Genomic DNA, 113,798 nt, shown 5'->3' with positions numbered 1-113,798 from the left:
CATAGTCAGCAGGACTTTTTCCTTGCTGAAAATGGAAATCTATATTAGAACTTTAATAAAAAAAAGTGTATATATTAATATTTAACGGGGACTAGAGTAATTGACCATTTTTTTAGACAAATGATGAAAAGATCGAGAACCTATATGAAGGTGTATCGTTAAATTTGATTTATTTGCTTTGTTCACAATACTCTATTGCTAAAAGAAGATATTATAATTATATGTTTAATATATCTATAATATATTATTAAAAAAAGATAACAGTGAAATTACTTGATAAGCAAGATTTTCAAACATATCACAAACCTTCTCCGTTTGGTGAAATTGCTTAGAATGGATTTCGATGCGCCTCTGTTGTAGTAATGAACTTCTGATAGTATGCATGACATTGACCTTTGTACCTCTGTAATGCATTCGACATCAGCTCCTCAAATTCGCCCTTTCATAAATTACAAACAATTAGTATAAATACAAACTAACTTTAAATCAACATGTTATACTTAGTTTCTTGGGATGTAGTTGATTATCAGGCAACTTTTTTGATGTGATCTTTCACATCTTGGAGAACTTTAGCCCAGGAGGATGTAGCCATCGGTGTATACGTGCGAGTAAGGATACCAACATAAGAAGCAAGCCAAGCTGCCGAATCCCCAGAGCTACCGGTGTGATCATCAGAAATATTAACTTTAATTTTACTCACTTTCCTTACTTTCTCTATGCAGACATCTTTCTTAGTGCCTCAACTTCGGTGTTGGCTTATAATAGCCATATATAAAGTAATTAAACCACATAGTTTTATTAAATTTTTATTTTAATAATATATATTACTTAAATTGAGCATTAAATGTGCCATTTAATTTGATAAAACACCTTATTCTAGATCTGGTGATATTGACCTACTATTGATGGTAGGTAAACCATACGAGGAGTCGATAATGGATAAGGATGATGCATGTATTGCTTTGTGTTTGGGAGACATATCTGTTTGAAATTATAATAAATTATATATAATATGTACAAATGCCAAGGTACATACTATCAATAATAATTTGTACAGAAATGTTCTCTCTAAATAGCACTAGGGGTATATAATCAACAATGATTTTAAGAAAAACATTTTCTTGGCAACCAAGCAATGTGATTGAGATCTCACTAGGAGATGTGTTACTGTTCACAACCTCTAACAACAAGAATACTACTCCAATTTTGATCTTCTTGTTTAGATTATAGAGTCTCGAATCATGAACATACCTACAAAATTTTAGCACAATTGGACCACAAAAAACTCCTATCGGAGCGTTTTATTGAAGTTGGACGAGCTCCCCTATTTTTGGCTGTCTTCCTCTCCCCAATCTCTCACACGGTTTCTCTCTCTCTCTCTCTCTCTCTCTCTCTCTCTCTCTCTCTCACTACTAACGAAGTACCAGCACATAGATTTAAAATCCAATTAAGCTGGCTGAAAACGTCTCTCCATATGGGCTTAATGATCCCACATGGGCCATCTTCCATGTAGGAGAGACCCAGAACAACAAATCTCCCCCTTCTCGACAATGTTGCGGACTCACCATCCGAGTGATTGAGTAACAAGACTCAAGCTTCTCCCTTATTACAGTTTTCGTTAACATATCAAAACCATTATCATCTATGTGAATTTTTTCAAATTCTAACAACACACAGAGACAACCCACTTTACATTATGTTCGTCTCTATTGCTTCTACATAACACTCGAGCTCTCCCTCGTCAGTCATTAAAACATACTTGTCTGTAGAAAACCAAGTGGAAGGATGTCGGTCTCTGATAGACATCCTGAGTGGAACATCTGGTGGCATCTCTGGTTTAGGCAACTGATGAGGGGTCTCATTCTATAAGGGAGCATCTACATCACTTAGACTTTGTTGGTCATCTTGAACAACATGTTCAACCTCTGTCAGCAAATCTGTCAATGGAACTAAATCCAAGTTAACTGAACCATCATTGCACCGAAACATTGCTTTATCCATCTTCTCAATATCTTGTATGGTTTGATCTTCAATAAACACAACGTCTCGGCTTCTCACTAGTTTCTTGTCAATTGGATCATATAATCTATACCTGAACACATCTAAACTATAGCCTAGAAAGATACATTGTCAGGTCTTCACATCAAGCTTAAACCTCTTATCCTTGGGAATATGCACAAATGTTTTACATCTAAATACATGTAAGTGATCATAGCTAACATCCTTGCTAGTCCAAACTCTGTCTGAAACATCAAACTAAAGTGGAACACATGATGTGAGATTAAGAACATATACAACTGTACTCAAATCCTCAACCTAAAACGACCCAGGCAATTGTGCCTGTGAAAGCAAACATCTCACTCTCTCAATCAGTGTTTTGTTCATCCTTTCAGCTAAACCGTTCAATTGAGAACTCTTTGGTGGTGTCTTTTGATGTCGAATACATTATTGTCTACAATAATCATCAAATGGGCCTGAATACTCTCCCCCGTTATCAGTTTGGATGCACTTCAGCTTCTTTCCAATCCACCTCTCAACTAAAGCCTAAAACTATTTAAACATTTCCAATACTTGATCTTTTCTTTTCAAGGTATAGACCCACGACTTTCTTGAATGATCATCTATGAAAGTCACAAGATACAAAAAGCCGCCAAGTGTTCTTATCTTCATAGGACCACAAATATTTGAATGCACAAGATCAAGTATACCTAACTTTCTTGAAAGATGAGAACTTTTGAAGTAAACTCTATTCTACTTTCCTGCCAAACAGTAAGTAAAATTTTTCAAAGGTGCACTCTTCATTCCAGACAAAAAATTCTTTTTAGCCAATATTGCCAAGCCTTTCTTACTCATGTGGGCAAGTCTCTTATGCTACAATTGTACTGTGAGCCCATTCTCCATAACATTAATGATGCTACTAGAGAGCCTTGCCTGTAGCATGTATAAAGTTGAAACCTTCTTGCCTCTAGCCATAACCATAGTACCCATTGTAAGCTTTCAATGCCCATTACAAAAGGTTTTGCAATACCCTTCATCATTGAGTTTATTGGTAGAAACCAAGTTCAAATAGATATCAAGAATGTGCTTTACATCTCTAAGAACGAGAACCATGCTTGTTATTCGTTTACAAGAACATATCTCCAATGCCAATAATTTTAGCCAAGCAACCATTGCTTGGTGACTCCGTATATCGGCTAACAAGTCCAACTTCATAAAGCATATTGGATCTTGTGCAAGTCAAGTATCTCAAATTTCCAACAAGAACATTGTGGGGTCTACCTTCTCTCTGTCTTCATGCTTGGACAATTTTGCTCCACATTCAACCGGGGTGCTCACGGATTGACAATTTTCCATCTTGAACTTTTTGAGTATTTCCCTTGCAAAACCTTCTTGAGAGATAAAAATTTCATCCTCCATTTGTTTGATCTCAATGCCAATATAATAAGACAAGAGACCAATATCGGTCATTTCAAATTCTCTCGTCGTAGCTTTCTTAAATTCAAACATGCTTGAATTGCTTCCAGTAAAAATGATAAGCATCAATGTGGATCAAATCTTAAATATTTTTTGCAAGTTCTAGATGGGGTAATCACGATCAAGAGCTAAGAAGAGCAAAATGTCAAATCAAATCATCAACATATATGCAAACAAGCAAAATGTCTCTATTTTCATGCACCTTAGCATAGAGAGCATATTCGTGCGGGCACTTAGTGAATCCATTCTCCTAAAAATATTTGTCAATTTAACTATTCCATGCCCTTGGCGCCTGTTTTAAACCATACAAGGCTTTCTTTAACTTCAGCACTTTATCTTTTTGCCCTTTGACCACATAACCCATAGGTTGCTCTACATAAGTTTCTTCCTTAAGAATTCCATTCAAGAAAGCTGATTTGACATGCATTTGATAAATCTTTCACTTCTTTTGAGCTGTAAGCGAAATAATCATCCAGATTATCTCTGATCATGCAATGGGGGCAAAGACTTTTCCATAATCAATACCGAGACATTGGCTATATCTAGTAGTCACCAATCTTGCCTTGAATCTTTCTACTTCTCCCTTGGCATTCTTCTTTACTTTGAAAACCCACTTCACACTAATGGGCTTTTGTCCATCTGGTAAAGTCATCAATTCCCAAATATCATTCTTCTTGATTGATTTGATCTCCTCATCCATGGCAATTCTCTACCTTTTCTTTTGTACTGCTTCTTCAAAACCTATTAGTTTACAATCGGCAAAGTGACAAAAAAGAGTTAGATCATTTCTTAAATTCTTCATTACCTCATAAAGATCTTGGAGGCTTCTCATTCAGGATTGGCTTTCTCTAGAACTTCCTTCATAAGAAGATGATGAAGGAGTACTAGGAATTGTTGGTGATTGAGGAGGTGTTGTGAGTTCTTGTACATCATTTCCTTGATCTTCATTTTTCGAGAAGGGAAAGAAATCATATCTTTCATTTTTTTTATCACTCCAAGCCACAAACCTTCTTCGTCAAATTCCAAATATCTATTAACGATCATCTTCTCAGTGCTTGGATTATAAAGCTTGTAGCCTTTGGATCTTTGATCATAACCAATGAAGATGTGCTTCTTGCTTTTATCATCAAGCTTAGATCTTTCTTGATCGGGCACATGCACATAGCCAATACTTCCAAAAAGTCTCAAATGGGAAACACTTGGCTTTATTCCACTCCATGTTTCTTGGGGAGTTGAGTTCCCTACACCTTTTTGTAGGACAACGGTTTGATAACTAAACAACACAATCAACCACTTCCGCCCAAAACTCTTTAGGCGTCATCTTCGTTTTCAACATGCTTTGAGCCATATCGAGAATTTGTTCTATTCTGTTATTTCAACCACCCCGTTTTGTTGAGGTGATCTCAGAATCGTCAAAGTTTGACGAATCCCACGTGCTTCACAAAACTCATTAGATGTAAACTCACTCCATCTATCTGATCTCAAAACCTTAATCTCATAGTCACTTTGTTTCTCAATAAGTATTTTGAATTTTTTAAAAGCACCAAACACTTCAGATTTTTTTTTTCAAAAAATATGCCCATGTTTTTCTACTAAATTCATCAATAAAGAGGAGGAAGTATCAATTTTTACCAAATAAAGAAGGTTTGATCAGTCCACAAACATCGGTATGAACAAGTTCGGCTCACTTGCTCTTGTAAATGATTCTTTTGGAAAGCTCTTCTGGAATTGTTTGCCAATAAGACACCTTTTGCAAAGTTGATCGTGTAACATCCCGATCCCGGAGTTCCAAAGAGTTAGCTCTTATTACTTAATATCAACTCCAATATCACATATCAACCTAAAAATCCACGTCCCTTCATAGGGATAACAAATAAATCCTCAATAAAATAAAATAGAAACTCCCCATACACTTAAAAATATCCTTAAGTTAACATATTAAAATAACTAAAAATAAACAATTTATTAACTATGACTCTCAAATAAGTACTTTTACTCTTGGGCATTTATTCCTCTACGACCTTCACACTTCTTTAATTCTGCCTATTCTTATTCTCCAGTTGAACCATCACGATTATCTGAAAAATATTATGGAGATAAAGGGTGAGTAATCAACAACTCAATAAGCAGAAGACATATACTAGCGTGCAAACATAAGCATTTATAGAGTACAATATGCGGAACAAAATGTTTTTTTTTTTTGGGTCATCATGCAAAACAAAACATATTTTTAAACATAATAGAGTGAAGGTTTTAAAATCCATAAAACCCAGAGTACTTTGGCATAACATAACCTGAGTATCATCATCACATGAAAACAAAGCATCTCACAAAGTAGAGACAATGTTTAATCCCCGTGATAGGATTGTGCTATCCATGGTGACCAAACCGGACAGAAACAGAGGTGAATCTTTCCATTATTATTTTCGGAGCCCTGAGTGTGCACACAGAAAAGATCACATAAAAATCACTTTGTTTCTAAAGTGGATGCACTCAGATATAGAGAAGTTGGTACCAACCCAAACATAGCAGAGCAGAATAGAGCAAAGTAGAGTAGAGTTAGATACAAAATAAGTATACCATGCCAAAGGTTTTTCATATGTCAAAACAAAAGAAAACAGAGTACCCAAAACATGTCCAAATCATTCTCACATTCTGAAAATAAAAGTCGGAGCATCTTTCTAAATAAATGCACAAATTTTCAGATTTTTCATATACTCTATTTCACATTTCAGAGATAGCATGACAAAAATATAGCTCATGTCTACACAATGCATTTCAAAAATTATTTTCCCTTTTTTCATACTGATTTCATTAGAAATGCAAAGAAATGACCGATGTTGTTTTTCCCAAGTTCTTATTTCATAACAAAACATGCAAAGTTTTTTAGAAAGTCAACCCTAGTTTCAATAATTTATGTAAAATCTAGTATAGAAATCCCATTTACTTGGTCTTCTTACATTTTTAGAAATTTTCTTCAATAATGCCAAACAAAAATTATTTGCCATCTATAAAATAATCAAGTAATTATCGTGAATTTCTTACCAAACACATATTTCGATATTTAAACCCGAAATGCTGAAGTAACCTATTCTAAATCCTCAAAACCTAAAATACTATATTTTCCAAAACCATCAATTATCCACTTAATGTTCACTAAAAATAGTTTCCGTAAAAACTATAACTTGAACAAAACCAATTTTAAAACATAGGTCCAAAAACATCTTAAAACAATGAAACAACCTTTTGAAATAAACCCAGCCTTAATATATTAAAAAAAAAAACTCATCTCAAGATAAGCCCAACCTAAGATCAAAACACCTTCAATAAAAGGCCCATCCCAAACCAAAACCATCCTACTTGCCAAAAGTTGAACTTAAGGGTAAGACCATAATTTAACAACCTCTTGCATGCAAACCTAACAGCAACATAAATAGCAAAAGCTTTCTAAAACCAGAAAGCTGCCTCTTACCTAAGAAGGAAAGAAAAAAAAAACCAAAAACAAAAACGGAGACACAGTGTGGCAAAGCAAGGCATGACTAAGCTGTGGATCGGCGACGGCGAGCATATGACCATGGATCACGGTGGTGCAGTGAGGCTACCGTTGATCTGAGCGGTTGAGCAAGAGAGTGTAAGAGAGTAATGAGAGATAGAGAGATAGAGAGGTCTTTAAGCCATTAAAGGAAGAGAATGAGAGACCGCATAGGATACTCATCGAGAAGGCAACAAAGCGGCGACGAGAAGGTGGTTGGGCAGCGACAGATCACAGAGCGGTTAGGGCGATGGCGTTGCTGGGCTTCCCTTGCCGTGACTGGAGTCACTGCACGAAAAGACTTGCTCTTTTTTGAGATGCAAAAACTGAGTCCTTCATCAAGGTTGAGGGTGATGCAGAGAAAGTAGTTCAACGGGGAGCTTCATTTTTAATAACCTTCTGAATGAGGAGGTTTCATTCTAGCGATGGTTTGGTGAGGAGAAAATTTGCGGTGCATGGCTAGGGTCACAAAACCTCACGGAGGAGGATGCTGAGGGGCAGTTGTGCAATGGCTGCTTGAGGAGGCACAGTCAGCACTGAAAAGAAAGCCTAGGGTACGAGGATGCAGTGCATGCATGAGGCTGGTGCAAGAAGTGTTTAAATAGGTGATTGAAATAGAAAAAAGTCTAGAGATACAAACGTGCATGTGAAGGACACAGACACGATGACATCCAGTGACAAACGAACATGAATCGTATAGAACGTGGAGTTTGAAACAAGATCTTACAACTTGGGCTTTTTCTCCAAATTTCTTAGGCCTCGACAAATCTTTAAAAATAAAAATACTTGTTCCATAACTATCCCGACGCATACCAAGATTCTATCCAACTCAGAATATTTAAAGAATTTAACTGACATTGGCAAGCCCAATAAAAAATAATTCGATATCCACCAAAAATAAAATCTTAGGTCCATACTCTCTTCAAAATTTTTTTACTCACAATTCCAAATCGGCATTTCATACATATAAATCCAAAAATACTTAAAAAGCAGGCCTGGTGTTGGACCCGAGTGTCACAAATCTGATTGATCAATAAGTGGCAAGCCTTTCACCATCTCCTTTTAAGCCAAAAACTTCAATCCACCAAAATTCATATGACCAAGCCTCAAATGCCAAAGCCAAGACGTATCTTTTAGACAAGTTTTGAGGCACTTAGCCACATCAGTTTGAATATAAAAAAAAAAACATCATGTTGCTTGTCATGGACACTTTAGCAATCAAAATCTTCTTCTCATCTTTTAGAAAAAGACTATAATTTTTTATTTCAATCTCATAGTTTTTTTCCAATAGTTTCCCCAAACTCAAAATCTTGCTTTTCATACTTGGAACATAATAAACATTTGATGGGTCCCATTTTTCAACTGAATTAGAATAGTACCTCTCCCTTTGATGGGAACTTTTGACAAATCTCCAAGAGTGACATTCCCACTCACTGATTCATCATGCTCCATGAACTTGCTTTTGTCTCCGCACATATGATTACGTGCAGCATTATCAAGATACCACAAATTCAATTTGCTAGTTTCTTCTCCTTTGTAGTCTAGAAGCAAAGTGGGCTCCCCTTCCTCATTTTCAACGTGATTCGCCTTCTCTTCAACATTATTAGGAGAACTCCAGCGCTCCAAAGCATACTTTTGACAATTGTAGCATTTGATTTTGGACTTGTCATTTGTCGCCCATTCTGTCTTGAGTAATTTCCTCTGCCATGATTTATTAGGATTGACCTCTCTCTTCATGGTTGGCATTTTGATTATTTTGTCTACCTCTTCCTCGTCCTCCTCTTCCTCTTCCTCTATAAATAAATAAAATCCTCTATAAAGTCATCAAATGAAAAGATCAATTAACATAAATCATTATCTCCACAATCTTCTAGTAACCTTAACATAATAGACTGAAAATTTAAATAAGTCTCAATAGATCCAAATGACATAAAGAACTCCAAATACTCAAATCAAACCCTTCTAAATATATTGGTATCCTTATGTACTCGACACTCTATCCATAGCTAGCCAAGCTCCAATTTCTATTCGACTCCTTGCTGGGTCATCATTATCATCTAAAAGATATTGTAAAGATAAGGAGTGATTTATCAACAACTCAATAAATAAAGGACATATACTAGTGTACAAACATGAACGTTTACAGAGTATAGTATGCAGAATAAAATATTTTTCTAGAGTTATATAGATAATAAACATATTTTCAAAAGTAATAGAGCAATGATATTAAGACATACAAAACCCAGAGTACTTTGTCATAACATAACCTGAGCATCATCATCACATCAAAACAGAGCATCTCACAAACAAAGACCATGTTTCACTCCCGTGGTAGGGTTGTGCTAACCCCGACGGCCAAACTGAGTAGAGACAGAGATGAATCTTTCCCTTATTAATTATTCTCGGAGCCTCGAGTGTGCACATAGGAAAGATCACAAATAAACCATCTTGCTTCCAAAGTGGATACACTCTGAGACAGAAGAGTTGATACCAACCTAAACAGAGCAGAGCAGAGACAGAGTCAGATACAAAATTAGTATACCATGCCAAAGATTTTTCAAATGCCATATCAAAAGAAAACAGAGTACCAAAACATATTCAAATCATTCTCACATTTTGAAAACAAAAGTTGGAGCATTTTTCTAAATAAATGCACAAATATTCAAATTTTGCAAATTGCTCTTTTTCACATTTCAGAGATAGCATGACAAAAATATAACTCATGTCGACACAATGCATGCCATAAAATATTTTCCCTTTTTCATAGCAATTTCATGAGTAATGCAAAGAAACGGCCGATGTTGTTTATTCCAAGTTCTCATTTCATAACAAAATAGTCAAAGTTTTCTGAAACTCAAACTTAGTCTCAATAATTCATGTAAAACCTAGCATAGGAATCCCGCTTAACTGGACTTCTTAACTTTTTGAATCTTTCTCATAACATAGCCAATAGAAATCCAATCATCACCTATAAAATAGTCCAGCTTAACTTTCTTAAACTTTCGATCGAAATGTATTTCATTACTTAAACCCGAAATGCCAACATTAACCAATTTTAATTCCTCAACTCTTAAAACTCTCCTAAACCTAAAATGTCATGGCTTCCAAATCCATCAATATCCACTTAATCTATCTGACTTTTAAACTCTAAATTATTTGTAAAATAATTTCATACCTAACAACTATAACCTTATAAAGAAACCTCTCTAGTTCACTAACTCTCTTAACGTAATTATAACAAAACAAGTGAAACATAAATATTTTGTTTAATTAAAACACCAAAAAGATTTGAGTAGTTTCTTTTTAAAAGGCTTAAAATACAATTTTGCCCATACTATGTACTTCTAAAATTCATATTTTAATATATGCTAAGTAACATAATTCAAATCTTTATTTATTTAATACAAAAAATAAAAATATATATAAAAATATATAAATATATATATATATATATATATATATATATATATATTTGTATAACCCTTACAAAACTAAAGTTTAGACTTAAAATAAAAACCAGGGCATTCTAGAAAAATAAGCATGAAATTGCATGGTAACATTGTAAAAACGTTTTTCTGAGAGAAAACGATTATACCTTGCGATAGAAACAAGCTCACTGTGAGGTAGGGAGCCGCGACAGAGATGGACGGCTGAGAAGCATACTCTGACGAATTGGGCTGGTGCAAACGAGCGGGGCACGGTGTACCTAGGGTGGCATGATCGGCGTCTTCTGCTGTCATGAGTCTTTTACGGCTGTGGCAACCCGAATATTTTCCATTGTATGGTGGTGATCAACGGAGTTTGTGGTCCTCTCAGTTTTGCTCTGTTTCGGTGTGATCAAACAGAGCATATATGGTGGTTTACAAAGGGGTGCAACGGTAGTGGCGTATGGCAAAGGTGGGGGGGGGGGGTGATCTACCCTGAGAGTGCTACTGCCATGATAGATGTTTCCTGAGGCTGCAGGCATTTGTGTCATGGAGGAAGGAGGAGTGAGGCAGCGGCTTGATCTTCTTGGGAACCACCTGTTGAATCAACCCAAGTATGAAGGGCTGCACATGCACCGTTTTCTTTCTTGGTTGTATTAGGCACCAACTGCAGCCACCAACCATCTACCCATCCACCGAATTCTGCAGCAAAGATTGATCAACAAATGCTGCACCGAATTGAAGGCCATCTTGGTCAAGAATGGTGGCAATTTGTCCCCCATAATTTCTCCTATAAAAGGAGATGAATTGTGAAGAGAAAATGATCCTCACTGAGGTGAGAGATCAGGCAGAGGGCAGAGGGCGAAAATGGGTTCTGGGGAAACCCAGAACGGAGGCCATTTGAGAGAGATAGAGAGATGGTGTGAGTGTTTGTAAAATTGTACAAACATAGTGAAAAATCGAATTTCCGCTTCAGTGGACGTAGGCAGTTGCCGAACCACTTAAATATTGTCTCTATCTATTGTGGGTGTGATTTCTGGGCAGCCGGAGGCGCAACAATTGGTATCAGAGCTTCGGTTCGTGCTACCCAGAAAATTACAGTTGATCAAAATCAACTTTTGATCACACCAAAATGTTCCTCTCATCGAGACGGATCCGTAGCCGCAAACGGCGTCGAAAACGGATGTCGGAGGAGCCCGTACGCGCCCCTGGAAGTCGGAGAGTGCGATGCACGCGCCTCAGTCGCACTGGAGGAAGAAGACGAAGTGGGATACACGCGCCACGCGCCCCCACGCGCGGCTGGAGGAAGAAGACGCGTGGAACACACGGCCTCACGCGCCCCCACGCGCGGCAGATGAAGAAGACGCGTGAGTAACACGCGTCCACGCGCCCTCACGCGCGGCTGGGGTTGCAGACGCGTGCATGGCACGCGCTCACGCTCCCCCACGCGCACTCGGAGTACTCTGGCGCGTGTTGGACACGCTCCAGACGCGCCTCAGACGCCCTACTGCGGCGCGTGTGGTACACGCGCCAGAGAGATCTGGACCATCCGATTTTCAGATCTTTGTTGGGCTAGATCTAAGCCATTCGGAGTCCGATTTCAACGATCAAATAGTGCTTTCTAACTATTTGGATCATTCCAGACTCATCCGTACGGTGGGAATGTCGAGATTCACCATCGGTACTGTCGATCTGAACTGTCGAGGTGTTGCAGATCATTTGTGGGCTTGATCGTAGCCAGTTGGAGTTCCATCGCGATGATCAAATAGTGGTGGCAAACTATTTGGATCATTCCGGACTCATCCGTACGGTGGGAATGTCGAGATTCGCCATCGGTACTGTCGATCTGAACTGTCGAGGTGTTGTAGATCATTTGTGGGCTTGATCGTAGCCAGTTGGAGTTCCATCGCGATGATCAAATAGTGGTGGCAAACTATTTGGATCATTCCGGACTCATCCGTACGGTGGGAATGTCGAGATTCGCCATCGGTACTGTCGATCTGAACTGTCGAGGTGTTGCAGATCATTTGTGGGCTTGATCGTAGCCAGTTGGAGTTCCATCTCGATGATCAAATAGTGGTGGCAAACTATTTGGATCATTCCGGACTCATCCGTACGGTGGGAATGTCGAGATTCGCCATCGGTACTGTCGATCTGAACTGTCGAGGTGTTGCAGATCATTTGTGGGCTTGATCGTAGCCAGTTGGAGTTCCATCTCGATGATCAAATAGTGGTGGCAAACTATTTGGATCATTCCGGACTCATCGGTACGGTGGGATTGTTGAGATTCGCCATCGGTACATTTGATCTGAACCGTCCACGTGTTGCAGATCAGTTGTGGGCTTGATCGTAGCCAGTTGGAGTCATGATGGACTCATTGGTTTTGGGCTTAATTTAAGCCAGTTGGGATCGTGAAATTTGATGGAGCAAATTTCAGATCATTGGACAATGCTGATTAACTTGTTATATCAGCAGGTTTTGGCAGTCATACAACTCATGGAGCATATTGTTATTAAGAGGAGAACCGCATCGGATCTCGTTGTGGCTTTCTTTGAAAAGCCAGTTGCAAATAACAAAGTGCAGATGAAGCTTTGGTGTGGTAGTGTGGATACGTACAGTCTAAGGAGGTTCTGTCTAGGAGATTGGAAATTTTAAGTGTGTCCATTGTGACCCTCCAATCTTTCCTGGGAACTGACTTAGTGAGGTACTATTCATTTCTACGGTAAATTCATTAAAGCAATGTCAGGAAGTAAGGTTTCAAATCTTGTCAGATTTGAGGTGGAGAAACGGTTCAATTTCAGATAAGGCAGAAGGTACTATTGTTGCCCAATAGCATTTGGCGTTGTGGTCAAAAGGTTGGGAGGTCATGAGAATGACTATGAGTAATTCTGCAAAGAAGTCAAAATTGAAGTTTCTCAATGTAAGAGATCTTATCCTGGATGAGGAGGTGCGCAGAAGAGATTCTGGCAAGATTTCGAGTTGTTGGTCCTGAATGTTGATTGTAAGGACAGAGGCAAGTCAAGATCTGGACAACAGATGACTCGCTAGAAATTGTGGCAAGACAGGCCACAAGAGACTGCTAAAATGAGGAGAAAATTGAGAATGATGCTGTGAATATGGTGACTGAAGAAATACATGGCATTGCATTTCTTGCAGTGCACAATGCTGTTAAGGACAGCCTGATGACAGCAGTCATTCAGTAGTGTTTTTTCTAAGGCGTTGAAGGGCAAATCAATTCCGGAAGTCAACAGTGATACTAGCGACTGGTGAAACGGCTAGTATAAGGAGCAATTTCGGCAAGTGGCTCCAAGTCAATAAATGGAGATACTGCAGGTCCACAGGTTTACACACAGCATTGGTTTGGCATTAATGCAGGGTGTGTGGTGGAAATTCATGTCGATGGCTGATGAACTTCCAGGAGAGCCAAACGTGGAAGTTACACCATAGTTTTCAGCAAGGTTATTTTCGACATGGGCCGAAGTGAAATGCTTGGAATTGGTTTATTCTAAGTGGATATGCTTTTATGGTGAAGCATGATAGCGGGAGCTATGAAGATCTTCATTGAGGTGGAGATTGTTGCTATTGTTGCCCAATAGCATTTGGCGTTAGAAGGTCACGAAAGATTAATTGGTCTTGGCTCGGGTTAATTGTCGTGTGAATTAGAGAAAGTAAAAGGAACCCAGTTTTACTTTTCTAAAGAAATCTTCCTAGACCACGACATGAAGTACAGGTGTGAGAGATGGGAACAAAACGTCAGATGTTCCAGGGATATCTACACCTAAAGAACTGCCAAGACGATCAGACCTCCATGGTGGTTACTACCTTAAAATGTATCCTGCTGAATGAAGGTAGTGAACTACGGTATGAAGAAAAATCTTGCAAGAAGGGAGATTATGCAAGTCGGAGACTGCACACAAGATGGACACATGCGACTGAAGATAGCAGCAGGATGAAGGGTCAGTCACCCAGATCAGAGATGAGACCTCAGCAACAGGTTCTCTGATATGTGTCAAGGTCTGTGCGAGACCATTGATTCCCAGTGCAGTGGGAGATGTGTTGCCCTATGTAGATGTGTTGATTAAGGGCATTGTACGTGATGAACTAAAGTTATGCATCACTTTAGTTAGTCTTCTAAGTTGAAGACATGAGCTGTAAAATTGTATAAGGGATCATGCTGGAGATAGAGCTCGGCATGTTGAGAACCAGTCTCCAAGTTGGAGATTGGTGTGATTGTAGGATTATGGAGCCTGGTTTTGAAAGCTGTAAAGGCACCAATCAGATTGTTCGCTCGGATGTGGCTAGAGCGAAGCAGATTGTTCGTTCGGATGAGCCTAGAGCGAAGCTCAGTTTGCTCAAGGTGTACATGAGTGCGGACTCATGGACTCGAGCAAAAGAAGAATCCTAGAGAGTTGAGATTGTGCAATTGAGCACTGGTAAATCTCCTCTGAAGAAAATCCCTTGCAAGCTCCGTGGATGTAGACGATGCTGATGCATTTGAAGATGCATTTGGAGAGGCATCTAGATATCCATTTGAAGACGTAGCTGAAGATGCATGTGATAGCGGATCTCTCATGGCTGACAAGCATTCCAAGAAAGAGGTGAATTCATTTGAAGAATGAATCAGTTTGCAAGCAGCCTGGTATGGCACACTTGGGTGGAGGGGGTGATTGTTGAATCAACCCAAGTATGAAGGGCTGCACATGCACCGTTTTCTTTCTTGGTTGTATTAGGCACCAACTGCAGCCACCAACCATCTACCCATCCACCGAATTCTGCAGCAAAGATTGATCAACAAATGCTGCACCGAATTGAAGGCCATCTTGGTCAAGAATGGTGGCAATTTGTCCCCCATAATTTCTCCTATAAAAGGAGATGAATTGTGAAGAGAAAATGATCCTCACTGAGGTGAGAGATCAGGCAGAGGGCAGAGGGCGAAAATGGGTTCTGGGGAAACCCAGAACGGAGGCCATTTGAGAGAGATAGAGAGATGGTGTGAGTGTTTGTAAAATTGTACAAACATAGTGAAAAATCGAATTTCCGCTTCAGTGGACGTAGGCAGTTGCCGAACCACTTAAATATTGTCTCTATCTATTGTGGGTGTGATTTCTGGGCAGCCGGAGGCGCAACACCACCGCTCTGCATGATAGGGTTGAGGAGAAAAGCCATGGGGTACTGGGCTGAGGGCTAGCGTCCTCCGTGAAGAAGATGACGTGTAGCCTCAAACGGCAGCAACTTGCGGTGGTATTGCCATGCTTGAAGGAATTCACGTGTGGTGGCTTTAGGTGGAAGTAGCTCTCGGTTTGGGTTGGCGTGGCGGGACTCGGAGTGGAGTTGAAGACTTGCACCAACGGGACTCATAGAATCGGCTAAAACGCAAGAGTGGAAGTGCGTCAGCTGTAGTAGGTTTGAATGTGAGAGGATAAGAAACACAATACAAAAATATAGAGAATAAAACCGTTGGGATCATGGGATTCGAGGAGAGGGATTAAAATGAGGGAGAGCATTTGAGAGAAAAGGGGACTTGGGTAATGAAAGGGGAAAACGGTTGGGGAAAACTTGGGAAGTGCAGATCTGAAATGGCGTGAGAAGGGGTGAAAACGTTAGGGAAGGGAAGAGGGAGTAGAAACCATCGTAGGAGGGAGGGAAAAAAACATGAAAGGAAAAAGAGATCCCTTACCTAAACGGGGTTGTTCACTGAAAGGGCTTATATTTTCACAGCCTGCCAAGCTATGGGCCTGGGTATTACACATGAAGTCATTTGAACCATCATCACAGCCTTATACAAGCCTAAATCAATACCAAATAGCCCCTTCATGAAAGTATACAAAGATATTGGGTAGAAATCAATATAACAGCAAATTTAATCCAAATTATGTAATCCAAACAAACAACAACTAAGTCCACTGTAACAATAGAAGAGATACCACCTTGTGAATTAACTTAGATGTTGAATAATAATTAATAATGATAAGTAATGATACCATAAAAAATTGATGCATATACTTGATGTGTTAAAAAGTCCATGCCAAGCAAACAAGTAAGTCTGGCTCACAAGTAATGGAGAAGTATGATAACTAATGCATATACTTGATGCATATGCTTATGGGTCATCTGAAGAACATGTACAAGCTATAAAATGCTTATGGAGATCTACTCAAGACGTCTCCCCTCAACACAACAATTACCAACATATCACAAAGAAAAATTTTTCAAAATTTCTCACACCAACAATCTGCTCACACCATCAATCCTTTAATCACATTTAACAGGCATCGAAATGTCTTTTGTTTATAACCAACAGCCCCTTCATCACAAACAAGCAATCAAAATGGCAAAGAACAACTCTAACCATTAGCCCCTTCATCACAAACAAGCAATCGAAATGGAAAAGAACAGCTCTAGCCATTTCATAAAAAACAAGTAATCGAAATGGTAAAGAACAGCTCTAACCAACAGCACCTTCATAAAAAACAAGCAATCGAAATGACAAAAAACAACTCTAACCAATAGCCCAATCATAGACAAGCAATCGAAATGGTACAGAAGAACATTAGTTAAATAGCCCCTTCATCACAATAGGCCATTCGATACAAACAATCAATCGAGATACAAATTTGACCATAAAATTAACAACCCCAAAATCACAAACAACCCATCGAAATGGCAAACTACCTCCTTAAACCAACAGCTTAAGAAGAAAATACAAGCAATCGAAATGGTAAAGAACAGTAGTAACTAAATAGCCCTTTCATCACAACAGGCCCTTTGATACAAATAGTCAATCAAGATGCCAATCTGAACAAAATACTAGCAGCCCCAAAATCACAAACAAGCAATCGAAATGGCAAGCAGTGGTTTATTACCAACAACCCCAAAATCACAAACAACCTCATGAAATGGTAAGATCCCGATTTCAAAAATCCATTGTAAACAAAGGCACATCAAAATGCCAAATCTAGAGCACAAATGAAAGGACCAAATATCACAAGCAAAGATTTCAGAGGCCAAAAGTTAGACCCAAAGGTAAGGAAAACAAATTCTCAAGAAATATGCATAAGAGATTTAGCCATGGGAGCCCAAAAATCATGCGGTAGAGACGACGAAATCCAATCATGGCAGGGGGATTCAATAGTAAAAAATGAAACAAGAGCGAGAAATACTTATAGGACTTTCACTCTGATCAAGAGAAACCACCTTTAATTGTGGCTGCATTGTGAGAAAGGGAAATGTCGAAGAGGGAAACAGAGAGTGAAAAGAGAGGGAACATGCAAGACAACAGTCGAAAGTCACTTTAGGGATGAACAGTGGTTCCCCATATATGGATAATCACTGTTTATCCCCTATAGCAAAACCCTAAAATAGGGAATGAGATGGGAGGGGGTTTATCAGCTCCTCCCTAATTTTTTCCCATAATTTGGGGATAACATTGAAATAAGGCACCAGATGGGAATACTCTAAGCTTATCATTATCCCACAAAAATGTGCAAATAGTGAGTGATTTTCAGCCAAGAAAACTTTTAAGAGAATGGTGGTGGTGAGATGTCCTTTTCCTCTCATATCAAGTGACTATTTGAGACTGTCATGGCGGAGGTTAACCTACCATAAGTGAGGGGAAACTTCCTCAAGAAGCTTTTACAAGGTGTTCAAAATTTTTAGACCTTAATGAGAATTAAACAGGTGGGTTTCATTTGGGGTTTAAAGAGGGTTGAAATGCTATCAAGTCCAAATTTAAATTTTCTTGTCCCAATCAAAATTTTAAGGTTTAAAGGGTTGGATAATGATTTCATAACATGAATTTGAGGATTTAATAGCATTTGAAAGCCATTTAATCAAGAAATTAAATACAATGCAACAAATCAGATCAAATAGGGTTTGGAGGCCAACTTTAGGGTTCGGTGAAACCTTTTAGGGTTTCAGTTTCAACCAAAATTTTGGATTTTTAATTGGGTTCCAACCATTTAGGGTTTCAGTTGGATTGAAACCCTATTTGGTTTGGCACAATTTAGATGATTGGATGGAATTGAGTTTTCCTTAGGTGGCATAATCTCACACCTTGATTTCCTTCAGAATCCATCTCGTGGTTCCTCTTGGTGCCAAGTGGCCAATACTATTCACCAAGTATGGCTAGGATCTTTCCATGTGTCCAAATAAAGATTCTCTAACCTAATTTAGACATTCTACAAAATGATTTTGAAAACACTGCACTCGGTGCTACTGAGATTATTATTCACTCCAGGAAAAGTGAAAGTAAACTTTGTACCGTAAAATCTTCAAGGAAAAATCTATATACCATACTACTATCCCACTTTCATCCCACTAAATATGATGTGACATATTTATCACAATTGAATGATCATTTATTGCATGTTTCTTTATCATCCAATAGTGATAAATGAGCCACATCTTATTTAATAGGATGAAAATAGGATAAGAGTGTGTTATATGGCATTACTTAATCTTAAATATACACAATAACCTAACTGTACAATTCGTTTATCGAAATTGAATTCCGAAGTGCCTCAAAATAAACAAAATGTGTTTTTGAACAAGCTTTTCATCTAAAAACTAAAAATGGGATTATGTCATAAATTCTAAATAATCAACTGAATCTAATAGCATTGATCATATTTCATTTTGACACTTCTAATTAACTCAAATAAATAAAATCATATTTCTGGCACCATAGTAACCTGTAACACTGATTATGCTGACAGATTAAAACCTATGTGATTGGTTGATTCGTGAAGACTTATGGGTTTTTTGCGAGGTTTCTAAAGCCTATAGAAATTCCACCATTGAATTTTTAGCAGGCTGTTACACTCTGGTCCAACTCCAAGCCCACTAACTCTTGCAAATATAAAAAATTGACACGAATGATCTCTACAATGTCAGATCAAGTAATCGGTCGAAGGCCTTGTTAAATTGCTCAGGAGGTAGGGGGATGCTATTGCTTCCGAAAACTTCATACAATGCATATAGAGATTAAACTCTGCATCAGACTCCATTCTATTCGACCCTTTGCTATGCTTCTTGGACATGTTCCCATACCTCCTTTAACATCCGGGTCTAGTGTCAAGTTGTTTTCAAAATTCATTTTTATCATTTATATGTGTAAAAAGCCCATTTTTGTTTTCAAATATATATATATATATACATATATTTTCTTTTTAAGTAGACTACGGGCTTAAAAATCTTTATTTCGGTGGTTTATGATTTTATTTGGAGTTGATATTTAAGTTAAAAATCTTTTATGAGTCGAGATAATTTTTTTTTAAACAAGTTAGTTTATTTTTTTTAAAGGTTGAGTTGAGACTCAAAACTCAGGAAAAACCCATTTATTAATTTCTTATGCTGTCCAAAATGTAAGCCCAAATATTTAAAAGGGGCCCTACCCGACCACCAAAGGCCTAAACTTTGCACCAAAACCCAATCCCATGCACGTCTCTCATGCAATTCCACCTTCCTTCTTGTTCTTATCTAGAGTTTTCTATCACCTCTATAAAAAACCGTATTTTCTCTTCTGCGAATAGAATTTGCCGCAGCCTAAGTTTTTAGCGAACCGTGATTGCCCACTGCCCAGCCCTTTGGCAAACTCTAGCTCAGCCATTACCTCCACATTGCTACCGCTGCAACCGCTTCAACACAACCACTGTAGCTCCTCCCTAGAATCACCGTGCCCAGTTACTAAAAGCCCACGCGAAACGTAACCACCCTCGAATCCACCACGTTGTTTCCGTCTCTTTTCTAAATGGCCAGCCTCCATCTCACATCACCACTTATGCCCCAGCCACCTTTGCATCAAAGGAAAATCGACTCACAACCCTTCCTCCATGTAGCAGCCACTATCCTAACGATCCTAGCCTGCACTTCCGTAAGCTACCATGGGATACCACCACTGCTGCATCTTCAAAATTGAGCACTTCGTTTCCCTACCGTGAACCATAGTTGTCACAGCCAACCACTTAAACCACTCCTTTGCACTGCCCAGTACCCAACCTCAAGTTGCCCAGCTGGCCGGCGTTTCTACTGCAGCCCCCCCTCCCTCTCTTTTTCACACTCAAAACAAAGTTTGTTCACCCTTAAGGCAGCAGTAGCCTCCATCCCACTGCCCAGCCAATGCGAAAACGCACCAATATTCCTGCACAGCCACCATGACTCAGCCGTGAACCCACATGTGAAGCCACTGAAAACATTAGATAAGTGTGACTTGTTACAACACGCCGAAACAGGGGTGGTATTTTTCCCACTGTAAGGCACTGCAACCACCTCCACTGAGAACTCCATCACGTTGAGACCCCACAAAAACCACCACCAAAAACTTTCCACAACCCTAGATAGTTAAACGCCTTCTCATAGTCGCTCGGTGAGCTTCCTCCCCTCTTACGCCGTGCCCTCTCTCTCTCTCTCTCTCTCTCTCTCTCTCTCTCTCTCTCTCTCTCTCTCAGTGATCAACCACTCAGCGCCGCTCTCATCTCCACTGCTTCGTGGCCGTCCTCACGGTAAGCCTTCCTCGCACGATGTTATGTGACTGTATATTATCCCTGCAAACAAAACAAAACATTGCTTGTAATGTTTTCGTAGAGCTCCTTGCATAGAGATGGTAGGAAGACTAGTTTTTGGCAAAAATTACAATTTTGCCCTCTAATTTTTAAACCAGAGCTTGGGAATTTTTAAGGTTATGTTTCAGTCACTCAAGGGGTTGGTTTTTATATTGAGCCGTCTCTCTCTTTTTCCTCTTTTTTTTTTTTTTTTTTTTTTTTTTTTTTTTTTTTTTGTTGTAGAAATTATTGAATTTATTTCAGTGGACTTGTTTCTACTTAGTTTCTTTTTATATATATTTTTTAGTGTGCTATGTTAAGTTATTTTGAAGTAAAATGTTTTGGATTGAGTTCGGATTCTAAATTGTTTTGGATTAGGTAATATTTCTATTTCAATGAATTTTCATTTCTTATTAAACGGGTTGGGTTTTAATTTTTTTTAAATAAACTTGTGAATAAGTGGGAATTAGGTTAAGTAAACATTAAGTGGACATTGATGAATTTGGAAAGTGGTGATGTTTTAGGGTTACGAGAGTTGTAGATTATTTTTAAGGAAAAATAGATTATTTAGTATTTCAGGTTTAAGTTTTGATATACGTGTTTGATTAAAAATTTATAGGAGTACGTGATTAGTTTATAGGTGATGATTGATTTTAGTCCAGTACTGTTGTGGAGAAATTCTAAAAAGTTAAGAAGTTCAGGTAAGCGGAATTCCTATGCTAGAGTTTACATAAAAATAAAATAAACCGAAGTTGATTTATGAAAATGTGCATTATATGTTATGAAAGAATTATGAAAACAATCTCAGTTATTTGTTTGACCTCATTCATGAGCTCTAATGAAAGAGAAAGTATTTTTATCATGACTGGTGTAAACATGAGTTTATTTCCTGGCATTTTGTTTCCAAACTATGCAAAATAGAGCAAATATCAAATTTTATGTGTAAATTATATTTTTTTGGGATATGATTCTATTTTGTTCTAAAAATATTTTATATTCTGATATGATATGATGTAATTTATAAAAACTTTTGGTATGACATTCTGAATTTGGATATGATTTGTGGATGGTGATATGTTTGACCTACCATGGTTGCTAAGAGTGGCTTCTGTTTGGGTTGGTATCGATTGTTTTATTTATAGTGCACCCACTTTGGAAACAAAGTGGTTTTCTGGTGATTTTTCCTATGTGTACACTCTGGTGGTTTTTCTGTTTCTGCTTGATTAGCTACCGAGGTTTGCACAACCTTATCACAGGGTTAAACATGGCCTCTGATGTGATATGCTGTTCTGGTATGATGACGGTCAGTTATGCTATGCAAAAAGAATTTTGAATAAGAATTTTTTTGAACTTTCACTATGACATTTTTTATAACATATTCTAATTATGTATTTTTGACCATATAAATATTTTGTTATGCATTATGAACTTTGTAAATGCTCATATTTGCACACTGGTATATGTTCTCTACTTGCTGAGTTATTAATAACTCACCCATTATCTCCACAATATTTTTTAGATGATTTTGAATGTTTCAGCCAAGGATCAGGATTATGGAGCATGTGTGAGATGATTATTTAAGTATAGTGGATTACTCATAGAAGATTTTCTGAGGATTGATAGTTTTATTAAAAGATTTTGTAGTATTATGATGATTTTATATTTTGGAGTCTGTAAATATTTTGATGAAATGCGAGTTTTAAGTTACAGAAAGTAACTTTTCGACCCCTGCAGGACCAAAACGTTACACCTCCCATGCTCAGGAAGCTTGCACTTAGCAGTAGCACTACACTTAGTTTCCTTAAGGCATTCGCTAAATTTCTCTTGAAGGGCCATGGGCTGGAAAAGGCCCTCCCCTCTATTGTCGGCAAGATTTGTTAGTGTAGGAGGCAGAGAAAGGTCTTCTTGATTGCATGGATACGTCCATGCCAACTACTCCCGATGGGCCCTCTTTATTACCAACCACTGGTTGGTAACAGTTTTGCATCTCCTCTTCAAGCATCCACTCATCATCACTATTTGGGGCCGGGTCAGTCGATACCCGGTGTAGTTTCCAAGTCACAACTCAGCCAAATATTACAGAGAGTTGTTCATACTTTGGGCATTCCCTAATCTTGAAATGCTTCCATGATGGTTTCGTCTAACATTGAAATTATAATTAAATACAATGAGAACAAAAAATTGTAATTAGGGGAGAGCATGGGCCAGTCCGAACCGGATAAACTGATCGAACTGACATTTTTGGACCAAACCAGACCGGTCAAATCGATTGAACCGACATTTGGTCCGGTCCAAAAATACGAGGACCGAATTCATTTAGTCCAGTCTGTGGTCTAGGGATTTTTCACTCCAAACCAGATCAAAAGAAAAATTAAAAAAAATTATATATATTATTTATATAAATAATTGGCTAAATTAATTATATATATATAGCACAATATTACATAAGTATTATATTCTTTAATGTATAACTATAATATATAGTACTAGTATATATTAATATATTAACACATTATAAGAGTTATAGTATAAATTATAGTATATGTATAAATTTATAATAGTATTTGTATAGTTAATTTAATATGTTAGTATTAAATCACTATAACTACATAGAGTATTATTTAATATGGTATTACCAATTTATCACTAACATATAGTATATTAATAATACTACTAGTATATTTATTAGTTATAGTATCGGTACTGAGTCTATAACTATATACATTGAGATCAATGTATTATTATATTCTTTAATGGATAACTATAATATATAGTAATAGTATATATTAATAATTGTACAATTTATTATGTAATTCTCATTTAATAATTCACTTAATTTTAGTTTAGTATTTTAAATAATATTTTTATTAATTGATTTAAAAAAAAGGTCTGAAAAATGATTGATCGAAAATTTTAATCCATCACCCGGAGGACCGGACCGTGCTCTCCCCTAACTGTAATCCAAATTTTTAGATGGTAACAATTTAGACCATAAATGTTTTCAGAAAGATCAATTTCATACCTTCAATGCATTCGCCCAGTTTTCCTCGGTAGCAATTGGGGCCTTCATCTCTAGGTTCTACCCCAAACTGGTTTTCTTTATACGATCCGTAAATTTGTATTGTCTTCTCTTAAGACAAGTAATTTTGCCTTTAATTTGTTCGAAATTGAAATTCTTTGAGCCAATCATAGACAATAGTTTAGCGAGCCTCACATGGTCTCCGTTTGTGATCTTCCCTCCCCTCAGTCTATCTATCAACATTTCTTGGTACAACATCTCAATCAGAATATCCTCCAACACATCACTCCATAAGTCCTGATCACGAATCGACTTGATCGGTTAATCCATATGGTGCTCATATATGCTTAAAGGACAAGGACAACTTTTGAAACCAAATGATATGTTTGAAATGTGAACCGAATTCCACATGCATTGACATGATATAGAAGATAAGGCAAATAATAAAACAGCTTTATTTTTAAGACTCATTGACATGAATATATAAGGTAAGGAATAAATAATGTCCAAGTTGACATAGAAAAGCATAAGGTCATAATGAGATATGATGATGTCACACCTGTTGAGATGATGAAGATGATAATGAGTGTAAGTACTAGTAATGCTACAATAGGAAATGAAATAAGTTAGCCATCCACCTAAAGAAAAAGCAAACAACAAATGCACATGAAATATATTGAGCCACCCAAAAACCAATAACAAGACCAAATAAGACCTGCTCAGAAAGGGTCAAGACCATGGTTGAAATCTATAAACTTATGTAATTTGGTACTGAGTTAAATTTGTTTGCATTATGTTTTTAAAGGCATCATTCTCTGGTGGACATTCAAGCACTAAGTTTGACAAGTGTATCAAGTGATTATCTGTGTGTGCATGTGCATAGAAAAACTGATAAGAAAACTAGTAGAACTCTGAGAGCAAAATTAGGTGAAACATGAAAGTCACCTTTACAGAAAGATGTGAGGGCTTTTTAATTGTTTTTTTTTTTGTGTTTTGCATTTTTCACAGAAAACTAGGCAAATAATTGGATGAAATTTTTTTTGGAGAAATAATTTTTTTGAGACCTAAAGACATTTGGATTGAAATGGAAAAACTTTCCGTGCTTCTTTGTATCAAAATATGCCAGATTCCATCAAATTGAAAATGTAATGGGCTTGCATTACTTGGATGGAGATACGTACTAACTCAACCCACAAATGGGATCCCGTAGAAAATAAAACAAGCATACTTCAAATATCTAAAATAATTTCTCATAATACATGAAGACCTAAATTCTTTTTTGTCCTTTGCTCTAGTAGGTTGTAAGTATGTGACATTGACTAATTTGAAAATGAAGTGGCAAAGGAGCAAAGCCCATAAATATGAACACTACCAAAAACACAAGTACCTTTGATGACATCAATGTAGAGACATATACATTGTATGCTACTTATACTTTATTATGGGACAGATCAGGGAGAGAAGTTAACTCGTGTCTCAAAAAAGAATTTATTCTCTTCTACTCAGAATATGTTGAAAAGTCAAATTTAAGCACATTTCCTATTCAATCTAGTCCAAACTCAATGCAAGTTTGGTCCCATGTCTCTCGGTTTAGCACTTGGATCTCTACTTATCTTCCTTTTTATTTTATTTCTATTCACTGATCTAATTTTTTCTACACCACATGTTTTTAGTGTTGACTAGTCAAGTTTCTCTCTCACAACTAGCCCTTTCTCTCGTGTCCATAAAAAATATCCCTTTTTTGTGTTTGGGTCACTGCAAAGGTCCCTAAATAGACTTATGATAGCAACATGGACGGGCCTTAAAGCCGCAAAGTTTATAGGCAACTGTTGTGATTCCAACAATTTGACAAAAAGGGCTTTCTTTCTAGTGTAGAAACTAGCTAGGGTTTCAGAAGTTTTTCAGACCAAGGAGAAGAAGAAAATAGAAACCAAGCATGGGTTTTCGTAGGTATAATTGTAGGATGGTACTGGATTAAGGAGAAGAAGAAAATAGAAACCAGCATGGGGTTTCATAAGTGTATTTGTAGGATGGTACTAGATTAAGGAGAAGAAGAAAGCATGGGCTTCAAAGGGGCTGAGTTTAGGGGTGCAAAAAAAAAAAATCGAAAAACAGAAAAACCGGACCGGACCAGACCAAACTGGTGGGATTGGTCTGGTCTTGAGTTTAGTTTGGTCCAATACTGGTTTTATTTTTCTTAAAACCGGTCAAAATCGGTCCGGTTCCAATTTTTCTTTTTCTAAAACCGGACCAAACCGGGCCAAACTGGTTTATATATATTTTAATTTTTTATATTATATATAATATATAACTATATATAAAATAGTTTCGTATTATATAATAAATTACTAATTAATATAATATTAAAATTTAAAATCTTATATCATTTTGTTTATTGTATTAATAGTTATACTAATATTATATAGTGCATATTAATAGTTATACTAATACTATATCACTATATATTATAATATACTATAATATATCATTATATTACATATTATAATATATTATTATAGTCTATAATTTAATTATAATATATATTATAATATACTAAAATATATTATCATTATAGTATTATATACTATAATGTAATATATTATATATTATATATAATATTTTACATTAAAACCTATAAAACCAGACTGGATTGGACCGGAAATAGGTAAAACTGGAGTACCGGTTTATGAGGGTAATTGGTGCATAATCGATTTTTAAAAATTCAAAACCGGTGTATACCGGTTCGGTCCTAAATTTTGTCCAAAACTGGACCGAACTAGACCGGTTACACACCTAGTTGAGTTCCGTTTTCTTTCTCCTCAGAACCCTTGCATACAAAATGTAGATATGTCTTTTCTAGCTAGTTAGTATACTAAAGTTTCTTTCATGATGGACGACCAAGATAGGCAATCACCTTCTGAAATTCTTCTCTCTCTATATAGTAAACATAGTAGTAAAAATTGATGAAAATATAATAATATTAAATTAGGATTTTTCTAGAAATTATTTGACTCGTTCTTGTTGTCTAAAAAAACTCATTTCACATGTTACCAAAAGGCTTGCAGTCTTAAGTATAGCATTGTCACATGTTAAAAAAATTGTGATTCTCATTTTATATAAAATTGTACCTGTCCATAATTAGTAGACAATTTTTCAAAAAACACAAAATATCATAAAAGAAATGGAAAAACTAGAAATGGAAGCTTTGGTTGGACTACTTAAATTTATATATTTTTTCCCATCACACTAATTTTAATGTTAGAAGCTTTGGAATATACATCTGTGATGAAATACTTGCTTCTACGTAGCAATGTCATTCTAAAGGAAGTGTATTTGCCTTTCGGAGTCTTGATTGGAAAAGAGGAAGCCTTTATGGCTTGGACCAGACTCCACTGGTGAGACAGCTAGCACACTCACCAATAAATTATCTATCTTGAAAACTTTTGTACACAAAATCTAAGCATTTGATCTCCTTCCCCAACAATATCTACCTCAATTTGCAATTTCTTTTAGTTATAAAAAACAAGCATAGATAAGGGGAACATGTATGGCTTTCTGAATAATTTTCTCTAAAATTGCAATAGTCATTAGTAGTTCAGAATACATCAAATCCAACAATCTTCCTCTCTACGGAGATGTGGAAAAGAAGCAAATAGATGAAAAATGGTAGGAGAGGTCTATTACAAAGGATAAATAGAACCGATTGTGGGGGCCGGGTTCTACTCAATGCCCCCATAACAAGAACAATACTTAGTGATGTTAAAATAATTTCAAATATGGGCTTCATTTGATTTCATTTGATTGTATGTTTATAAAAATGGGTTAGATATAAATAGCTCATAATGGTACTTCGGTTAAATCCATTAAGTTGAAGTGATCATTTGGAGTTTATTGCACCTTAGTAATATAGGATTATATCCTATTTAAATGTGGTAAATTACGTATGTAGGCCTGGAAGCTTAAGGGTCTTATTTTAAAATTTTTCTAGACCCATTGGGATTTGAGTCTTTAATGGGAGGATTCGATAAGGTTTCTATATATAAGGCTAGGTCCCATATCCTCTCCGTACGTCCATTGGCTTGCCCCATTGAAGGCTAATATTTTGGAGGAGAAATGAGAGGAAGATTTAGTCTATATTTCTTTAACAATGACTTCCGCAGGTACAATTTCTATATTTCCAAAATTTGTGTTTGTCCATAAAGATTCTTCTTTCTAGCATGTTTTTCTAGTTTTTCATTTGTTATTAGAGCCACCATGCTAGGATTAGAATCTTTCCTATAAATTATTTCGTATATTAGATTCTGGGAAGTTGTCATTTCTATTTTGTTTGTCCCGGATTTGTATTTTACGACTGTAGAAATTCTATGTATACTATTTTGCATCTTCTTGGGTTTTCATGTCTAGTAATTCTTAACCACCTCACATATTCGGTCAAAGAATTGCAAAATGTCAACAAGGTCTTATTACAAGCCATTTATTTCAGTATATTATTTTCTTTAACGCGGTTTCTAAAAATCTACATTAAAATTAATATCCATTGTTTTAAAACCTCATATATGTGTTTTTTGGGTACTCAATATTATTTCCCCTAAATAAATTTTAATTTTTGACCCAAGAATTGCAAGAAATTGATAAAACCCTTTTAAAAACCCATTGACCCAGTATGCAGACCCGTGACCCATTTTTTGACCCGGCGAGAGGTTGAAGATGAATTCTCCTCTAGCTAGGACATTGCCCATGCGTATCAAGTGGCACGTGCGGCACATGTAGCTATAGTAATAGTGTTTTTTGCTCCTTTATTTTTCAAGTTTTTATTTACTCGCCCTATTAAATTTTTATATATTTTTTGGAAAATATTTGGACTATCATAAGACACTGCTCTATAATTTTGAATCTTATTTATACATTTTTTGAAGGGCTACATTGTACTGAATATTGTGATAAATTTTATGGTGAACATTCAATGTTTTATAAGATCTATGCATATATGTACTCTCTCTAAGCATGTTTGTGGATGCATATTAATTTTGTAACTTGTTATAAGCATTCTTTTGTAAATATATGCTTTTCAATTTCATATTTAATTTTAGACATATCTGTTGTCTTATATGCTTGATCTATTCATATTGTTTTTGTCCCTCAATCACATATGAGCTCTGACTTTGATTGTATCAAGTTGATGGTTATGATTATCATTTTGTGATTGAATTTTCATGGGCATTATTACTATGCTTATTTTCCCATTAAGAGTAATCTTTTGAAATATTAGTGGGTGGTAACTACAAAAGTGGCACACTCATTTATATTTATTCATAAAAAAAAAGGAAGAAGAAGATGCTTGCTTTTGTTTTCTAATTTATTGCACATAATATCTTGCCTATAGGTGTTATTGTGTGTGATATTTTAGAAAATGGTGATAAGTAGGTAATGAGATTGCATTAGTCTAGAAATTTCCTTCTGCCTAAAGGTGATGGTATTTTGAAAACTGATGTGATTTTATTAATTTGCTTCATGATATGTTTTAAGAGTACCTTATAGCATGTTGTTTAGTCAGCCTAAATGTGACTTTACAATGATGCACCAAGGCTCTTACCGTAATGAAGCTCATATGGTTTCGAGCTTAATTACAGTCTGTCTAATTAATAGCCCATATTAATTAGATAGATCAGTTATCATCCATTGACTGCATGCATTATGTTTGGATGATAATTAAATAAAATGTATTATTTCAGGTTTCCACAGTTTTGAGTGCCTCCTCTCTTTCAAGTCAATTATCTGCTACTGAAAATTTAATTGGAAATAATTATGTGAGATGGAAATAAGATGTAGAAATAGCACTTGGTCTTTTGGGTTTGGATTTTGCCTTGAAAGAGCATCCTTCAAAACCTACTAAAGGAGCACTGTTGAATATGTTGTTAAGTATCAACAGTGGGAAAGAGCTAACAGACTTTGTTTAAAGATCATCAAACGTTCTATATCTGATTCCATTATGGGAGCTATTCTAGATAATGACAATGCTAAAAACTTTTTGGATGCCATAGGACAACAGTTTGTTGAATCTGATAGAGCTGGAACTGGAGACCTAATGGATAGACTGATGAGTATAAAATATGATGGTTCAAGTGGAGTTATGGAGTACATTATGAAAATGATACATATATCCTCTAAGCTAGAAGCCCTTAAAATTTCCATTGTAGAACCTTTTTTGGTTTATCATATTCTCAATAGCCTTCCTAACCAGCTTAATCAGCTAAAGGTTGTTTATAATCCTCAGCGGTATAAATGGAATTTAAATGATTTAATTGTAGTATGTGCCCAAGAGGAGTATAGGATGCTTTGTGAGACTATTGAAATTGTGCAATTGACTTTTCAGCCACAACAGAACAAGGGGTCTTCTCATAATCATAAGTCTGAGTTCCAAAAAGGTAATAAGTCACACTGTAATCAGCACAATAAAAGGTTTGGTGGTCAGACTTCTGGTGGTCCTAATGAAACTATAATGAAAAATGATCAATGTAAGTTTTGTAAAAAGAATGTTCATTGGCAAAATGATTGTTTTAAGTTGAAGGCTTGGCTAAAAAAGAAGAAGAAGAACTCGGCAGGTACCTTTGCTTTGAGTCTTCTGTAGTAGATGTACATTTAAATTCTTGGTGGATAGACTCAGGTGCAAGTATTCATATTGCAAATTCTTTGCAGGGCTTCATAAGAAAACAGAAGCTAAGTGAGAATGAAGTGAACTTGTGTGTTGGGAATGGAGTTCAAGTGAAGATCGAGTTTATAGGATTAGTAAAGTTATTTTTAGAGTCTGGTTTTTCTCTTGTTTTGGATAACACAGTTTTTTTACTGACAATAAGATGAGATTTAATTTCTATATCAAAACTTGATGATTTTGATTTTTCTTTTAAGTTTGGTAATTGAAAAGTTGAATTGTTTAATGTCGTTTGGCTAGAAATAGTCTCTTATGTGATGGTTTGTATAGAATGTCTTTGACTTCTTTTGGTGAAGTCTCTTGTGTTACCAATATAGCAAAGAAAATGTCTTTAATTTGTGAATCATCTTCTATATTGTGGCACAAGCGGTTAGGACACATTTCAAAGGAAAGAATGGAGAGATTGGTAAAAGTTGAGATACTTCCCTCTCTAAATTTTTCAAATTTTAATACCTGTGTAGACTGTATAAGAGGAAAATTGACTAAATCTACAAGGAAGGGTTCTACTAAGAGCGATGATATTTTGGATTTAATACATATTGACATTAGTGGACCTTTATCTTCTACGATATGTGGAAATAAGTATTTCATAAATTTTATTAATGATTTCTCACGCTATGGATATGTTTATCTAATTAATGATAAATCTCTTCCTCTAGAGAAATTTAAGATATTTAAAATGTAAGTAGAGAAACAATGCAGGAAAAGTATTTAAAGTTGTAAGATCTGACCGTGTTGGCGAATATTATGGAAAATATGATGAATCTAGTCAAAACATGGGCCATTTTGTAAAATTTTTACAAGGGTGTGGGATAGTGCCTCAATACACTATGCCTGGGACACTTAAGCAGAATGGTATTTTTGAAAGACGAGATCAGACTCTGAAGGATATAGTTAGGAGTATGATGAGCTGAAAAAATTTGCTAAAATATCTGTCCGGTGAAACTTTGAAAGCTACTATGTACATTTTAAAGAAGGTTCCTAGTAAATCTATTTCAAAAACTCCTTTTGAATTATGGACAGGTTGTAAGCCAAGTTTGGCTCATTTCAGAGTTTGGGGATGTCCAGCTGAGGTTAGAATTTGTAATCCTCTTGAAAAGAAATTAGACCCAAAATCTACTCTTGGTTATTTTATTAGGTACCTAGATAGATTAAAAGGATATAAGTTCTATTATCCTAATCGTGACACTAAAATTATTGACTCCATTACTGCTAAGTTTTTGGAGAACGATGTTGGTGATAGTGGGAGTTCTGTATTGAAGGAACCTTTTGTTGAATCTAATCTGATTGTTGTTCTAGTTTCTATTATATAGGAAAGAGTTGTTTCTTAGCCAATTGAAATTGTTAGTGAAGAACCTGGACAACAAGAAGATATTTCAACAATGATTGAGTCAGTTTCTAAGCCACAAGTCAGAAGATAAAAAAGGTAAAGAAGATCTGCATGGCTTAATGATCACATTGTCTATTTGTTAGAAACTAACTTTAATATTGGGCATATATTTGATCCCGTTACTTTTAAGCAAGCCTTGACGTGTCCTGAGTTAGATAAATGGTTAAGTGCTATGGAAGATGAAATGAATTCTATGAAAAGAATAGAGTCTGGGAACTTGTTGAACTTCCTCCAAATGCTAAAGCTATTGACAACAAGTAGATTTTCAAAAGTAAATTAGACTCAAAAAGGAATGTTGAACGAAAGAAGACAAGATTATTTACAGAAGGGTTCACTTAGCGAGAGGGCATTGACTATAATGAAACCTTTTCACTAGTTTCGTCAAAGGATTCTTTTAGAATTATCATGGCACTTGTGGCACACTATGATTTGGAGCTTCATCAGATGGATGTAAAGACATCATTTTTAAATGAAGATCTTTATGAAAAGGTTTACATAAGACAACCTGAATGTTTTATTGTGAAGGAAAAAGAAAACTGGGTATGTAAATTAAATAAATCCTTGTATGGCTTGAAGCAAGCATCTTGACAATGGTATTTGAAGTTTGATGAGGTCGTAACTTCTCTCGGTTTTGTTGAAAATACAGTTGACCAGTGCATATATCATAAGACTAGTGGGAGAAACTTTATTTTTCTTATTCTGTATGTTGATGATATTTTGTTTGCTAGTAGTGACTTGGGATTACTCCATAAAACAAAGAAAATGTTATCTGCTAATTTTGAGATGAAAGATCTTGGAGAAGTTTCTTTTGTGCTTGACATTGAAATATATCGTGATAGAGCTCATGGTTTGTTTGGGCTTTCTCATAAAGCTTATATACAACATGTACTACAAAGGTTTGAAATGCAGAACTGTACACTCGGTGATGTACCCATCATATAAGGAGATAAGTTTGACAAAACTCAATGTCCTAGAAATGAGATCGAAAGGAAATCTGTCAAGAATATACCATATGCTAGTTTTGTGGGGAGTTGTATGCTCAAGTTTGGAGTAGACTAGATATTGCCTATGCAGTCAATGTTCTTAGTAGATTTTAGTTGAATCCAGGGCAAGAGCATTGGAAAGCAGCTAAGAAAGTTATGAGATACTTGAAGAAGACTAAAAGTTATATGCTTACTTTCTAGAGTTCAAATCACCTTGAGGTGGTAGGCTACTCAGATTCTGATTTTGTTGGATGTCAAGATGATTTGAAATCAACCTCAAGTTATGTTTTTATGCTGGCTGGGGATGCTATTTCTTGGAAAACTGTTAAGCAAACTCTAGTGGCATCTTCTACTATGCAAGCTGAATTTATAGCATGTTATGGAGCTATTATCCAAGCTGTTTGGTTAAGGAATTTTATTTCTAGATTGAAAGTTGTTGATTCCATCTCGAGGCCAATTATTATTTATTGTGATAATAGCACAACGGTGTTCTTTTCAAAGAATAATAAGAGTTCTAGTGGGTCCAAGCACATTGACATCAAGTATTTGGTGGTTAGAGACAAAGTGAAAGAAGGATAGACACAGATAGAGCATATAAATACAGAGGCGATAATTGCAGATCCTTTGACCAAGGGACTTGCTCCTAAAGTTTTTAAAATACATGTTGTTAATATGGGTACAGTTTCTTTTAATAATAATAATAATAATAATATATCTCCCATATCCATAAACTATGTTTTGAGCATGTATTTGGCTTATGTATTTTATTATGATATTTTTAAGGTCTCGAGATACTATGGATAAAGACATAAGATGAGTCTCTTTTAGAGACATGTGGCTTCATTTTAAAGCATTATGAGGACTTATATGAATTAGCACAGCTTTTGATCACATTGGTGCTAAGTTTATACTACATACTACCACATTGGTTGAAAGATGGGATCCATGTCGATGAGGATATTAGCATTTGTAGTTATGGAGTGGTCTTATATCGTTTAAGTGGTGTAATGATTTCCATGTTCAATATTGATATTCTTGTTGGATCGGAACGTGTTTTCTAAGGTGCTATCATTTGAGCTATTTTTGTGTAGCCACCTATGTAGTCTAACTAGAGAGTCATTTTCAAAACATTTTTTTTTTTTTTTATAGCAATCAATGTTTGCCCAAGTGAGAGAATGTTAAAATAATTTCAAATATGGGCTACATTTGATGGCATGTTTTATTAAAACGGGTTATATATAAATAGCTCACAATAGTACTTTAGTTAAACACATTAAGTTGAATTGATCATTTGGGGTTTATTGCACCTTAGTAATATATGATTATATCCTATTTAAATGTGGTAAATTACGTATGTAGGCTTGGAAGCCTAAGGGTCTTATTATGGAATTTTCCTAGACCTATTGGAATTTAAGTCTTTAATGTAAGGACTCCATAAGGTTTCTATATATAAGGCTAGGTCCCTTCTCCTCTCCGTACGTCCATTGGCCTGTCCCATTGAAAGCTAATATTTTGGAGGAGCAAGGAGAGGAAGATTTAGTCTATATTTCTTTAACAATGACTTCTGCATGTACGATTTCTATATTTCCAAAATCTGTGTTTGTCCATAAAGATTCTTCTTTCTAGCATGTTTTTCTAGTTTTTCATGTGATACTCGTGAGGTTCTAATAAATCAGGGAAAAGGACTCTGGCATGGACATATTCAATTGTTCCGTTCATAAGGTTGAATTTTTTAGTTTTCGGAGAGAACTGATATACACTCCCTCTCAGACTATCTGTGTGTATGTCTTTAGTAACTAAAATAGCAGTTGCACTGACCCAACATGCGGTGTATACATTTGGTGATTTTATGAGGTTCAAACAAAAACCTAAAAAAGACTACTGATAGAGCTTAGAATTAGGGTTGATATTGTCCATATATCATTGTTGGATTAAAACGTAGTAGTCCATAATCCAGCTGATTAGTACACTTGCAGAGAAACGAAAGAAGTTTAGCTAGCTAGCTAGCCTTGCAGGGGCCAGCTTGTGGCTTTTAAATGAACGAAAAAGTGTACCATTTATATATTTACCTGGAATCTAGGCAAACTTAACACATAAATAAAGCTCCCCATTTTGGGGCATTTGAATTCTGTCGTACTCATTAAGTTAACCACAAGGTAAAGAGGTACATAATGCCTATGGATTTATTATTAGCTTGATGCGTCAAGATCGAGAATCAACAATCTTGCTGATATATATACATGAAGTCATGTATTATATATACAGAATATTGAATATATCTAAGATGGAAGAAAAGCATTGAAAGCCATTGAAGACATCTATCGTTGTTGGGTTTCTAGAATACATAAATGAATAAGAAATGTGGTTCTAAAGAAAAGCTAAGATTTATACTGTGGCAATCCCATGTAGTATTTTACATAGCAATATATTGTGAGTTGCCACAACCCAATCCAAAACCGCCCTGTATGACTCAAGCTCAAACTATCTAAAGGGGTCTGAGAAGAGGAATTTTTAACATTATGCTTTGATAACTATCTAAAGTACTGAATGAAGATTGCACGGAGTCAAACTAGAGTGGGATTTGCAGATCAATAATGTTGACTGGATCTCTCCCTGTTTGAGCTGAATGAAGATGTTAAGGATGTTTGAACTGGGTCTGTCCCCATCTAAACTGAAAAAATGTAGCCTATGAGATATGTGGGTCTTTCCAACACAGTCAAGCTGATGGGGTCGTTCTAGTACTCAATCACAAGAGTAATGATAGAACCAATTCACTTGAATCAGATCAGTTGACACCATAATTTTACTCAAATTGAGTGCAGTATGAGATCACTAGATATTCATCAAGAACATGGGTGCCAGTTGTATGAGATGTCCAAATGACATGTATGATATGAAGGACTACTGAAAGATGAAAAAAAATCCTGAAAAATGAAAAGCATGAGCCCAGAAAACCAAAACCAAAAAGACCCCCAAAAGAAAACCAAAAAAACTACAACTACTGAAAGACCAGCCAAAATAAAATCCCCCGGAGCCAAAGCATAAAACCAAAACAAGAATGAAGAATCCCTATCCTATCGTGCGACCTTTCCTTGTATCGTAGCCCGTGGTCTGCACCTTCAGGGCCATCTCCCTGCGATCGTGCCTTGCAGTCCGTACGTGCTTCGTTCCAGCACATCGTAGGCGTGCTCCTGCACCTTGCTTGAGGCCACATGCCATCGTGCCTTGGGTCCCGCTTCCCTCCATGCACTGCTGCCGTGCGGGCCATTTCTTGGTTCCATTAGATGGACTCCCCCCAAACCCAGAAGTCAAACCCATAAGTCAATTCTTTAATTTCCTCTCGAGTCCTTCATCAATGACATCAGACTTTCAAGCAACATTTAAGTAATATATGAGAAGCGTAAAATTGAAGTATTAATTTTGATGTGAGATAGCTGTATTATAAATATTTTTAAGTGTAAAAATATTAGAATTTATCAATTGACTTAGATACCATAATCTACCACATAATAAAATGCTTCATTCATTTTTAATTAAATAATTTATTCATAGCAATTTAATAATTTAGTTTTAACACTTTATAAGCACATAATACCTTTGCATCGACACATCCATGGACTCAACAATCACTAAAAGTAGAGCCAAACCATGCAACTCAACTCAGAGCCAACAAAAAGAGCACGCATTATAAATTCTCAAACATTATGAAAATAGAAATTGAACAAGGGTACAGAACATGCAAAGATTCAAGAAATTTACAACATTCAAATTGACTGACATTATTAAAATTTACACTGAAAAAAACTTTACATGCAAATATTCACATAATAAAAACTACATGGACTCCAAATTGAAATTTGGGGGTTCAATAAAATTACTTGGTAGGAACCGTGTCTTAGGACCCATGGTGGTCGAGTTATGGAGGGTACGACATTTATTGTGAGATTTAGACCTTATTATTTATTTTTATCATAATTATAATGTTAGAATTCAAACATATTAAAAGTTACTTGCAAAGATAGCATTTTAAGACATTAATTTAGTACGACAGTTTTTGTTCCATGTTGGTAAGTGTACGTGGAGTGTGCTATTGGGATTGTCCCACATCGGTTGTGGAAGAGACTGGTTGTCAGTTTATAAGTGTAAAGGAAAATCTTACATCTTGAGCTAGTTTTTGAAGTTGAGAGAGGCCTAAGATCCCCCAAAACTGGTATTAGGGCTCAGGTTTACCAACAGTCTGCAAGAGAAACAAGTTGTCACTACTTCTAACTTAGAGCTTGATGCATGAGAGAAAAATTGTTAGAATTTATCTCATATCGATTGTAGAAGGGGTTGATAGTCAGTTTAAAAGTGTGAGAAAAAACCTCACATCTTGAATTAATTTTTAAAATTGAGAAAGATCCAAAACCACTCAACATGTGCCATCAACATGCCTAATAGCTCCATACAGGCCACTAATTTCCAATTCCCTTTCCCATCATGCGCATGTGTGTGGTTTTTTTTTTTTTTCATGTGGGGTTTCTTTAAAGGTTCATTAAAAGTTTCAACGAATGACTGTTATTTTTTATCACCCAAGTAAGAGTTATATTTTCTTTATTTGTGAAAACACATGCTTTACACATATTAATATATCGAATGCTAAGTGCTCTCATTAGGTGACCCTTACGGCGATGGAACCTCTGCTGGAAGCGGTAGAGATGGTGGATGCACTGTCATTTCTTGTCTTGAAATGATTTTTGGAGATGTCCACGATCCTTCTTGCAAGATCACGATTTAGGAAAAATGATAACATAGAGTAGTAGCCATAATCTAAACTGAGTTGTCGGTAAGGGGATGACATCGTTGGTGGCAACGCGTGCAATACACACACCACCTTGGGAGGAGAGCGGACGAGTTGATCCGAATGATCAAGGGCATGTGAAGTCGAAGTGGCCGTGCATGGACTCAGAAGCCGCTTGAGGACGCAGTTGCGCGTAGTGTAGGGGTCGCAAATGCAACAAATGTGCCATGCAGAATTGCAATTTTCTACTATGAGTATGAAAATCAACGGCTGTAGAGGCGGCGCGTGTAAGAAGGAGGATGCTGGGAAGCAGCAGATTGACAAGAGTCGGCGCTATAGAGAGAAAATAAAACGAACTCCAATAGAAAGTAAATAAACGGAAAATAAATAAGAGAAAAACCAGATGACCATAAGAGCCATTGGGGCTGGCTAGGGGAGGAGGTGATTGGAGCCAAAGCTTCAAACCCCCTCCGATGGATGTAATATCTTGGCGACTATGGTTAGGCAACTTAATGGAGAGAAAAAAAAAAAAAAAGAGCCAAAACACTAAAAAGATCAATTAAGTCACTGTGCTCCTTCAATTCTAATTTCAGATTTTGGAGTCGCGATCCACTGGTAAGAGATGAGGCGTGTATGCTAAGGTTCCAACTTGATATTTAGGGAGTCACTGAGATAATAAATAAAAGTAAAATAAAAACATACAAAAAGGATAGTTCCAATAATCGATGTATATAACAGTTTCTACATTGCCATTGGGAACAATTTTCAAGGCTATGGCCGAAAGATAAGCCTTGACTTGACTATATAGATATATATATGGAAGTTGCTGGGATCATTTTTATAGATAATTTTTATCGATCGCTTTAATTTTTTTTTTTTCACTATTTTTTCAAATTATTAAGATATTTTTTAAAAACAAAAAAGATTATATATTCATTTAAAAATATTTACTTAATCACTAAAAAATAAATAAATACTAAATAATCATTTCGATAGATGATTAGAATGTGATTCTAGTGTTTTCCGATATATATACAAGTAGCCAGTAAATAGTTGTGAACCAAATTTTTAGTTGTCCACTTTGTCGGACTTGATGAGGTCTTCATGGTGTGCTATGGCTGAGCTTTAAAGAATTGACAGATGATGTGCGCTGTACGCCTGACCTTATTTGAAAGATGGAAAGGCCGGATGCACTACCAAACACGCAGGTCACGATGGGGAGACACTAATTATTAAGTGGCTTTTCAGTTTTCCTGTGCCACACATGATGGTGATTATCCAAACGCATTAGCGTGGTTGATGATGAAGTTCCAGAACAAAACACACAAAAAACAAATAAAAAATAAAATGTATATATCATTTGCCTTTTTAGGCTACCCAATGACCAGTGAATTGCAGTAGTAGTTCGAAAGCATGACGTTATAATTAGAATATGGTTTATTTATGAAGTTATATTCTGCAAGGATTATCTAATACTTCAGATTGAATCATAGTTATACATGAATGTATTAATTAAGGTGCATGGTTTCTTAGAAAGTTTCTTCCCAAGCCTAGAGGATATATATAAAATAGATAAATACATCATCGATCTCTATAAGTGCATGTTTAAAATTACGGTAGAAAATATAGCTTATAATTTTAGAACTTATAGCTTATAACTTATGTAATAAGTTTTACTATTAAAAAGTTATTTACTGTTTGATGGCTATAAATTTAAAACATTTTCAAACATATTACGTTTATTTGGAAACAAATTAAAAAAATACTTTTTGAGGTAGAAATAACGATTATTTAAATTTTTAAAAATTATGATCATAACATTAAAAGTTTGAAAGTTGTAATTATCTTAAAGTTCTATAAATATTTTTACCTATTGATAGTGTTTTTAAAATTCAAATTACGTTCCGCATTATTCAAGAAATCACGTTTGAGAAAATGTATCAAAATGATACTTTTCTTTAAATATACTTTTTAACTTGTTTGAGATTAAAAGTGTTTTAATATGTAATACCGACTTAATTTTTTCATTAAAGAGCTTTCAAGAATATTTAAATACTTTTTAAAACTCCTATTGCAATCCTAATAAGACCCTAAGTCATAGAATTACAAGTTTATTATGAGTATTTAACTTTTTTCTGCATAATTGAAGCTGGCATGCATGGCGATAATAAATAATAAGATAAGATACACTCAAAGTATCTCTTTAATCGGAAGGATATGTCTATATAACCGATTGTAGAACATGACATTCAGCACTAAATCCCTTCATGGAATTAGTGGGTTATCCACAAATGGTGATGAGACTATATGATCAGCAGGTCATTATGGATCCCATTACTGTGATATTTTACAAAAATATTGCGACGGAGAAACCGTATCCACCAATGGTACTGCCATTCTCAATAATGCAAATGATCAATGACAATCGAGGTTACCTGTATTCCAATTATTTACAAAACCTAAAAACAAAACAATAACCATATATTCAAATATAACAAGTATGCATATGATCAACAGATCTTAAACACATGACATTGGCTGGATATATAACTCCATCTTATGCATGCAGCAATATTGAAGAGCACTGCACAGAACAAGTGAAGGCTCAAACGTCTCTAAGCTGCTGGATAAATCAAGCTAGTTTAATTTCCGGCCCGCCAATCAAGGTTGGTAATTAATTAAAGTTTTCATTTCACTTTTATTTTATTTTCTTTCAACTTTTAATTTTTCCACAAGAGTAGGCACCAAGTGAGAGTTTTAATTTGTTTCATAAAATCATGTGGCCTCCAACAGATAATGGAACAACTATCCTCTGTGATCTCTCTCTCTCTCTCTATATATATATATATATCGAGGTTATTATAGTATTGTATTTTTCCAGTGCGGAGTAATTTATCTTTTGCTTGAAAATTCTTAATCGCCAACGAATATAAAATAATCTATTAACATGGTAGCCTTTTTTATTAGGAACATGATAGTCTTATTATGGGTTTACTCTCTATTATCGTTGTGTTTCGTGCATCTTTGGGCCTTGCTCTAAGCACCTTGGATCTTTAGTCTTGGACCTGCGAATATAAAAAAAACACCGTGAGATGGCCGGAAAGTCTCCAATGCTAAAATCATTATCGTCTTTAGAAAAGTGTGTAAGCGAATAGAGAGAGTTCAGAGAATCTAACTCTTGTCCCAATACGTTGGAGTCATTTTTATACTTGGTCCCTGGGATTAGGTGCCCATGCTTTGTGGCAGGGGAGATGTCCTCCCCGTGGTTCCTTCTGTCATGCCTATTTAATGCGATGTGACTTTCTGAAGAGTGCATTTAATGTGGTGTGACCCTCTAGGGAGAGTGCATTTAATGAGGCGTGACTCTCTACCTGGGAATGCATTTCGTCTTGTTCTTCCTTCTTCTTTCACTAGAAGATCGAGGGTCTCCCACCCCATTCACTCTCTTGTCCCGTCAAGGCTATTTGGGACTTAGTTCCCTTATGTTGGCGTGCTACACCCTCCTTTATGCTAGGGTGGTTTTTCCGTACTTCCCAAGTGGTCCTCACCTTCTGTTAAGGGCTAGGAACCCTTTAACTAGGCTGACGGATTGCCAGTTGGCCTGGGCCTCTTGTGATATTGGACTCAAGCTCTAGGCCTTTGGCCTGGGTGAAAAATCTTCTAATAGTTACCCCGCCAATTCTCATCGGGCTAACCCGATGAGAATTTCTTCTTCCCCTTTCCTTCATGGTTGTCATCACTTGGTATCCTTTATGACGCTTTTGCCTTTTGGTCCCTCCGCGTGTCGGGCCCTTAGGTTCCCTTCTGCATTAATGACTGTCAGGTGGTTTCTCAAGCTTCTCATTGCGTGTTCGCGAGATTTGAAATGCTTCGCTTCTCATAATCAGCTTGTGGGAGTTGGAAGGCCAACCACTACTCCTCTATATAAGCTCTGCCTCACCTTTCTCGCTTTCTTCTTACTTCATTTGCCCTCTCTTTGCGCCCTTGTTCTCTCCTTCTTCACCCTTACTCCCCCAACGGCGGCTAAAAAGTCCGATGAGCCTACGGTTTCTGATGAGCAAGATCTTCCCGAGGCCTATGCTCCAACCTACGCTGGTTGTCATTGGCACTAGGAGGCCTCACATGACTTTTTGCCGTCTCTAGTTTCCACTTACCGCATTCCTGACATGGTGTTCTTCGAGATTCTTGGGCCTTGGTATAGGGCCGTCAATGCTGACGGCTTCACACGATGCATCACCCTCTTTCCTAGTATGTTCTCCTATGAGTTGAGGCTACCTTTCCCTCACTCCGTTCGATAAGCTTTGCACCATTTTAGTCTGGCTCCCTCCCAACTTCACCCGAACGCTTGGCAAATCCTAATATGTTGCTGCATCCTGTGGATGCGTGCACTGTTGAAGTTCGACCCTAAGCACACCTACTTGACTTGCTGTGAATTCCTCCTAACCCACAATATAAAATGGGGCATTGGGGATATTTGTAGCTTCAATGCTATAAATGCCCTTGTCGTACTAGAGGCGAGATATTGTAAAATCGCAGACCGGACTAGCAAATTCTTCTTCGTTTGGTCGAGGGTGGCAGTTCCCTATTGGGCAAATCAATCTTGTTGAGTTTCCGATCAGGGCCTGGTGGGTTGTCGTTCCTAGCAACAAGGCTATGCGACTGACGGCCACGCCCAAGGAGTTGCATGCATAGCCATCGTCAAAGAGTGGGCGAGAGAGCACCCCTTTGATGCACCTTCCTCCTATCGATTATACCATTCATGCCGATTGTGGCATTTCCATTCGGCCGCCTAGGGGTGCAACCCGACCAAACCGGTCTGTGGCTTGGGCTGACCCGACTCCCATGATAACACAAACCAACCCGACCCGACTAACCTGTTGTTTAAGAGTACTTTTTTTCAATGCCATTTTTTGGAATTTTCCCTTGCTGCAATCACGAAGAAGAAGCTAGAACCTTCAATCCTTCATGCCCAAAACATCCATTCTTCGACATTTGTCCACTGAAGAATAAAACATCTAGCCCAGCTCAAGCTTCAATTTCATCCTCTTCATGCCAGAATGAGCTACTTCATTGGAATTTTTCATTCATTTTTGAAAGAAAAAATATGCAAGACAGCCTGATGGTTCGTACTTTTGGACCCAATTCAATAAAGTGAGCATTAGAGACTTTGAATCATTAACCCTTCGGTTAACTTGGGTTTCAACAGAAAATAAGGGGCTGAAAAAGAGGAAGACAAAGTGAAGACATGGAGCAAACCAGGTGCGGGGAGAATCTTGGATTGGCGTTGATTACGCCCAAAGAATAATGCGGTAGTTGTAGCACAACTTTGGGGTGTCGATTCTACAGGGAGACAAATTAAAAGAATAGCAAGAGGAACAAACAAACTAAAGAAAAATATTAAATAAGTAATGAAGAACAAAGATTAATTTTAAATATAAATTAAAGTGAAGCAAAGTGATTAACGGAAAAAATACTCAAATTTGACAAACAGTAGAGCGTGGGGAATCCCTTGCACAAATTTGATATTTTAATTATTCTTAATTCATTGGATAATTCAATTAGGAATTCAATTCCAGAAATTCTCAATCGGAATGTATAGATTTATAAACCAAAATCAAATCAAATTTAACTCTTTAAAAAATCATTCACCACTTTTAAAAAAACGTAAATTACTATCTTTATTGAGAAAATCCAACGACGACAATATACTCAGGGAGCGATATTGCAGCAAAGAATTAAATTAATATAGATAAATAATTGATCCAAACATAATCAAAGAACTAATCCATTCAATAGAAAAAGTATGACTGAATCCATAAACAGAATAAATTCTATGATTATTCGGAGAAGAAAACATCAACGATGAATTGAGAATGATAAAACAAAAGAGTTTTAGTAATTGAAAATCAAATACATGAATTAAAAATAAATTAGAAATACCATCTAATGTGAAAGTTCATTCCTAATCCTATTTGAGAATTTAGTTACCCATAAATATATTGGACAAAAAAAATCTTTAGAGAAAACTGAAGCGAACGGTGGCTATGGAAGTGATTTTCTCTTCTCTTCAGATCTGCCTCTTATACCTCCTCCTCTTTCCTCCATTTCGTGCTAATAATATGCTTATATAGGGTAGGAAAGAAACCCTAATGTCCTCTTAATTTCCGCATAAAAAAATCGCCTAAATTTTAGGATTTATCTTAGTAGCCATATACGCCCTTCAGGAGTTTGAATTTGGAAATCTTTATTAGAGACAAAGTTATAACCCTTTAAGATAGGTTTCTAATGCATCAAGAATCGCATCAATCCGATATGTGAGTAAAAGGATACAGTCAAAAGACTAAAGTATATCCAGACTGTCTCCTAGGAAATTTCAGACTTGGACTTCTTATGGTTTCATTTTATGATTTGTTTTTCTTTTTCTTTTCTTCCAAATTGCTCTCAAACCCCAGGAATGTCCTCCTTTAAATTTGACTGGGCTTGACTTGCTCTTTTATAAACTCTGAAATAAAACATAAAAAAACTGTTTAGGAGTATTCCAACGTAAATAGAAATTTAATTTAAGAATACACATTAATTCCTATGATTTCTATTCACATTTTAGCATTTTAGTCCAATAATAGAGTATTTAGAGTGACTTTTGCACACTCATCAGGCATCTACGGTTGGAGTAGATAAATACGACGAACGAAGTAGACGAATGTCTCTATGCTTGTTGGAGTAGACAATGATGATGAACGAAGTCAACAAATGGAGTCAATGGTGATGACGAATAGTGATGATGGTGATGACAAAGAAAAATGGGGAGGGATTGCTGCTAGGGTTTGAGATTTGGAGAGGGATGGCATATGGTTTGAGAAATTGGAAGGGATGGCTACTAGGGTTTGAGATTTGAGGAGGATGGCATACGATTTGAGCATACGGTTTGAGAAATGGAGGGATGCTTTTGCGTGTTAAAATGTATTAGTTGGATCAAAATTGACAATTAGCGGGTTTGACCCATAAGTCAGTTTAACCCACTTTTTATCTTAAGGTTCAGGTCGGCTCATACGGACGGGCCGGGTCAGTACCTTTTTTGCACAGGCGTACGGCCTCCAGTGGCCTCGTCGAAGAAGCACTCCCCGAGCCTTCCCTTTGAGGGTAAGGGGAAGAAACCTCGCACAGAAACAACCAAAGCCAGTAGTGACCTGCATATCTTATGGGTCAATTGGCGAGGGCGGCTGGCATTTAGCAACCAAGACCTATGATGTTTGTCCTGAGCCCAGTCTCTCAAGTGTCTTCTGTGGATCGTACACGTGGACTAGTGGAGTCCCAACCCATCCTGTCTTGGCGTGCCAACTGCTCCTTCTCTAACAGAGGTGCCTATCATGCCCGCATGGCCGTAGGACCTATCTCGGAGGGGTAACTAGCTCCAAATGTACTTCTAAGGGGATTTTCTGTATGAGATTACTCGTCGGTTGTTTGTAGTTAGGTTGCCTCCTGGGGCTAATATGGAGATGAGACTTCTTCTTTGGTCTCTGTTACTCATTCCATGGTCGGGGATTTAGTCTCTGGTGGTGCTCCCATGGTCTTTGCAGAGGAGTCCGATTCTTCCAAGGGGAGTATGCCTTCACCAGAGCCTTCCCGTGGTGGAGCTTCCATAGGCAGTATCATGGCCATTATCGTTGTTGTTCATCTCCTAGCAAGGAAGTCGAGTCCCTTGTAACTTACCCTTCAACCGACGACGAGGTTGTAGTAGCTGTCATGGGGTCGAAGAAGGGTGGCCTGCTTGCTTCAGGTGAGGAGAATGATCACTCCTTTTCCTAAGGGGATCCACTGCCTATGACTAGGGGTCCTCCCAACCCTTCAGCTTGTGGACCGGATAAAGAGGTCTCGAGTGAAGTAATAAGTGTTGGGTTGGACACCAACGATCATATCCCGCAGGTGATCTCAGTGGACATTATCTCGGCATCCACTTGCCTTGAAGTAAGGGGTGCACAGGTGAAGGCTCTGGAGTGGGTGTTTAGATCTCGATAGGTTTTTTTGTCTGAGGTTTTCCATCACTCTGATTTAGTTCATTTTCTTCCCATTTTGACTCTTCCATCTCTTGTCATGGCGGGTTGTAGGGTGCCAACATGTTGGTCGACTTCATCGTGATTTGGGAGCTTCACTTCATGGTGAAGATGGCTCTTTACTATGCAAGCGGGGAGAGGGAGGAGAGAAAGTGCCTGGAGGTGGAGTTGGCAACGATGATGGGGCGAGCCGTCTCAGCCTAAGAGTTGCTGAGCCAGCTTTGGGTGGAGACTGAGGAAGTGAGGGGTCATCGAGACTTTGACACCCAAGGGTTCAAGTTGTAGGAGGGGGAGTGCTCGTCCCTATCGGTCACCTTGAAGTACTAAGAAGACTTACTATTGGCTGCTTAGGCCAATTAGGAGAAGACGAGGGCGGAGAAGGCGTTGAAAGAGTTGGGAGTGGCTCAACAGAAGATTGCTGCCCAGGACATAATTATCAAGTACTAATAGAGCAATTTGGCTTATGTGCAAAAGGTTGCTAGCTGCCTGGGTGATCAACTAGGGAAAGCCCTTTATGTCCACGATGACTCTTAGGCAAATGGGTATATTGAAGGCCTCAAGACAATGCGGGATCACATTATTTTGAATCCTCAAGCGGGTTCTCAAGCACTTGAGGCACATTTGAGGGCTTTCAATCTCTGTAAACTCAAGTCTAATCTTGTTGTCCCTGAACATGGTGGCAAGATTGGTCAAGCGATGATGCCAAACTCCTTTCCTCCTAAAGATGAAGCCCATGTGGCCCTCCCTCTTGAAGGTGCCAAGGTTGACCTTGCCGGGCACTTACTAGACCTGGATGCTCCAGAGGTGGGCTTCATTGAGTCCAAGGAGGATTTTGATGGCTCCCTTATTTGATTTTGTATCTCCTCCCCTTATTGGCATGATGTAAATTTCTCTATTTCAGTCTTTTTCTTTATACGGACCGTGACAATTAATGCATTAGTATACTTGTATATACATTTTTGTTTCTCGTCATACCACCACGTCCTTTGCCTTGTGGTCATTTTATCATTCTTCTCTTGCCCATTTTTTTCCTGCCGATTGGTTTGTCAGGACTTTTTGCTTGCCTTGTCCACCATGGTTTGAGATGCCCCTTTAAAAAAAGAGGGAGACCTGCACTTTGTAGTCTTGCCATGTGTAAGCTCCCGGGCTCCTTTATTAGGCCTATTTGGAAGCTGATGCAACATGCATGGGTTCCCATGTACTTTGGGTCGTTACTACATTAATGGTGCTAGATGGCCTTTGTGGTGAGTGGCACGAGATCCATCAATGCCTGTTGCAAGATACGCGCAGTGCATGTTGCAGGATTTGTGCAGAACTCACCATGCCAAATTTGATGGGGCCTACAGGATACACATATGGATTCTGCTCTGGAGAACTCCAGGCCCAATGAGCTTTTTCATGTTGTACGAGGCTCATTAGAGGAGGGCCCGCTATAGGCCGGCATTGAAGCAAATGTTTGTAAACTCCTCACAACTTCCAGTAGTGGCCTTGGATGGGTTGGGAGCACTGAGGACCGAGCATAAGTTGTCAGGCATTGTCAATTTAGGATTACCTTCCATGAAGGAGGGCACCACGGACCTCGAGGAGGTAGCATCAAAGGTTGTGTTGTACCTTGTCACTTGGAGGTGTGTTCCAAAGGTGGTGGGGTCTAGAAGCCCTGACCATGCCGTTCATCTATTTGTTCCTCCTCATGACTCGATGTGTAGTTCATGCTTTATCCAAATGTCGTGACTCAGGCTACGAGCGATCGGGCCTGCTCTCCTCCATGGGGGAGGTTGGGTAGCCGAGGGGACTAGACCCACCTGTCGACCCTCACATGGAGGTTAGTCATTTCGGGCAGTTTGTGTCTGTACTCACTCCAGTCTGTTGACATCACAAGGAAGGTAAGTAAGGGATAGGTTGGCATTGATCCCACTCTTCATCGATGTGGAGGTTGGGGTAAGTTATTGGGTGGCCGAAGGGCCTAACCTGCTCTCCACTGCGGAAGGGTCAAGATGGTCGTTTGCTCATTTCACCTTTTGGAATCTTGCCGAGAGGTAAGTACAGGGCAGTTTGAGACTAGATTCACTCCCACCTATTGATACTCACAAGGAAGGTAAATTTTCATGCAACCAATAGCTAGCTCGCACTCTTCTGTGGGGAAGGTAAAGTAGCACTTAGGCATGACCTACCCCTTTGGTGTCCCATGGAGAGGTAGGTTGTCGTTTAAAGGTTCTGTTGGTGGAGACATATCTTGGCGAAGATTAATGCTAGTGGAGACATTGATCTTAGACATTGAATTTTGAAAAAAACTCATGTCTTTCATTAATGAATTTTATATAACAAAAAATGAAATTTACAAATTTGAAGGGATCTTTAGGCACCAGTTTGCTCCCCACTTTTCTTGCTTTTTCCATATATGCCTTCCTCTCCTTCTCTAGTTGTCGCAGGTTGAGTTATTGACAAAAGCTAGCTGCAGCTTCATGTGAGGTGCATACCCACACTGCTTGCTGGCCTTAATGGGTCAAGAGGCGAGCCATGGGCACCTCGCTAGTCCTCAGTTTCAACTCTTGCACATAGCACTCTTGGCCAACCGACCAAGAAGTAGCGAGGTACCATGCAACCAAGGAAGGAGGCCTTCACGACCAAGAATTCAACCATGACGGGGGCCATGCAAGGAGCGCTACTCGTCAAGACAAATGAGTGATTGTCGTGATTGGCTGAACCATCTCCCTAGAGAAGCACTACAGTGACATCGGAAGCAGTTGGAGTCAGGTAGCATCCATTCCCATGCCAGTGAATGCTTTTTAGAATAGGATGTCAACTGAGCTGCCATTGTTAATAAGGATCATTCTTGTGGTGAAGTTGGCAACTAGAATAGTCACCATTAAAACATCGTCATGTGGGTAGAGGACTCTTTCCTCCTCATCTTCCCTGAAGGAGATTATGGGTGCAGGTTAGCTCCTCCTATACTTGGTTGGGTGGTATGTTAGCTCCTCCTATACTTGGTTGGGTGGTATGTCGCCAAGTACACATCTCAATATTAGGCCTTCCTGGCTTGTGCCTTTCTCTCAGATGTGGTCACTTGTCCATTGGTGAATCCCCCTACTGTGGTTCTGATTTCTCTCAGTAGGAGTCCTTCTCACCTTGGTGACTGGAGTGGGGGACTTTGCGGAGGTCTTCTCTTGGTTTTCCTTCGTTGCGGGCTCTCTGATCTTTTTTGCTATCACCCCTATCAAAGCTTCTTTCTCGGTACCTCATTCTCCACACTTGTTCTGCCCTCTGGACAGGGGGATATATCAGTGTTGCTCAATTTATAATCCCTTCGTCCTCGCATGGAGTGATAGTCTTTTGTATTGTGGGTGGTCGATTGATGATAGGTGCAATAAGACGAGTTGGCTGGTCACCCTCTTGGGTGAGCTAGCGCTTGTCCTTTTGGATGGCGAGTGCCAAGTGGTCTTGTCGAAATCCTGCACCCTTCGAGAGGGGCTCCTCCCTCCTTCCATTGTCCAGCCTCCTTTTTGCCTTTTCTTGAGTAAGGCCCCTAGCCGTGGCCTTCACTTTCTTGTTTGCCTACTCTAGTTCTTTCTTCCTTGGTTCAGTCAAAGTGCGAAATGTGTCCTCGGTGTTGATGAAGTTATTAGCTTGATCCATAAACTCCCACAGTGTGGTGGGGGTCCTCTTGGCCAGCTCTGCCTCAAACTAGGACTGGGGCCACACTCACCCTAGAAGGGCCACTAGGGTGATCTTTTCGTCTTGATCCTCCACCATCATGCACTCCATATTGAACCTAGTTAGTTACGCTTTCAGGCTCCCATCCTCCCCTTGCTTGATGGTGAGAAGGTACATCGCGGGGCTACTTCTTCTTTTGCTTGCCATGAATTGTGTGAGGAATAGTTGGGCTAGTTCTCTAAAACTGTTTTACATCCAACAAAGACATGTAAGTGATCATAAGTAACATCCTTGCCAATCCAAACTCTATCTGGTACATCAAATTGTGGGAGACATGGTGTGAGATTAAGAACATGTACAACTATACTTAAAGCCTCACCCCAAAAAGATCTAGGCATTTGTGCCTGTGAAAGCAAACATCTCACTCTCTTAATCAATGTTTTGTTCATCCTTTCAGGTAAATTATTCAACTGAGGAGTCTTTAGAGTTGTCATTTGATGTCAAATACATTGCTGTCTACAATAGTCATCAAATGGGCTTGAATACTCTTCTCCGTTATCAGTTTGGATGCACTTCAGCTTCTTTCCAGTCTGCCTCTCAACTAAAGCCTAAAATTGTTTTAAACATTTCGAATACTCAATCTTTTCTTTTCAAAGTATAGACCCACGACTTTATTGAATGATAAGCTTTTAAAGTCACAAAATACAAGGAGCCACCAAGTGTTCTTGTCTTCATGGGACCACAAAGATCTAAATGCACGAGATCAAGTATACCTGACTTTCTTGAAGGAGGAGAACTTTTGAAGGAAACTCTATTCTACTTCCTTGCCAAATAGTGAGTACAATTTTTCAAAGATGCACTCTTCATTCCAGACATAAATTTCTTTTTAACCAATATTGCCAGGCCTTTCTTACTCATGTGGACAAGTCTCTTATGCCACAATTGTATCGTGAGCTCATTCTCTATAACATTAAGAATGCTATTGGAAAGCCTTGCATGTACGATGCATAAAGCTGAAACCTTCTTGCCTCTAGCCATAATCATAGTACCCCTTGTGAGCTTTCATTGCCCATTACAAAAGGTGTTGCAATACCCTTCATCATCAAGTTTATTTGTAGAAATCAAGTTCAAATGGATATCAGAACTGTGCTTTACATCTCTAAGAATGAGAATTGTGCCGTTATTTGTTTCCAAGCACACATCTCCAATGTCAATAATTTTAGCCAAGCTACCATTGTCTATCCTTACTGTGCCAAAGTCATCGAGTACAAAGTTTGTGAAGAAATCCTTTTGGGGTGTAGCATGAATGGAGGCACCACTATCAATCACCCAGCTAGTTTCATGAGAAGCAATATTTACAACATCATTATCATCATAAACAATGAAGACATCTCCAGTAGTAGTGGTGGCAACTTGATTATCATCCTTTTCATCAACGTTCTTATTCTCATTCCCTTTCTCCTTGTATTCTCTTTTCACTTTTTCGCAATATTTATTGATACGACCCTTCATGCCACAATGATAGCACTTAACATTAGCAAACCTATTTGACTTGCTTCTAACCTTATCTCTATTCTTTAGACCTATGCTTTCAGTCCTCCCCCTCTTTTTTGTAACCAAGACCTCTAACTATAAAGAGGAACGTTTTGATTTTCTTTTCATCTCTTCATTCAAAACACTGCTTTTCATTAGATCCATATTGATTACACCATTTGGGGCTGAGTTAGATAATGACATTTTAAATGTCTCCCAAGAGTCCGACAATATACCGAGCAAACACAATCCCTGTACCTCATCGTCGGAGTTGATACCCATTCCAGCCAATTGATTAATTATTCATTAGAATGTGTTCAACTGATCTATCAATGGAGTTCCATCTTGGAATCTCAGAGTTATCAAATGCTTGATTAAATAAATTTGATTATTTCCAGTCTACCGAGCATATAATTGTTCAAATTATTCTAGAGTGTAAGTGCATGTGTCTCTCCACTAATATGGTCCAAAACATTATCATCTACAAATTGCTTGATGTATCCACAAGCTTGTGGATGTTGCAAAGTCTATTCTTCGTCAGATTTATCTTCAGGCTTCTTAGAAGCAAACACCAATAAATGAAATTGCTTCATGAATAAAAGATCTTCCATTTTTCCTTTCTAAGTATGATAATTAGAACCATTCAAATTAACAATTCTACTCAAATTAACTTCCATTATTCAACATAAAATATTCAATGGTTATAACAAAAGTTTTAAAAATTGTACCATACCTGCTGCTATAGTCGATATTTACTGTTCCGGAATAGTAGCCAGCACAGGAGAGGTATGTGTTTCATACCGGGTCAAATACCGGCTGAAATTAAAGTATTTTTGTACTTAATGTAAAAATCCTTCTTTTTTCTTTGTAATTTTTACTCAAATTCTCACATATGAATTCTATTGTCTAAACTTTTTTTGATCCCCTTTTCTTGAGAACTAGAAATCAAATCCTTACTCTCATTTTCATGATGAAGATGAGTGATTATTTTTTTTAATAGTTAGATTGAGAACATTGAAGAATTATTGAGTTTTATAAATATGTGGTTTAACTTTTTAAGACTTGCATTGATGTTATTTTGAAATATAATTTATACATATATAATTAATTTATTTATATATAGACTATCCCGAAATGGTGTCATTATCGAAATATTTCGTTTTAATACCTTAACCGAAATGGTATTCAAAACTTTGGTTATGACCCCGCTTTGATACCACTTTAGAGTTGTCCCACATTAGTTGTAGGAGAAGTTGGTGGTCAATTTATAAATGTGAGAGAAAGCCTAAGACTTGAGCTAGCTTTTGAGGTTGAGATAGGTTTAAAACCACCCTACATCTCTCTCCCTCAACTAGTTTCACATTTCAAAAACTTTCTAATCCTCCTCTCTTAGGATTGCATCCTCCATAGTGCTGCATCCCTTTCTCCCTTGAAATTGTGCATCTCACCAATTAAATGCCCTCCTTTTCATGCATCTCCAATGTCGAGTCTCCAGGTGGCATAGATTTTCTTGTCAGATTTCAAGTCGAGATAGAGAGAGTCACCTGAGGTGGGGGTGCACCTGTTGAAAAATAAACTTAATTTAATTGTGTCTTTTGGTAGATTCTTGACCTGAAATGAAGGTTCATCTCGAAAGAAGTAATTCATATATTTAGAGATTCATGTACTTGGGTGTTTGCATACTAGGGAAGTTCATGTATTAGAGTAAATGCTAGGTGAATCTACAAGCCTATAAATACCCATGTATGCATTGACACAATGTAAGCCACTAACGAAATAATTGAGTTAGAGAAATTTCAGAAATAGTCTCTCTTCTCTTCTCTCAAGAATGGGATATCAGTTTTTTCTCCTCCAACAGCACCGTGAAGGCCTGACTTCGCACCCTGGGGGTTGGGAGTTGTAGAGCTATGCGTGCTCTATGGTAAAATTTTGGACAACACGATGTACAAATGGGTACTGAGCTTCAGACTCAGAAATTTCAAAAACTTTTAATAAATAACAATCGAGCTTCCTATTCCTTCGTGCCGCATCTCCTCTAGGTTTGTTTTTACACTGCCAAGCTCCTCCCAGTTGATCCCTATCATGAACCACAGAGTGGTGTTCCACGTCCCATGCAAGCTGTAGTGCCGTAGCCTTCCCGTTTCCAAACCACCATACACCATGTGGCCTACACGAAGCCTGTTGTGCACTCCAGCCTATGCAAAATCACACAAGACGATATTTAAGTGGTTCAGCAAATTGCCTACGTCCACTGGAGCCTATTTTACTGAATTTGTACGAGATTACAAAAAACTCTACAAATTCTCTTTCACATCTTCTCTTTTCTCTCTGTTTTCCCACACCCCTTCTGCACAACTGAGCTCTCATTTTTATAGGAGAGAGCAGCTTCAATCCCAGAGGAATTCGGTGCAGCAATTTGCTATAGATTTTGGGGGATCATTTGCTGAAGGAACTGTGGGTGGGTGGCGCCTAATACTCCAAAATAGAGAACGGTGTTGAGTTTGCAGGGGGTTGGTTTCACACTTAGGGTGGTTCAACAATCACCCCCTCTACTCAAGTGTGCCATACCAGTCTGTTTGTAAACTGATTCATTTTTCAAATGAACGCACCTCATTCTTTGACATGAGAGACTTCTGCTATCGAATATGCTCCAATGCACTGGAAGGTGCTCAGCAGTGTACAATACTGATCAAGTCCAAACGGTGTTGGAACTTGATCCCTGTGACGACTTTCGTCAACATATCTGCTGGATTATCTTCAGTGCCAATCTTCTGAAGTTTGATGTCCTCTTCTTCTAATATTTCACGTACAAAGTGAAATCAGAAATCTATATGTTTTGTTCGAGAGTGATATACTTGATTCTTGGCCAAATGAATTGCACTTTGACTGTCACAATAAATGGTAACCTCTTGCTGCTTAAAGCCCAAATCTGTTACCAATCCCTGTAACCAAATAGCTTCTTTCATGACTTCTGTTACAGCCATGGATTCAGCCTCAATGGATGATAGTGCAATTGTCGACTGTAAAGTTGATCGCCAACTAACTGGTCCTCCAACCATAGTGAACACATATCCAGTTGTCGATCGTCGTTTGTCAAGATCACCTGCATAGTCTGAGTCAACATATCCAGTTACTAGACTATCTTCACTCTTTTTAAATTTTAAACCAATATCTACGGTCCCTAAAATATACCGTAGAATCTACTTAGCCGCATGCCAATGAACCTTTTCAGGATTATGCATATAGCGACCAACTAAGTTAACGGCCTGAGAGATATCAGGTCGTGTCCACACCATGGCATACATTAAGCTTCCAACAATACTTGCATATGGGACATTCCTCATGTAGTTCCACTCTTCATCATCTTTAGGAGACTGCAATGCACTGAGCTTGAAATATGGGGCCATAGTCGATGTTGAAGCGTTGTAGTATTCTCTTCAAATACTGCTTCTGAGTAAGGTGAATTGTACCTTTCACCCTATCTCTGCTGATCTCCATCCCCAATATTCTCCATATTTCTCCCAGATGTTTCATTTCAAACTCATGACTTAACTGAGTTTTTAAGCTATTTATCTCTCCCTTGCTTTTACATGCAATTAACATATCATCTACATATAAAAGTAAATAAATGAAAGACCCATTTGCAAGTTTTTTGAAATACGCACAGTGATCGTATTGGCAACGAGTGTATTCAGATCCATCATAAAGCGGTCAAACTGCTTATACTATTGCCAAGGTGACTGCTTCAAGCCATAGAGAGACTTCTTCAGACTACATACCCGATTTTCTTTTCTAGTTTCCTTAAAACCTTCTGGTTGAGACAGATAAATCTCCTAATCCAGATCACTATGTAAGAAAGCTATTTTCACATCAAGCTGTGCTAACTCAAGATCATATTGTGCAACCAAAGCTAGCAATATCCGAATGGATGAATGTTTCACAATAGGAAAGAATACTTCACTGTAGTCAATTCCCTATTTCTGAGCATAGCCCTTGGCTACTAACCTAGCTTTGTATCACACTTCATTTTTAGCAGCTTGATCATCTATCTGATTGAAGATCTACTTACAGCCAATTGTCTTTTTTCCTTTTGGAAGCGGCACAAGCTCCCAAGTCTGGTTCTGGTGAAGAGACTGCATCTCTTCATTCATCACCTTTTTCCATTCAACTTGTTCAATGGACTGTATGGCTTCTCTGTAAGTGGTTAGGATCTCACCCCCTTCAGCTAGTAATGCATATGTCACATAGTCTGCAAGACGTGTCAGTACACGTTTCTCTCGTCTCGGTCTGTTGGTTGCAATTGATTCGGGTTGACATAGAGGTATTGTGACTGGACTATCAAGCTCATCTTGTCCGTGCTCTCCATTTGTTTCTCCAGAACCATTTTGAGTGGAAAACTCCACCTTTTGCGAATCACTAGGTGTTTCGCTATCATGGCTGCCTTCATTGGAATTTTTATGCTTATGTGACTTAAGCATCTCAAATTCGTTGAATGTAACATCTCTACTGATGATTACCCTTTTAGACTCTATGCACCAGAGTCTATACCCTTTTACACTAGTACTAAAGCTCAAGAATTTTGCTTTCTTGGCTCTAGGATCAAGCTTACTTTCTTTAGCATGATAGTAAGCAGGACATTCGAAAACGTGTAAAGAGTCATAATCAGTAGCATGTTTACCTCTCCACATTTCAGTGGGTGTCTTCTCATCATTGGCAGCTGTAGGTAGTCAGTTGATGAGGTGGTAGGCATATGTCACAGTTTCAGCCCAAAATTGTTTACTGAATCCAGCATTAAGTAACATACATCTCACTTTCTCTAGTAAAGTATGATTCATCTATTCTACCACACCGTTCTACTACGATGTACCTCGTACTGTGAAATGTCTAACAATTCCCTCTCTCCGGTATACTTCCATGAAGGGGTCTGAAGTGTACTTACCTCCATTATTAGATTTGAGCTGCTTGATCTTTCTGCTGGTCTGAGTTTCAACGATTTTCTTCCAATCAAGGAAGATTTTCAGCACTTCATCTATATTCTTCATTATATACACCCACACACGATAAGAATAATCATCCACAAAAGTTACAAACCAATGTTTACCTCCCAAAGATGCATTTTAGGTAGGTCCCCAAACATCGGAGTGTACATAGTCAAGTATCCCCTATGTATTATGTACAGCGGTTCCAAACTTGATCCGTTTTTGCTTCCCCAATACACAGTGTTCAAAGAAAGACAGTTTACCAGTCTTGGCACCTTTGAGTAAGCCTTACTTCACCAATGTTTGCAAAGATTTTTCTCCAGCGTGTCCCATACGCATATGCCAAAGACTGGTGGTGTCAGCATCAGTCTCATCTAGCTTCTCACACTTCTCACAGCATGTGGAAGCTCTTCTATCAACAGTACTTCCTTGCAATAAGTATAAGTTTTCTCACCTCAAGCCCTTCATTGCCACCTGAACTCCCATTAGTACTTTGAGAGTTTCGTCTTCAATGGTTATTCTGAATCCCTTTGAATCCAGAGATCCCAGTGAAATGAGATTCATCTGCAAGTCCAAAATGTACCGAACTTCTGTCGGAGTCTTGACGCTGCCATCGTGCAACTTTAACCAAATGCTACCTATTCCCCGAATCTTACAGGCACTGTCATTGTCCATAAGTACTACTCCACCCTCAATCTTTGTGAAGTCAGTAAACCAGTCCCGATTGGAACACATGTGATAGATACATCTGGAATCCATAATCCATTCATCGGAATGACAAATAGATGATGAATTTGTCAAGGCAAAATCCGAATCATCATCTATGTCCACGACATTGGCTATGATGGGTTGATTCTGCTGTTGTCCTTTCAGCTTGGAACAATCATTCTTCCAGTGTCCTTTGTTGTAACAAAAAGAATACTCTTCTCTGGCGAGCTTTCTTCCGACTGATGAACCACGTGATATGGTTCGGGTTTTCGATTGAAAACCTTTCTTCTTTCCGGGATACCTTGACTGTGGTCTCCCTCTTGCTGTTAGCACTTCACTTGATGTATCTTGTTGTACCTGCTTATCCTTTTTGCGGTACTCATTGCTAATTAAAGAACTAGATATATCTTCAAAACTAATCTTTTCCTTCCCATACAATAGAGTAGTAATTAAATGCTCATATGTATCAGGCAAGTACATATTGTAATTAAATGCTCATAGTAATTAAACGCCCAGAGCTACTGGCATTTTCAGAGCTCCTATCTCTTCCAGATCTTTCCATTTGAATTTAGAAAATTTAAATACAAAATTCCAAAATTCTTTTCCAACCATTTGTAATTTGGGGTCTAATTAAACAACATCTTGCTTCGAACATAGGAGTTGCTAAGAGTAAAATTCGAGAAAAAGAAGTGATTGTATGGGAAATACTTCAGGAAGTTATGCAGGGGCACCCCGTATTACTGAATCGAGCACCTACCCTGCATAGATTAGGCATACAGGCATTCCGACCCATTTTAGTGGAAGGGCGCGCTATTTGTTTACATCCATTAGTTTGTAAGGGATTCAATGCAGATTTTGATGGGGATCAAATGGCGGGTTTGAGTGGCATTTCACCCCTAACCATAACTCATCCGCTGATTCTTCAACATCAGTCGGTTCAGACCTCCACTTAGTTTCACCCAAGCTTCATCCTGGTCAAATAGTTGAAAAGCACTATTTGATTGTTGAAATCAGACTCCAAATGGCTTAGATCAAGCTCGACAAGAATCTGGAAAAACGGACGGTCCTAATCATCTGGCGCGTGAGATGCACGCGCTACAGTAGCGTCTGTGTGAGCATTTGGCGCATGTGGCACACGAGCCGCTTTTGTTGGGCGCATGTGGCGCGTGGGAGAGTGATCTGCACGCAAAGAAGACATCTAAGGTGTGTGGGCTTCACGCGTCTTCCTCCTTCTGGACGCGTAAGGGAGTGTGAGGCGTGTGGACTTCAACCTATTGTTGTGCACTCCGACCTTCGGGCATGTGGGCGTGCGTGGAGAGTGAGGTTCAGTCGTCTTCAACCTCCAGATGCGCGTCTGGCACATGGGTGCGCACTTCGATATTCTTGGGGCACGTGTGAGCTCCTCCGACCTCCATTTTCGATTCCGTTTGCGGCAATGGATTTCTGGACAGTGAGAACCAGAGCTCTAATACTAATTTTTGTGCACTTCGGCGTGTCCAAAATCACACAAGACGATATTTAAGTGGTTCAGCAAATTGCCTACGTCCACTAGAGCCTCTTTTACTAAATTTGTACGAGATTACAAAAAACTCTACAAATTCTCTCTCACGTCCTCTCTTTTCTCTCTGTTTTTCCACACCCCTTCTTCACAACTGAGCTCTCCCTTTTATAGGAGAGAGCAGCTTCAATTCCAGAGGAATTCGGTACAGCAATTTGCTGCAAATTTTGGGGCATCATTTGCTGCAGAAACTGTGGGTGGGTGGCGCCTAATACTCCAAAATAGAGAATGGTGCTAAGTTTTTAGGTGGTTTGTTTCACACTTAAGGTGGTTCAACAAAGCCATACCACCATAGGAATCATGCTCCCATCTCAGTCAACTGCGGTCCCTCACGGCCTTGCACCCTGCACCATCACAGAATCACCTAGCCCTTCTGTATGCCAAACACGAACCAAGAACCCAACAACCCCTGTTTTGCATGCATAAAAACAGAGCAGTATGATCAGCCACAGTTGCACTTAGCCCACCGTGTGCCACCCAACACTGTCGAGTTCTCTCCTACACGGCATTTTCTACCAGTCCACTATCGTGCTAACACGTAATCACAACACTCCCTTTGTTTTTCACACTCAAAACAGAGTAATATACTCCACCGTGTGCCAAAAACCACTGCATCTCACGAGCCCTTCCTCCTAGTCGCTCCTATGAGGAAAGGGCAACTGGGATCCTCACGCCACACTAGATCATCGCACGCCTCCTCTGTTAACTGTCATATGGTGAGCTTCTTTCTCCCTCATGTCGTGCTCAGTACTCTCTCTCTCTCTCTCTCTCTCTCTCTCTCTCTCTCTCTCTCTCTCTCTCTCTCTCTCTCTCTCTCTCTCTCTCTCTCATATCAGTGCTCAACCGCTTGCAACTTGATCGCCGTTATCCAGCCATAAGACACGGCCACTTGTTCTGCTGTTGCACCGTCCCTATCACAGTTGATCCAACCCCCCTCGGTGAGCCTAGTTTTACGTATGTTTGGTTTCTTTTCCATTTCAGAAATTTTGTTTGTAAATCCTTTTGTTTTAACTTCCCAATTTATGCTCTCTCTCTCCGAAAAGGTGGTGTGTTTTCTCTCTAAGTTTCTTGAAACTTAGAGGCTTCCTCTTGGACTCAGTCTGAAAGATACGTTATTGTTATAGTTTGCAGTAGTTCTCACACTTTAATTATCTGTATAGTGCTCAGAACAAGCCCGAGGTTCATGGCAAAGGAATTAACAAATCTATATGAGGGTCTCTGTCTCACGGAAGTAGAAAAACAAGAAGTTCTAATCCCACAAGAGGAAGTATCGCTGTTTGAAGAAAAGAGTAAGAGATGTCTAGCAGTGCTGGTGATAGCTGAATAGGAAGTGAATAAAAGGAGCCTTTCGAGCTACGATGAGTAAAGCTTGGCAAGTAACAGGACAAGTCTCTTTCAAAGATCTTGGGCAAAACAAATTTCTAGTAGAGTTCCAGAGTGCCATGGAGAAGACAAGGGTCCTTAAGAGTCGTCCATGGACCTTTGACAGGTTTTTAGTCAACATACAAGACTGTGAAGGTTGCCTAATGCCCAAAGACTTGTCTTTCACAAAGGAGAACTTCTGGATACAGCTTCATGACCTCCCATTTGCAAGAATGAATAAAACGATGAGGGAGAAACTGGGTGCGACAATGGGTGAAGTTCTTGCAGTGGATGTTGATGCAGGCGAACTAGCGTGAGGCAGAGACCTTAGGGAAAAATTCAAGTTGACATCACCAAAGCACTGTCAAGAGGCAGTTTTATCATCATAGGAACTCAACAATACTAGATCCCATTCAGATATGAACGTCTGCCTTTAATTTGTTTCAGTGTTGGGTTATCAAGCACCTTGGACCTTCGTGTCCAAATCCTTCGCTTGAAGAAAAATATAGGGAAGGAGAAGGAGCTCAATACGGTCAGTGATTACGAGCTAGCCCCCTAGCGAGAAGCAATCAGAATTATTCAAAAAAGAAAGATGAATCTGCAAACTCAGATGATGGGTGCCAAAACAACAATGAATCCAGTAAATTTGATAATGAAGAGCTGGCGCATGGTGCTAAAGGCAATAGTGTTGAGAAGTCTAATCACACTGACAGAGGTAGCTCAGGCACCAATATCTCTCAGAGCCCTTTCCTGAGGAAGGGCAACCCGCATGATGGTGCAGGAAGGCATGGGCAATCTGACTAGGCAACTTACCACCCTCATCCCCCATACTTACCCTGACATGCATATAGTAGCCCCAGACGAGTCTTGGATAACCTCTCCAGTTGTATCCACTATTGTTGTTTTAAATTCAGTAGGGTCTGATAGCCCGGTAAGGCAGGATACCACCTTCAGCTTACCCCTCTCAAAACTCCCCTCTTAAGCCTTCAAGAGGTGGCCCATCTAAATCAAGGCCCACTTGGAAGAGAAGGGCCAGAGGCCTAGGACTCTTAGCCCAACAAGAAGAGTATGATACACCTATGAGGGACATTAGTAAGGCTAAACAGAAAAGGAAAACTATAGATGCCTAGCCAAGACTCATCATGACCAGGAAACGATTTAAACAAGCTTGCATGGCAGTGGCTGCTAAGCAGCCCTGCCACTCCCCATGAAATACTTAGCATGGAACTGCCGAGGGCTTAGGAACCCTCGGACAGTTCAAGAGCTTCACCATATGGTGAAGGAGAAGAGGTCGGATGTCATTTTTCTAAGTGAGACCAAGTGTAAAAGAGATAGGATGAAATGGATCAGGATCAAATTGAACTTTGATCAAAGCTTCATTGTGGACTGTATTGGTAGAAGTGGTGGCCTTGCCTTCTTTTGGAAGAAAGAGGTGGAGGAAGAGTTGAATTCTTACTCAAATCACCACATCTCCTTGACTATACACCCTACTGTAGTGGAAAGAAGCAGTATCCTAACTGGTTTTTATGGACAACTAATAGCTGCTAGAAGGAAAGAGAGCTGGAGTTTAATTAGACTACTACAATCTCATATTCAGTGCCCATGGTTATGTTTGGGAGACTTTAATGAAATCCTCCTACAAGAGAAACAGTTTGGCTCCCATGCTAAACCATTTCAACAAATGGAGGCTTTCAGAACAGTTATTGAGGACTGTGGCCTGAAGGACTTAGGTTTCAATGGTGACAGTTATACCTAGAGTAATAGAAGAGAGGGTTCAGAATTCACTAAAGTCATGTTGGACAGAACATTTGTTAATAAGGATTGGCTGGATCTCAAGTACCATAACTCAATGCAAGTCTAACCAACTTAGTGCTCAGATCATAATCCCATTCTTGTTACATGCTCAAATTCTAATGCAGGTAAAGCCCATAGACCTCATATTTTTAGATACGAAGCAGCATGAGGTAAGAGGGAGGAATGCAACCTCATAGTTCAACAAGCTTGGCTTTTAAGCAGTCATCTCAGTCCTAAGACAATAGCCTCTCGAGAAGGGCTTAAGATTTGCAGTGAGAAGTTGAAAACCTGGAATAGGAAAGCCTTTCAAGAACATAACAAGAAGCTCTCAGATAAAAGAGAATGTCTAAGAAGGATGCAGGAAACTAATACAGGTCACAACAATGAACAGATCCAGCAAATTCAAGTAGAGATTGATAAACTGTTAGAGGATGAAGAATTAAAATGGAGACAAAGGGCAAAACAAGGATGGCTCTAAGAAGGAGATAGAAATACAAAGTACTTCCACCATTATGCTTCACACGGGAAACTGGTCAATACAATTAAGAGTGTAGCCAATGAGGAAGGCACTACATCTAACAATCAGGAGGAAATAAGTCTGGCATTTTAAGACTTCTATATGAACCTTTTTTCTACTTCTACTCCTAGAGGCAATGCAGCCTTACTTCAATCTTTTCAGCCTCGAATCTCATATGATATGAATAGGTCATTAACTAGACCTTATTCCAAAGAGGAGATTGAAAGAGCCATTTTTGAAATGATCCCATTAGGTTCACCAGGGCCAAATGGATTCCTAGCTCTATTCTACCACTAGCATTCGCCAACAGTTGGTAAAGGAGTCACTGAGGCAGTAATGGAACACCTGAACACAAGGAAGGGATTTAAAGACATTAACCATACCTTTATCTCCCTTATACCAAAGAAAAAAGCTCCCAAGCCTGTAACAGACTTTAGACCTATAAGTCTATGCAATGTCTTCTACAAGATCATTGCAAAAGTGGTAGCAAACAGACTAAAACTCATCCTTCCAAGTGTTATATCTTCAAACCAAAGTGTATTCGTGCCAGGAAGATTAATCTCTGACAATGTGGTTGCGGCTTATGAACTCCTGCACTTGATGAAGAACAGACTTAAAGGCAGATTTAATGGATATATGGCCCTCAAGCTCAACATGAGCAAAGCATATGAAAGAGTAGAGTGGAGCGTCTTACAAATAGCAATGCTTAAGATGGGTTTTGACAGAAGCTAGGTGCATTTGGTGATGGAATTTGTAACAACTGTTAGCAACTAAATCCTAGTAAATAGCATCCCTCAGCCAACCTTCAAACCAGCAAAAGGAATTTGGCAGGGTGACCCCCTCTCTCCCTATCTCTTCATCATCTGCTCAGAAATTCTAACCTATTGTCTGAACCAGGTAGAATCTCAAGGAGCAATAACAGGAATCCCAATGGCAAGAGGTGCCATGAGAGTTATTTATTTTTTGCAGATGACAGCCTTATTTTTTGTAAATCCAACCTAGAGGAATGGAGCAGACTGCATCATATTCTGACATCATTTGAACTGGCATCTGGACAGTGCCTCAACCTTGAAAAGACCTCCATCTTCTTCAGCAGCAACACTAAGCCAGACACTCAACTCTCCATTCTAGAGCTAGCAGGCATCAAAGCTACAGGAGCCTTTGACAAGTATTTGGGTCTACCATCTTATGTTGGTAGAAACAAACAAAAAGCCTTCAGTTCATTACTTGATAGAGTCAAAGGCAAGATTTCAAATTGGAGAATCAACATGCTGTCTTAAGGAGCCCATTCCAACATATAGCATGGGTATATTTCTCTTGCCTAAAGTCATCTTAAGAAGGCTTAACCAACTCCTACAATCTTTCCGATGAGGCCAAAAGGAAAACAAATCCAAAATCCATTGGATTAATTGGAAGACCATAGAAAAATCTAAGAGCAAATGAGGATTGAGATTTAGGGACTTCGAACAGTTCAATCTTGCTTTACTTGCAAAGCAAGGATGGAGACTCATACAAAACCAAAACTCTCTTGCTGCTCAAGTTCTTAAAGCTAAATATTTTTCCAATTCAAATTTTCTCACAGTCATGAAGAGAGTCTCAGATTCCTATGTATGGAGAAGCTTCCTTGCAGCCAGGCATGTTCTTGAAGAAGGTCTGTAATGGAAAGTAGGCAATGGCCAAAAAATAAAGATCTGGCTTGACAAATGGATACGAAGGCCATCTTCCTATATGGTACAATCCCCTGTGAGCATATTAGACAAGGAGGCTTCAGTAGATCAACTTATCAACCCAGATACCATGTAATGGAACCTCTCCCTAATCCACTCTATCTTTTTAGAAGATGAGGCAAAGTTAATCTGCAACATGCCTATTAGTCCCTGCAGAAACCAAGATGTTCTATCTTGGAGGTGTTCAAATACTGGAAAGTTTTCTGTAAGAAATGCATACTACTTGTAGGGTACTATAAAGGAGGATAGCATAGGACAACCCTCTACGCAGAACCCTGGATCAAAATTATGGGATAGGCTGTGGAACCTCAAAATTTCCAATGGAACAAAATCCTTTCTATGGAGAGCAGCAAAGGAGTCACTTCCAACTAACCTCAACCTAAGAAAAAAGAAGGTGGTGAGATCCCCTTTATGTCCCGTTTACCTCAGTGAAGATGAAACAGTTTCCCATGCATTATGGTCCTGTAGGGCAGCTCAAGATGTATGGTATTTAAGCTCGAGGAAACTATAGAAACTGAGTATCTATACAGAGTCCTTCAGAGAGCTTCTTGAATCGATGCTGGATCTACTACCCTCAGAAGATGTGTGTGAAATGCCAATAACAGCTAAACACTTGTGGCATAGAAGGAATTGCTTAGTGTTTGAGAACTCGTTTACTTCACCATCTAAACTCTCCAAAAAGATCCAAGCAGAGATGGCACTTATTAGATCAGAAATTGATCTCAGAACAAAGAAGCAGGCGAAACAAGACCTGAGTCCTCAACACCAGGGATGTGCAAAAAAATCACAGAACGGTCCGTCCGAATGGACCAACCCAACCCGAATGCTAAATACAGTTTAAACTAATGTTCGGGTTAAACCCGTGAAATACTGGTTTCAACCCAAGCAACCCGCCTAAAGTCATTTCTACGAGGAAGAGATCAAAGATGGCGGCCTCAACACTTTTTAACGATTTTTTTCTCTGATTTTACACAAAGAAACGTCTGATGATTTCCTTTAGAAGCTCAGCCTCAACACTTTTTAATGATTTTTTTCTCTGATTTCGCACAAAGAAGTGTAGGTTCTGATGATTTCATTCAGAAACTCAGCCTCAACACTTTTTAACGATTTTTTTCTCTGATTTCGCACAAAGAAGCATAGGTTCTGATGATTTCCTTCAGAAGCTCAGCCTCAACACTTTTTAATGATTTTTTTTCTCTGATTTCGCACAAATAAGCGTGGGTTTTGATTTTTAACGATTTTCGTTTATGTTTCTCTAACCATTTTGCTGAGTCTCTAGTTACAGGCTCGCACGGGACCTTCTGTACATGCGCAATACCTTAAAATCAAGCACAAATCCAAATGAGGATAACACATACTGAAATGCAGCAATTAGCAATTGCCAATAACACACCGGCCAGGGTATTCTATACAGATTTTTCAGGAAATGTTTGCAAAAGAGTTCCCTGCAATTGGCAACAAGTCGCGAGGTCCATTTCCTTGGATTATGATGCCAGGCACCTTACAACCCAATTGCAGCTTCAAAGTCGAACAAATCCAAAACGTAATACTAACCTAACATCTGCCCATCACCGTAGAAGTAAATGATCGTAGCCGCCACTAAAGGAGAGAGACAACCTCTGATGCCTGATGGGCCTGGGAAGTCGGGTTGACCCGACCTGAAATGGTCGAAGCCGAATTGATGTTTCTTCTTGACGGGTTGGGTCAGATCGGGTCCAAACCCAGTACGGGTTGACCGGGTTGCAGCCCTACTCAACACTAGACACCTCCCCCCTTAGGAGTCTACAAAGTAAACTGGGATGTTGCAATAGATAAGGTAAATTCTAAGGTAGGAATTGGGGTTGTAATTTGAGACTCTAAGGGCCTTGTGATAGCTACTCTATGGTCAAGCAAAACTATGAACCCGGATCCCATTCTTGGGGAAGCAGCTGCTGCTCTCCGAGCTACATCACTCTGTGCTAAGCTGGGGCTTAACTACATCCTGCTGGAAGGTGACTCGTTAAAGGTATTCAAGGCAATGCAACACTCAGAAGAATGTTGGACTTCAGCTGGCCTCATGATCAGAGATATGAAACATCTCCCCCCCTAAATTTAGTAGTTGGTCCATTAAACACATACCAAGGAAGGGCAATGGCATTGCTCACGATTTGGCCAAGCATGCTTTGTCATGTCTGGATGAATGTATTTTGATGGAGGATTATTCTCTTTGTATTCAAAACTTGTTTCAATGAATGAATGAATGATCTACCTTTCAAAAAAAAAAAAACTTCCCAATTTATTTTCCTAAAACATCCTTTTAGGTGAGTTTTTATAGTTATACGTCGAGTGCTCATTTTATAGAGTTTTTAACTTTTATTTATTTATTTGTTTATTTTTAAGTATATAGCTTATAAAGCAAATAAATATAGAACTAAATTATATTATTTAGCCATATATATATATTAAATATGAATTTTTGAAGCGTACAGTAAGTACAAAATTTTATTTTGAATCCTTTTAAGAGAATACTTTTTTTTTTTAATTTAACCAAAATTATGTTGTTCTACTTTTCTACTTATAATGATTTTCATATTTTATATTACTTTAGTCAAAGATTAAGTTGGATATTGAGGAATTTAGAAAGTATTGATATTTTTGGGCTAAGAGAAATTTAAGTTTTTGAGGAATTCAAATAGACGATTTGAGTATTTTGGGTGTGACTACAAGTTATGTGTTCAATTGGAAATTTATTCAAGTTATATGATTTTCTATAGGTGACGATTGATTATTTGTTGAGCACATTGTTAAGGAAATTTTTGAAAAGTTAAGAAGTTCAGGTAAGCAGGATTTCGATGCTAGACTTTGCATAAAAGAAATAAACTGAGGTTGATTTTGAAAAAGTATGCATGTTTTGTTATGAAAAAAATTTTGAAACACCTCAGTTAGTTGTTTTGCATTACTCATGAAATTTTGTATAAGAATAAAGTATTTTTCTGACATGATTGGTGTAGACATGAGTTATATTGACATTTTATTTTTAAACTGTGCAAAAGAGAGTGAATATGAAATTTTGTGCATAAATTATATTTTTATGATCTGATTCTGTTCTGTTCTGAAAATATTTTGTACTTCGATATGATATGATATGATTTATGAAAACCTTTGGTATGACATTCTGTTTCTATTTCTGTTCTGTTCTGACCTTACTACGGGTGTAAAACTGTGGTCTTTGTTTGGATTGATACCAACTTTTCTATTTCCGATGCACCCACTTTGGAAGCAAAATGGTTTTCGGGCGTGGTCTTTCCTGCGTGCACACTCGGGGCTTCAAGAATAATAAAAGGAAGATTCACATTTTATTTCTACTCGGTTGGCCGCCGGGATTTCCACAACCTTATTACGGGGGTTAAACATGGAATTTTGTTCCGATGTGATGTTTCAGTTATGTTGTGCCAAATGAATTTTGAATAAGAATATTTTTCTAAAACCCACTCTAATATTTTTAATAACATGTTCTGATTTTGCATTCTAAAAGTAAAACCATTTTGTTTTACATTTTGAATTCTATAAATAATCATGTTTGCACACTAGTATATGTCTGCTTACTGAGTTGTTGATAACTCATTCCTTATCTTCAAATATTTTTCAGATACTTTTGATGATTCAGCTGGAGAACAAGAGTAGAAAGTTCTAGTAAGGTGTAATGATCGTAGTGGAATAAGTACTCGAGGGTACAAGTGCTTATTTGAGAGTAGTATTTAGTAAATTGATTTATTTTTTTATATGTTGATTTGATGAGTCAATGATATTTTCGGGTCTTTGGAGAGTTTTTAATTTATGTTATTCAGAATTTCTTTGTAGTCTCTATGAAGGAACATGAATATTTGGGTTGAGTGAATAAATTAATATTTTAAGGAGTTTTCTGAATTTTATAGTTTTGATATTGAAGTTGACATTAAGTAATAAGAGCTAACTCTCCAGACCTCTGGAACCGGGCGTTACACATCTAAGTATAGAACAACAATGTTAAATTTCATAGCTTGTTAACAACTCATGTGCAGGGGTAAGTACTATTCTTGAAAGAGCAAGTAGTCATGTTTCCATTAGTACTTTTCTTCAGGGCCGGCCCCATATGTCCGCAATATTTAATATATACATATATATATTATGTTATTTTATATATATATATATATATATTGTTTGGTGTATGTAGTGTTTCTCCTATAATTTTCATCATGTATGACTAGGACGTTGTTTGGTGTCTTTGCAGTGCAATCCACCATGAATATATCGAGGATTCTGTTTATGTTGTTCTGCAGTTGGCTTTTAATCACCACTGGTACTAGTGTTTCTAAAAGACCCGATGTTGTCAACATTGGGGCTATTTTGTCCTTCAATTCTTCCATTGGCAAAGTGGCAAAAGTTGCGCTAGAAGCTGCAGTAGAAGATGTCAACTCCAATCCAGTTGTTCTAAGTGGAACAAAGCTGAAACTCTTGATGCAGGATACAAAATTATCTAGCGGATTTCTCGGAATTGTCGAGGGTACATCCTCTGTAAAATTTCTTGCACGTTTGTTAATTCCACTAGTCAAATTATAGAATCTTATATAGACTTCAATTTTTTCTTTTTTTTTTCCCTTCACAGCTTTACGGTTTATGGAGAATGATACAGTGGCCATAATTGGTCCCCAGCACTCAGTAATGGCTCATGTAGTTTCACATATTGCGAATGAGCTCCAAGTCCCTCTATTATCCTTTGCAGCAACTGACCCCACTCTGAATTCACTTCAGTTCCCTTACTTTGTTCGAACAACGCAAAGTGATCTCTTCCAAATGGCTACAGTTGCAGATATTGTACGATACTACGAATGGCAAGATGTCATAGCAATCTATGTTGATGATGATCATGGCAGGAATGGGGTTGTTGCATTGGGAGACAAGCTAGCTGATAATCGCTGTAAAATCTCATACAAAGCACCTATGAACCCCAAACTAAGCCGGGAAGACATCACCAAGACACTGGTTAAGGTGGCTTTGATGGAGTCTCGGGTTATTATCCTCCACATTTATGCTACCTGGGGTCTCGAGGTACTTGATGTGGCATTGAATATGGGAATGATGGGAAGTGGATATGTGTGGATAACTACTGATTGGCTCTCTACCATACTTGACACAGAATCTTCACTCCCATTAGATGCTATGGAAAGTACTCAAGGCGTTCTTACGTTGCGTATGCACACTCCGGATTCAGAACTCAAAATGAAATTTTTTTCTAGATGGAGCAACTTAACTGCTGCAAAGTCGGATAATGGTCTTTTTGGACTAAATAGTTATGGTCTTTATGCCTACGACACTGTCATGCTTCTTGCGCAGGCACTTGACGCATTCTTAAATCAGAGGGAGAACATTTCATTTTCAAATGATCCGAGTTTAAGCGAGTTTCGTGGAGGGAACTTGCATTTTGATAATATGAGCATCTTTGATGAAGGGAATCATTTGCTTAATAGCATTTTGCAGGTTAACATAACTGGCGTTACAGGCCAAATCAAGTTCACTTCAAATGGGAATCTCATGCATCCGGCTTATGAAGTCATCAATGTCGTTGGCAAAGGGATGAGGACAATCGGTTATTGGTCCAATTCTTCCCGTTTATCTGCTGTGCCTCCAGAAAACCTCAACACAGGAACCACTTCCGATCATCTTTATGGTGTACTATGGCCTGGACAGACAACCCAAAAGCCTCGTGGGTGGGTATTCTCAAGCAACGGAAGGCAACTACGAGTTGGAGTACCAAACCTTGTCAGTTTCCATCAATTTGTCTTACGAGTTGGTAGCTCAGATATCTTTCAAGGATATTGCATTGATGTATTCAAAGCTGCAGTTGAATTATTGCCATATGCGCTCCCGTATAAATTTATTCCATTCGGAGATGGACATAGCAATCCAATAAAGAAGGATCTTCTGTACAAGATCACAACGGGGGTAATTAGTACGATCAGTTTCGAAGTTTATTACACTTGGTAAAGTTTTACCTTTTTTATACTCCTCGTTCACTGGTTTTCATCTTGCATGTACGTAGGAATTTGATGCGGCAGTTGGCGACATTACAATTACCACCAATCGGACAAAGATGGTAGATTTTACACAGCCATACATTGAGTCCGGGCTAGTCGTAGTTGCCCCAGTTCGGAAGTTGAACTCTAGTGCTTGGGCTTTTCTGAGACCATTTACTCCAACGATGTGGGGCGTCACAGGTATATTTTTCCTTGTTGTTGGAGCAGTTGTTTGGGTTTTGGAGCGCAGGACAAATGATGATTTCCAGGGTCATCCTAGAAAACAATTTGTCACGACCGTATGGTGAGTCCCCAACAAATATTACATTTCTTTAACTACTGCTTTGGGCTCCGTAGATCCTCATGTACTGTTCTTAATTTTTAATTTAATTCCTTTATTTTGCCCCAATATATGTATATTGATCTTTAATCTTGATCTCATCCCCTAGCTAGCTAATTGCTAATTATCTCGGGCATCACTTAATTTGCAGGTTTAGCTTTTCAACCATGTTTTTTACTCACAGTAAGTCAAATCTTCTAGCTTATCTTCACTAATTAATTACAGATTTAGAGTTATAGAGCATCTTATAGCACAAGAATTTACTCCAATATTGCTCCTTATAAACTTCCTGCTTTACATAGGAGAAAAGGTTGACAGCACCCTCGGTCGGTTAGTGCTTATCATATGGCTATTTGCGGTTCTCATACTGAATTCGAGTTACACTGCAAGTCTGACCTCAATCCTTACGGTGGAACAGCTTTCTTCCCCCATCAAAGGGATCGAAAGTTTAGCAACAAGCAATGATCCCATTGGTTACCAGAATGGTACGTTTATTGACAGTTATTTAACAGAAGAGTACCACATACAGAAGTCCAGACTTGTTCCTCTCAACTCGGAAGAAGGATATGAGAAAGCCTTGAAGGATGGTCCTCAGAAGGGTGGGGTCTCTGCAATTGTTGACATGCGTGCACGTTTGGAGTTCTTCCTGTCCACCAGATGCGAGTTTAGCATAGTAGGTCAAGAGTTCACCAAAATGGGGTGGGGTTTTGTGAGTATCTTTCCTTTTGATCTCATTAATTTTTTTCTGACTTTAGTGGGATAAAAAAATATCTCGTTGTGAAATGCTTTTGTGGTTCGTTCGCTGACCAGTATACGAATGCGAACCAAATGAAACATAGAAAGGGCATCCTCCATCTTAATTAGCATTTGTGCATGATCACACCTTTGAAACAACACTGAGGAGAAAATCATGTCTATGCATCTTTTCTTGCTCATCTATGATTCTTTTTAAGGCATTCAACATTAGTGCATTCTTATGCGGTCAGAACTTAGCTATATATATATATATATAAATATACATATTTAATTTTGTTGGGACTGCTCTACTTGAGATTGATTAGAGATGGATAGCATACAAGATTTGATATACATTTCTGATTGAATAGGCCTTTCCAAGGGAGTCGCCACTGGCCGTTGACCTGTCAACAGCCATCTTGAAACTGTCTGAGAATGGGGAATTACAAAATATTCATGACAAGTGGCTTACAAGAAAAGCTTGCAGCTTAGAAGGTGCAAAGCAAGACGTAGATCGCCTTCCGCTTAAAAGCTTCTGGGGACTCTTTCTACTCTGTGGGTCAGCTTGCTTGATTGCTCTGCTTTTGTATATCATCAAGATGGTCCGCCAGTACATGAGGCGTTCTGGGCAGAGCTCACAATCGCAATCTGCACCAATTCAATCATTTCTGGCTTTTGTTAAAGAAAAAGAAGAGGATGATAATAGAATGGAATTAGAGGATGGACAAAGCGGGTCCAAGAGAAGGCGAAGGAAGATAGTCTCAAATGGAAGAGTGCGTAAATTAGATGAATCTGTAAACGATTCTGATCATGCTTCTGTTTGTAGTGGCATTGTGAATGAGGTCCACCGCGTAGTGTGATTACGATGGTAGGCCTGCCTCGTACTTACATCGAATTGTGATCGAGTCTACGACGTGGACGTGAACTTTCATTTATAAATTAATGGCTGCTGATGTTAATTATTATGTTATTATTTAGAGTGATCGAACGTACGTATAATGGTAGCAATTATACATATATATATATATATAATTTATATATATACACATATATACATATATGTATATATATAATTGCTACCATTACATGACTCATGTACGTCTAGGCCCAAAAGTAAAAGATCAAATTCTAGCTAGCCTACGAATTGCATGCATGCACTTGATGATCATGAGTCCAATTTACGTTAGATATATCGATCTTAACTGATCAGCGTACGTGTAAATGGTTTATTTATGTAGGCTGCAAATTTATAATTTTGGTAATTTGCAAATAAAAGAGAGGATGAGATGGATTAATTAATTCATGCGGTGATCAATATTATGTAAGAATTTCTTATCACTTAATTTCCTTTTTAACATCGATCACACGTACGTACCTACATTAATTTTCACCTAGCTAGCTAATTGATTGGTACTTGCTTAATCCTTTAATTATTAGGAACCGATGATGGCGATATTGATGACTTGGGTGTTTCCGTTCTTCCAATATAGAATATCACAACAACTCATCATGAAAGCATATAAACTGCATGCAGGGCACGTTTTGCTATATCTGCTGATCATGATTCATTGCTATTAATTGAAGTAATCATAAATGGTTACATATATGCATATATATATATCAGCTTGTTGCATGCATCATGTAACGCCCTGGTCCCGGGTGAGTTGGAGAGTTGCTCCTAGTTACTTAAAATTATATCTCAATCATAAGTATAGTCATAGATTCCAAATTTTCAATAACTCATATAACTCACACCGCTTTAAGATAAACTACTCCAATATCATTAATCTAAACACAACAAAATCTCAAAATAAATATCAACATTCCAAAATACCAATTCGATAGAGCACAAAAATATTGAATAAAATCTCCAATAGACAAAGTACCATCTTTGTACTTAATCCACTATGCTCACGTAACCTTATACATGCTTTCTAGTCTTGATCCTCAACTAAAAACAACCAAAATGTTTGAAAATATTGTAGATATAAGGAGTAAGTTATTAACAACTCAGTAAGTAGAGAATATATAATAATATGCAAACATGAGCCCTTTCATATCATATCATATACCATGTCTAACCTCCATGGTAAGGTTGTTTTATCCCCAGTGGCTAAAACTAGGTAATATCAGAATGTGAAACTTTTTCTTATTTATTCTCAGAACCTCGAGTGTACACACATGAAAGAACACGCAGAAAAATCAATTTGTTTCTGAAGTGGGTGCACTCATATCAAAAATATTGGTACCAACCATATAACAAAATAAAAATCATCATATCAAAACTAGGATCAGAATCAAAAAGTCATGCTAAATATTATTGAGATGCCATATCATATCAAATAGAGTACTGAACATTTTCATATCATTTTCACATATTTAAAATAGATTAAAGTACCTTCATATAACATTTAAAGAAATTCACAAATTTCACATTCGCTCTTTTGCACATTTCAGAAACAATATGTCAAAGCATTGTTCATGTCTACACTAGTCATGTTAGAAAACACTTTTTATTTGATACAGATTTCATGAAAAATGCAAAACACATAACTAGGGTTTTTTTTCATATCTCTTTTCAAAACAATGATACACATTTCTAAAACAATCAATCTCAATTTATTTTCTTTTTATGCCTTTCTTTTTATGCAAAGGCATTTTATTGTTAGCTTCTCTGAATTTTTTCACCATAGTGCCAATCAGATATCAATTGTCACCTATAAATAGGTATGTAACTTGCATCAATTTCCAACCATGCATGACTCTTTAATTAACCACGTACTTTAAAATTAAGAATCTAAAATGCCTAAGTAAACTATATATCCTAAACATAAAATATATTTTCAGCCTAGCTCACTTCAAAATATTATTTTGGTGTTTTGTCACAATTAAAATCAGTTCAACTTAAAAAATCTAACTCATCAGTAAAATCAGCATGCTTAAGATATTTTATGAATATATATTAAATAACACTAAAAACTCGTTTCATAAAATAGACTTACTCGTAATTAAAGTGTTAAGATTAAATTTTACTTTTATTATTTACTACAAACTTTTAGTTTTAAAACTAATACTTAGTAATATAATTTAAACTAAGTATTTGATGCCTGACAGAATAGAGATTATTCTGCAGACTAGTTTCAACAAATGATTAACATAGAAAATATAAGAGATTCACCCAAAAATGCAGAGAAAACTTTGAAAATTATTGATTAATAGTAAAATTTGAAATTATTTTAAGAAGCCCACAAGCCTGACTTAAATAGCTACAAAATTTAAAATTATGAAGATTTTTTCAAAAATAGAAAAATCTAAATTATTGTATGAGAAATAAATAAACAAAAATCCTATAAAAAATTTGGTCAAAATTGAAATCAAAATCATTTCTAAATTTGAAACCAAATGTTTACTAACAATGTAAGAATGAGTATAAATATATGATTTGGAGAAAAACAACTTATACCGTAAATATATATGATTTGGGGGAAAATAATTGATATTATTCTAAAATGATTTGGGTGAAAATAACTTGTACCCCATATTAATTTGGATTTGCACTAGTATTTTATGTAAAAATTCAGAGATTTCCAAATGAAACCACAACTAGTACGTCCCAGGTAAAAATTAAGTCAAACTTAAAACATGTTGCATGTGAAAAGAGAGTCAAAATGGCTACTGCAATAACCTACACACCAAGGCTAATAATGTAAATGAGCATTCCATGTGAATATACTCATAGAACACTAAATGGCAGCCTTACTTGTGGAATAAAATGGTTGTGCAACAAACAGAAGTTCCATCCTCGCTGTGAGAGCAGGGGACACGCAACTGAACAGGGGGTTAGGCCGAGATGAAATCACAGTGACATCCTCCGTGGCACATGGTGGAGGTTCACATAGAGAGAGAGAGAGAGAGAGAGAGAGAGAGAGAGAGAGAGAGAGAGAGAGTTTACGTCGAGAAAGTGGAAGGGGCTTATGTTGCCATGGTGCAACGCAGCGGTTGCACAAGGTAGAGCTGAGCAGTTTGAAGAGGCTGAGCATGGAAGGGAGGCCCACGGTGGTCTAGGTTTGTTTATGGCTTCATGGTTGTACTCGGTGTAATTGCTTGGTGGTCATCATTGGCATATGTTGGGTGGCCTTCTAGGTGGTTGCCAAGTTTTGTGTCTCACGTCAGTGGCGTTCGGTGCACTTTGATAAGGTTTGAAATCTACCTTGCTTTACGATGGTGAATTGTATTACCATATATTTATTGTTTACAAATTGTATATCTTTAATACAAATAAATGAATTTACAATGGAAAGGAAACAATGCATAAATTAATCTCCCACAATCAAGGTAGTCAACTTTGGCATATATGGGAAGACTTTGATTGAGGAGTGATATCCTCAACACCCCCTACAAGCTGAGCGTCGGATTAGGTCGGACGTGGAGCTTGGATTGAAAGAACTTAAATAGTGGACGAGGAACACTCTTGGTAAAAATGTTAGCAACCTGTAAATGAGATAGGACATGTTGTATACGGAGTTTACCCGCGACAACAAGTTCACCGAGAAATTGGTAGTCTAATTCAACATGCTTAACCTGCTTCTATGAAAATGGACTGGAGCTCAAAAAAATTTCACTTTTGTTGTCACATAAGAGAAGAGGCTACTGTGGGATGGGTATCTAAAGGTCACGTAGGAGATGTGTGAGCCAAATGAGTTTGGCAGCGGTGGAGGCAAGCGCACAATACTCAGATTTACAACTGGAATGAGAGACAGTTGACTATTTCTTAACACTCCAGGAAACCAAATTATCACCAATGCAAATAGAGTAACCAGAGGTTGAACGACGAGAATAAGGGCAACCAGCCCAATCAACATCAGAATATGCAACGACAGCACCAAGAGAGGAGGATGGGCAAAAAGTTAAGCCAAAATGAAGGGTGCCTTTAACATAGCAAAGGATACGGTTAACAGCCATAAAGTGATCATCAGTTGGAGCATGCAAAAATTGACTGACAAAGCTTACAGTAAGAGCAATATCAGGACGCGTGATGGTCAAATACTACAATGCACCAACGTGAAGGCTTGCAGTTTTCCTTGAGGAACCGAAGGTGGCTTACTCATCTGTGGGTTGGCAACAGTGATGGTAGCCCTTGGTGGAGGTGCTACAGCTTAGGATGTGTAACAATTTGGGGTGGCCTGCTGGACATGCATGGACGCTGGTGTTTCGTGCTATAGAGGTTGAGGGAGGCAGGTTGATGATGGTGGTTACGGTGGTTGGGCATGGTTGGACTTGATGGTTTACACTTGGATGTGTGAGTGGCAGCAGAAGTGCAACGTCTAATAACACTAAGACATGGCTTGTGGCTAGAGGTGTTGCTAAACTTCACCACTTACGACAGTGAGGTTGTGGTGGCTGCTTGTTTTCGTCTGGCTAGAACAAGGCTTGCTGTGTGGGAAGGGTTGATGCTTGGAGAAAGAATCTCACGATGTGGAGGAGAAACTGAAATGGTTGGTTGCAGTAAAGGGAGAGAGAGAGAGAGAGAGAGAGAGAGAGAGAGAGAGAGAGAGAGAGAGAGCAAGCCATTGAGAGAAATGAGATGCACGGAGTGAGGGAAAATAAGGGAACATGTGAAACTGATTACAAGGAAGGGAGAAAAGAATCATCGGCTTAGGGAAACTTTGAGTGGGGGTGACTAAAGTCTAAAGGCTAAATGGTGCATTTAACACCTTTTCACCCACCTCTCCTTAGGGCTAATAGCTTAAACAAGAGTTGGCTTCAACAGCCTTGGCCTCATGGCTGGGTGCTACACATCATTTTGTAACTTTAAATTAGGAATTCATACTCTAAGGCATGGTTTGGTTAGCCAATACAGGTGAAAATATGTCATCTAGATATGTATGGTAAATACAATATTTCATTTCTTAAGTTTTGAACTTCCTCTCTAGGTCCCACCCTAAACGGGTTTGCTTTACAAGATCCATAAAATCGTGTTGTCTTCTCTTAAGACAAGTAATTTTTCCTTTAACTTGTTTAGAATTGAAATTATTTGGCCCAATTGTAGATAGCCATTCAACAAGCCTTACATGGTTTCTATTTGTGATCTTCCCTCCTCCTAGTCTATCCATCAACTTTTCTTGGTACAACATCTCAATCAGGATATCCTCCAATCCATCACTCCACAAGTCCTGATCACAAATCAACTTGACCGGTTCATCCATATGGTGCTAATATACTCTCAAATGCAACTTTTGAAACCAAACGTTTGAAATGTGAGCCGAATTCCACATGCATTCACATTATATAGCAGATAAGGCAAATATTAAAACAACTTTATTTTCAAGACACATTGACATGAATATACAAGGTAAGGAATAAACAATATCCAAATTAACATAGAAAAACATAAGGTCGTACTGAGATATGAGGATGTCATACCTGTCAAGATGATAAAGATGATGATAAGTTTAAGTACTAATAACGCTACAACAAGAAATGAAATAAGTCAGCCATCCACCTAAACAAAAAGCAAACAAAAAATGCACACATATAGCAGTGAATCTTTTTTCAATCACATCAAATAAAAAACGCCAAGACCATGGTTGAAATCTATAAACTTATGTAATTTGGTTCTGAGTTAAATTTGTTTGCATTATGTTTTTAAAGGCATCATTCTTTGGTGGACATTCAAGCACCAAGTTTGACAAATCTATCAAGTGATTACTATGTGTGCATGTGTATAGAAAAACTGATAATAAAACTGGTAGAACTCTCAGAGCAAAATTAGGTGAAACATCAAAGTCACCTTTTTAGGAAGATGGAGGGCTTTTTAATTGTGCTTTTTTGTGTTTTGTATTGTTGAAACTAGGCAAATAATTGTTAGAAAAGTTTTTGGGAGAAATAATTTTTTTGAGATTAAATATGTTTGGATTTAAATTGAAAAATTTTTGTGCTTCTTTGTATCCAAATATGCCAAGTTCCATCAAATTGAAAAGCTAATGGACTTGTTTTATCTGATGGAGATACGTACTAACTCAACCCACAAATGGGATCCCGTAAAAAATAAAACAAACATACTTTAAATATCTAAAATAGTTTCACATAATACGTGAAGATCCAAATTCTTTTTTCATTTGCTCTAGTAGGCTTGTAAGTAGGGGTGGCAATATGTTACACGACCCGTTAACCCAACACGAACACGACACGATAATAGCAGGTTAGGGTTTAGTCTTAACGGGTTCAGGTCAAAACGGGTTGACCCGTTAAGATGCGATTGCTTAACGAATTGATAATGGGTCAACCTGTTATGACACATTATAACCAGTTATGACACGTTAATAAAGTTAAAGTTACAATTATATCCTTATACTTATAAGTAAAATTGTTAGAATTTTAATATCGATATTTTTATTGTTTGGATTGTAATTTTGGACTTGTATTTAGCTTTATAATTTTTATAAATATTGTGATTTTAAATTTATATAAAATTATGCTAAATTTAATTAGGTCAAACTGGTTAATTTCAGACCCTTTTAACCTATTTAAATAAATAGTTTGAAACGGGTCGTATTATGTCGTATTAACTTATTTCGTAATATTCATTAATGGGTCAAAACGGGTTGACACAACATAACTGTTAACGGGTCGTGTTAGGGTTTGAGATTTTGATACGATAAACTTAACGGGTCGGGTTATGGTTGAGCTATATAGTATAATATACATGCTTTGATACGACATGAACACAACCCGTTAATAGGATTTGACACCCCTACTTGTAAGTATGTGACATTGACTAATTTGAAAATGAAGTGGTAAAGGAGCAAAGCCCATAAATATGAACACTACCAAAAACACAAGTACCTTTGATTATTGCAATGTAGAGACATATACATTGTGTGCTGTTGATACTTTCTTAGGGGACATATCAGGGAGAGAAGTTAACCCGTGTCTCAAAGAAAAATTTATTCTCTTCCACTCAGAATGTGTTGAAAAGTCAAATTTAAGCACATTTCCTATTCAGTCCAGTCCAAACACGATGCAAGTTTGGTCGGCCATGTCTCTCAGTTTAGCACTTTGTTCTCTACTTATCTTCCTTTTTTGTTTTATTTCTATTCAATGATATAATTTTATCTACACCACATGTTTTTAGTGTTGACTAGTAAAGTTTCTCTCTCACAACTAACCTTTCTCTCATGTCTATAAAAAAAAAATAGCCCTTTTTTGTGTTTGGGTCACTGTAGAGGTCCCTAAACAGACTTGTGATAGCAACATGCATGGGACTTAAAGCCGAAGTCATCTAACAAGTTTATAGGCAACTGTTGTAATTCCAACAATTTGACAAAAAGGGCTTTCATCCTAGTAGAAACTAGCTAGGGTTTCAAAGGTTTTTTAGACTAAGGAGAAGAAGAAAATAGAAACCAAGCATGGGTTTTCATAGGTATAATTGTAGGATGGCCCTGAATTAAGGAGAAGAAGAAAATAGAAACTATACATGGGTTTTCATAGGTATACTTGTAGGATGGTACTGGATTAAGGAGAAGAAGAAAGCATGGGCTTCAAAGGGGCTGAATTCTGTTTTTTTTTTCCTTCTTAGGACCCTTGTGTACAAAATGTAGATGTCTTTTCTAGCTAGCTAGTATGCTAAAGTTTCTTTCATGATGGATGCCCTAGATTGGGAAATCACCTTCTGAAATTCTTCTCTCTATATATGGTAAACATTGTAGTAAAAATTGATGAAAATATAATAATATTAAATTAGCATTTGTCTTGTTCTTATTGTCTAAAAATAATAATTTCACATGTTAGAAAAGGCTTGAAGTCTTAAGTATAGCATCGTCACATGTTAGAAAAATTGTGATCTCATTTTATAGAAAATTGTACCTGCCCATAATTAGTAGACCATTTTTAAAAAACACAAAATATCATAAAAGAAATGAAAAAAAAAAGAAAAAGAAAGAAAAGAAATAGAAGCTTTGGTTGGACTACTTAAAATTTATATATTTTTTTCCATCACACTAATTTTAATGTTAGAAGCTTTGGGATATACATCTATGATAAAATACTTACTTCTATGTAGCAAAGTCATTCCAAAGGAAGTGTATTTGCCTTTTAGAGTCTTTGATTGGAAAAAAGGAAGCCTTTATGGCTTGGACTAGACTCCACTGGTGAGACAGTTAACACACTCACCAGCAAATTATCTATCTTGAAAATTTTTGTACACAAAATCTAAGCATCTGATCTCCTTCCCCCACAATATCTACCTCAATTTGCAATTTCTTTTAGTTATAAAAAACAAGCATAGATCAGAGAAACAAGTATGGCTTTCTGAGTAATTTTTTCTAAAATTGCAATAGTCATCAGTAGTTCAGAATGCATCAAATCCACCAATCTTTCTCTCTGCAAGGACGTGAAAAAGAAGCAAACAGATGAAAAATGGCAGGAGAGGTTTATTACAAAGGACAAACAAAACAGACTGTGGGGGTCGGGTTCTACTCAATGCCCCCCAACAAGAAAAACACTTTGTGATACTCGTGATGTTCTAATAAATCAGGGAAAAGGACTCTGGTATGGACATGTTCAGTTGTTCCCTCCATAAGGTTGAATTTTTTGGTTTTCGGGGAGAACTGATCAACACTTCCTCTGAGACTATCAGTGTGTATGTCTTTAGTAACAAGAACAACAGTTGCACTAACCCAATGCATGCATGCGGTGGATAAATTTGGTGATTTTATGAGGTTCAAACAAAAACCTAAAAAAGACTATTGATCGAGCTTATAATTAGGGTTGATTCTGCCAATATCATTGTTGGATTAAAACGTAGTAGTCTAGAATCCAGCTGATCAATACACCCATAGAGAAACGAAAGAAGTTTAGCTAGCTAACTGGCTTTGCGTGGGCCAGCTTGATGCAAACTTAAAAGTGTACCATTTATATATTTACCTGGAACCTAGGCAAACTTAACACATAAATAAAGCTCCTCATTTTGGGGCATTCCAATTTTGTCCTACTCATTAAGTTAACCACAAGGTAAAGAGGTACGTAATGCCTATGAATTTATTATTAGCTTGATGCGTCACGATCGAGAATCAGCAATCTTGCTGATATATATATATATATATATATATATATATATATGCAGTCATGTATTATATATATAGAATATTGAATATATCTAAGATGGAAGAAAAGCATTGAAAGTCGTTGAAGACATTTATTGTTGTTGGGTTTCTAGAATACATAAATGAATAAGAAATGTGGTTTTAAAGAAAAGCTAAGATTTATACTCTGGCAATCCCATGTAGTATTTTACAAAGCAATATATTGTGAGTTGCCACAACCCAATCCAAAACTGACCTGTATGACTCGAGCTCAAACTATCTAAAGGGGTCCAAGAAGAGGAGTTTTTAACATTATGCTTTGATAATTTTAACATACTTGGATTACTATCGAAAGTACTGCATGAAGATTGAATGGAGTTAGACTAGAGTGGGATTTGTAGATTAATAATGTTGACTGGATCTCTTCCTGTTTGAACTGAATGAAGATGTTAGGGACTATTTGAACTCAATCTGTCCCCATTTAAACTGAAAAAATGTAGCCTATGAGATATGTGGATCTTTCCAACACAGTCGAGCTGATGGGGTCGTTCTAGTACTCAATCACATGAGCAATGATAGAACCAATTCACTTGAATCAGATCAGTTGACCACATAATTTTACTCAAATTAAGGGCAGTATGAGATCACTAGATATTCATCAAGAACATGGGTGCTAGTTGTAAGAGATGTCCAAATGACGTGTATGATATGAAGTAGAATCAATTTAACCAATTTCAACTGCATTGGAAAAGGCACATAAGACCTTTGCATCGACATATCCATGGACTCAATAATCACTAGAAGTAGAGCCAAACTATGCAGATCAACTCAGAGCCAGCAAACAGAGCACGCATTATAAATTCCCAAACATTATGAAAATAGAAATCGAACAAGGGTACAGAACGTGCAACAATTCAAGAAATTTACAACATTCAAATCGACTGGCATTATTAAAATTTACACTGAAAAAAACTTTACTTGCAAAAATTCACATAATAAAAACCACACTGACTCGAAATTGAAATTTGGGGGACCAATAAAATTACCTGGTAGGAACAGTGTCTTAGGACCTGTGGTGGTTGAGTTATGGAGGGCACGACGTTTATTGTGTGATTTGGGGATAGCGGTGCAAGTCTTGCGGAGCTTTCTAGGGTTGTCTTATGTCGGGTTGGGCACTGCGACTTTATAGACCATTTTGCTCTATAAGAGACAACCAATGAGGTACCCCATATGATAAAGATATGAGTAGGTGGTGTATGGGATCCTATATTACTTGGGAATGAAAAGTTCTTGTCCTTTATAAGGTTCCAATAGAGCTCCAATTGTATCATTGACTAGTCTTTTTAAAATATAGACCATGTGCTTTGGGCCTTCCATTAGGGCATTACAAATGGTATCAGAGCCTATCTCAACTAAAAATGTGGGACGTGAGCCTTGCCACATACAACAGAAAGGCCCAACGAGAACGTCGGGAATTTAAGGGGGATAGATTGTGATACCCCTATATGATAACATTGAGGGTATGTAGTGTATAGGATCCCACATTGCTTGAGGATGAGAAGGTATTACTCTTTTATGGTTCCAATAGAGCTCCAATTGTATCATTGACTAGTCCTTTTGGAATATAGTCTATATGATTTGGGTCTTTTATTGGGGCATTTCAAATGATTGTGGTACCCCGTATGATAAGGATATGGGTAGGTGGTGTATGGGATCTCACATTGCTTGGGAAGGAGAAGTTCTTGCTCTTTATAAGGTTCCAATGGAACTCCAATTGTATTATTGACTAGTCCTTTTAAAGTATAGGTCATATGGTTTAGGCTTTCCATTGGAGCGTTACAAATAGTATCAGACCCTATCCCAACCAGAAGTGTGGGACTTGAGTCGTGCCACCTAAAAAGAACAGGCCAGACGAGGATGTCGGGAATTTAAGGGAGGTAGATTGTGATACCCCATATGATAAGGATATGGGTAGATGGTGTATGTAATCCCATATTACTTGGGGAAGGAAAAGTTTTTGCTCTTTATAAGGTTTTAATAGGACTCCAATTGTATCATTAACTAGTCTTTTTAGAATATAGGTCATATAGTTTGGACCTTCCATTGAGGCGTTACAATCGAGCTCAATACACGAGACTACCACTCGACCATTGAAAACCACATGAACCCAATTGTGTATGCAGAGGTCACTTCTCTTGGTTTGAAGGTTGCACAACATAGGCTTTGCTTTAGGGCCAGAGATTCACAGGGCAATGTGCAGCATAGGGTAGAGGTTCGAATGGCTTCAAAGCATAGTGCCTTCCGATGACTCCCACACAAACGGCATCAATACTCCCATGCAAAGATGCTATTTGGCTTTCATATGAGTGTGGGTCTAGTCGATTTGGGCATGAAGGAATTGAGGGTTTGGGGTGAAAATGTATGTCACATTCAACACAAAGGGATTGGGAATTTCACAAAACACTGAGGAGGTGTTTGAAAGAGGGAAGACCAAAGTAATGTCTGGAAGAAAGGTATGTTCAGAGGAGGTGACAACAGATACAATTTTGTTTGTGACTAGTCATGTTGGTGAACAACACTCATAAATTTTGAAACAAACCTGTCTTAGTTGGGTTTGTGTAAATGGCTGTTTGGATATATTATCTCATTTCATGGATGATACGGTTTTAGAATTTTTTTGTTTGATCTAAGGTCCCAAACAAGCTCTTAATTATATATTATATTTATTAGTAATAATATTTTGGTGTTGATTTTGGAATTTATGAATTATTTGGAAAAGAGAGAAGATATGGAAAGGTTGTAAGGGTTATAATAGTTTGGGTCGTCCATATATAAATCATAAGCCATACACTGGCTTAATGGTATTGATGCTCTAGGTTTGCTGAGATGGTTGGAGTTCAAATCACCTCGCGACAGGAAGGGATTTCTATTGATTTATAGAGATGGCTTCGTGCAGACTAAGGCCCAGCACCAAAGGGCAGGTGCTGCAATTCAAGACTAGGAGCCATGTGCAAGGCACTGCAACATCTCAAGTGGCACAAGCGAAGTGCTGCAATGCATGGGAAAAATTAAACCACCAATGCGCGCACGCTGTGATTAAAATTGATACCAACCGGTTGAAGGAGAAAATGTTGTAACCATTGGACTAAGTCCAAGTGTTGTGTCTTATGGCAATAGACACAATATACATACCTATTCCAAACAGTTTTTAAAAAAACGAAAAAGTAATAACTTTTCATTCGCACATTTTGGCAATCTATAAATAAACTCATTGGCTTGCCAATTGGAGATCTCATAAGCTAATTTCGAAATTCTCTCTCTCTCTCTCTCAAATATTTCATTTCTTCAAAACTTGTTAGAATCTATTCGATTTCGAGCGAGCATATTTCTAATTTGTTGGTACAATTATAAAATCTGAGATTATTAGCAATTGAATTTCGTGTGTACATAATATAGTTAGACAAACAAACTTGTTCAGAGTTTCATTATATTTTAAAGACAAATTCACTTGTAATTCGAATGCATACCATTATTGGTGGGGGCAAGTCTTAAGAAAAATGACATTATAACACACCTTGAAACAAACTTTTCTCTCACTATTATTTGTTTTGCAGCACCTTTTTGTACCAACAAATAATAATAGGGATATCATCTTTAGCACAGACCCAAAGAGATGATATATTTCTCCAAGTCTATCCTGGCCTTTTAACCTTGATTATTTCTTTCTCCAAGTCTATCCCATGCGTTTGTTTGGATGCTTAGTTTACATTTGGGCGTTAAATAATTTACTTTCGAATAATGGCATTTAACGTTTGAAAGTAAACTGTTATCGTAATTGTTATTTATAAGTTGTTATTCTATTAAATAATGTTCAAGCACAAAATAATTACCTTCGGAATCTATAAATGTCCAAACATATAATTTATATTCGGGAGCCAATTTATAAGTAGTTTGAACATTAAGTCTTCTTTAATAATGTTCAAACATTTAATTTAAATATGGAGGCTATATAAGTAATTTACACTGGAACTAACGGTTGCGTTTAGACCTTATTTATTTTTATTATAATTATAATGTTAGAATTCAAACATATTAGAAGTTATTTGCAAAGATAGCATTTTAAGACATTAATTTAGTACGACAGTTTTTGTTCTATGTTGGCAAGTGTACGTGGAGTGTGCTACTAGGGTTGTCCCACATCGATTATAAAAGAGATTATTGATCAGTTTATAAGTGTGAGAGAAAATCTTACATCTTAAATTAGCTTTTGATGTTGAGATAGGCTTAAGACCATCTAATATTAGCATCAGAGACCAGATTTACCAACAATTTCAAACCTAACAATTCGTAGAAGAAACAAGTTATCGTTACCTCCGACTTAGAGTTCGATGTGTGAAGAAAAAATTATTGAAATTTGTCTCATATCTATTATAGAAATGGCTAATGGTCAGTTTATAAATGTGAATAAAACTCTCACTTCTTGAACTAGATTTTAAGATTGAAAAAATCCAAATACACTGAATATGTGCCATCAACATGCCTGATAGGTCCATACAGTCCACTAATTTCCCTTTCCCTTTCTGAGCATGCACATGTGTGTAAGCGCCCAAGCAAAAGCATGTACAGTTAAGAAATATCTACCTTTTCTTTTCTTTTTTTTTTCTTTTTTTTCTCGTTTGGTGTTTCTTTAAAGGCTCATTAAAAGTTTCAACGAATAACTATGTTATTTTTCAACACCCAACTAAGAGTTATATTTTCTTTATTTGTGAAAACATGCTTTTACATAGATCGAATGCTAAGTGCTCTTGTTAGGTGACCCTTAAAGTCTTTAAAAATTAAAATATCAATTAAGTCACTTTGCTCCTTAAAGTCTAATTTCAGATTTTGGAGTCTCGATCCACTGGGACATGAGGCGTGTATGCTAGGGTTCCAATTTGATATTTAGGGAGTCACTCAGATAATAAATAAAAGTAAAATAAAAACAAACAAAAAGGATAGGTCCAATAATCGATATATACAACTGTCTCTACATGGCCCATTGGGAACAATTTTTCAAAGCTATGGCCGAAAGACAAGACAAGACTTGACTTGACTTAGATACATATACGAGAAGCCAGTGAATAGTTGTTGAACCAAACTTTTAGTTGTCAACTTTGTCGGATTTGATTAGGTCGATCGTCATGTTGTGCTATGGCTGAGCTTTAAAGAATCGACAGATGAAACCCCACTTAATGTTTTCGGTCGTCAAATTATAATTAAGGAAAACAATATGATGTGCGCTGTACGCCTGACCTTATTTGAAAGATGAAAAAGGATGCACTCCCAAACACGCAGGTCACGATGAGGAGACACTAATTATTAAGTGGCTTTTCAGTTTTCCTGTGCCACACATGATGGTGATTATCCAAACGCATTAGCGTGGTTGATGATGAAGTTTCAGAACAACACACAAAAAACAAATAAAAAATAAAATGTATATATCATTGGCCTTTTTAGGCTACCCAATGATCAGTGAATTGCAGTAGTAATTCGAAGGCATGACGTTATAATTAGAATATGATTCATTTGTGAAGTTATATTCTGCAAGGATTATCTAATCCTTTAGATTGAATCATGGTTATACATGAATGTATTAATTAAGGTGCATGGTTTCTTAGAGAGTTTCTTCTCAAGCCTAGAGGATATATATATATATATATATAAAACAGATAAATACATCATCGATCAATATAAGTCATAGAATTACAAGTTTATTATGAGTATTTAACTTTTTTCTGCATAATTCATGCTGCCATGCATGGCGATAATAAATATTAATATAAGATATACTCAATGTATCTCTTTAATCGGAAGAACGTATCTATATATATAATAACCGATTGTAGAACATGACATTCAGCACTAAATCCCTTCATGGAATTAGTGGGTTATCCACAAATGGTGCTGAGACTATATGATCAGCAGGTCATTATGAATCCCATTACTGTGATATTTTACAAAAATATTGCGATGGAGAAACATTATCCACCAATGGTGCTATTCTCAATAATGCAAATGATCAATGACATTAATCGAGGTTACCTGTCTTTCAATTATTTATAAAACCTAAAAACAAAACAATAACTGGTCATATATTCAAATATAACAAGTATGCATATGATCATCAGATCTTAAACACATGACATTGGCTGGATATATAACTCCATCCTAGCTAGCTTATGCATGCAGCAATATTGAAGAGCAGTGCACATAACAAGTGAAGGCTCAAACGTCTCTAAGCTGCTGGATAAATCAAGCCAGTTTAATTTTCCCGCCAATTAAGGTTGGTAATGAATTCAAGTTCTCATTCCACTTTACTTTTCTTTTCTTTTCTTTTTTTCTTGCAATTTTTTATTTTTCCACAAGAGTAAGCCTCAAGGTGAGAGTTCTAATTTGTTTCATAAAATCATGTGGTCTCCAGCAGATCATGCATGATGGAACAACTATCCTTCGAGATTTATCTATATATATAATTTACATCGAGATTATTATAATATTTTATTTTTCCAGTGCGGAGTAATTTATCTTTCGCTTGAAAATTATTAATCACCAACGGATTATATAAAATAATCTAGTTCACATGGTAACCTTTTTTTATTAGGAAAATGATATTCTAACTCGGGTTTAACAATTCAGACTTAACAAGTAGTACTCTAGTTTAAACTCAAATCTTCAAACTTGACCGTTGCACAAATGAATTCTATACAAAAGCTGCTCATTCTACATATCTCCTAAAAATCATCTCTAACGAATATTTTCCAAATATAGTCTCTCATATTTTCTTTATTGTACAATTGATTTAATGCTTGTAATAGTATGTCCTTATTTGCTCCCTGTACATGTGTGTATATGTATATATATATATATATATATGAACTATGACGACCAAGACTTTGTAATATAGTGAGAATTCTTATAATATAAACAAGACTGGTCCTTTATGGGTTTTTGAGATCAAAATTTGCTATCAAAATGACTATTTTCGATGACAACGTACTTGTTTTCGTCGGAAATAGTTATTTTGATTGCAAAATTTTGGTTGAAAAAATCCATTTATCTTGTAGTGTTACTTTCTTCTTAATATCAAAGTAGAGTTCCTAATTTTAAATCATGACTCTATAATCTATTCTATTTAATTAAATATTTCACACGAGTATTAAAAATATAATTAAAATAATTAAATAAATCTCTTTTTATCAACTTATCTTTGTTGTAGAATTGATTTAATGCTTGTCATGGTATGTCCTTTGCTTTATGTATGTATATATATATATGTATATGAACTATGACCAAGACTTTGTAATATAGTGAGATTTGTTATAATATATAAACAAGACTGGTTCTTTGCTTTCTTCTTAGTATCATAGTAGAGTTCCTAATTTTGAATCATGACTCTATAATCTATTCTATTTAATTAAATATTTCACACGAGTATTAAAAATATAATTAAAATAATTAAATATATCTCTTTTTATCAACTTATCACTAAACAAGTGGTGATCTTCTTATCAACTTACGCATTTGAGACAAGTGGTAATTGTAGAATCCTGCCTTTGCCATGCTCCATTCTTCTTAGATGAGCTTCTCTATCCCTCCCTCTCTCTCTAATCCAAGAGTTTCCCCCACACAAAAGTCTCTCTCTCTCTCTCTCTCTCTCTCTCTCTCTCTCTCTCTCTCTCTCAAGTGCCTTTTGGATTTTTCCAAAATTGCATTATCTTCGACACCAGCATATGAAGGTGAAACAAAAGCAAGATCTAAACACATTTTTGTTTTCTTTTGTTTTGGCCAAGAGCTAAATCCACATAGAAGTCTCTTTCTCTTTCTTGTTGGTAGAAATATAAATAGCGGAAATAATTATCTCTCACTTTGTATGAATCAATTAGGAAGTAATTGAATAGAGAGTAATATAAAACAAAATCATACACATGGAACCAAGAATTTCTACGTCGAAAACCCTCAAATGCAAAGGGAAAAATCACGGGACCTTGTCCAATTAAAAATTCCACTATGAACAATAATGTGTACACAAATGTTCTCTCTAGATAGCACTAGAGACATACAATCAACAATGATCTCAAGAAAAACACTTTCTTGACAATCAAACAGTGTGATTAGAAGAAATCTGACCAAGAAACACATTACTATTCATGACCTCGAACACCAGAAATACTATTTCAAATCTGATCTCCATTGTTCAGATTATAGAGCCTTGAGTCGTGAACGCATATGCAAAATTTCAGTTCAATCGAACCACAGAAAACTCAATCAGAGCATTTGATTGAAGCTAGATGAGCTCCCTTGTTTTTGGCTATCTCTTCCTCTCCCCAATCTCTTACACGGTTTTTCTCTCTTTTTCACTACTAACAAAGAAGTAGTACAACCTAATTAAGTTGAGCCTAAACCCTCTCTCCATGTGGGCTTAATGATCCAATATGGGTCATCCTCTATGTAGGGGAGAACCCCAATATGGGCCAGACCAAAACTTAGAGAGATGCACTATCGGGTCTTCCAATCAAGCTTAGACCTCTCATCCTTGGGAATATGCACAAATGCTTTAAATCCAAATACTCATAAGTGACCATACGTAACATACATGCCAGTCTAAACTCTGTCTGGTACATTATACTGAAGTGGAACACATGGTGTGCGATTAAAAACATGTATAACTGTACTCAAAACCACACTCCAAAAAGATCCAGGTAATTGTGCGGGTGAAAGTAAACTTCTCACTCTCTCAATCAGTGTTCTATTAATTCTTTCAGCCAAACCATTCAATCGAGGAGTCTTTGGAGGTGTCTTTTGATGTCAAATACATTGATGTATGCAATAGTCATCAAATGGGCTTGAATACACTTCCCCGTTATCAGTTCGAATGCACTTTAGCTTCTTTCAAGTCTGCTTCTCAACTAAGGTCTGAAACTGTTTAAACATTTCCAATACTTTATCCTTTTTTTTTTTCAAGGTATAGACCCACGACTTTCTTGAATGATCCTCTAGGAAAGTCACAACATATAAGGAGCCGCCAAGTGTTCTTGTCTCCATAGGACCACAAACATATGAATGCACAAGATCAAGTATACCTGACTTTCTTGAAGAAATATAACTTTTGAAGCAAACTCTATTATGCTTCCCTACCAAATAGTGAGTACAATTTTCAAATGATGCACTTTTCATTTTAGGCAAAAAATTCTTTTTAGCCAATATTGCCAAACCTTTCTCACTCATGTGAACAAGTTTTTTATGCCACAATTATACTATGAGCTCATTCTCCATAACATTAATAATGCTATTGGAGAGCATTGCCTGTAGCATGAATAAAGTTAAAACCTTCTTGCCTCTAGCCATAACCATGGTACTCCTTGTAAGCTTCTATTGTCCATTACAAAAGGTGTTACAATACCCTTCATTATCAAATTTACTTGTAGATATCAAGTTCAAATGGATATTAAGAATATGCTTTACATCTGTAAGAGCAAGAACCATGTTGTTATTCATTCCAACCACAAAACTCCAATACCAAAAATTTTGGCCAAGCCATCATTGCCCATCCTTATTGTGCCAAAGTCACCGGGTACATAGTTTGTGAAGAAATCCTTTTGAAGTGTATCATGAATGGAGGCACCACTATTAATCACCAGCTAGTTTCAAGAAAAGTAATGTTTACAACTTCATTATCATCATAAACAATGAAGAAGTCTCCAGTATTAGTAGTGGCAACATGATCATCATTCTTTTCATCATTGTTTTTCTTCTCAATCCCTTTCTCCTTGTATTCTCTTTTCAATTTTCTGCAATATTTCTTGATATGACCCTTCATAACACAATGATAGCACTCAATATTAGCAAACTTGTTTGACTTGCTTCTGCCGTTATCTTTATTCTTCAGACCTTTGCTTTTACTCCTCCCCCTCTTTTCTGTAACCAAAATCTCTAATTGCAAAGAGAAATCCTGTGACTTTCTTTTCATCTTTTCATTCAAAACACTATTTTTCGCCATATTCATATTTTTTATACCATCCGGGGCTAAGTTAGATAATGATATTCTAAATGTGTCCCAAGAGTCCAGCCATGTACCAAGCAAATACAATCTCTGTACCTCATTGTCGAAAATGATACCCATTCTAGTGGCCAACTAATTAATTATTCCTTAGAATGTGTTCAAGTTATCTATCAACAGAATTCCATCTTGGTATATTAGAGTCATCAAATACTTGATCAAATACATTTTATTATTTCCAGTCTCCGAGCGTATAACTGTTCAAGTTTATTCCAGAGTGTACGTGCATGTATCTCCCCACTGATATGGTTCAAAACATTATCATTTTTCCACTGCCTAATGTATCCACAAACTTATTGATATTGCAAAGTCTATTCTTCATCATATTTATTTTCAGGCTTCTCAGAAGCAAACACTGATAAATAAAATTACTTCACAAATAAAAGGTCTTCTATTTTTCCTTTCTAAGTACGATAATTAAAACCATTTAACTCAAATTAACTTCCATTATTTAACACAAAAATATTCAACGTTTAAAATCATACCATACCGGTCGGTACGGCTGGTATTTATCGTGTTGAAACAGTAACTGGCACAGGAGAGGTATGTGTTTTGTAATGGGTCAAATACTAGTCATACCGGTACGTTTTGGTTAATACCGGCTGACTTTTGGTGTACCAGCCGAAATTATTGTATTTTTGTAATTAATATAAAATCTTGAATTTTTTCGTAATTTTTACTCAAATTTTCACAATTAAAGACTATTTTCTTAACTTTTTTAATCCCCTTTCTTGAGGACTGAAAATCAAATTCATACTCCCTTTTTAGTGACGAAGATGAATGATTATTTTTTTTAATAGTTGGATTAAGAACTTCGAAGTATTGTTGAGTTTTACAAATATGTATTTTAACTGTTTAAGACTTGCATTGATGTTATTTTAAAATATAATATATACATATATAATTAATTTATCTATATAAATTATCTCGAAACAATATCGATATTAAAATATTCTATTTCAGTGTCTTAATCAAAACGGTAACCAAAATGCCATTCAAAACTTTGGTTATCACCCTGCTAAAATACTATTTTGGAATTATCCTATATCAATTATAAAAAGGATTGGTGAACAATTAACCTTACCTATTGAGCTACCTTTTAACGTTTAAAAAACCCCAAAACCACCTAACGTCTCTCCCTCGACTAGTTTCACGTTTCAAAAACTCTATCTTAGGATCGCATCCTCCACGGTGCCGCATCCCTTTCTCCCTCGAAATTGTGCATCTCCCCAATTAAATGCCCTCCTTTTCACAATGATGCATCGCTGTCATGCCATTGCATCTCCAATGTCGAGTCTCCAGGTAGCATTCATTTTCTTGTCAGATTTCAAGTCAAGAGAGAGAGAGAGAGAGTCAACTGATTAGGTGGGGAGTGCAACGTGGAGGCCTGACTTCGCACCGTGGGGTCGGGAGTGGTAGAGCTCTGCGTGCCATGGTAAAATTTTGGACAAGACGATGTACAAATGGGTACCGAGCTTCAGACTCAGAAATTTCAAAAAATTTTAAAAAATAACATGCCACGTCAACTTCCGTTTTAATTAACGGCCAGGAACCTCATTCACACCGGCAGCCGTCCAGATCAATGGGTAAGTAGTTCTTGTTTCCCCGTGTTTCATGAATATAATCTCAATCCAACGCGTCTGGTATAGACTGACTTATAATGTGAGTCACCCTGCCCCTACCAGCATGATTGTATTTTGCCTTTGGCTTTTGAGGTCTATGTAGGTTTTTTATATATATCCACACACATCTAAGTATAGAACAACAATATTCAATTTCATAGCTTGTAAACAACTCAGATGCAGGGGTAAGTACTATTCTTGAAACAGCAAGTAGCCATGTTTCCATCAGTTTTCATCATGGCCTTATATGTCCACAATATAATTTTGGTAGGAAGCATGGCCTCTGCGTAGTGTTTCTCCTCTAATTTTCATCATGTATCACTAGGACGTTGTTTGGTGTCTTTGCAGTGCAACCCACCATGAATATATCGCGGATTCTGTTTATGTGGTTCTGCAATTGGCTTTTAATCACCACTGGTACTAGTGTTTCTAAAAGACCCGATGTTGTCAACATTGGGGCTATTTTGTCCTTCAATTCTTCCATTGGCAAAGTGGCAAAAGTTGCGCTAGAAGCTGCAGTAGAAGATGTCAACTCTAATCCAGTTGTTCTAAGTGGAACAAAGCTGAAACTCGCGATGCAGGATACAAAATTATCTGGCGGATTTCTCGGAATTGTTGAGGGTAGGGTACATCCTCTGTAAAATCTCTTGCACGTTTGTTAATTCCACTAGTCAAATTATACAATCTCATATGGACTACAATTTATTTTTTTATTTTTAAATTTTTCTTTCACAGCTTTACGGTTTATGGAGAATGATACAGTGGCCATAATTGGTCCCCAGCACTCAGTAATGGCTCATGTAGTTTCACATATTGCGAATGAGCTCCAAGTCCCTCTATTATCCTTTGCAGCAACTGACCCCACTCTGAATTCACTTCAGTTCCCTTACTTTGTTCGAACAACGCAGAGTGATCTCTTCCAAATGGCTACAGTTGCAGATATTGTACGATACTACGAATGGCAAGATGTCATAGCAATCTATGTTGATGATGATCATGGCAGGAATGGGGTTGCTGCATTGGGAGACAAGCTAGCTGATAATCGCTGTAAAATCTCATACAAAGCACCTCTGAACCCCAAACTAAGCAGGGAAGACATCACCAAGACACTGGTTAAGGTGGCTTTGATGGAGTCTCGGGTTATTATCCTCCACATTTATGCTACCTGGGGTCTCGAGGTACTTGATGTGGCGTTGAATATGGGAATGATGGGAAGTGGATATGTGTGGATAACTACCGATTGGCTCTCTACCATACTTGACACAGAATCTTCACTCCCATTAGATGCAATGGAAAGTACTCAAGGCGTTCTTACGTTGCGTATGCACACTCCGGATTCAGAACTCAAAAGGAAATTTGTTTCTAGATGGAGCAACTTAACTGCTGCACAGTCGGATAATGGTCTTTTTGGACTAAATAGTTATGGTCTTTATGCCTACGACACTGTTATGCTTCTTGCGCAGGCACTTGACGCATTCTTAAGTCAGAGGGAGAACATTTCATTTTCAAATGATCCGAGTTTAAGCGAGTTTCGTGGAGGGAACTTGCATTTTGATAATATGAGCATCTTTGATGAAGGGAATCATTTGCTTAATAGCATTTTGCAGGTTAACATAACTGGCGTAACAGGCCAAATCAAGTTCACTTCAAATGGGAATCTCATACATCCTGCTTATGAAGTCATCAATGTCGTTGGCAAAGGGATGAGGACAATCGGTTATTGGTCCAATTCTTCCCGTTTATCTGTTGTGCCTCCAGAAAAGCTCAACACAGGAACCCCTTCCGATCATCTTTATGGGGTAATATGGCCTGGACAGACAACCCAAAAGCCTCGTGGGTGGGTATTCTCAAGCAACGGAAGGCAACTGCGAGTCGGAGTACCAAACCTTGTCAGTTTCCGCCAATTTGTCTTACGAGTTGGTAGCTCGGATATATTTCATGGATATTGCATTGATGTATTCAATGCTGCAGTTGAATTATTGCCTTATGCACTCCCGTATAAATTTATTCCCTTCGGAGATGGACATAGCAATCCAATAAAGACGGATCTTCTGTACAAGATCACAACGGGGGTAAGTAGGATCAGTTTCGAAGTTTATTACACTAGGTAAAGTCTTACCTTTTTTATACTCCTAGTTTACTGGCTTACATCTTGCATATACGTAGGACTTTGATGCTGCAGTTGGCGACATTACAATTACCACCAATCGGACAAAGATGGTGGATTTTACACAGCCATACATAGAGTCCGGGCTAGTCGTAGTTGCCCCAGTTCGGAAGTTGAACTCTAGTGCTTGGGCTTTTCTGAGACCATTTACTCCAATGATGTGGAGCGTCACAGGTATATTTTTCCTTGTTGTTGGAGCAGTTATTTGGATTCTGGAGCGCAGGACAAATGATGACTTCCAGGGTCCTCCTAGAAAACAATTTGTCACGACCGTATGGTGAGTCCCTAACATATAATTCATTTCTATAACTACGGCTTTTTTAAAGCGTTATTTTGGCTCCGTAGATCCTCAAGTACTGTTCTTAATTTTTAATTTAATTCCTTTATTTTGGCCCAGTATATATAGATCTTTAATCTTGATCTAATCCCCTAGCTAGCTAATTGCTAATTATCTCGGGCATCACTTAATTTGCAGGTTTAGCTTTTCAACCATGTTTTTTACTCATAGTAAGTCAAATCCTCTAGTTTATCTTCACTAATTAATCGCAGATTTAGGGGTATGTAGAGCATCTTACAGCACAAGAATTTACTCTAATATTGCTCTTCATAAATTTCTTGCTTTACATAGGTGAAAAGGTTGACAGCACCCTCGGTCGGTTAGTGCTGATCATATGGCTATTTGCGGTTCTCATACTGAATTCGAGTTACACTGCAAGTCTGACCTCAATCCTTACGGTGGAACAGCTTTCTTCCCCCATCAAAGGGATCGAAAGTTTAGCGACCAGCAATGATCCCATTGGTTACCAGAATGGTACGTTTATTGACAGTTATTTAACAGAAGAGTACCACATACAGAAGTCCAGACTTGTTCCTCTCAACTCGGCAGAAGAATACGAGAAAGCCTTGAAGGATGGTCCTCAGAAGGGTGGGGTCTCTGCAATTGTTGACATGCGTGCATATATGGAGCTCTTCCTGTCCACCAGATGCGAGTTTAGCATAGTAGGTCAAGAGTTCACCAAAATGGGGTGGGGTTTTGTGAGTATCTTTCCTTTTGAACTCATTAATTTTTTTCTGACTCTGGTGGTATAAAGGGAATCCTCCATCTTAATTAGCATTTGTGCATGATCACAGCTTTGAAACAACGCTGAGGACAAAATCATGTCTATGCATCTTTTCTTGCTCATCTATGATTCTTTTGAAGGCATTTTACATTAGTGCATTCTTATGCGATCAGAATTTAGCTATATATATATACACATATATAATTAGGTTCGGACTGCTTTTCTTGAGATTGATTAGAGATGGATAGCTTAAAAGATTTCATATACATTTCTGATTGAATAGGCGTTTCCAAGGGAGTCGCCACTGGCCGTTGACCTGTCAACAGCCATCTTGAAACTGTCTGAGAATGGGGAATTACAAAAGATTCATGATAAGTGGCTTACAAGAAAAGCTTGCAGTTTAGAAGGTGCAAAGCAAGACGTAGATCGCCTTCCGCTTAAAAGCTTCTGGGGACTCTTTCTACTCTGCGGGTCAGCTTGCTTGCTAGCTCTGCTTTTGTATATCATCAAGATGGTCCGCCAGTACATGAGGCGTTCTGGGCAGATCTCACAATCGCAATCTGCAGCTATTCAATCATTTCTGGCTTTTGTTAAAGAAAAAGAAGAGGATGATAATAGAATGGAATTAGAGGATGGACAGAGCGGGTCCAAGAGAAGGCGAAGGAAGATAGTCTCAACTGGAAGAGTGCGTGAATTAGATGAATCTGTAAAAGATTCTGATCATGCTTCTGTTTGCAGTGGCAATGTGAATGAGGTCCACTATGCAGTGTGATTACGATGGTAGGCCTGCCTCGTAGTTACATCGAATTGCGATCGAGTCTACGACGAGGACTTGAAGTTTCCTATATAAATTAATGAATGCTTATGTTAATTATGTTATTATATTAGAGTGATCGAACGTACGTATAATAATGGTAGTAACTATATATATAGATAGGTGAAGCTTACCAATAATAAAGATTTATAAAATATTTTCATTTGTAGGAGATAATAATGTGAGTGCAGCTAATTGGGCATGCATTGCCCTGAATTATATATTTTTCTTGTTTATTGGTGCGAGTTCACAGAATTAATCTCTGAAAGAGAGAAAGAAGTGCAACCTGCAGCCTGCTAGCTAGCTGACGTTGGAATTCAATTACCATATATCACCAATACTATTGGTGTACGTGCCCATGATGATTTTAAAAAATATAAATATAAAAAAATTAAAAAAAAAAAAAAAACACTACTAGATTATCTATCATTTAAATTGACATTTTTATGTTTTTACATTGAATTAATGCAGTCATGTGATCTTTAGGTGCTACTTTGATTCACGTCCCTTTCCTCTGGTGTGTTTTCTTTTCTTTCTCTTGGTTTAGTTTCCCGCGTTTGTTGTAACGTTTCAGAAATCTTCTACGGGTAAGGAAGTTGGCACAGGATTGGGGCACGAATCACTTATCATGCCACATCAAACTGCAAATAATATAAGTAAAGAAACCAAGAAAAAAAAAACGTAAGATGAAGCACGCAAACTGAACTGGCACTCAGAAACACGGACAGAGCCTTCATCATTCCTGCCCATTTATCTCCCTCATTCATGTTCCTATGAGACCCGTTCCTTGGCTAGGCTACGCTGCGTCGAAGTCATCTCTGGGATTAAATAGATACAATACTTCATTGGGATTGGGAGTTGAAATTGGATTCCAGACTAGAGGAGTTTTCAACTGGGTTTTTCAATTCCATCTTAGAAAATGATTTAGGCCGGCCAGATTTGGATTTAGCGAGATCTAACAAGACGGGTGCAGTATTTAGGTCTTGGTTACTGGGAGTTTTAGGAGACGGGTTCAAAAGTGGAGGCTCAGAAGCCATGATTTGAGGATTAGAAGCCTTTTGAGTAGCAGAGTGTCAACAATCAACAAATTCATGAAATACCCAACTAGTGACTACAATCAAATGTCGAAAAAATTTGCAACGACAATAGAAATTTATGAAAACACGCAGAACCCAGAACCAAAACAAGTCGTGTATGTATGGGAAATTTAGGAAAAAACGAAGTTGTTAAAATATTAAGCTGGACATGCAAGACATTGTGTACAAACAGGGAAAGATAGGGAGAGAGAACCTTTGCTTTGTGCTAGATAAGGTTGTTAGAACTTGCTCGTACACGGGGAAATGTTTTAAGGAAAGATAGGGCGAGTAATGTGAAAGAAGGGAGAGAAACGGGTCTTGGATTCTTGAGACGAAGTGTGTGTTTTCCAATTACGAGAAAGAAGTATTTTAAAAGGTCAAAGGCATTGTTAGAGAGAGCGAGTGATAGAGATGCTAAGCAAGAGAGAGAGGTGGTGATTGCAAACAAATGGGAAAAAAACTCATGGGATGGCAATAGCGAATGCATCAAAAATCATATAAACAGAAATACAAAATTTCGAGTGTGCGTGCATGAAGAAAAAAGAAAAAGGAAAAGCCTTTCATGAAGAAAGAAATTTCAAAGAGAGAAATTGCACTTTTAGAAGGACTACAGAGGATGATAAATGATAAATAATTATTGGAAACCCCCCAAGTGTAAAATGTCATTTGAATTTGCAACCACCCACCCACTGAAAGTCCCTTCTCTAGCAGTAAATATTGACTAAAATTACTGCACCGAAAGAAACCTTCCTCTTGGTCAAGAAGTGTGGGAGTTTGTCCCATATGGCTTCTCCTATAAAAGTAGGTCATTTGCTGAAAATTAAAATTATCCTCACTGATATGAGAGATCGAGGTAGAGGGCTGAGGGTAAAATTTGGGTTCTGGAAAAACCCAAAACAAATGGTATTTGAGAGATAGAGAGGTTGTTTATGAGTGTTTATAATTTTGCACAAATATATTAAAAATACTGAATTTCCGCTTCAGTGAACGTAAACAAATTACCGAACCACTTAAATATTGTCTCTCTATCATCTTATGTGATTTTTTAGACAGGCCAGATGAGCAACAATTGGTATCAGAGTTTTGGTTTCATATTGTCCAGAAAAATCAAGTTGAAAGAAAGCAAATTTTGATCACACAATGAGGTTCATCGCGTCAAAATGAATTCGTTGCCACAAACAGCATCAAAAACAGATGCCGGAGGAGCCTGTATGCGCCCCTAGAAGTCAGAGAGTACGTAGACGCGCCTCAGTCACACTAAAGGAAGAAGACGAGTGGGTAACACGCTCCCACACACCCTACTATCGATACTAATGATTTGGACCGTTCAGAGTTCAGATCAAATTGGGCTTGATCAAAGCCAGTTGGAGTCGTGACAGACTCATTTGTTTAGGACTTGATCTCAGCTAATTAGAGTCGTGACAAACTCATTTGTTTAGAGCTTGATCTCAGCCAATTGGAGTCATGACGGACTTATTTGTTTTGAGCTTGATCTCAGCCAGTTGGAGTCATGTAGGACTCATATGTTTTAGGATTGATCTCAGCTAGATGGAGTCATACCAGACTCATTGGTTTTTGGGCTTGATGTCAGCCAGTTGGAGTCCAATGTTGCAACACTCAGTTCTTTTGGGCTTGATTTAAGCTAATTGAGATCGTGAAATTTGAGGAGCAAATTGCAGATCATTGGACGATGCTGATTAATTTGTCATATCAGCAGGTTTTGGCAGTCATACAATTCATAGAGCATAATATTATTAAGAGGAGAACCGCAACGGATCTCATTATGGCTTTCTTTGAAAAGCCAATTGCAAATAACAAAGTACAGATGAAGAAATTGTTCAACTTCAAAAAGACAGAAGGTACTTTTGTTGCCCAATAGTATTTGACGTTGTGGTCAAAAAGTTAAAAGGTCATGAGAATGGCTATGAGTAATTCTGTAAAGAAGTTGAAGTTGAAGTTTTATAACGTAAGAAATCTTATGAGGAGGTGCGCAAAAGAGATTCCGACAACATCTCAAGTTTGTTGGTCCTAAATGTTGATAATAGGGGCAAAAACTTAGATTAGTCAAAGTCCATGAATAAGGGCAGAGGTAAGTCAAGATCTGGACAACAGATGACTTGTTAGGAATTGTGCCAAGACAGGCCACAAGAGACTGCTAAAATCAGGAGAAAACTGAGAATGATATTGCGAATATAGTGACTGAAAAAATACATGACATCATATTTCTTGCAATGCGCAATGCTGTTAAAGACAGTTTGAAGACAATAGTCAGTCAAGTGTGTTTTCTCAAAAGGGCGTTGAAGGTCACGAATGATTTATTTGTCTTGGCTCGTGGAAATGGTCGTGTGAATTAGATGAAAAAGTTAAAGGAACTCAGTTTTACTTTTCCTCATCTAAACTTGAAGAAATCTCCCTAGACTACGACATGAAGCAAAGGTATGAGAGATAAGAACAAAACGTTATATATTCTAGGGATATCTACACCTAAAGTTGATGATCACATGACTGCCAAGACGATCATACCTTCATGGTAGTTACTACCTTAAACTATATCCTACTGAATGAAGATAGTGAACTACGGTATGAAAAAAAATCTTGCAAGAATGGAGATTATGCAATTCGAAGTTAGCAGAGACTGCATACAAGATGGGCACATCGACTAAAGACAGGATATGTTAGCAGCAGGATGAGGAGTTAGTCACCCAAATCAGAGATGGAGACCTCAGCAACAGGTTTTCTAATATGTGTCAAGGTCCGTGTGAGACCATTGATTCCCAGTACAGTGGGAGATGTGTTGCCCTATATAGATGTGTTGATTAAAGTCACTATATGTGATGAACTAAAGTTATGCATCACTTTAGCTAGTATTCTAACTTGAAGACATGAGCTGTAAAATTGTAGAGATGATAAGGGATCATGCTAGAGATAGAGGCTAGCATGTTGAGAACCAGTTCCAAGTTGGAGATTGGTGTGATTGTAGGATTATGGAGCCTGGTTTTAAAAGCTGTAAAGGCACCAGGCAGATTGTTCGCTCGGCTGTGGCTCGAGCAAAGCTCAGTTTGCTCAAGGTTACATGAGTGCGAACTCATGGACTCGAGCGAAAGAAGAATCCTAGAGAGTTGAGATTGTGCAATTGACTAGTTGAGCACTTGTAAATCTAATATGAAGAAAATCCCTTACAAGTTTCGTAGATGTAGATGATGTTGATGCATTTTCAAATGCATTTGGAGAGGCATCTAGACATCTATTTGAAAACGTACCTGCAGATGCATTTGATAGTGAAAATCTCTCATGGCTAACAAGTATTCCAATAAAGGAGTGCAATCATTTGAATGATGCAACTGTTTGTAGCATCCTAGTATAGCACAATTGGTAGAGTGGGTGATTGTTGGAAACCCCTTAGTGTGAAATGTCATTTGAACTTACAGCCACCCACCCACCGAAAGTCCCTTCTCTGGCAGCAAATATTGATCAAAATTGCTACACCGAGAGAAGCCTTCCTCTTGGTCAAGAAATGTGGAAGTTTGTCCCCTATGGTTTCTCCTATAAAAGGAGGTCATTTACTGAAAATTAAAATTATTCTCACTGATGTGAGAGATCGAGACAGAGGGCTGAGGGCGAAATTTGGGTTCTGAGGAAACCCAGACCAAAGGGCATTTAAGAGATAGAAAACTTGTTTATGAGTGTTTGTAATTTTGTACAAACATATTGAAAATACTGAGTTTCTACTTTAGTGAACATAAGCAAGTTACAGAACCACTTAAATATTGTCTCTCTATTGTCTTGTGTGATTTTTTGGACAATCCATAGGCGTAACAATAATTACCATAAAAACTAACGATCTTGGGTCTTTGCTGCACTTTGAAGATGGAAGACAGTAAAGAATGGAGGAGGGAGATGCAGAGGTTAGGTCTCAAAAACACGAAAAGGGTTTGTGGAATATCAGGAGATAGAGAAAGTAAGGAGATGGAAGAGGGAGCTTCTACGGAGAGTGAGATCTCGTTGATTGAAACTTTGTGTGGAAACGTACCGTTTAATTATCCACGCAAACGTCCCTGCACGTAACCTGCATAAAGTCTCTTGCGAGAATCATTTTCCTTTTGAAGTCCTCTATCGCTAAGAGACTGCGTGTTTCATGTGCCAGGTTTTTCAAGTCTTCTGGTTTGAGAGGAACTCTCCTTATGTCTAATCTGGACCAGTCCTCATGGGCCCAAGACTTTGGAAAAAATCCCCCGAACATACATGACTCGTCCAAGCCCAAAAGTAAAAAGATCAAATTCTAGCTAGCCTACGGATTGCATGCATGCACATGATCATGAGTCTAATTTACGTTAGCTCGATCTTAATTAACTGATCAGCATACGTGTAAATGGTTTATTTATGTAGGCTGCAAATTTATAATTTTGGTAATTTGCAAATAAAAGGCGGATGAGATGGATTAATTAATTCATGCGGTGATCAATATTATGTAAGAATTTCTTATCACTTAATTTCCTTTTTAACATCGATCACACGTACGTACCTACATTAATTTTCACCTAGCAAGCTAATTGATTGGTACTTGCTTAATCCTTTAATTATATGATGGCGATATTGATGATCACTTGGGTATTTCTGTCCTTCCAATATATAGAATATCACAACAACTCATCATGAAAGCATATAAAGTACTGCATGCAGGGCACGTTTTGCTATATCTGCTGATCATGATTCTTTGCTATTAATTGAATTAATCATGAATGGTTACATATAGATATATATATATATATATATCACCTTGTTGCATGCATCATTTCTTAACTTTAAATTCGGAATTCATACTCTAAATTATATATACATAAATAAATATAATATTTAACAATTGAAATTCAAATTATAAGACATAATAATATTGGTCGGATAAAAAGGGCAAATAAATCATTAAATCCAAATTATTCCTGGCATGTGAATATCCGGATATATATATATATATATATATAAAGACGGTAGCTTTAACTTTTTGTTCGATGATCACGTTTCATACATGATATAGAAGAAAAGTCATGTTAAAAGTTACCCCCTTTATACCAATAATGTCTTCGCAAATAGACGTTTCCGGATACACGTCTTGATCGGCATTCAGCTAGCGAGCGCAAACGCAGCTCTAGTCTTATCCACATGACCTGATCCCCAACTACACACATATATATCGACAATAAAGCATTGAAAGCAAACTGATATATATATGTCATGAGTAATTAATTTGGAGATAAGGAGATTCAGGACATTGACCTACCCTCATATATATGTATATTAATATGACCTTTAAATGGGAGGATAGCATTCAGCAACATCGATCTCCACCACTAAGTAATAGTGGTACTGTCAATCATGAAAAATAAACCAAGCACAGCCACAGGAACATTTGAAAGGGCCCAGCTGCATGCATGCCTACGCAAGTTCATTACATGAGTGTAGGACCATGAGCTAACAGCTAGCTAATTTATTGCCAGTATTAATATTGCGTGCAGAAGAAGTACTTATATTACGAGCATAACAGGCAGTATTGATCATCATCATCATCATCAGCTCTCGTCTTGCGTATTATATCATGAATCGACGGCCACCTCGTAGATTTCCTTGCTCTTCAACTCCTTACGTACCAATATTAATTCCCCACCGGCCAAATCCAGGTACTTGGTATTAATAATTAAGTAATACTGTATTTTAGTTCGTTCATGATCAATGCATATATAATTCTTTCCGGCCGACCAGTACATGACGGTTGCCTTTCGATCGATTTTAGAGTTTCGGATCTTATATATATAAGCTAGCTAGGGACTTAGTTTCAACATTCGAACCACTAATATTACTGTCCATTTCATTGGAGTACTGGCGATCAATTGATATTTATGCTACCACTTTCTATTACATTCATATAATATATTATAAGCTAGCTAGCGAATTTGATGAAAAGGAAATTAAAAGAAAGGAAGAGTACAAGATTTTCAGAACCTGTATGAACGGTGGGGATTAATTTATAACTTATTCATGATCATGCAGATATCATAATTAATAATATACATGAACTTAATTAGTTCATGTTACTGATCAGTCTCCAACTGATTATATATATATATATGCCGCATATTTTCATCTTTTATGGCTAAAATCGATGCTTAATTGGTGTCTTGCCATGCTGCAGTGAAATCCACCAGGAATATGTTGTGGCTTCTGGCAATGCTTTTCTGCAATTGGCCTCTTATTGGAACTGGTACTAGTAGTACTGTTTCTACAAGACCAGATGTTGTCAACATTGGAGCTATTTTGTCCTACAATTCTTCCATCGGCAAAGTGGCAAAAGTTGCATTAGAAACTGCAGTTGAAGATGTGAATTCCAATCCAACGGTTCTTAATGGAACTAAGCTGAATCTTACGATGCAGGATACAAAACTATCTAGCGGGTTTCTGGGAATCGTTGAGGGTGCATCCTGATCTTCAGCGTACATCTCGCGCGCGCGTTTGTTATTAATAATTTTTCATTACTTCTTTTAGACAAGCTGTCAGAGCATCTGATTCAGAATTTTTCTTTTCTTTTCTTCTACAGCTTTGCGGTTTATGGAGAATGACACAGTCGCTATAATTGGCCCCCAGCACTCAGTTATGGCTCATGTAATTTCACATATTGCGAATGAGCTCCAAGTCCCTCTATTATCCTTTGCAGCAACTGACCCTACTCTGAATTCACTTCAGTTCCCTTACTTTGTTCGAACAACTCAAAGTGATCTCTTCCAGATGGCAGCAGTAGCAGATATTGTAAATTACTACGTATGGCGAGATGTAATAGCAATCTATATTGATGATGATCATGGTAGGAATGGGGTAGTTGCATTGGAAGACAAGCTAGCTGAAAATCGCTGCAAAATCTCATATAAAGCACCTCTGAACCCCAAATTAAGCTCGGGTGACATCACCAATCAACTGGTTAAGGTGGCTTTGATGGAGTCTCGGGTTATTATCCTCCATATTTATGCTACTTGGGGACTAGAGGTGCTTGATGCGGCATGGGATATGGGGATGATGAGAAGTGGATACGTGTGGATAGCTACTGATTGGCTCTCGACAGTACTTGACACAGAGTCTTCCCTCCCTTCTGCAGCAATGGACAGGATTCAGGGGGTTCTTACGTTGCGTATGCACACTCCGGATTCAGAACTCAAAAGGAAATTTGTTTCTAGATGGAGCAACTTAACTACTGCAAAGTCGGATAATGGTCTTTTTGGACTAAATAGTTATGGTCTCTATGCCTACGACACTGTTATGCTTCTTGCGCAGGCACTTGACGCATTCTTAAATCAGAGGGAGAACATTTCATTTTCAAATGATCAGAGTTTAAGCGAGTTTCGTGGAGGGAACTTGCATTTTGATAATATGAGCATCTTTGATGAAGGGAATCATTTGCTTATTAGCATTTTGCAGGTTAACATAACTGGCGTAACAGGCCAAATCAAGTTCAATTCAAATGGGAATCTCATGCATCCTGCTTATGAAGTCATCAATGTCGTTGGCAAAGGGATGAGGACAATCGGTTATTGGTCCAATTCTTCCCGTTTATCTGTTGTGCCTCCAGAAAAACTCAACACAGTAACCCCTTCCGATCATCTTTATGGTGTAATATGGCCTGGACAGACAACTCAAAAGCCTCGTGGGTGGGTATTCTCAAGCAACGGAAGGCAACTGCGAGTTGGAGTACCAAACCTTGTCAGTTTCCGTGAATTTGTCTTCCGAGTCGGTAACTCAGACATCTTTCATGGGTATTGCATTGATATTTTCATTGCTGCAGTTGAAATATTACCTTATGCACTGCCTTATAAGTTTATTCCATTCGGAGATGGACATAGCAATCCAATAAAGACGGATCTTCTGTACAAGATCACAACGAATGTAAGTATGATCAGTTTCAAATTAGTTAATTAACTTAAGAGACTTTGTTATGCATGCATTACACTTTCCTTTTCTAATTAACTCAATGACTAGTTTTCCTGATCATCTATGTATGTGTATATATATAAGGACTTCGACGCTGTGGTTGGCGACATTACAATTACCACGAACCGGACAAAGATAGTGGATTTTACACAGCCATATGTGGAATCAGGGCTAGTCGTAGTGGCCCCAGTTCAGAAGTTAAACTCTAGTGTCTGGGCTTTTCTGAGACCATTTACAGTAATGATGTGGTGTGTCACAGGTATATTTTTCCTTGTTGTAGGAGCAGTTATTTGGATTCTGGAGCGCAGAACAAACGATGTGTTCCGGGGCCCTCCTAGAAAACAATTTGTCACCACTGTATGGTGAGTCCCGCGCCCGCGCCCTAAGAAATTTTATATTCCCAGAAGAACGTAAGCTTTTATATGAAATGCACTAATACTAAATTTCTGGTGCATGCATGGATAAGTACTACTCTACGTTCTTAAACTATATATCCGGCCTTTAATTGGGCTCTTTTGGTCCTAATTTAAGAATCATGATCTAATGATCCCCGGCCTAATTGCTATAATTTCGTGATTCACTTTGCAGGTTTAGCTTCTCAACATTGTTTTTTGCTCATAGTAAGTATAATGCTCCATACACTTATTGTTCATTAACTGTTACTAGAATGAACTCAAAACTAATTAATTTTCCTTAATTTCCTGCTTTATATATATAAATAGGAGAAAAGGTTGAAAGCACCCTTGGTCGCTTTGTGCTTATCATATGGCTCTCTGCGGTTCTAATACTGAATTCGAGTTACACTGCAAGTCTGACTTCAATCCTTACGGTGGAAAGGCTTTCTTCCCCCATTAAAGGGATTGAAAGCTTAATTACAAGCAACGATCCCATTGGTTACCAGCATGGTACGTTTGTTGAAAACTATCTAACCGAAGAGTACAACATACAAAAGAACAGGCTTGTTTCTCTAAACTCTGAAGAAGAATATGAGAAAGCGTTGAAGGATGGTCCCAAGAATGGTGGAGTCGCTGCCATTGTTGACATGCGTGCATACATGGAGCTCTTCCTCTCCACCAGATGCGAATTTAGTATAGTAGGTCAAGAGTTCACCAAATTGGGATGGGGTTTTGTAAGTATATGTATCATTGCGCAGATATATAGATGATCATGCATGCATGCATGTGTAATTAATTATATATTCTTTATTTTGAGACTAGATGATTAATTGGTTATGATAAATTTATATTTCATCTTAATTCACACACACACACACACACACACACACACACACACATATATATGTTAGCTAGGCGCAACTGATTATTTAATTAACATGAGTAGTACTATTGCTTATATATCAGCTTAGTTATAAATGATGATCATTAATATAATGAGCTCTAATTAATTTGTTGTTTATCTGATCTGATCTCTGATTAGGCCTTTCCAAGAGATTCGCCAATAGCCGTTGACCTGTCAACTGCCATCTTGAAACTGTCCGAGAACGGGGACTTGCAAAAAATTCATGACAAGTGGCTTGCAGGGAAGGCTTGCAGCTCAGAAGGTACAAAGGAAGACGTGGACCGCCTTCCGCTTAAAAGCTTCTGGGGCCTCTTTTTACTTTGTGGCTCAACTTTCTTGCTTGCTCTGCTTTTGTATATCATTAAGTTGGTTATCCAGTACGTGAGGCTTTCTCGCCGGAGCTCGCCTACTGATAATAATTCACGGCCTGTTCCGTCATTTTTCTCATTTATGGTAGAAAAAGAAGAGGATCACGTTCATGATCATCATCATGACATAGAAGAGGAAGGAAACAGCGGATCCAAGAGAAGGTACTGATCATCATGAAGGAATATATACATATAGCGTCTCTAAGGGATCATGAAGAGCGCATGCATGCATGAATTAAGTTTGAATCTGTACAGAACGAAAGGTTTTATATATAGCTCGATCTGTTGGTGTTGTTAACTTTTACACCGGCTATATATATATATATATATATATCTATGAAACCTAGTTAATTAGTACTTTCATGATTCTCTCGAAGCTTTAAAGTCATGCATGTTATGTGAAATTAAAAATAAGCATATATCCTGCATGTAAGTGACTAGCTTGTCAAATTTTCTCAGGAATATATATAATTGGCCTAGCTAGCTAGCTTGGCGCTGCATATTATATGCATGCATGTTGTAATATATATTTTTGTTGGTTTTCTTTTCTTTCTTTTTCTTTTTTTTTTTTTTATGGTAAACAATATCATTCATCAGAAAAAAGATATTACAGACATCTATCAAGCCAGATGGCTTGAGAAAGAAAATCTGAAAAAAATCCCATCACATTTCAAGTGTTTCAACATTCCAAGCATATTGTCGAGTGCGCTAGTGATCTGAGCAACCTCATTTTCTAACCGACCAACAATCTGAAATTTGTATTCACTAACAAAGATGAAAGTTTCCTTATTTCTGTCGCCAGAATACCAAGCATAGATGAAAAACTAGCTTCATTTTGTAGACCCTGAATCAGTAGCAAATAATCACTCTCAACAACAATCTTCTAGATCCCCATATAAGCACATAGTTTAAGACCTCTGAAAGTTGCTAAAAGTTCAATATCCTCTGAATCGGCAACTTCATTTTCCACCTTACTTGCAGCTATGACAATATCTCATTTTTCATCTCTTAAGACATCCCTAACACCTGCTCTGTGTAAATCACTAAACATGTCCCCATCCACATTTAGTTTTAGAAAACCTGTCTTGAAAGGCTTCCAGCTACAAAGTTTTCTTAACCCACTACTAGCCACAAATTGAATAGCAGTAAACTCCTTCTTCAAAGATAAGGCATGTTCAACTACTTGTCTAGGCTTAATACAAATCTTTTCATTCACCAGCTTATTCCTCCTAAACTAGAAACCCCATGCTAAAAGGAAAAAAATAGCCAGATCTTCATCTCTTCCACCCTCATATATTTTCATAGCAATATCCATCATTGACATCTTTCTTCCCATCTCACCCATCATAGGAAATAAACTACTCCAATAGTTACTTATTTGAGGGCATCAAAATAAAGCATGAGGAAGGTTTTCGACACTTACATTGCATAAACAACAATTGTCTTCTATTAGGACATTCTTTTTTTTTTTAAGATTGGACAGAGTGGGAAGGTCTTCCTTACAAGCCTTCCAAGCAAACATCTTAACTTTATGAGAAATTTTTATCTTCCAAAGGGCCTTCCACAATGAATGTTGCCTTACCCTTTACTGCAATTGATAACTCCTTCAGTGCATCTCTTTCAGTGCATCAACCACTTCTTTTTCAGTATAGAGTCTTGATAACTCTTCATTCATAGAAGATGTCACATTACTAGCCAAGCTTTCCAGAAAATTAGTATGGCCCCGCTCCTTAGCAGTTGAGAACAAGTCCTGAAAGTAGTCCAGTATGATACTATCTCTTGCATCTCCTTCCTGCCATTCACCATTTGCATCATTTAATTTCTTAATAAAATTTCTTCTTCTTCTTCTTCTATGTGAAACTTTTGTATGAAAAAATCAGGAATTTTGGTCTTATTCCTTCAGCCACAATGCTTTTGATCTTGCCTCCACATAATCTCTTCTCTCTTCAGCCAAGTTTGAACATCTACTCTTGCTGAAATGTGTGCCTCTCTATCACCATAGATGGGATCTTTTTCTTGTACATATTGCAGTTTCTGCTTAGCCTTCCTTAATTGTTACTAGACCCTTTCAAATGTATTACGATTCCACACTTTCAATCTCTAGCTGCAATAAGAAATCATTGTCATTACCTCTGCCTTATCATCCCTCTCTAAACTTTGTCTCCATGAATTTTCTACAATCTTCTCGCAACATTTCTCCCCCAATCCACATGGTTTCAAATTGAAATAATTTCTATCTTGATCTTTTTATAACAACCCCTGCTAACTCTAACCAAATGGGCAGATGATCAGAGTAGACCACAGAGCCATGAGTAACACTTGCTTGTGGAAAACAATCAGACCAATGAGAATTAGCTAGGAATCTATCTAATCTTTCACTGATACAATTCCTCCCCTCTCTCTCATTGCACCAAGTAAACATTGGCCTCTAAAGCCTAAATCCCTTAAAGCATAGTGATTAATCAATTCTCTAAAATCACACATTTGCTTCTCAGGTCTTTTCTTATCGCCCCTATTCTCATTCTGATCTACTATTTCATTAAAATCTCCAAAAATGATCCATGGCTTCTCTCTTCTCCATAAGGATTTAATCAAAGCCCATAACATGTCTGCAATTAGTATCAAGGTACCCACAAACACTTGTTATAAACCAACAACAATTTTCATTCTTATTGGTGACTTCAGCTTTAACACAAGCATTAATATGATTTTAAGAGTAACTAAGAATGGAAATATTAACATCCTTTTTCCACAATAAAACAATAACTCCACTTTTCCTTTCACAATCAACAACTAAACAATTAACAAAGCCAAGTTTAAACTTACATTTCTCAACATCTCGAGCTTGCAATCTGTTGGGAGCTGTTCTGACACAGAGACGATTCTAAATAAAAGAGGGACGAAATTTAACGTGGTTCGACAATTGCCTACGTCCACAAATGCTGTAATTTCACTATGAAAATAATTTTTACAGAAAAAATTCTCTCTGCTCACCCACTCTCTTCCTCTCTTCTTTCTCTTCCACACTCTGTCTGCACACACACAGCACACACTCTCTGTTTTCTTTCTACACTTCTCTGCTGCACTCCGTCCGCACACTTAAGCTCTCCTATTTATAGGAGAGCAGATCACTACATTGCAGCAATTTGCTGCATGATGCTTGGGGAGGTGCCTAACAATACAAAAGAGCAAACGGTGCAACGGTGCATTCGGTGTCTTTCGGTGCATATTTCACTGTTCACTGTTTTTGTCTCCACCTGCAACAATCTCCCACTTGGAGACAAATGAGTCTACATATCTTCATAGCAACTATCACAGCAACTTCAAGTCATGCCTTTAAGTACGAATTCCAACTGAAGCTATACACAGCTTCAGTTTGTCAGCAGTAACTACTTTTGTGAACATGTCTGCTGGGTTCTCTGTTCCTCGAATCTTCTCAAGTATCAACTGTCCACTATCGAGAAGAGATCGGATAAAATGGTATCGCAACTGTATGTGTTTTGTTCTGGAATGAAAGGCTGGATTCTTTGCAAGAAAAATAGCACTCTGACTATCACTGTGCAGAATGCCTTTTTCATTCTTCTTTCCCAATTCCTCCAAGAATGACTGCAACCAAACCATTTCCTTCCCTGCTTCAGTTATAGCAACGTATTCCGCTTCTGTAGTTGAGAGAGCAACAATCTTCTGTAACTTAGAAGCCCACGATACAGCTATACCACCTAGCGTATACACAAATCCAGTAGTATTTTTTCTGCTGTCAACGTCACCTGCTAAATCAGCATCTACATATCCCTGTAGTTTTAAACTTGATTTTGTAAAGCATAGTGACGTATCTGAAGAGCCTTGTAGATATCTTAAAATCCACTTGACTGCTTCCCAATGCTGCTTTCCTGGATTACTCATGTACCTGCTCACAGCTCCCACTGCTTGTGCAATGTCTGGCCTTGTACAGACCATGGCGTACATAAGACTACCAATAGCAGATGCATAGGGTATTCTGTTCATGCATTCTTGCTCTTCCTTCGTCTTTGGAGACTGATCCTTAGTTAGTCGAAAGTGACTAGCTAAGGGTGTGCTCACTGGTTTCGCCTTGTCCATGTTAAACCTTCTGAGCACATTCTTTACATACTCCTCCTGGGAGAGCTTAAGAGTATCATTAGACCTGTCTCTAATAATTCTCATACCAAGGATTTGTTTTGCAGCACCCAAATCCTTCATCTCAAACCGCTTTGACAACTGCTTCTTCAGTTCATTGATTTCCTCGATGCTTGACCCTGCAACGAGCATATCATCCACATACAACAGTAGGATAATATAAGTGTTGTCAAAGTTCTTCATATAGCAACAATGGTCAGCCTGCAGTCTTGTAAATCCATTACTGCACATGAAGTTGTCGCAACCATGCACTTCCATTGGGCAGATTGATTAGTACATCTCCTATACCTTCGATTTCCAACGCTTCACCATCTGCTAAGTACACCTTCCCGAAATCACCAGTGATATAATTTTGCATGATTTCTCGGTGTGCTGTAGTGTGGAACGATGCTCCTGAATCTAACACCCAAGATTCAATTTGGTTGTCGACTGAAAGAAGTAAGGCATCTTGGAGATCTTCTGTTGTGGCATTAACAGAGTCATGCTCATTCTTCTTCTTTGCTTCCTTACAATTATTTTTGAAGTGGCCAATCTTGCCACAATTCCAGCACTGTACTTGTTTTCCAAACCTTGATTTACTTCTGCCTCTTCGGGACTTCGATCTGCCCCGATTTGAACTTCTACTAGCTCATCTACCTCTCGTCTCGAGATTTAAGGCAGAATTGGAAGTTGATGCTTCTCCTGTATCTCTTCTGCGAACTTTCTTGCTAAGAATATGGTCCCGGATATCTTGATACTTCATCTTTGTTTTGCCATAAGAATTGTTAACAGCTGTTCTCATGGCCTCCCAGCTCTTTGGCAATTGAGCTAGAGCAATCAGTGCACGTACTTCATCATCAAATTCAATCCCCACTGAAGCTAATTAATTGATGATGGTGTTGAACTCATTCAGATACTGAATAACTGGAGTTCCTTCTGCCATTCTCAAGTAGAATAGCTTGTACATCAAATGCACTTTGTTATTGGTTGATGGCTGCTCGTACATGTCTGATAGAGCTTTCATCAAATCAACCGTGGTCTTCTCCTTTCCCACATTGTGTGCAACTGATCTTGACAGTGTTAGTCGAATGACTCCCAACACTTGTCTATCAAGGAAACTCCAATTTTCATTGCTCATATCATCTGGCTTTCTTCCTAGGAGTGGAAGATGTAGTTTCTTCCCATAGAGATAATCCTATATCTACATTCTCCAGTAGGCAAAGTCTGTACCGTCAAATTTCTCGATACCAACACCTTTAGCTTCTTCTCCAGCCATAACTTTATAAATGAGTTCAAACTCAAACAAACAAAGATCACCGTTGCGTCCGAAACACTCGAATTAGCTGGAAATGAGTCCGGAATGATTCAAATAGTTTGTCAGTACTATTTGATCATCGCGATGGAACTCCAATTGGCGTGATCTAGCCCAAAATGATCTGCAACACGTGGATGGTTCAGATTCAATGTACTGATGCCGAATCTCAAAATTTCGACCATACGGATGAGTCCAGAATGATCCAAATAGTTGGAAAGCACTATTTGATCGTCGAAATCGGACTCTAAATGGCTAAGATCTAGCCAAAAACAGATCTGAAAAATGGACGGTTCTGATTTGTCTGGCGCGTGAGATACACGCACTGCACAGTGCGCGTGGGCAAACACGTGGGCGCGTGTACTACACGCGCTACAGTACTGTGTGCGCATGAGGGAGAGTAAGGCGCTTGTGACACACGCGCCGAACCTCTGTAGGGCGCGTGGGGGCGCATGTCCTTCACACGTCTTCAACCTCTGGAGCGCGTGAGGGCGTGTGGGCGCGTGTGGTGCACGCGTCTTTAACCTCTGGAGTGCATGGGGGAGCGTGGGTTACAGCAGATGCACGTGCCGATCTTCTAGGGGCGCGTGTAGCCTCGTCTAACCTCCGTTTTCGATTCCGTTTGCGGCAACGGATTCGTCTTGACGCGAGGAACACCGTGGAGTTGTCAAAAATTGATTTTGAACAACTTGAATTTTTGGACAGCTCGAACCAGTGCTCTGATACCAGTTGTTGAGAGCTGTTCTGACACAGAGACGATTCTAAATAAAGGAGGGATGAAATTTAACGTGGTTCGGCAATTGCCTACGTCCACAGATACTGTAATTTTACTATGAAAATAATTTTTACAGAAAAAATTATCTCTGCTCACCCACTCTCTTCCTCTCTTCTTTCTCTTCCACACTCTGTCTGCACACACGCAGCACACACTCTCTGTTTTCTTTCTACACTTCTCTGCTGCA

The 113,798-nt window shown here is 37.7% G+C and overlaps 3 protein-coding genes across 7 annotated transcripts; all 3 read left to right on the top strand.

The window, feature by feature from the left end:
• The first annotated feature begins 40,332 nt into the window (after positions 1-40,332).
• LOC122315027 (glutamate receptor 3.6-like) lies at positions 40,333-71,796 on the top strand. Its single transcript, XM_043130709.1, has 7 exons — positions 40,333-40,516; positions 67,980-68,252; positions 68,355-69,691; positions 69,789-70,066; positions 70,254-70,285; positions 70,405-70,811; positions 71,209-71,796. The coding sequence occupies exons 2-7, from the start codon at positions 67,991-67,993 to the stop codon at positions 71,695-71,697; spliced, it is 2,805 nt and encodes a 934-aa protein (XP_042986643.1). The 5' UTR covers positions 40,333-40,516; positions 67,980-67,990; the 3' UTR covers positions 71,698-71,796.
• Positions 71,797-87,082: 15,286 nt separating this feature from the next.
• Positions 87,083-96,898, top strand: LOC122317090 (glutamate receptor 3.6-like). Of its 4 annotated transcripts, none has more exons than XM_043134004.1 (7): positions 87,083-87,241; positions 92,986-93,258; positions 93,373-94,709; positions 94,804-95,081; positions 95,280-95,311; positions 95,433-95,839; positions 96,149-96,898. In XM_043134004.1, the coding sequence occupies exons 2-7, from the start codon at positions 92,997-92,999 to the stop codon at positions 96,635-96,637; spliced, it is 2,805 nt and encodes a 934-aa protein (XP_042989938.1). In that variant the 5' UTR covers positions 87,083-87,241; positions 92,986-92,996; the 3' UTR covers positions 96,638-96,898. The 4 variants fall into 4 exon arrangements, with proteins under 4 accessions (XP_042989938.1, XP_042989937.1, XP_042989940.1 ...); XM_043134003.1 differs by lacking the exon at positions 87,083-87,241 and adding an exon at positions 92,201-92,601; XM_043134006.1 differs by lacking the exon at positions 87,083-87,241 and adding an exon at positions 92,659-92,677.
• Positions 96,899-103,266: 6,368 nt separating this feature from the next.
• LOC122317547 (glutamate receptor 3.6-like) lies at positions 103,267-107,915 on the top strand. Of its 2 annotated transcripts, XM_043134679.1 has the most exons (7): positions 103,267-103,427; positions 103,940-104,218; positions 104,342-105,678; positions 105,808-106,085; positions 106,312-106,343; positions 106,446-106,852; positions 107,161-107,915. In XM_043134679.1, the coding sequence occupies exons 1-7, from the start codon at positions 103,346-103,348 to the stop codon at positions 107,557-107,559; spliced, it is 2,814 nt and encodes a 937-aa protein (XP_042990613.1). In that variant the 5' UTR covers positions 103,267-103,345; the 3' UTR covers positions 107,560-107,915. The 2 variants fall into 2 exon arrangements, with proteins under 2 accessions (XP_042990613.1, XP_042990614.1); XM_043134680.1 differs by lacking the exon at positions 103,267-103,427 and having other exon boundaries at positions 104,098-104,237.
• Positions 107,916-113,798: the final 5,883 nt, after the last annotated feature.

The sequence above is a fragment of the Carya illinoinensis genome, chromosome 7 (assembly GCF_018687715.1).
Source record: "Carya illinoinensis cultivar Pawnee chromosome 7, C.illinoinensisPawnee_v1, whole genome shotgun sequence".
Classification (NCBI taxonomy): domain Eukaryota; kingdom Viridiplantae; phylum Streptophyta; class Magnoliopsida; order Fagales; family Juglandaceae; genus Carya; species Carya illinoinensis.
The sequence above is the reverse complement of the archived record's forward strand: the minus strand, read 5'-3'. Positions and strand labels throughout refer to the sequence as shown.

Coding starts and splice junctions, on each gene's coding strand:
- LOC122315027 (XM_043130709.1), top strand. CDS start 67,991: ATGAATATATCGAGGATTCTGTTTATGTTGTTCTGCAGTTGGCTTTTA. Junction 69,692..69,788: donor TGTACAAGATCACAACGGGG/GTAATTAGTACG, acceptor GCATGTACGTAG/GAATTTGATGCGGCAGTTGG. Junction 70,812..71,208: donor CCAAAATGGGGTGGGGTTTT/GTGAGTATCTTT, acceptor CTGATTGAATAG/GCCTTTCCAAGGGAGTCGCC.
- LOC122317090 (XM_043134003.1), top strand. Junction 94,710..94,803: donor TGTACAAGATCACAACGGGG/GTAAGTAGGATC, acceptor GCATATACGTAG/GACTTTGATGCTGCAGTTGG. Junction 95,312..95,432: donor AACCATGTTTTTTACTCATA/GTAAGTCAAATC, acceptor TGCTTTACATAG/GTGAAAAGGTTGACAGCACC.
- LOC122317547 (XM_043134679.1), top strand. CDS start 103,346: ATGAATCGACGGCCACCTCGTAGATTTCCTTGCTCTTCAACTCCTTAC. Junction 104,219..104,341: donor GTTTCTGGGAATCGTTGAGG/GTGCATCCTGAT, acceptor TTTCTTCTACAG/CTTTGCGGTTTATGGAGAAT. Junction 106,853..107,160: donor CCAAATTGGGATGGGGTTTT/GTAAGTATATGT, acceptor ATCTCTGATTAG/GCCTTTCCAAGAGATTCGCC.